This window comes from Thamnophis elegans, chromosome 7 (assembly GCF_009769535.1).
Source record: "Thamnophis elegans isolate rThaEle1 chromosome 7, rThaEle1.pri, whole genome shotgun sequence".
Taxonomy (NCBI): domain Eukaryota; kingdom Metazoa; phylum Chordata; class Lepidosauria; order Squamata; family Colubridae; genus Thamnophis; species Thamnophis elegans.
The window spans coordinates 76905898-77050076 of record NC_045547.1 but is presented as its reverse complement, the minus strand read 5'-3'; the positions used below and the strand labels follow the sequence as shown (position 1 = coordinate 77050076).

At 45.4% G+C, this 144179-nt stretch overlaps 3 protein-coding genes across 4 annotated transcripts in view; all 3 read left to right on the top strand.

Moving 5' to 3' along the window:
* TSPAN9 (tetraspanin 9) overlaps window positions 1-4979 on the top strand; it is a 126608-nt gene extending 121629 nt beyond the window's left edge. For both annotated transcript variants that reach the window (XM_032221547.1, XM_032221546.1), the window contains 2 exons: window positions 3486-3569; window positions 4408-4979. In XM_032221547.1, the coding sequence (XP_032077438.1) occupies window positions 3486-3569; window positions 4408-4479 (156 nt within the window). In that variant the 3' untranslated portion in view covers window positions 4480-4979. The remainder of the gene's footprint in view (window positions 1-3485; window positions 3570-4407) is intronic.
* A 29533-nt stretch (window positions 4980-34512) lies between these two features.
* On the top strand, window positions 34513-99929 carry PRMT8 (protein arginine methyltransferase 8). Its single transcript, XM_032221473.1, has 10 exons — window positions 34513-34587; window positions 56801-56986; window positions 64336-64491; window positions 69060-69123; window positions 79161-79303; window positions 82057-82144; window positions 82967-83082; window positions 89740-89890; window positions 96771-96892; window positions 99846-99929. The coding sequence occupies exons 1-10, from the start codon at window positions 34513-34515 to the stop codon at window positions 99927-99929; spliced, it is 1185 nt and encodes a 394-aa protein (XP_032077364.1).
* An 8031-nt stretch (window positions 99930-107960) lies between these two features.
* On the top strand, window positions 107961-143839 carry FOXM1 (forkhead box M1). The gene is made up of 7 exons (XM_032221877.1): window positions 107961-108470; window positions 113905-114047; window positions 121338-121541; window positions 127270-127398; window positions 137546-137615; window positions 139169-139338; window positions 141115-143839. The coding sequence occupies exons 1-7, from the start codon at window positions 107969-107971 to the stop codon at window positions 142096-142098; spliced, it is 2202 nt and encodes a 733-aa protein (XP_032077768.1). The 5' UTR covers window positions 107961-107968; the 3' UTR covers window positions 142099-143839.
* Window positions 143840-144179: the final 340 nt, after the last annotated feature.

Here is a 144179-nt window from a genome sequence, read left to right as displayed (position 1 = left end):
TCCAGGAGGACTTAGGGCGGCGAACAATTCAAAAGGGGGAAAAGGGGAACATAAAACGAAATACAGACAATTAAAATAAGCAAGAGTCACACAACCATACAAGTCGAGAGGGGAGGGAACTCATCACCCCCAGGCCTGCCGGCAAAGCCAGGTTTTGACGGCTTTCCGGAAGGCCTGGAGAGAGGTGAGGGTCCGAATCCCTGCGGGGAGTTCATTCCAGAGGGCCGGAGCTGCCACAGAGAAGGCCCTCCCCCGGGTAGTAGCCAGATGGCATTGGCTAGTAGATGGAACCCGGAGGAGATTTTTTTTTTTTTTTTTTTTTTAGAGATTTTATTAGTATTTGTAGGCCGCCCTTTTCCCTGAGGGGACTCAGGGCGGCTCACATAAAATCGGGGGAGGGGAATACAGACATTAAGATAGAAACATGTAATAAAATAGTAAACAACACACATTCATCATTCGGGAGGGGTAACTATCTTTATCCCCAGGCCTGACGGGCGAGCCAGTTCTTAAGGGCTGTGCGGAAGGCCTGGACGGTGGAGAGGGTACGAATCTCCACGGGGAGCTCGTTCCAAAGGGTCGGGGCTACTACTGAGAAGGCCCTCCTCCTTGTAGTTGCCAGCCGACACTGGCTGGCCGATGGGATACGGAGGAGGCCTAATCTATGTGATCTTATTGGTCGCAGGGATGTAATTGGCAGAAGGCGGTCTCTCAAGTATCCGGATCCACTACCATGTAGGGCTTTATGGGTGACTAATAGCACCTTGAAGCGCATCCGGAGATCTACAGGTAGCCAGCGCAGCTCGCGGAGGATAGGTGTTATGCGGGTGAACCGGGGTGCACCCACAATCACTCGCGCGGCCGCGTTCTGTACTAGCTGAAGTCGCCGGATGCTCTTCAAGGGCAGCCCCATGTAGAGCACATGTAGAGGCCAACCCTGTGAGATCTAACGGGTCTATGGGAGGTAATTGGCAGCAGGCGGTCTCTCAAGTACCCAGGTCCAATACCATGAAGGGCTTTATAAGTTACGACTAGCACTTTGAAGCGTATCCGGAGACTGATCGGTAACCAGTGCAGCTCGCGGAGGATAGGTGTAACGTGGGTGTACCGAAGTGCACCCACGATTGCTCGCGCGGCTGCGTTCTGGATGAGTTGAAGTCTCCGAATACTCTTCAAGGGCTGCCCCATGTAAAGCGCATTGCAGTAGTAGGAGGCCTCATGAGTCCCCTCATGGCCCATTTTCAGCTGGCACAGTGCTGCAGGAGGCCGTGGAGGGTGAAGACGGGCCCCAGGGGGCCTCGCTAGTCCCCTCGCAGCCTATTTTCAGCTGGCAGAGTGCTGCAGGAGGCTGTGGAGGGTGAAAATGGTCCGTAGGGCGCCTCATGAGTCCCCTCATGCCCCATTTGCCGCTGGCAAGAGTTCTGCAGGAGGCTGCAGTGGCTGAAAACGGGCTGCAGAGGGCCTCATGAGTCCCCTCGTGGATCATTTTCAACCAACAGAGTACTGCAGGAGGCCATGGAGGCCAAAAATGGCCGCGAGGGGCCTCACCAGCCCCCCCAACCCTTTTTCAGTCGGCAGAGTTTTGCAGGAGGCTGTGGAGGCTGAAAACGGGCCACAGGGGGCCTTACCACCCACCCACCCACCCCCGCAGCCTGTTTTCAGCTAGCGGAGTGCTACAGGAGGCATCCATCTCGTCTCCCTCCCACTCCTCCCCCCCCCCCAGCCGGCCCACAGAGGAGAACTACAATGCTGGTCCAGCTCTCGAAGAAATCCAGTTTGACACCCACGCTGTAGGTAAATCAGGATAGGAGCGAGGCATAAATCTGCTAATAGATAATAACTGTTGTTCACTCAGCCATTTGTCCAGGGAATTGATCTGGTACTAAAAATACTCGGCTCGGGGTTGACGCTTAGATTACAGATTGCAGAAGGGAACTTGTGCAGCTCCCTTACGTTCCACCAGAGAGGATTTAAGTACTTGTGTAGTACATAAAAAAAGTAAAGTCACCTTCAAGTCAATCGGGACTCTTTCTGGAGGTTTCTCTGCGCAGGTTTCTTCAGCAGTGCTACAGACTGAGTTACCTTCTGTCTTCTGGGAAGGATTTTCACCTTCCCACCCAACCTTACAAGAGTAAAATCCTCTGGAAATATTCCTTCCAGGGATGAAATATATACCGTATTTTTTTCAGAGTATAAGACGCACCGGAGTATAAGACGCACCAAGATTTTGAAGAGGCAAATAAAAAAAATATTTTTTGCACTCTGCAGACCTCCCAAAAATGGGCCATTTTTCACAAAAATGGGCCCATTTTTTGTCAAAAAAGGGGCATGCATAGCCTTTAGGAGGCTTATAGAGTGCTTCTGGGGGCTGGGGAGGGGGCAAAAAAAGCAAAAAACAGCCTGGCTTTTTGCTCATTTCTGCCCTTCCCAGCCCCCAGAGCACCCTGGAAGCCGCCTAAAAGCTATGCACTGCCATTTTTGCAAAGGGGGCGGGGTTTTGGGGAGACAAAAAATGCTGTATTCAATGTATAAAATGCATCCAGGTTTTCACCCTCTTTTTTGTGGGAAAAAGGTGTGTCTTATATTCTGAAAAATATGGTAGTTATAGATTCACACAAAACACATTTAGATAGATTTTGTGTGTGTGTGTGTGTGTGCATGCCACAGACACGTTCTGAATGAAAATAACCTTGCCTTCAGGCATGTTTTGCAGTCAGTTGCCAAGCATGTAAAATCATGTAATTATAAACAAACAAAAACACTGTTTAACTAAAGTGGTGAGCAATTGGTATGTGCACAAAAGAGCAAAATTCCACCTCCTTGTCGAGTCCTTGTCAAATTTCATTTGAAGTTTTCAATTCCTGCCAACGGCTCTTGCTTACAAGGAGTTTCCAAAATGGAGAAGACAATAGTTAGTTTAGTTTAGTTTAGTTTTATTGGTCTTGTATGCCGCCCACTCTTGAAGGACTCCGGGCGGCTTACAATAAACAAAGGAAGGGGATAAATAGGCAAATAGACAAACAACAATTTAAAATACACAACATTCATAGTTCCCGTGGGGCTGGCTATTTCAACAGCCCCCCAGCCTGCCTGAACAGCCAGATCTTTGTGGCTTTGCGGAAGGCCGGGAGAATAGTAAGGGTCCGGATCTCCACGGGGAGCTCATTCCAAAGGGCTGGAGCTGCAACAGAGAAGGCCCTCCCCCGGGGAATCGCCAGCTGGCAGATGGAATCCGGAGGAGGCCTAGTCTGTGCGATCTGATCGGTCTATGGGAGGTAATTGGCAGGAGGCGGTCTCTTAGGTACCCAGGTCTGATGCCATGTAGGGCTTTATAAGTAACGACTAGCACCTTGAAGCGAGTCCGGAGACTAATGGGTAGGAGAAGTCAACCCTTCCTCCCTCCCCAAACCCCCACCCCGGCCGCTCTCTCCTGCTCAGAATGCTGTTGCTATCAAACAATGTTTAAAAAAATGTTTCTTCTCCAGGGGTGCTACGAGAAGGTCATGACGTGGTTTGAAGATAACAAGCATATCCCGGGGGCCATTGGGATGTGTCTCCTCATAATACAGGTATGGGCTAACTCAGGGATCAGCAAACTGTGGCTCTGGAGCCGCATGTGGCTCTTCTATCCCTCTGCTGCGGCTCCCTGTCACCAGTCAGCTCCACAATTGATAGGGCTTTCGGTTAGGACAGGTAGAGGAAAAAGGACGCCATGCTAGAAGGCGACTCTATGGTGGGGGAACTGGACTTCCTGTCGGCAGATGAAAAAAGACACCGTGCAAGGAGGAGACTATGGTGGGGGAACCGGACTTCCGGTCATCTCCAGAATTGAGCGGGGGGATTCCTGTTAGGACCAGTTTGAAACAGTTTTAATAGTTATGATATATATGCGTCTAGCGGTGATGATGCTCACCTCCCACTCGGAAGGTAGAGAGTTCAATCCTAGGTCGTGACAGACGTTTCCCTCTCTCAGGCAACATTTGTTGTGAAATCTGCATAGGTGTCAGGAAGGGCATCCGGCCAGTAAATGCTCGGCTCCATTCAGGTGCCCCGACTCTACCCTGAATTCAGGGGATTACGGGGTCTTAAAAAAGAAAATAAATTCAAAGTCATGGCGAAATAGCAGGAATTAAGATCTTACTGCAATAAGGTCCGTCAGAGGTGGGTTTCTGCTGGATCGGGCAAACGGGTAGCGGCGGCAGAACGCTCCGCCCACCTGCCCGGACGCTTCTGCTCATGCGCAGAAGTGTTGCGCCCACACGAGCGAACCAGTAGTAAGATAAATCCACCACTGGGGCCTGTCCTTGGTGACTCTGGTAGAGATCGTGCGTGTGTGAGCCTCCGTAAAAATGCCGTTTGTATCCCACAATTAATTCCAACATCCTTTTTTTCTCGCTTGTCTTCCAGATTCTTGGCATGGCCTTTTCCATGACTCTCTTCCAGCAGATTCACAGGACCGGTAAAAAATACGATGCCTAAAATACTTCTTTTTTAAAAACTTCATCAGCCCTTAACTGTTCCCATTACAACAGAACAACAACTGCAAAAAACGTATATATATATATACATATGTATATGTATGTATAGATATATATATATATATATATACATGAATCACTTTGACTTTGGGGCTGCCTACCCCGCTAAGTTCATTTTTTTCCAAGACGGATTAAACTGAACGCAAGTACTTACAAGGACCTTTTTGTATCTTCTCGGTCATTGTTTTGCCAAAGAAGAGGAGAACTTTCCTGAACTCAAATCAGTTTTTCTACTCCTCCTCAAAACTCCTCGTTTCTAACCTTATAGGCGGAATAACATTCTAGTGCTGGTCGGCATTACATCACTGAGGTAGCCGACCGATGTGTCTATTAACTTTTTAAAATAATCTTTTTTTTTTTAAATGGCTCGTACCCAATCCGGGTCCTGGGACTTGAACAAAGCCATTCGGATAATACCCCGGTGAATTGGATCTGCTTGGACAAGAGTGGGTTTTTTTGGGGGGTGGGGTGGGGTGAAGGGATCGGGGGGTACTTTATCTTACAGAATATTAACTATTTTTCCTTTGTTCCCCCTTTTTTCCCCTCGTGTCCCCTGCTCTCCCCCAGAATTCAGTGGTGCAGCCTTTGAAAGAAAGAAAAAAAAATACTTTTTTCAAATACTTTTTTTAAAAAAACAGTTTAAAATATTTTTAACTGTTTTTAAATTTAAAACAGCTTTAAATTTAAAACCAGGAGGGGAAAAAAAGTGGCTGTATCTGTTATGATAAGTTCAAAAGAGATTCGGCCGTCGGTGAGTCTCGCTAAAGCTTGATTCAGACTTCAAATACTTTTTTAAAAAAACAGTTTAAAAATATTTTTTAACTGTTTTTAAATTTAAAACAGCTTTAAATTTAAAACCAGGAGGGGGAAAAAGTGGCTGTTTCTATTGTGATAAGTTCAAAAGAGACTCGGCAGTTGGTGAGTCTCGCTAAAGTTTGATTCAGACTTCAACTACTACGCGTAGGCGGCGATGGGTCTCCATGCTGCGAAGGGGTGGATGGATAAACGGAGGTTGCAAATGGTTGCAGGCGGGCCAGTGCGCACACTTCCCAAATCCCAACTACCGGTTGCGTGGAGACATGCGCCCTGCCTGCCAATTGGTTGATCCGACTTCCTGTTGGGAGGCGGGCCGATGGCAAAGCGCCTTCTCTGTGCTTTGTTGTTTGAGCGCTCCCTAGCCAGACCGTTAACCTTTGCCAAAGTAATAAATGCAGACATTCCCCAATGAGCCATGGTGGCGCAGTGGTTAGAGTGCCGTACCGCAGGGCTGCTTCTGTTGCCTGCAATTTGGCAGTTCAAATCTCACCAGGCTCAAGGTTGACTCAGCCGTCCGTCCTTCCAAGGTCGTAAAAATGGGGACCCAGATTGTTTGGGGGGGTGGGCAATATGTTGACTCTATAAATCGCTTAGACAGGGCTGTGAAGCGGTATATAAACAGTATTGCTGTGTGCAGTGACGCTGAAGTCTAAACCAAGCTTAAGATGCAATCATGCAGTGGGAATTCTGGGACCAGGGCAGATTTTCAGATACATACCTCATATTTTTCAGTTGGGAGATCTTTCCTATGAGACAGGGGTGGGGAACTATGGCCGTGGCGGTGCAAGGATTAGAACGCAGCATTGTAGGCTGACTCTGCTCACCGCCAGCAATTCGATCCTGACTGGCTCAAGGTTGACTCAGCCTTCCATTCTTCCAAGGTCGGTAAAATAAGGACCCGAATTGTTGGCAATAGGCTGACTCTGTAAAACTGATTAGAGAGGGCTGTAAAGTACTATGAAGTGGTATATAAGTCTAAATACTATTGCTATTTCTTCCTTCCTTCCTTCCTTCCTTCCTTCCTTCCTTCCTTCCTTCCTTCCTTCCTTCCTCCCTTCCTTCCTCTCTGCTTCCCTTTCTCATTCTCCTTCCTGGTGACACAGTGATTAGAATGCAGTATTGTAGGCTGACTTGGCTCACTCCCAGCAGTTCGATCCTGACTGGCTCAAGTTTGACTCAGCCTTCCATCCTTCCGAGATCAGTAAAACGAGGACCCGGATTGTTGGGGGCCAAGAGGCCGACTCTGTAAACCATTTTGAGAGGGCTGTGAAGTACTATGAAGCGGTATCTAGGCCCAAGTGCTATTTTCTACGGTCCTTTCATGACCTGGGGACTTCACCTCCCAGAATTCTTGAGCCCGCTTGGCTGGCTGAGGAATTCTGGGAGTTGAAGTTCACAAGTCATAAAAGGACCCTAGCAAATAGCACTTGGGCTTATATATCACAAGGGCCGTCGTTCCCCAACTCTGGCATAAGACATAAAGCAATTGTTTCTCTGGGAGCATCTTATTCTGAAAAAAAAAAAGTTAAAATGACTGCTGCTACTGCTTCTTGATGGCAAATTGACACATGAGATTCGGTCGATATCCCCGCCTCGGTTCTTATTTCTGGTAGTCTTAAAATAGGGTAGGGATGACATACTTTTGATAATTAGGTTTCGCTCTCTGCTCTTTTAAAAAATATGCCCTGTTTCCCTGAAAATAAGGACCTCCCTGGATAATAAGCCCAATCGGGCTTTTGAGTGCATGCACTAAAATAAGCACTCCTCGGAAAATATTGCAACACAGCAGCAGCCATGAGGTGATCACGCTCGCCGCCTCCTGCACCTCAAAAATAATAAGACGATTAGACTATTCCGGTGGGTCAAAAGAATATAAGATCCTGTCTTATTTTCGGGGAAACACGGTATATATCTGCGACTTCTGTCAAAGGAGAGAAAACCTTCCCTAGCAAGAACCAGCAATCGATTTTTCTTTTATACTTAGCAGAATAAAAGAGCAATTTCCGAAAGGGGGTATCAAATTACCGAGCAAAAAATAAAAGAAACCACAGATCTCCTTGGCAAGTCAGGTTCTCTCCCCATCCAGGAAGGGGCCTGCAGAATTTCCCTGCCCTGGTGGTATAGCAAATTATGCTGGCCCACTATGGGTGCTTCCATGGCCCCCCTTGAGAGAAGCCTGGCCAGAATTATTGGTGCCTGAAAGTAGGCAGCTACGAGGAAGTTGCTTCCTTCCATTAGGACTGCAATGGCAAATCTTTGGCACGCGGCAAACCTCTCTGTGGGCATGTGCACCATCACCAGCTTCTCTTCTGGTTTCCAACACACTAGCCAGCTATTCTTTGCGGGCGCCAGCGCCCTGGAAAATGGCCTGGGAAACAACCTAAAAATGGCCAAAAAAAATGCCCCACAACAGGCGTTTTCAGGCCATTTTGGGACCAAAATGGCCAAAAAACAGGCATGCACACGCCGGCTACCTAGTCTTTGGGTTGTCTGGCGCTCCGGCACATGCACATGAATGCGCTTTCCGGTTTGGGGTTCACTCGGTGCCAAAAATGTTTGCCATCGCTGCATTAGGTTATAGGCTCATCCATGCTTGTTTGTTTTTTAAGAAAAGTCATCCCCATCTGTGCATCCTCTAAAAAGAAATGTGTAAGAGTGAAAGCATCGTTCAGGAAATATAGCCAATCGTGAAGGATTTCCCAGTGGCCTCTCCTCTTCCTCTTTTACTTCCGGGTAGTAGATAAGGCCAAGGAAAAACATTTCCATTTTTTTGTACAATGAAAAGCGTGGCGGCTCAGTTTGAGCTACACAGTTATGTGGCGTAAAGCAGTGGTCTCCAACCTTGGCGACTTTAAGACCTGTGGACTTCAACTCCCAGAGTTCCTCAGCCAGCTTTGTCCACAAGTCTTAAAGTCGCCAAGGTTGGAGACCACTGACATAAAGGAAACAATGGGTGAGCTTGCAGATAAAACAATGGCATGGGTGTCAGACTCGATTTCATTGAGGGCCGCATCAGGGTTGTGTTTGACCACGGGGTGGGCGTGGCCAGCTCGACGTCACGTGTTCCCGGCGGTGCCTGTGGTGACTCCCAGCTCTCTACCAGTGAAAACGGGCTCCCGAGTTCCATTTTCTGCTGTGGCGACCTCCTGCATCCCTCTGTCGGAGAAAATGGAGTTCGCAGGGGCTGCAGGCGGCCCCTCCCGAGCTCTGTTTTCCCTGGCAGAGGCTCATGGGCTGGACCGTCGCTGTTTCCACGGTGGCCTCGCGTGTCAGATCGAAGCACCCCGCCAGCCTTGAATTCGACCCCCCCTCCCCGAACCTATGGAGTGCAACTGGAGTTCCTTTTTTTGTAGTCTTGGAAATAATTCATAGGATACCTCTGAGAGAGAAGGGAAATGTCTTCACTTAATGGCCCCAGTTGAGCTGGGAATGTCCGTTCTAAGTTGTTGGCGGTCACTCAACAGGTCATGGCGCAAACTGACTAGGTTTTACAATCATTTTTACGACGGTCGTAAAGCACCAACGTGCTGTGGCTATTAATCAAACCATGTGGTCATTAGGCAAATCCATTCGCTCCAATGGGCACTTTATTTTCTTTTTGCCAGAAATTGGCAAAATAATAATAATAATAATAATAATAATAATAATAATAATATCGGACATCACAGCCGGTTCTAAATGTGAGAAGGTTGCCAATGCAAATCACATGACTGTGGTTGTATGTGTGGGACAGTCATAACTTTGAGGAGGGGTTGTAAGTCATTAAGTGAGGAGTACCTGTGCCATCTATATACTGCCAGGAGTCTCTTAATTAATACCAGAGAGTGCAAACCAGCATGATCCAAGGCCCCTTTACTTTAAAATAATATATATCGAACTAATTAACAGAAATCAACATTGCATACAGTGCAAACCAGGTGGAGATTTAGCATTCTACTGCTGCAAAATAATTATTTTTACCCACCTCCGTGCACAGGAAATCTATAGTTCTTGATACCCAGATTCTGAACGCTAGTAATACAGCCAAACATACCTTATCACCATTCTCATTTTCCAAATCATTATTGCAATCTTATACATTTGAACCCAAAATATGGTAACAATAGGACAAATGTTAAATTAATCTCTGTCTTGAACTAAGTCTCCAGTAGCGGCCATTTAAAAAAAAAGAGAGATATTTAAGAGATATTTAAGATAAAATAGGGGTGGGGTTTTTTTTTGGCCATGTTAATCACATTTTAAGATAAAAATAATTTCACTTCTTTAATGCAAATCCACTGGTTTTGAAAGAGCAGTTATTCCAAGTTACTCTCTAAGTATCTAAGTAATTAATATCCGTTTCGCTGAAATCTTTTTTTTAAAAAAAGATGGATAGTAGCTAAAATATCTCAAAAGCATCAGGACCAAACGCTACAGGTGTCAAACACTTCAGCAGAATAAATTGCTAAGATGCAATCTAGTAAACCCAATTCACTTTTTAGTGGACATTTTAAAAAACAGTTTAATCTGAGCTATGTTTTACCAAAGTAAAGATTCAATTTACTGATAAATTAAAGCAAGAAGCAGATTAATATCTATTTTTAAATGGGAAGCGTGGCATCATGGAGGCTTCTGATGCATAAGGAGGTTAGTTTTGACTACCACCAAATCTCTCCTCTATTTATCTTGTGACATTAAGTTTCCAATATTGAAACTAATCCTTGAACAAACCAAGGTTTCCGAAGACACAAAATGCCTCCAGTTGAACGCAAAGAGGAGCTGAATTCTGAATCTAAAACAAATGCCAAATGATCAGCTGAAAAGATGGGGAATTAAACTCATATTTACCAGCTGGTCATTCTAATTTAATCCGTGGAAATCTTAAAATAACTTTCCAGAGAAAGTTATTTGACAAACGTGCTTGAAAGAATATAAATAGCACAAGAAGGATCTTTTAAAATACACGTAAAGTTAAAATGACCTTAATGCATGTTTAATTATGCAAGCAACTGAAAGGAATTCTAAGTTTGGTCTGATCCAAAATTGGAAAAGATTTCAAAGTTGCGCTTAAAAAAATAGCAGTAGACTAGCAATAGCAGTAGACTTATATACTGCTTCATAGGGCTTTCAGCCCTCTCTAAGCGGTTTACAGAGAGTCAGCATATTGCCCCCAACAATCTGGGTCCTCATTTTACCCACCTCGGAAGGATGGAAGGCTGAGTCAACCCTGAGCCGGTGAGATTTGAACCGCTGACCTGCTGATCTAGCAGTAGCCTACAGTGCTGCATTTAACCACTGCGCCACCTCGGCTCTCATCTCAAAAAAGATGATTGTGGATCTTTATCCTAAGGCCAACCGAAAGGCCAGAAAATTATTGAAAGCCTCAGTAGTAATGAATCCATTGGCCTCATGAATTTATTGTGATTTATAGTACGTAGTTACTTGGGGGTGCAGCCTCAGAGGAACAAAATGAACATTTCTAACCTTTATCAAACATACTATCTGTGTCTGACAGAATCTTAAACTTCTGTGGTCCTTTTTAATATTTTCCATTTTTTTTAGTAGTGCAGACTACTGATTTATTCCACAACCTAAGGCACATCATTAAATGTAATTTGGCAGTAAAATAAAATAAGTTGTTCCATAATAATAATAATAATAATAATAATAATAATAATAATAATAATAATAATAATAATAATAATAATTGGAAATCAAAAATTAGCTGGAATCTGCTTTAGAAAACATCCAAGAAGCTACACCAAACATTTTCTAAAGAAATAGTGACTCTTAGATTCTGGCTAAAGCAATTATCTGAAAGAAAAATTGTAGCCTGGGAAACAATAACCTGAAAAGGATTGATATAATGGTCAGTAGCAGTGGTAAGCAGTAAGCAAAAAAACATTGTCTAATCCTACACTATATTGCCAAAAGTATTCGCTCACCTGCCTTTACTCGCATATGAATTTACTGTAAGTGACCTCCCATTCCTAATCCGTAGGGTTCAATATGACGTCGGTCCACCCTTTGCAGCTATAACAGTTTCAACTCTTCTGGGAAGGCTGTCCACAAGATTCAGGAGTGTGTTTGTGGGGATTTTTGACCATTCTTCCAGAAGCGCATTTGTGAGGTCGCACACTGAGGTTGAACGGGTTTACGTGGCCTACCACTTCGTGGCTGAGTTGCTGTCATTCCCAAACACTTCCACGTTCTTATAATACAGCTGACAGTGGACTGTGGAATATTTAGGAGTGAGGAAATGTCACGAGTGGATTTGTTGCACAGGTGGCATCCTATCACAGTTCCACGCTGGAATTCACTGAGCTCCCAAGAGCGACCCATCCTTTCACCAATGTTTGTCAAAACAGTCTGCATGCCTAGGTACTTGATTTTATACACCTGTGGCCGCGGAAGTGATTGGAGCACCTGATTCTGATTATTTGGATGGGTGAGCGAATACTTTGGGCAATGTAGTGTACGTTCAAACTAGGTTTTTCATCGGCACAAAGAACCTTGGCTTGGAAAGAACTGTAGCAGTGATGGCGAAATCTTTGGGCACCGAGTGCCCAAGCTGGCTACACACGCACGACAGCTGTTCTTTAGCTTCTCAGCATGCACATGCGCCCCAGCCAGCTGTTCTTTGTGCACATGAGAGCACTGGAAACCTGAAGATCAGGTGACTGGTATGCATACGCCTGTTTTTTGGCTGTTTTCAGGCCTCTTTTTGGCGCTCTGGCACCCATGAAGACCAGCTGGCGGTGGTGCGCATGCCCTATGCGCTTGCCGTAGGCTCTTCATCACAGAACTATAGCCTTTGCTTCATTTAAACAATGAGGTAGGAATCTATTTGACAAAACGTTTAATGTGTATTTCTAATTTTTTTTTTTTAAAAAAAATGAGGTAACAGCCCCAATATATTATTTTGCCCTGTCGGCGCGGAAAAAAATCATCCGTTCTAGAGCTTTCCACGGTTTCCAAAGTGAGGCGTGGGAGGAGTCACACATGGGTATTACCACAGCCCTTTTGCCCTGGAGACTGAGGTAAATCTTGAGGCCACACCTCCGTTCCTCCTTCTGACATCCCAGATTAACCTCAGTCTCCGGCCCAGAAGGAGTGTTTTACCCGACTTTCCCTCACTTCATAGACTTCTAGGTTTTTTCCCAATTTTTCTAGGTTTTTTCTTAAGCCTTTAGTCTTTTAAATGAACGAAAGGAGTCACCTGGGATCACCTTACAGTCTTTAGGAAAGGATTTTATCCTTGCGTTTGTTGAGGAGAAAACTACAATTTGAGATGATTTTCTTTCTTTAAAAAAAACAACAGCCTGAGTAATCTGTAAATTGCCTCTCCTATATCATATGTAGAAAATAGCAAGAGTTTATTATCATCAAATAAAGCTATAAAGGTCATTGGGCCATTGCCTGGAGTAGCCAAAAGCCGTTATAGGTGTGCTTTGGATGGTCCAGAGAGATAATCCAGGGGTTATCGCACGAAATTCTACTTTATCGCTAGTTGTAAATATACAACTAACGTTTACATTTGCCTAAGATTGAGTCTTAATCCTTTTGTTATCTCTAACTCATCAGCTCCCAGATGGTATTCTCTAAGTCCGTTGACTTATTTATAGCATTTTCTGTATTCCCTTTGTTTGGTGGGCCCAGTTCACCTCACATGGCCTTTCCTTTGCTTTCTACTTCTGCTCCTTTCCTTTCTGCGAACTCCTCCTCCTCCCTCAAGAGATTTTCTTTTATGGCTCTTTTTACACATGGTTTCCTCAACCGGCCATGTCAGTCTTTTAACAGAATAACAGAGTTGGAAGGGACCTTGGAGGCCTTCTAGTCCAACCCCCTGCTCAGGCAGGAAACCCTATACCATTTCAGACAAGTGGATATCCAGCATCTTCTTATAAACTTCACATTCACAACTTCTGGAGGCAAGTTGTTCCACTGATTAATTGTTCTAACTGTCGGGAAATTTCTCCTTAGTTCTAAGTTGTTTCTCTCCTTGATTAATTTCCACCCATTGTTTCTTGTCCTGGTACTTTGGAGAATAGCCTGAGAATAGCCTCTTCTTTGTGGCAGCCCTTGAGATATTGGAAGACTGCTATCATGTCTCCCCTAGTTCTTCTTTTCATCAAACTAGACATACCCAATTCCAGCAACCGTTCTTCATACGTTTTCGCCTCCAATCCTCCCCTAATCGTCCTTGTTGCTCTTCTCTGCATTCTTTCTAGAGTCTCAACTTCTTTTTTTTACCTCATGGCTACCAAAACTGGATGCCGTATTCTGAGTGTGGCCTTAGCAAGGCGTTATAAAGTGGTATTAACACTTCACGTACAATGAACATGGGAAAGAATAATAATTTGCAAGCAGAATTTCAAAGTGTGCCGCGAAACGGATATCTTGATTGGTACCTATTCCACTTCCATAATTTGCTACCTCCAGGACCGCCAACAAAGTTTTTAGGAAATGGGACTTTCAAATTAAATGTTTAGAATAGAGTCACCATCAGCTAGTTCAGGGGTCAGCAACCCCACAGCTCTGGAGCCGCATGTGGCTCTTTCATCCCTCTGCTGCGGCTCCCTGTTGCTGGTCCTCTACACAATTGATAGGGCTTTCGGTTAGGACAGGGAGAGGAAAAAGGATGCCGTGCTAGGAGGAGACTATGGTGGGGGAACCGGATTTCCGGTTGGCTCCAGAATTGAACGAGGGGGGGGCCCTTCCAATTAGGGCCTTTGTGGCTCTTTGAGTGTTTAAGGTTGCCGACCCCTGATGTAGATGCTTGAGGAAAGCTCTTGGATTCCTAAGAAGCTTGACTGATTCTATGAATGATGATGATGATGATGGTACCTAGATAGCTAGATAGTCTTCTAGCTTTGCCTGCAAGGAAACTCTAACTACAGGTATATTAGATTGGAGAGCCTGAATTTCTTTAAAAAAAAACCCACCACATTACTCTCTTAGCTTTCAATAATTACAGAAATATCCACAGAATTTCTTGCTGTGAAATTCTGTTCACAGTACATCACACCTACTTACTAACTGTGTCAACAGTAGTTTAAATATACATACACCCTTCAGGCTAAGCAAAGGCAGGCAATAAGGGGGGGGGGGGAGGAATACTAACTGAATCAAGTGTGCACCAAAATAATTTATTATATCTCTTCATGGCTTTTTCTCCTTGCAAAATCATCTTTTCTTTCTCCACACCCATAGATACCTGTTCTGACCCCCCCTCGTCCCACACCAACACACACTCCGAGCCAAGGATAAGTTATGGCATTTAATGAACAGACAGACAGGTCCTTGGCAGCAAACCGGCACAGACAAGCTTGGGCAGTAATCCAGCACAGATAAGGCTTGGCAGCAATCCAGCCTGACAAGCTCACAATAATGTTCTCCGACATTAGTTCCTGTGTTGACTTCTGCAAGAGGGGCGTGTGCACAAGCAGTCCTTTTATAGTCTGGAGAGGAGCCTAATGACCACCAGTTGAGTGCAATTACCTCCTGTAACTGCGCAACTGTTCCTGACGCCTGGTAGCTCTTCGGTGCCAGGCATCCAGGAACAACTCACTGCTGGCATCCGGCTCACTCTCCCTTGTCTCCTCCCCAATGGTCCAAGGCTCAGGCGCCTCCTGGTGGCCAACCAGTCTCTCTGTGCCCTGTTCGGAGTCGGAACCCTGTCCAGGGTCCTCCACATCCTCCAGAGCTGACTCATAGGGCCCCTCGCTGTCGGAGTCTGGTGGCGGCTCCAACGGCTCCTGCTGGGCCACAACAGATACCAATTCATAATTGGCTTTTGGTTTGGTTTTTAACATCCCTCTCTCTCTCTCTCTCTCTCTCTCTCTCTCTTTCTTTCTGTTTCTCTCTGTCTCTCTTGCTCTGTCTTTCTCTCTGTCTCTCTTTCTCTCTGTCTTTCTCTCTCTCTGTCTTTCTATGTTGTGAGAAATTCATCAAACTTCATCCAGTCCTGACTTTCTCTCCCCTCCCCTCAACCCATTCACACTTCCTTTGTGTAATTGTGCCGCAATACTGCTCTTTATTCATTCTCTCTCCAGGATCAAGCCACCTCAACTATAGTTCTTTCATGTTAATGAGTCAATTTGGTATTCAATCTGTGTTTTATTCAGCGCCCATTCAATCTTGGTCCTAACGCTTTTTTTTTCCCTTTCCTTTTTTTTTAAAACCCACATTTAAGTGACATAGATGTGGGATCTCTCCTTACACAGGGGAACAATAGCAACATTCTTCCAGTTCCCAAGCGCAGATGTAATCTTCCGCACAATGTTAAGTTGAGTCACAAGGCTCCCCGCATACACAAAGCACACACATATTTTTACATTTCTCCACTTCAACCTTCCAGTTCTCACTATTTTCCCAACGTTCTAACATTATGACTTCCTTTTCACAAATCTTCACGCATGCTAATATTTGTGGCATTCGGTTCCTTTTTTTTTTATTATATACCTCTGTCTCACTTTAATTTTTGATCCCATTCAGCCTACGGGATCTTCCTTTTTTCTTTTAAAACCCCTTCCACAGACTTATTTTCATTTTCCATTCAAATCACCCTACCGTTTTCTCCGCCTCTTTAAATTATAATGGTTCCTTACTCTCTTTGGCTACATTCTTCGGAACCTAATATTTTCTACCTTTGCAGTTTGTTCCCTGTTTTAGTTGTCATTGTGTTATACATGTTTTTTTCCCCCATCCATAGCACCTCTCACTTCATCATTCCACTAAAACTGTTGTTCAGGTTTTCATTACTGTCCATATACTCCTCCACTTACGACCACAATTGAGCCCAGTGAGACATTCGTTAAGGGAGCTTTGCCCCATTTTACGACCTTTCTTGCCACGGTGGTTAAGCGAATCACTGCAGTTGTTAAGTTAGTAACATAGTTGTTAAGTGAATCTGGCTCCCCCCATTGACTCTGCTTGTCAGAGGGTTGCAAAAGAGGTTTCCATGACCCCAGCGCACTGCGACCGTCATAAATATGAGCCCATTGCCAAGCGTCTGAATTTTGGTCACCTGAGCGCAGTGATGCTATAATGGTCGTAAGTGTGAAAAATGGTCATAAGTCATTATTTTTCAGGGCTATTGTCACTTCAAACGGTCACTTAATGAAGCATTAGATGATTGATTATTTAATGGCCATTCAGGATTAGAACAGTCTTGGAAGAGGCTAACCCTAACCCTTATGACCTGTAAAATGCTTCTCGTAAAACATTGTACCTGCCCCCCCCAAGGCCACACGGCTGCATTTCTGGCGCTTAGCAACAGGGTCCACATGTATGACTGGTTGTAATGTCCCATGATCACATGACAGCAATTTGATATTGTTTTTTCCCCCCTCTGTTTCCAGTGGTTTAATTTTATTTATTTTTTTGCCACGTGGATTCAGACTTACAACTGCACAGTTCACTTACTGTAATGACTGCTATAAAAAATCTTGGTGGGTGCCTTTACTTATGAGCAAAAGCCCAGTTCTAATTGAAGCTGTAAGTCAAGTAAGTCTGTAACTATATACAGATTTGGCATCGTTATTGTTCTGACCGAGGCTTCCCAAAAGCAGGAAGCAAACTCCTGTTCCCGACAAAAAAACCTCTTGTATTAATTGACTCTGAATTCCACTCATTCACATCCAGCAAAGACTTTCGAGGGAGGATTTACAGTCATAGACCTTATCTGGTTTGGAGAGCTGCCAGGACGATATCTGCAGAACTTGACAAGGAGTCTTGGAGAGTCATGAACCAATTAAGCGAACTAATTGCCTCCTGCAAACTCCACTCCCCTTCCGCTCCTCTTTTATTTCCTCTGGGAGGGGCCATTCACTGTCTACCTGTGGCCTTACTCCCAAGTCGACCTCTGTTCTTTAGCTGTTCCCTTCGTCTGGCAACTCTGCTCATGCGCACGCTGGGAACAGGCTCCAGCTGTTCCTCTGCCACACTGATGCAGACTCTGAAGGCAGCTCATAACTGGCATACGGCTCCGGCCCCTTTTCTGCCTCCGACACAGAGCCCTCATCAGAGCCTTCCCCAGACTCCAGGACTGGCCCAGGTTCCTCCCCAACCTCCTCACTGTCCGAATCTGCTGGCACGGGCAGGACACAACACGTTTCTAGCCATTGTCTTGAGAAGCTTGTCTATCTTGTCTTAACGCTATTTTTTTTTATAGATCTCATACTTTGTTTTCTTCTAAATGTTCTTTCATTTCTCCAACACCTTCTTCCCTTTTCTCTCAAGCTCATTTTCCCTCAAATATTCCCTTTTTGAGACAGAAAGGCAACGGTGCTCTTGAATTACTACACCGCAATCTGCCTCCCATTGAGAAACCATCGCTTCTCTTTTGTCCTTCACCGATTCTTTTCGTTTTTCATCCGGAACAATCAAATCAGACGAGCTTTGTGACTTTTCCTCCCCACTCTGTGCGTACGTCTTCTTAAAATGTTTTGGAAAAAGATGTTAACTGTTCTCTTTTGTCTGTGAATCTCCAAAGGGTTCCAAAACGTTCCCTCCACTTCTTTTCTCGTGGTCTATCTTAGTGCTGGCGAACTTTTTTGGTAGCGAGTGCCAAAATGGGAGTGCGTCCGCGTCCGCCTGCATGCCGAAACCCAGAAAAGCAGCCGCCCGGTGTGCATGTGCGTTCCGGGAAGATGATCTTCCTGTTTTGGCTCATGCATGCACCCTGGCCAGCTGGTCGCATGTACACCAGAAACCAGAAGACCAGGTGACCGGTGCACCTGCGCATGCCGGAAACCTGAAAATCATCTTCCAGGCGTGTGCACTGAGTGGCTGCAATTCCAGTTTCTGGTGTTCCCGCACGCATGAAGATCAGCTGGCCGGCATGCTGGAAGCCGGAAGAGTAATGGGTGACGCCTCACGTGCCCGGAGAGATGGCTCTGCATCAGTGGTGGGTTCCGGATCCCGGTGCAACAGGTACGGTGCAACGGGGCCGGGCGTCCACCACTTGAACGATGCTCCACAATGCTCCAGCTGCTTGGCGAAGCATCATGCAGGCGCTGTACCCTCCATGCACCTGTGTGGAAGCCCCAAAAACCTCAAATACCAGTAAGGAGGGCAGGCGGGTGGGTCCTCCAGAGCACCGTACCGGAACAGAACTTGGTGCTCCCAGCAGACATCAGTACGCCCGTATCGGGCGTACCGGTCATAACCCACCACTGCTCTGCATGTCACTTCCGGCACGCATGGGTCCTATATATATATTAAATGCAGTATGCTCCCCCACATATTTCGACATACCGGTGCTTTGACAAAACTCTTAATCATTCCCCTGGCTCAGCTGATAAGGGTGGAGAGCTTGTGGCTTAGAGGTTAATATAATTGACTATCATGTAAAAGCAGCCAAAGTTCAAATCCCTCTAAACTCATCTCTGCTTCTTCCATCATCACTATTCACTGGAGTGTAACATGCACATTATCAGCCATCTATGGATTCTCTCTTTTTTAAATATACAATTCGGATAATCCTCGACTTACAGCTGCAACCGAGCCCAAAATTTCTGACCGTTGTTAAATGGGTTTTGCCCCATTTTGCGAGCTTTCTTGCCAAGGGAGTCCCGCGATTGTCAAAATAAATCTGGTTTCCCCTTGAACTTTGCTTCTCAGAACGTCGCAAAGGGGGAAATCACATGACCTCGGGACTCTGCGACCGTCATAAGTATGAGTCAACTTCCAAGTGTCTGATTTTTGATCAGGTGACCATGGGGATGCTGCCACGGGTCATAAGTGTGCAAAATGGCCGCAAGCCACTTTTTTTCAGTGCCACCGTCACCCCAGGAAGTCACTAAATGAACTGTTGTAAATTGAGGACCAACTGTGATTTAAAATGACACCTCTTAGTACTTTCTGATATGCACAAACATTTCATTGCCAATTAAGTTTAACTTTGGCTTCTCTTCCTGGGTTCATCAGCTTCGTTCCGTAATATCAGATTCACCTTCATTCAGATCTGTATATAATTTTCTTAATTTCGTACACACGTGTACAGAGTTAGCACCCACCCCTCGCCCAAGAAGAATGAAATAAATTGGGAAATATTTTAAAAAGGCAGCATTTTTATGCCTAAAAGAGAAATGGAAATCTTAAGGGAGACAGAAGCTCAGAGCTTCAGCTCTCTGCCCCCAGCAGATATTTGGTTCCCCGTTGAGAAGGACTGGGCCAGCCTATCCACAAGACAAAAGACCTTCAAGCTCCAGGGTGATGGGATTAAGACATGACCCTCTAGGACACAATAGGGTTATCTAGCAGAAGACACAGAGCCCACTGCATTGCAATCTCCCAAGAACATTGCATCACCCAGCAAACTTCAACCAAACCTGTCTCAGACAAACATGACCCCCACATCAGAGGTGGTATTCAGCAGGTTCTGACCAGTTCTGGAGAAGAGGTAGCGGAAATTTTGAGTAGTTCAGAGAACCAGTAAATGCCACCTCTGATTGGCCCCGTCCCCATCTATTCTCTGCCTCCTGAGTCCCAGATGATTGGGAGGAAATGGGGATTTTGCAGTAATCTTCCCCTGGAGTGGGGAGGGAATGGAGATTTTACAGTATCCTTCCCCTGCCACACCCACCAAACCATGCCCATTAAGCCACACCCACAGAACCGGTAGTAAAAAAAATTGCATTCCACAACTGCCCCACATAGCCCAATGGGAGTCTGACAATAGCCAATAGAATACATGTTCTTGCACAGAAACAGGAAGCTCAAGTGCAAAGCCCAAGAGAAGGTATAAATACCCCCCACTCTCAACTCCGTGGGGTCAGCTACCCAGAATCACACCTACTTGGTGGTTCTGCTTCATCAATAAATGAATCCTCTTTCCAAGCAGCCTCCAGCCTCCCATTTTGTCTCCAGTGTCTTCCTCCTGGCTTGGAAATGAACCAGATGGATATTTCTTCCAACACACGCAATGTATCTTTTTGTCGTTTCATTCATGAATTCATAAACCCCGTTTACACCATTTACACCATTTACATTCCAAGTGTCCACCTTCCATACGCTGTGGTCATCGCCTCTGCTGTCCATCTCAACGTTGGTCAGTCAAAGCTTTCGCGTCAAACGCTAAGATAGAATCGGCTACAATGCAGCTTTTATAAGGACACAATACTAATCAAAACTGGCCCATTGGGGCCAGCGTGACACAAGCACAACCAATGCACCAAAGTTTACTCCAAGCACATTTCTTCTATGCACTTTATGGTGGTTTTTCTGGCATCCCGAGGCGTGTTAACCCAAATAACATATACTTTATTTTTCGGAGTATAAGATGCACCAAGGTTTTGAAGAGGCAAATTTTTTAAAAAAGAGTTTTTGCACACCTCACAAAAGTATTTTTCACGAAAAAGCCCCCCTTTATTTTTCAAAAAAAAGGGGGGCATGCATAGCCTTTAGGAGGCTTATAGAGTGCTCCTGAGGCCTGTGGGGCGGGCAAAATTGAGCAAAAAAACCCGGCCTGTTTTTTGCTCATTTCTGCCCCCAGCCCCCAGGAGCACTCTGCAAGGCTCCTAAAGGCTATGCATGGCTATTTTGGTGAAGGAGGCGGAGTTTCAGGAGGCCAAAAAGGCTGTATTCAGTGTATAAGACGCACCCAGATTTTCAGCCTCTTTTTTGCAGGAAAAAGGTGCGTTTTATACTCCGAAAAATACGGTAGGTTATATTATACCTTCCCAAGGTTTGGATAAACTTAATAGCTGGCCCGAGTGTTCTATAAGTTGAAAGGCAAGGTATAATTTGTAAAAAATAAAAATACGATCCATTGATATATCTTCCCACTGCATCCAGTTGGTCGCAGTCGAAGCACTATTTTTACAGTGTGCGTTTAGTTTTTCCATCATGGATTACTGAAAGATTATACGTACATCTGCTTAATTTTTTTAATGGTTTCAGAAAAAAGAAGAAGATGCGATCATCTGTGTTAGAACCGCGACGGGGAGCCTACGGCACGCTTGCCAGGGGTGGCGTGCCGAGCCCTCTGTGGCCATGCGTGCCGTTGCTAGCTGCTCGTCTGGTTTCCGCCACACGCATGGCCAGGTGCTCTTTGCACATGACAGAGCACCAGAAATCCAAAGACCAGCAGGCAGTGCACGTGCTGGAAACGTACGCATGTGTGCGCACCGGCCAGCTGGTCTTCCAGCACACGCAAAAACCAGCTTGCGCACACCAGAAACCCGAAGACCAGTTGCTGGGACGGGCGCGCGCAGCTTGTCTACAAGTTTCTGGTATTCTGGTATGCGCAGTTTGGGCGGCTCAGTGTCGAAAAGGTTCGCCCTCGCTGTGCTAGAAGTTTCATCCAACAAGATAAGGGGTGGAATTTTGAAGGGATGGAATTTCTTGAAAAACACAATGTTTGTTAAAAAAAAAAAAGAATCAAGGAAAAGAGGAACGAATGCTTTGAAACCTCTTCTTAAACCTCGTAACACATTCTGCCTCTGTCTTACTGTAGGGTTTGTGTCCTCCTACAGGTTTCCATTGTCTTGTGAAATGAAACAAAACGTTCACATTCGGTATGCAGGTAGTCCTCGACTTACAACCGCAACAAAGCCCAAAATTCATGTCTGCTTAGTGAGACATTTGTTCAGCGGGTTTTTGTCCCATTTTTTGTGACTTGTCGCAGTTCTTAGGCGAAACAAAGCAGCTGTTCGTTTAGCAACCCGGTTGTTAATTGAATCTGGATTTCCCCTTGGACTTTGCTTGTCAGAAGGTCTCAAAAGTGGATCACTGCAACCGTCATAAATGTGAACCGGTTCCCCGTGACGCTGCAGCGGTTGTAAGTGTGGAAAAAAATGGCCATAAGTCACTTTTTTCAGTGCTTTTTCACATTTCCCCCAGCGCTTCGGTGTAACTTTGAACGGTCACTAAATTGAGCTGTCGTAAGTCAAGGACTGCCTGTATATCACAGAAACCATTTGCATTTTGAGCCACTGTTTTAAAAGTTAAAACATAATGAGCCTAGAGGATTGGGGGTGTTCATTCCAGAGCTTTCTCAAATTGCCACTTGCAGCTGATTTCCATGTGCTGAAACGTTGTTGATTACCATAATTATCGAGGGTTCATTAGTACAATTGATGTTGGTGACGTATCTTTACTAATTTGATGGGGGAAGTGTAGAGAGGGTACGATGCAAGCATATGGAGTCAAGAGTCACACTTCACGTTGTGAACTACTATCTCTCAGAAGGATAGAGAACACGATTAGTTAAGCTACCGTGTTTTCCCGAAAATAAGACCCAACTGAAAATTAAGCTCTATGTCAGGTTTCTGAAAGATGCCCTAATTGATTCATGAGCCTCAAGCCACGTTTCAAAAGAAAACCAGTCATTTATAAGGAACACTATTTCGGCAATACATCATTGGAGTCAGATCTAAACCTCATTAGAATTATGGATGAACGTTATCACTGTTCCTTCCCTCCCCTCAGTCTGTGTCATAAATCACATTCACCAATGAGATGCATGCCTCACAAGCCTGCTGAAATAATCTGAGATCCGACTCTAGACAAAAGGTATGCATGGAATGCGCTCCCTTCCCTTTCCTCCCCGTGGCAACTTTATGAGTTGACACTCTAGCTTCATTTTTCAGGATGCTTATAATATAAGCCCTACCCCAAAAATAAGATCCAGTTAAGATCATCAGCCAGATAAGATGTGCTTAATTACTGCATTTCCCTCAAAATAAGCCCTACCTGGAAAATAAGCCCTAATGCGTCTTTTGGAGCAAAAAATTAATCTTATTTTCGGGGAGACACGGTAGACGCACTGAAAAACATTGTGCTTCTGCTGACCATGTATTCAGTTTCCTCTTTTCTCCCCTTCATAGTTAAAGGAAACGCAAGAGCATATTGTTCATTTTCCTTCCCCAGCGCAGAATGCATCAAGGGTGGCAAGAAAGGACGGACTTTGCCATGAAAATGTCCAATGGTCTATTATTGTGAGATCTGGGGAGAAACAGTGCATCATCGTTCAATTCAACCTGATTGCATCTCTCTCTGCTTGAGGTCAGGTAGCAGTTGTGCGGTTGAGCCTTGAAGCATTACACCATCCCTCCTAGACTTCTGGATAATTGGCTCCAGAATAAAGCTACTACCTCTCTGAGAGGCCATTATTTTCTAGATTTCAGGAAGGAATGGAGGTAAGATCATTCTTGGCAACCCCGCTTCCAAATCTCACAGCTGTTACCTCTTGAATATTTCAGGACTGGGGTTATTCCTGGACTTTGGAGAAAGCGATGCAGAGGAGGGGAGGGAAAAAGGAATTAAAATATACTTACGCTTGTAAAATGTCCTAAGAAATACGACCGTACCTCTCCTTGTTACGCCGGCTTGCTACACATTTGTTAAGCAGTTGAGCACTTGCGCATTTCCTGCGACGGACATATAAACCTGTGAAGCCGTGTGCTGAAATACTGGCCTCTCCACTGTTGGGTCTCCTAACGTTTTTGGCACCTCTGAGGAGTGCAAAGAATCCTGGCTTTTTCTGGGGTGGGCTTTAAAAATTAGAGCAAGGGGTTCTATGCCCAGTTGCGTGGGCGTGGCCTAGTCGGCCTCCTGTACCACAGTGGGGGGAGGGATTTTTTTTCTCTCCCCAGGCTCCAGAGGCTTTTCTTGAGCTTCCAGAAGGGTGAAAACAGCCTCCTCAAGCTCTAGAGGCCACAGGGACCCATTTCTGGTCTTCCGGTAGGCCTGTTTTTCGCCCTCCCCGGGCATCCATGAGGGTCCTGCACTTACCTGCATCCAAAACGGGCCATTTGGGGACTCCTGGGAGGGGTGGGGTGGGCAGGGCCAGCCAGGAGTGGGATTTGGGGGTTCTCCGAACTGCACATAATCCTAGCTAGAGGTCCTCCTGAACCCCCAGTAGCCCACCCCTGCCCTCTTTCGCTAGAAATACTTTAGATTACCAGCACGGATGGGACAAGGGTGGGATGAGAAGGGAAGCTTTCCAACAACACAAAAATGGTATTGTATAACTTGCGTTGTCCCGTCCCCCCCCCCCCTCCATTGCTAGGAATATATAAATCCTGAGTTTTAAACCACAGCTGCCAAGCACTTCGGGGTCTTCCGATCAGCCTCACCACCCGACGTGCTAATTTTCTACAGGGAATACATTTTTAGAATAAATTCTAGGCAGGAATATCTGCTCAGAGACCCGAAGTGGCGGGGGGGGGGGGGCGTCCAGCTGTACATATAAGCTAGTTAGGAGGCTTAAGCCTGAGAATCTGGCAGCAGGCCATTTTTAAACCCCCTTTTTTTTTTTTTTTGAAGAGCGTTATTAATTTTATTTAAAGAATTAACAGCATGTATTTCACCCACCCCACTCTTCTCCCCGGAAGTCTTCGTAAGCTCCAAAAATGTTAAGTACAAGTATGTAAGAGGGATTTTATGCCTTTGACGCTGCTGAAAATGAAACCAACCCACCAGACCTGCTGATATTACCAGAGAAAAGCTTGGGATAATAGCCCGACTACGGGGAAAAGTGGCTTAAGGGAGGTGTGATGGTTTTAAGTAGAAGAGATGGCTGGCTTTCTTTTGCAGTGTCTTTGGGCACAGCTGGGCAAGGAGAAATCAGCTCCAAATCTGGGGGTGAGGGAGGGAAGGTGGATGCACCAAGAAACCAGCTGGAAAAAAAATAACACCTATTATTAAGGATTCACTGTTCTGTAACCCTCCCCCCACTTAGGACATCTTGTCAAAGATACAGCTGTCCGCAACTATTGACCCAAGGGGTACTCGTAACAAAACTGCACGTTTGTGCAGAAGGAAGCAATTATCGTTTTTATGATCTAACTATGCATTTTAGCATGTTTTAAATAAAACCGGATACTGAATTAAACATGGTTTCTGTATTCCTGCTAAGCTTGTCACGCAAATCGAACGTTGATTGATGTCCCTTAAAGGTAAAGGTTCCCCTCGAACATATGTCCTGGTCGTTCCTGACTCTAGGAGGCGGTGCTCATCTCTCCGTTTCAAAGCCGAAGAGCCAGCTCTGTCCGAAGACGTCTCCGTGGTCATATGGCTGGCATGACTAAACGGTGAAAGTGCACGGAATGCTGTTACCTTCCCACCAAAGGTGGTTCCTATTTTTCTACTTGCATTTTTTACGCGCTTTCGAACTGCTAGGTTGGCAGAAGCTGGGACAAGTAATGGGAGCTCACTCCGCTACGCGGCGCTAGGGATTCCAACTGCCGACCTTTCTGATAAACAAGCGTCTTAGCCACTGAGCCAATGCGTCCCTCATACCTATAAATACCTATAAATAACTGATCAATTGTACTGGTTGGTTGAGCTGGCCCATGCAATGGCTGGAATCCAGGACAAAGTCGTATGTCCAGGGATATGTTTGGGGCGCATGTGAGAACGTGCGACAGGTGCCAATCAAGCCAACATCGGTCATGTCCTCCCCTCCCTTTGCAAAAGCATCACCTGCTCCTCGTTTCATCCGATCCCGTTTCCCCAATTCTCACTGCTTAAACAAGGTTGTGGTCTACTTTGATCATAATTAATGCTTCTGGCTGCTGTTGAGCGTTCCGTTAGCTAGAAAGGCAGGGCGGGGAAATCAAACAAATGCCTTAAATTAAATTGACCCAATTGACTGTGATCTTCCGTGGGAGGAAGATCAATCGGCGGGCGTTGCAACAGCGGAGCCGAAGATGGTTTTCCTTCCTCGCGTCGGTGGGGACGATGGAGGGAAATGAGTGTGTGTGTGTGTGTAAGAAGGAGCATCGCTGGGCTACCCCTGGCATGAGAAGAAGAGTGGTTTGCAGTGGGGTGGTGGTGATGTGGGGAGAACATTGGAGAAGAGGTGCCCGGAGCGAAGACAAAACGAGACTCCACTGAGGCAGCACTGATTTGGGAGAGAAGGGGGCAGGAGGGGAAATAAAACAACCCTCCTCTGAGACTTTAAAAGGGGATGACCTAAAAAGTCACCCATTACTTTCGGATCAAAACTTTTCAAGACGGTTGAAATAACCGAGGAGAGGATGGATGGCCTGAAGGACCGAATGCCGAAGCAGACGAAGAAAGAGCAGTTGGAGCAGGGAGTTTGTCCCCATGGCAGCCTGTCCTACCCCACCATCTTGTGTGTCCCCCCCCCCCGCACCTCTGTGATTGTTCACACAACAGGACACACACTCCCTCTTCCTCCTCCTCCCCCCCCCTCTTCCTCACTAGTAACAGATGCACTGGAGAGCTGGGATAGGGAACTTATCCTTATTGTAGTCTGTCCTTCCCCAGCATCCTGCCCACCCCACCCCCATGATTGTTCACAACCAGGACACACATTCTCCTGCTCCTTCTCTTTCCCTTCCTCCTCTTTCTCTTCGTCCCCCTCCTTCTCTTCTTTTCCTTCTCTTCCTCCTCTTTCCCTTCCTCCTCCCCTTCCCCCTCCTCTTTTCTTCTCTTTCTCTCCCTCCACTTCCACTTCTTTTCTTCTTTCTCTTCTTTCTCTTCTTCCTCTTCCACCTCTTCTTCCTCCTCTTCCTCCATCCTCTTCTCCTCCTTTTTCTTCTCCCCTTCCTCCTCTTTCTCTTCCTCCTCCCCTTCCTCCTCCTCATTCTTTCTCTTTCTCCTCTTCCACCTCCTCTTCCTCCTCCTCTTCTTCCTCCTCTTTCTCTTCTTCTCTTCTTTCTCTTCCTCTTTCTTTTCCTCCTCTTCCTCCTTTTCCTCCTCCTTTCTCCTCTTTCTCTCCCTCCACTTCATCTTCTTCTGTTCTTTCTCTTCTTCCTCTTGCACCTCCTCTTCTTCCTCCTCTTCCTCCATCCTCTTCTTCTTCCTCCTTTCTTCTCCCCTTCCTCCTCTTTCTCTTCCTCCTCCCCTTCCTCTTTCTTTTCCTCCTTCCTCCTCTTTCTCTTCTTCTCTTCTTTCTCTTCCTCTTTCTTTTCCTCCTTTTCCTCCTCCTTTCTCTTTTTCTTCCTCCTCCTCTTTCTCTTCTTCTCTTCTTCTCTTTTCTCTTCCTCCTCCTCTTCCTCCTTTCCCTCCGCTTTCTCCTGTTCCTGCATTCTCCTCTTTTTCTTCCTCCTCTTTCTTTTCCTCCGTCCTCCTCTTTCTCGTCTCTTCTTTCTCTTCCTCCTCCTTTCTCCTCTTTTTCTTCCTCTTCCTCCTCTTTCTTTTCCTCCTCCTTCCTCCTCTTTCTCTTCTTCTCTTCTTTCTCTTCCTCTTTCTTTTCCTCCTCTTCCTCCTTTCCCTCCTCCTTCTTCTCCACCTTTCTCCTCTTTTTCTTCCTCCTCTTTCTTTTCCTCCTTCCTCCTCTTTCTCTTCTTTCTCTTCCTCTTTCTCTTCCTCTTCCTTTCTCCTCTTTTTCTTCCTCCTTCTCTTCTTCCTCCTCTTTCTTTTCCTCCCTCCTCTTTCTCTTCTCTTCTTTCTCTTCCTCCTTTCTCCTCTTTTTCTTCCTCCTCATGCCCCCCCCCTATTAGCCGATGTCCTCCTGGACAGTGTTGGAAAAGCACACGGACATACACACACTTATTGCATTAAGAAAGAGGCGGGGGGGGGCTGTCCATAGTTACTTGGAGGAACAGGGGACTTGCAAAATAGGGCAGCTGCAATTCGTTCCAGGTAAAATGAGGCTCCGTCACAATTTTTTTTTTCCCTGAGCCCTCGGAGGAAAGAACAGAGAGAACCGAAGGCTGAGGCTGCCTCGCACATCGTCGCCCAGCTTTAAACGTTTTCCACGGAGGAGGAGATCCGATCATCCCCCCCTTCCCCTCTCCCCCCCTTCCCCTCTCCCCCCACCCCCCAGGAAAGTGGCTGAGAGGCTTTTGGAAACCAAAGTCTAGCTTTATCTTTTGAACCTCAGTCCTCCTGCCTCGGCCGCAGTGTGACACCAAGCAAGGATTGCTTTGAATGCCAATAATCTCAAAAGGCTTTTTCCTTTTTTTTTTTTTTTCCTTTTGGCCTTTTCTTTTCCAAATTAGAAAGACTTAACCCAGCTGTTCCGCAGGAAGAGCTAAAAAAAAACCACACACACACAACCGATTGGAAAGGTGAAGCCTTCCAGAACAGACGTGAAAAACCGAAGGAGGTTAGGAGAAATAGGAAGAAGCCAGAGAGAAGCACCGGACAACCAATCAGTTGGAGAGGACTGGAGAATCTTCTCCGCTTTGAGTTAAAATTGCCCACCACCAGCCAGACGGAACAAAGAAATAAATATGCCAACGTTTTATGACGTGTTCCCCCCCCCCCACCCAAACATTGTCCATCCCTGTTCTCAGCCACTTGAATGGGGTCGGTCTGGTGCCTCTTGCGATACAGAAAGTTGTGTTTTTTCCCAAGTTTTGCTCCTGGGGGAAGGTGGTGGAGGAGCCACCAGTTTGGAAATTAGGTAGGTAGGTAGATAGATAGATAGATAGATAGATAGATAGATAGATAGATAGATAGATAGATAGATGTAGGTAGGTAGGTAGGTAGGTAGGTAGGTAGGTAGGTAGGTAGGTAGGTAGGTAGGATGAATATTGACAGAGATGATATAGAGAGGGATAGATGATAGGTAATATATAAAAGATTAGATAGATAGATAGATAGATAGATAGATAGATAGATAGATAGATAGATAGATAGAGATAGATAGATAGATAGATAGATAGATAGATAGATAGATAGATAGATAGATAGATATAGACACACAGGCAGAGATAGACAGAAGATAGACAGAAGATAGAAATCGATAGAAAGATAGATGATAGCGATATAGACAGACAAGATAGATAGAGAAGAGATAGACAGATTGATTGATTGATTGATTGATTGATTGATACAGACAGAAAGGCAGACAGGAAATAGAGAGAGAGAGGCAGGCAGGCAGTAGATAGAGATAATATAGATGATTAATATAATAGATCAGATATAGACAAATGTATAGATATATAAATAATAGAGATATAAATATAATTGATCTAGATACATGATTAATAGATGATTGATAGAAACTGAGAGACAGAGGGATGATTAGAGAGGGAGGGGGGAGGGAGGGAGAAAGAGAGGGGCAGGGGAACAACCAGAAATAAGAAACTTAGAAAAGAATCCCCTTCTGAAGTATTATGGTCTCTCCTTCAATACCAATGCCCTTAAATCTGGAGAACTTCAACTAAACGGAGGAACTCTTGAAGGACCTGCGTGCAAAAAAGCTTTTGAGGGTTTGGGAGAAGAGGAAGGACCCTTGTAGAATTGGAAAGACAACTTGTGGATCTCAAAAGAGCAATGCTTTCAAGAAGTACCCATAAACAAACAAACACACACACACACACACACACACACACACACACACACACAGAGTGCTAGAGCAGTTGACGATTTGATACTGTGAGGAACGGAATGCATGTGAAAACTGGCTCGTGAACTGAGCCATCTCTCAGGATCAGTGGTGGGTTGCCAATTTTTGTACTACCGGTTGTGGCACTCGTGCGCATGTCCACGCACTTGTGCATGACACTTCTGTGCATGTGCAGAAGCGTCCAGCTGGTGGGCAGAACCTCCTGGTGCCGCTACTACCAGTTCACCCAATCCGGGCCGAACTGGGAGCAACCCACCTCTGATCAGGAATGTGGTGGGAAGAAAATCCTATCGCGATTTAACAGATTATCTGACAATTGAGGTAAAGGTAAAAGTATCCCCTGTCCAGTGTATCCCTGCTGATTCTAGGGAGCGACGGTCATCTCTGTTTCTTAGTCGAGGAAGCCAGCCTTATCCAAAGACACTTCCGTGGTCATGTAGCCACCATAACTATATGCCGAGAGGCACAGAATGCTGTTACCTTCCCACTGAAGTGGTACCTATTTATCTGCTCGCATTTGCAGGCTTTCGAATTGCTTAGATGGGTAGGAGCTGGAGCAAGGAACGGGAGCTCGCCCCCATTACGCAGCGCTTGGGTCTCGAACCCTGGGCGGTCAGCTTTCCAGCTGACCATCTCAACAACCTTGAACTGCTGATCGCACCTCTCTGACAATTATGCTTTAAGCAATACGGGGACGAATACAATACTACGTAGAGCAGCGACAACCACACCATCCCCAATAGCGCTGGGAGGAAGCACAAGATACTTGGGGCTCAGATGGCATTGCAGGAGATCCGCGAGGAACAAGAGTTTCCAAATTGGGGGGGGGAGGCATAATTGCCGAAAAGCAAAGGGCACAAACTAGGGCAAGGAAAAGTCACCAACATTAAAAGCCAAGAGGTTGTAAGGGGTGAGTAGGTAGCATCAACAGTTGGAAGGGCTTCCATTCTGATATTAATATTATCTGGATTTATGACCAGCAAAGCCAGAACTTCAGCCAGGTTCAAGCCAGCTGGATGTACCCTGATGTCTTCAAGGCTGTTGTCCAAAATGCAAGTAGAAAAATAGGGACCATCTTTGGTGGGAAGGTAACAGCGTTCTGTGCTCCTTCGGCGTTTAGTCATGCCAACCACATGATCACGGAGACGTCTTTGGACAGCGCTGGCTCTTCGGCTTTGAAACGGAGATGAGCATCGCCCCCTAGAGTCGGGAATGACTAGCACATATGTGTGAGGGGATCCTTTACCTTTAATGCTACATTACAGACATGATGGCTCAGTGAGTGAAAGAGGCTGAGTGTGTCAGTTGGAAAGATGACAGCCCGTGTTCGAGAACCAAGCACCATGTGACAGGGTGAGCTCCCGTCCTCGCCTCAGCTCCTGCCCACCTAGCAGTTCAAAAGCATGCAAATGCGAGTAGATAAATAGGTACCACTTTGGCGGGAAGGTAACTGCATCCCATGCGCCTTTGGCGTATAGTCATGCTGGCCATGTGACCACGGAAATGTCTTTATTTTATTTATTTATTTATTTATTTATTTATTTATTTATTTATTTATTTATTTATTGGGTTTATTTGTATGCCGCCCTTCTCCAGGAGGGACTCAGGGTGGCGAACAACTCAAAGGGGAAAGGGAACATAAACAACAGTACACATAATTAAAATACACGAAAATCACACAGCCATACCAGTCGAGAGGGGAGGGGAACTCATCAACCCCAGGCCTGCCGGCACAGCCAGGTTTTGACAGCTTTCCAGAAGGCCTGGAGAGAGGTGAGGGTCCGGATCTCCGCGGGGAGTTCATTCCAAAGGGCCGGAGCTGCTACAGAGAAGGCCCTCCCCCGGGTAGTAGCCAGATGGCATTGGCTGGTGGACGGAACCCGGAGGAGGCCGACCCTGTGTGATCTGACGGGTCTTTGGGAGGTAATTGGCAGCAGGCGGTCTCTCAAGTACCCAGGTCCAATACCATGAAGGGCTTTATAAGTTACGACTAGCACTTTGAAGCGTATCCGGAGACCGATCGGTAGCCAGTGCAGCTCGCGGAGGATAGGTGTAACGTGAATGTACCAAGGTGCACCCACAATCGCTCGCGCGGCTGCATTCTGGATGAGTTGAAGTCTCCGAATACTCTTCAAAGGCTGCCCCATGTAGAGCGCACTGCAGTAGTCCAGTCTTGAGGTCACGAGGGCGTGAGTGACTGTTGCGAGTGCCTCCCGGTTCAGGTAGGGGCGCAACTGGTGCACCAGGCAAACCTGGGCAAATGTCCCCCTGGTCACAGCCGACAGGTGATGTTCTAAAGTCAGCTGTGGATAATGGTGTCTCCTTTAGCTAAGAGAGAAAGATGAGCATTGCCCACCCCCTTCAGAAACAACCAGATAGGACAAACTTTTATCTTTATCTTTAAAGCTACAGGAACAGAATCATGTAAATCTGAAAACCCAAACTCCCTCCTTCTACTTTTAACTACTTACTCCATCCATTAGGGCAACCTCACCTTAACTTTCTTCTTCTGACCATTAAGCCACTGGGGGCGTCCCATCTCTCTTCTCTGATGGTTTCCTAGGCAGCCTCTCTCTACCCCTCTTCCCCACAAAACCATTCACACCAGGGGTGAAATTCAGCAGGTTCTGACAGGTTCTGGAGAACTGGTAGCGGAAATTTTGAGTAGTTCGGAGAACCAGCAAATACCACCTCTGGCTGGCCCCGCCCCCATCTAGTTGATGCCTCCCGAGTCCCAGTTGATTGGGAGGAAGTAGGGTTTTTGCAGTATCCTTCCCCTAGGAGTGGGGTGGGAATGGAGATTTTGCAGTGTCCTTCCCCTGCCACGCCCACCAGGCCATGCCTACAGAACCGGTAGTAAAAAAAAAATTGACTTTCACCACTGATTCACAAGTTACAGAAAGAGATGGGCATGGCTGAGAACTAAATCGGGGGGGGGGGGGCTATCAGGTCCAATCAGTGTTAACTGGGGGAACAACAGAAGGGGAGAGGGAGCAGGTGGGGAGGGGGGGTGAAGGAGGAATAGCAACCCAGATTCAGGATGGGAGCAGGAGATAAATGGCCGTTCTTGCAGTGTTGAATGCAGAGAAAAGGGGAGATTTCCCATCTCCCTTCTTGGCTATCCCAGGACTGCAAAAAAGCTAAACTCTTCCGTCTCCTGATTTTTGGGCTAAAGGCAAATGGAAACCAGCTCTTTTCCCTTCAGGAGAGCAAATGTTTTGGAAAACGGAAGCAAGGCAGCAAAAAGAGGGGGGCCGTTCAGATGGCTTCTGCTGCAGCAGGGGGAGCCTGTGAAGCCCCCTGGCTCTGAACCTTTCAAGGGGTGGGTGGGGCACTTTCTGCCCTTTGGCTTCCATCCAGGGAGGGTGGCTATCCTGGATGAAGGAAGGAAGCCTCTACTTTCACTGCGTTGGTAGGAAGGGGACTCTTCCTTGCCCGTTGGGGCAACCCCTAGGCAGGGGGTCCTTCAGAGACTCATTCTATCAACTCTGGCTTGGGGAGCTGCCAGGCCAATATCTGCAAAACTTGGCAAGGAGCCTCGGAGAGTCACGAACCAATTAAGTGAACTAATTGTCTCCTGCAAACTCCACTCCCCTTTCGCTCCTCTTTTATTTCCTCTGGGAGGGGCCATTCATCGTCCACCTGTGGCCTTACTCCCACGTCGACCCTTGTTCTTTAGCTGGCCCCTTGGTGTGGCAACTCTGCGCATGCGCACACTGGGAACAGGCTCCCCCTGTTCCTCTGCCTCACTGATGTCTGACTCTGAAGGCAGCTGATAACTGGCCCCATCTCTTGATTCCGAGGACTGGCCCATGTTCCTTTCCAATCTTCTCACTGTCCGAAAAAAAAAAAAAAACCTTTGTCTGAAATGGCATGGGGTCTCCTGCTTGAGCAGGGGGCTGGACTAGAAGACCTCCAAGATCCCTTCCAACTCTGCTATTCTGCCCTGCAGGTCCGCAGTCAGGACAGCGTTGGTCCCAGGTGACAAGAGCGTCGGGCTAAGGGGGGGAGAGAGGGGGCTCTCTCCGGGCTTGGGGGGGGGACCCTCCCATTTGGGCCGGGAAGGCCCCTCCGGGCTCCAGTTCCAGAGACCCCCAGCTGCTTAAGGGGCCGGTTCAGGGAAAGGTCCCCGGGGGTTGGGGAGAGGGTCTCCGATAGGGACAGTCTCGCCGGAGAGGACGGGACAGGCGGGCCCGGAGTCGGGGAGGGAAGCTCCGACTAGGAGCGCGGCTCTAGTCCGCGGCAGGAAGGCGGGAGCCGCCGCCGGGCTGACCTAGAAAGCTTCCCATCTTCACCGCGCCTTCCGCGGGACAGCAGTCCGGCGGGGCCAAGGAGCGAGCGAGCCCCTTCCTCGGAGGAGGAGGAAGGACTCCCGGAGTCGGCTCAGTTCAGCTCGGCTCGGATCCTCTCCGCAGGGGGTGGCCTGGGATAACTCCTCTCGAGCGCCAGCGAGGCGGCGAGCGAGCGACCTTGCGGGGGATCAGCGGAGGGAGAGGCGGGCGGCGCGGGGGGGGGCGGTCGCTCGGGCGCCGGTGGAGGAGAAGGAGGAGGAAGAGGAGAAGAAGGAGGAGGAAGAGGGAGAGAAAGAGGAAGAAGAGGAGGAGAAAGAGAAGGAGGAGGAAGGGAAGGAGGAGGGGGAAGAGGAGGAAAAGAAGAAGGAGGAGAAGGAAGAGGAGGGGGAATAGAAGGAGGAGGGAGAAGAGGAGGAGAAGGACGGGGAGGAAGAGGAAGAAAAGGAGGAGAAGGAGAGGAAGAGGAGGAGGAGGAGAGGAGGAGGAGGAGGAGGAGGACAGGAGGAGGAGAAAGAGGAGGAGGAGGCGGAGGCTCGCGGCGCTGGGTCGGCTGGCTCAGAGCGGAGCCGCTCGCTGGGCGCCGTCTGCGGGCACGGGAAGGGCCGCTCTTATGGGCATGAAACACTCGTCCCGCTGTCTGCTCCTCCGGAGGAAAATGGCGGAGAACGCCACCGACAACGCCGAGGTAGGTAGCCAGCGGCGCCGCTTGGTCGTCTCTCCGCTCCCGGCCAAGGAGAAGCCAGTCTGGGACTTCCGCGGCTGCTGCCAGCGGCCGATCCAATCCACCTCGTCCCGGGCCGGCCGGGCTCGCTTCCCGGCGGCCAAGCAGGCAGCGGGCGGCGTCCGGCGGTGGAGCTGTCCAGGGTGCTGAACCCAGAAAGGACGCCTGTTTCTGTCCAGGGAGCTGAACTCAGAAAGGACGCGCGTGTTTGTGTGTAAATGCGTGTGCGCGTGTCTTTCGACACCGCCGGCGTCTCCGTTTCGTAGCCCTTCCCAAAACTTAGGGGTTCGGGGAGTTTCTTCTTGCCCTGCGTGGAGTGAGGGGTGCTTTGCTTTGCCTTCTCCGGGCACGGTTGCCTGGCCCGGTTCTCCCTCCCTCCTTCCCAAGACTTAAATGCAGGGAAGCTTTTCTGAAAACTCCCGTGAACTGAGGAAATGGAGGCAGAAGGATGCGGAGAAGCTAATTGAAGCAATCCATCAAATAAAAATTAAAAAAAAAGGGAAGAGAGGTGCTAATGGCTACGAGACAGCGGCTGTAGTAGAGGGAAGTTAAAAATAGCACCGGCAAGGCAGGTGGTGGCACATCTGTAATCCTTCGCGAGAGAGAGCAGCAGTGGAGGGGATGTCATTGAGGTCTCCCGATTCTGCAGGAGCTGCAGGACAGCCCTGGGCTTAGGGGGTTATTTGGGGTGGGGTAGGGAGACCCCTTTCCCCTAGCAGAAAACGTGTTGGTGGTTTTTAATAAGATTGTCAGTTGGATGTATCTTGCCCTGATTCATGGGTTTAAGTACCCTTTGACTGGGAAGAAACGTCTTCGCCAGCAGTGCAAGAGATGCAAACGGAAATAATCTGCAACATCTGGAGTAAAGTCTAGCCAATGTTGCTAGCAAAAGTCTCAGTCTTATGGCTGTTAAGGTAAAGATAAAGGTTCCCTTTGCACATATGTGCTAGTCGTTCTCGACGCTAGGATGCGGTGCTCATCTCCGTTTCAAGGCTGAAAAGCCAGCACTGTCCGAAGACGTTTCCGTGGTCATGTGGCCGGCATGAGACAACACCGAAGGCGCATGGAATGCTGTTACCTTCCCACCAAAGGTGGTTCTTATTTTCACATTTTTACATGCTTTCAAACTGCTAGGTTGGCAGAAGCTGGGACAAGTAATAGCAGTAGTAATGGGAGCTCACTCCGTTATGTGGCGGCTAGGGATTCGAACCGCCGAACTGCCGGGTTTTCTGATCGACAAGCTCAGCGACTTAGCCACTGAGCCACCACGTCCCTTTTGTGGCTGTTAGAAACACTCTTCCACAATCCAAAGGAAAACACAATCATAATCCTTATAAAAGTGACTCGGAGTGAATGCTCGTCTCAGTTTTTTTTTTTCCTTAGCGTCTCTCTGATTCTTCCTGTGTCTTAACCCACACAAAACTTCCACTTTGAAACAGAGATGCCCTCCAGAAAGAGGGCACCCTGGCCTAACCGAAGCATAAGGGTAGTGCCATCCAATCTTTCTCAGATTTCAACATTGCTACCAACTGTAGTTGGAAAATTGGGGTTAAGGCAATTATGGAGAATGAGCAAACTCTACTATATTGTACGGGATTCATTTTACCAATGGTTAAATAATAAAAAGGGAGTCAGAAATAGGGAAACAAACTAAAGAAGATATGTTAAAAGAGATAAGTAAATATTACGGCTAGTATGTTGAATATTATTATGTTAACATTGTAGAATTAATATGTGGAGTATTATTATGTTAAAGATTGCAGAATCGATATTAATTTAATGAAGGATGTTGTGATTTTGATGACTGTTTAACAAAGCTGTTTGCACCCAGACAACACAGTGTTCAACTGAAGATGGAATGATTATACTTAAAAAAAAGATTCATTATTTAAAAAATAAAGAAAGAAAATTGGGGTTAAGGCGATTTTAGCGGGCAAGGATTACCGATGATTTCTTTTTATGCCTCTTTAAAAAATCATCTCCATTACTTGGATGATTATTAGATATCAGTTCAAATGCCGGTGCCAATGCAGATTGTGGTGGTAACGAAAAGAATCCCATCGTCCTGGGAACAATAATCGCCCCAAATGTAACCAAGTACGCCCCCTCTCCAAATTTAGAGTCTGCAGCTTTTCTCGTTGTGGTTCTGATTCCCTTTTAAGATGTTTCAAACCAGAAGCTGATACCAGCTCTTTAGCAGCCACGAATTGAGTGGAAGGATTGTGTTCGGTTTTGAACTCACCGTGAATCCTTTTTGATTGATTTTCTCAAGAAAAGAAAGAACATTTTATTCTGGTTATGGTTTCTGAACCGTTACTTTCTGAACCCAGCACGATCGTAACGAACAAGCCAGGAATGAAATATCTTTGACTTGAAAATGAGTTGAGGGGCATAAGCTGGACTTTGGTGCTTTGTGTGTGTGTGTGTGTGTGTGTGTGTGTATGTACGTATGTACGTGTGTGTCTGTGTGTCTGTGTCTGTGTGTGTGTATTTATTTATTTGACACTAAATACATACCTATTTCCCTGGCTCAGCTGATAAAAGGAGGAGATCCTTGTGGCTTAGTGTTTAACAAAACTGCCTAATATGTAATACAGCCCAGGTTCAAATCCCAGTAAGGGTATGGCTAGCTAATGAGAGCTAAATAGCTTGAAATAGATCTATACTAGTCTCCCTTTATTTATTTATCAGCACAAATACAACACATATATATATACATCTGCTCCTTCGGGTGATAGAAATAAATAGCTCTGTATTTCGAACGAGTTCCTTCTATGGCAGGAGTGCCCAGGAGGGACCGGTACTGGTCCGTGGCCTCTTAGTAAGTGGGCTGCACACCTGAGCAGCTGCTGGGTGAGCAAAGCTTCATCTGTATTTGCAGATGTTTCACAGCACTTAGCATCACAGTTTCAGGCAGGGGTGAACCGGTAGTACAAAATACTAAAAAAAAAACTTTTTAAAAAAGTTCTGATGATCGCATGGCACACAGCTGATCTTTGGAACCTTTTTTTTTTTAACTTTTTAAGCTTTTTTTTTTACTACAGCGGGAGTGGGGGTCCGTTTTTACTCTCAACAGGCTTCCCTGAGGCCTTCTAGGTCCAAAATGGGGGGCAGGAGGGGTGGAAAGAAAGAAAGAAAGAAAGAAAGGGAGGGAGGGAGGGAGGGAGGGAGGAAGGAAGGGGGAGAAAGAAAGAGAAAGAAAAGAAAGAAAGAAAGAAAGAGGGGGGAGAAAGAAAAAGAAAGAAAGAAAAAGAAAGAAAGAAAAAAAGAAAAAGAAAGAAAGAAAAAGAAATGGAGGGAAGGGGAAAGGAGAGGAAGGCAGGACTACAAACCTGTCATTAGATGCAGCTTCAGAGAATAATCCAGGGCTGGAAGGGACCTGGAGGTCATCTAGTCCAACCCTGCTCCAGCAGGACATTGTTAAAGTGAGCTCCTGTCTTTTGATCCCCCAGGTACATGGCTACACAGCCACACCCACCCAGTCACATGACCCCAATAAGCCGCGCCCACAGAATCGGTAGTAAAAAAAAGTTAGATTTCACCACTGGCTTCAGTTCCACCTCAGAACATCAGGTGTCAGATTCTCATAGCAGCACGAACCCCCTGTAAACTGGGGGTTCAAGGAATTTATATTGCACAGTCATCCTTTCCCCCACCCCACGGTCCGTGGAAAAATGGTCTTCCATGGAACCAGTTCCCCGTGCCAAAAAGGTTGGGGACTGCTGGCCTGTAGGCTACTCAGAAGGGAAGGAGGAGAGCTGGAAAGCTACCGACCACCCAAACATCTAGTATTGGGGGTCTCTGAGTTTGACATCTGACCCACAGGGCTGACCTGAAACCAGCAAAGGACTGGCCTGCGATGCCTCTGCCAGTGAAAATGGAGCTCGGGGGGGGGGGGCATGTGAGAAAGGAAGGAAAGAGGGAAGGAGGAAAGAAGGAAGGAAGGAGGAAAGTGGAAGGAGGAAGGAAGAAATTAAGAAAGGGAGGAAGGAGGAAAGAAGGAAGGAAAGGAGGAAGGAAGAAAGAAGAAAGAAGGAAGGAAGGAAGGAAGGAGAAAAGGAGGAAGGTGGAAGGAGGAAGGAAGAAATTAAGAAAGAGAGGAAGGAGGAAAGAAGGAAGGAAAGGAGGAAGGAAGGAAAAAGAAAGGAAGGAGTAAAGAAGGAAGGAGGAAGGTGGAAGGAGGAAGGAAGAAGGAAGAAATTAAGAAAGGGAGGAAGGAGGAAAGAAGGAAGGAAAGGAGGAAGGAAGAAAGAAGGAAGGAAGGAGAAAAGGAGGAAGGTGGAAGGAAGAAATTAAGAAAGGGAGGAAGGAGGAAAGAAGGAAGGAAAGGAGGAAGGAAGAAAGAAGAAAGAAGGAAGGAAGGAAGGAGAAAAGGAGGAAGGTGGAAGGAGGAAGGAAGAAATTAAGAAAGAGAGGAAGGAGGAAAGAAGGAAGGAAAGGAGGAAGGAAGGAAAAAGAAAGGAAGGAAGGAGTAAAGAAGGAAGGAGGAAGGTGGAAGGAGGAAGGAAGAAGGAAGAAATTAAGAAAGGGAGGAAGGAGGAAAGAAGGAAGGAAAGGAGGAAGGAAGAAAGAAGGAAGGAAGGAGTAAAGGAGGAAGGTGGAAGGAGGAAGGAAGAAATTAAGAAAGGGAGGAAGGAGGAAAGAAGGAAGGAAAGGAGGAAGGAAGGAAGAAGAAAGGAAGGAAGGAGTAAAGAAGGAAGGAGGAAGGTGGAAGGAGGAAGGAAGGAGGAAGGAAGGAGGAAGGAAGGAAGGTGGAAGGAGGAAGGAAGAAGGAAGAAGGAAGAAGGAAGAAGGAAGAAATTAAGAAAGGGAGGAAGGAGGAAAGAAGGAAGAAAGGAAGAAGAAAGGAAGGAAGGAGTAAAGAAGGAAGGAGGAAGGAAGGAGGAAGGAAGGAAAGGAGGAAGGAAATAAGGAGGGGGAGGGGGAGAAGGAATGAAGGAATGAGGGAATTATATAATTCAGAATTAACGTAATATTAACTTCCATCCATGATGCTGGTGTCTTCGTTTCTCTTAAAGCTGCATTACGTACCTCCAATCGCTATTTGTCCTGGTGCATCTTGAAGTTCTTTGTAAATTTCTGTTGGTAACCCATCAGGACCTGGTGTTTTATTATATTCTTTTTTATTGCCTCTATTAGTTCTGGCATCTTTATTTCCTCATTTAGCGTACATTGGATTTCTTCTGGAACTTAGGGGCAAAGTGGCTTCCTCAAAACATTGTAATTCTTTTTCCTCTGTAAAACTATCGTTATCACTGTATAGATTCTCATAGAACTCCTGGATTATGTGGTTGTTTTTTTTGGGGGTGGGGGATAAGATGCATGGGGGGGAAATTTAGGATTCTACTCAATCATGAGCATGATAATGAGTAAGCGGCAGCATAAAAAGCCATTGCAACAAGGAGAAATTTTTCTGACTGGGAGAGCAATCAACCAATGGAACAGAAGTTGCCTTCAGAAGTTGTGGGAGCTTCATCACTGGAGGCTTTCAAGGAGAGACTGGACTGCCATTTATCAGAAATGGTGTAGGGTCTCCTGTTTGGGCAGGGAGTTGGACTAGATGACCTACATGGTCCCTTTCAACTCTGTTAATCTAATCTAAAATCTAAAGAACTTCCTGAATTGGCAAGGTGTTGACTGGGCCAAAGGTCTCTAGAGGATGACGGTGGGCTGCCCTCACTGGGGGTTTATGAACACGGGCTGGAGATCCCCCTGTTAAGTATCATTTAGTGGTCCCCAGCGCTGAGCAACGGATTGGAGTAGATGATCTCTAAGACCCCTTCCAATCGCACTTTCTAAGATTAACTAAGATTCTTCCCTAGCCTTGTACTCTTTGCAGGAAGGACTTGAATAAGGAAATGGGAAGGGACATTAACCAAACTCATATACCAGGGGCCAGCAAGCTGCGGCTCCGGAGCTGCATGTGGCTCTTTCCTCCCTCTGCTGCAGCTCCCTGTCGCCGGTCAGCTCCACAGTTGATAGGGCTTTCGGTTAGGACAGGTTGAGGAAAAAAGGACGCCACGCTAGGAAGAGACTCTATGGTGGGGGAACCGGACTTCTGGTCAGCTCCAGAATTGAACCGGGGTGGGGGCTTCTGGTTAGGACCTTTGTGGGCCTTTGTGGGTCTTTGAGTGTTTAAGGTTGCCGACCCATGGTATGTCACTCAAGGACTGTTTTCATGCATTCCTCCTCTTATTTCTCTTCTCGCTTGTTTCTTTAAAAAAAACCCTGCACATATTACATTTGGAAGGCGAGTGTTGGCAGGTGCTTTTTTGGGGGGCTCACCTCTGCTCATCTGTAAGTCCTAATTCACTGTTCGAATTCCAGAGGTGTGGTCGATAGAACCACTGGTTTCAAAGTAGAGGAGGGACCTGAACCTATTTAGATCATCCTACCCTTAGATTACTCATCTCTGTCCATCAGAGTCAATTGGAATAAGAATGTGGTTTTGAAGGCAGCGTCATTCTTTGCACCCCCTCCCGGGTGCTTTCGAAAATACGTTTCAGGCTATTTATAAACTGCAGAAAGCTGGAACAAAGAGGTCATTTCATTTCGGGGGGAACCTGCTAGTTTTCTTTCTCTTTGCAACTTATATCGCTTCACTTGGTTGCTATGGTGCTATTCCCCCCCCAACCTTTCAAAAGTGCTTGAAATGCCCACTCTTACTATTTTTGACACATGATACCGATTTTCTTCAGCATCCACATTTATAACCATAACATTTAGGAAACAAATCACATTTGCTGACATTCAAGAATGTGAAGAGTGGGGAAGCCAAGCCACTGAGAGAGCCAGAATAGATTTCAGCGTTTCTGTCTTCAGTCACGTAGAGACATCCTTCACCCTAACCCAAGGACAGCAACCTGTGGCTCTGGAGCTGCATGTGGCTCTTTCCTCCTTCTGCTGCGGCTCCCTGTCACTGGTCAGTTCCACAATTGATAGAGCTTTTGGTTAGGACAGGTAGAGGAAAAAGGACGCTGTGCTAGGAGGAGACTCTATGGTGGGGGAACCAGACTTCCGGTCGGCTCCAGAATTGAACGGGAGGCTTCCGGTTAGGCTCTTTGAGTGTTTAAAGTTGCTGACCTCTGCCCTAACCCAGTGGTTCCCAAACTTGGCAACTTTAAGACTTGTGGACTTCAACTCCCAGAGTTCTCCAGCCAGAAGAGCTAGCTGGAGAATTCTGGGAGTTGAAGTCCACAAGTCTTAAAGTTGCCAAGTTTGGGAACCACTGCCCTAACCCAACCAGATTCATCCATAGCCAAAAGTTAAGAGCAAGGAAATCAAAGACTGGTCTTACCAGAAAGAATAGCTATTACAGAAATCAGGACGGAAGCATCTTGTGGGAATGGCCAGTCTCCCTCTAAATATGGCCTTCTTGTTTGCAAGTTGGAGTGAGCAGGCTAACTGCCAAAATAAGAAGCTTGGAAGCTTATATATCTCTAGGCATGGAAGGTGTCAGACTCTGTAGATATCCAGCCATCAGACAAGTAAATAATTCAGCAGGATTCATTTATAGAATAAACTTCTTCATATACAATAATATAAAACACGATGCATGTATACAATACCCATGCAGCTCTTGCAACGTGGTAGAGAGAATAAGTAGCAAGGACAAGAAGTGAGGACACACATAGCTGGCCGCAGAGTCACACAGTGTGGAAGTTGAGGAGAAGCATGGGCCAGTCCTGGAAGCTGGAGAAGCTCGGACGAGGGCTCTGCATCAGAGGTAGAGATCGGGCCAAGGCTGTCTGGCAGTGATCAGGTGTCTACGGAGCTAGACAGCAGTGAGGCAGAGGAACAGTGGGAGCCTGTTCCCAGTGTGCACATATGCAGAGCTGCCAGAAGAAAAGAACAACTCAGAAATCAGCGTCAACTTGGGAGTAAAGTCACAGGTGAAAGGTGATTGGCCCCTCCCATGGGAAATAAAAGAGGAGCGAAAGGGGAGTGGGCTTTTGCAGGAAACAATTTATTCGTTTGGTCGTTAGATTCATTTCAGGAGTGTGAAGATCTGTCCGTGAATCTCAGAGACTCTGTGCCCAGTCTTTCCTTGCACAACACCTCATTTGAGAAATATTTAGATGGCAGCTTTCCAAGATAGATAAGGTCTGTGGTCATAAATATTCCTTTGAAAGACTGTTTGCCAGGCCTTTGCTGAATGTGAATGAGAGGGATTCACATTCGTTTAATAAAAGGGGTTTTGTCGGGATCAGGAATCTGCTTCGTGCTTTTTGGGGAAGCCTCGCTCAGAATACCCTCAAGCAAAGACAAATGAACTCTTATATACACAGAACAGTTAAGCTAAGCCATGCCCAGACTCCGAGCTGTCTCACATGGCTCATAACAAATCCTGTGTCTCAGTCACATGACTACGGAGACGTCTTCGGACAGTGCTGGCTCTTTGGCTTTGAAACAGAGATGAGCACCGCCCCCCCTAGAGTCAGGAACGACTAGCACACATGTTCGGGGAAACCTTTACCTTTACCTTATGAAGAAGAGGGAGTCAAGCTATTCTCCAAAACACCTGACAGCAGGACAAGAAACAAGAGGCTACTTAGAACTAACGAGAAATTTCCTGACAGTGAGAACAATTAAGCTGTGGAACAGAACTTGCCTCCAGAAATTGTGAATGCTCCAACACTGGAAGTTCTTAAAGAAAAGATTGGACAGCTATTTGTCTGGAATAGTTTTGGGTCTCTTCCTTGAACAGGGGGTTTGACTAGAAGACCTCCTGTCAGAACCTCTCCATTAGATAATTAGGAAAGAAGACCACGAGACTCCATGAGTAGAAATCAAGTGTACTTTTACTAATTATAAATGATTAAAGGCATAGTGAAGCGAAGTCTGATTATTTAGGCGCGAAAGCGATTGATATATAGAATAACCCATTCCCCACCCCTTGGCATCACAGTTACAGTCCAATCATAATTCTCCCAAGTGTCAGGTATGAGATAACTTCAAAAGGCATCACGAAGATGGAATGTCGGTGCCGTTAGTCCTGGCGGGAATCTCCTACGCATGCGTAGTCCAACAGGCAGCTGAGCTCCAGAACCTTCCTCCAGCACAATTAGTAACCCCTCCCAAATACCATGCCCTCCCTCCCCGTTTCATGGCAGCCGAAGCAACAGCAAAGCAGAGGCTGACACCTCCAAGGTTCCTTCTAACTCTGTTATTCTGTTATTTCCCAAAAGAGAAATAGGGGAAATGGGAACAGCAGAGAAAGAGCTGTGAGGTTCCAGAAATACAAGAACGAGAAGGATGAAAAGTTGCACTTTGCAGGATCGATAGAGGAAGATGAATCTCAATAGATCCATTTTGCTGGCTGCAGCCCTTGTTCTTTCCCAGATTGGTGTTTCTCTGTCATCTCTCGTGCTTCTTACGGCTCCTCTGATATTTGAGCTACGAGGGCTTCAAAATCAGCTTACTTATGATTTGGCTTCGGCTTCTCCCGCCTTCCTCAAAACAAAACCCTGACCTTCATTACGGCATGCCTCTTGGTGAAAAAATGGGACATCTGCACTTTGGGCCGGGCAGATGGCCAACCAACACCAGAAGTTGATTGAATCACGAACAGGATAACAAATCCCAGTAACCTTTCTCCAGCTATCGTATCCCGAGGCATTTTCACATGGCGGAATTACTTATTATTATTATTGGAGCCAGAGAACATAGAACATAGAATTCTTTATTGGCCAAGTGTGATGAGACACACAAGGAATTTGCCTCTGGTGCAGATGCTCTCAGTTTCCATAAAATAAAAGAGACATTCATCGGGAATCATAAGGTACAACACTTAAGGATAGTCGTAGTTGTACAAGTAAGCAATCAAATCATACCAGGACACAATCAATATAAATCGGAAAGATATGAGCAGCAAAGTTACGGTTCCACCACAAAACTGTGGTAGACAAAAGCGTGGTCGACGAAAGCGGGTATGTGACGTCATCACAGCGCGACGAAAAAGATCGAAAAATGTAAAAATAAAGCGAAAACCTTACCCTAACCCCCCCAAACCTAACCCTAAACCTAACCCTAAACCTAACCCTTAACCTAACCCTAAACCTAACCCTTAACCTAACCCTAAACCTAACCCTTAACCTAACGAAAAACCTAACGCTAACCCTTAACCTAACGCTAAACGTAACGCTAACGCTCTAAACCTAACCCTAACCCTTAACCTAACCCTAACCCTAAACCTAACCCTTACCTTTATGTGAATCGGCTTGCTGTAATTTAATTTTTATTTCAATTTTTTGATCTTTTTCGTCGCGCTGTGATGACGTCACATACGCGCTTTCGTCGACCGCGCTTTTGTGGAACGCGGTTTTGACGGGTCACGCAAAGTTACAGTCCTAAGTAGGAGGAGATGGGTGATAGGAACGATGAGAAGACTAATAGCAGTAGTAATGCAGCCTTAGTGAATAGTTTGACAGTGTTGAGGGAATTATTTGTTTAGCAGAGTGATGGCATTCGGGGAAAAACCGTCCTTGTGTCCAGTTGTTCTGGTGTGCAGAGCTCTATAGCAATGATGGCTAACCTTCAGTGCAGTGGTTAGGGTGCAGTACTGCAGGCCACTTCAGCTGACTGTTATCTGCAGTTCAGCGGTTGAAATCTCACCGGCTCAAGGTTGACTCAGCCCTCCATCCTTCCGAGGTGGGTGAAATGTGGACCCAGACTGTGGGGGCGATAGGCTGACTCTGTAAACTGCTTAGAGAGGGCTGAAAGCCCTATGAAGCGGTATGTAAGTCTAACTGCTATTGCTATTGCTATTTTGCCATTGCGTGCCAAAAGCAAGGGGAGTGTGGGGAAGGGGTTGTGTGTGCATGTGCCCACACCCATAATTCTATGCACCCTCCCTCCACCCATGCGCATGAGCCCCCATGCATGCGTGTGAGCCTCCGTGCATGCGCACGAGCTCCCACGCATGCATGCACAAATCCCTGCACATGTCTGTGTAACCACTCCTCCCCCCCCATTTTTGGCACACAATGGCACAGTGAACCCATTTTTTGCCCTCTCCATGCTCCAGATGCTTTCTAGGAGCCCGGGGAGGGATAAAACGGCCTCTTCCGTCCCTCCCGGAGACCGGAAACGTCATGTTTCCCAACTTCCGGTTTGCATGTTGAGCTATTTCTCTCTCTCCGGAGGCTGAGAGGACAAAAAATGGCCGAAAATGAAAGCCAAATCATCTGGAGCTGACAGGTGCTTCACGTGCCATAAGAAATGGCTCCCATGTCACCTGTGGCACACATGCCATTGGTTCGCCATCACGGCTCTATAGTCTCAAGAGCCGAGGTGGCGCAGTGGTTAGGGTGCAGTACTGCAGGCCACTTCAGCTGACTGTTATCTGCAGTTCGGCGGTTCAAATCTCACCGGCTCAAGGTTGACTCAGCCTTCCATCCTTCCGAGGTGGGTGAAATGAGGACCCAGACTGTGGGGGGTGATATGCTGACTCTGTAAACCGCTTAGAGAGGGCTGAAAGCCCTATGAAGCGGTATATAAGTCTAACTATTGCTATTGCTATTGCCTCGTTTTGAGGGTAGGAGTTGAAATAATTTATATCCAGGATGCGAGGGATCTGTAAATATTTTCACAGCCCTCTTTTTGACTCTTGCGGTGTACAGGTCCTCGATGTATCTTCAAGGGCCTCAAAATAGCACACTTTCCCTCAGAATAGGAACAAATCCCTCAAGCTAACATTTCGGGATCAGAGGCTCAGCCCAACACCTCCGTTCTCTCCCCGCACCCACCTAAGGCTGCTGGAAATCCAAGATTAGATTGAAAAGAATCTTAAATCTCCTGCAAAAGGGATTCTTTAATAGGTTCACACGCTTGGAAAAATTCCAACAGAGGATAATGTCCATGTTGTATTTGAACAGAAAAGTCTAATTACTATGTTGTGACTCGCGAGGGGAAGGAAGAATATTACCTAGCAACCAGAAAAGGCAGTTTGGTTTAAACCTTTCGGCTCTTTGGAGAGAGACTGGTGGGTAAATACGGCAACAAGGCTACCCTTTCAGCCCTTTCCTGTGTTTCTAGCCAAAGCCCGACCAGAAAACTGGCTCATGAAAATTTCGATATTCATGACCCATCTCTTCCGAAAACGAGATTAAAAAGTTGTGTTAACAGGTTGTCACCTTGCCGAAATGAATGTTTTGCTGTTGTAAATTGGCAGTGTGTGGCCAAAAGCAGCAGACTGGCTTGAACTCTGATTTGACGTCAAACGTTATTGTGCTGCCAAATTGGGGGGGGGGGGGCGGCGGTTTAGAATAGAATAGAATAGAATAACTTTTTGACATGCAAAATCAATGGGGAAGCAGCAAAATCAAATGGGGAAGCACTTAGGAACAAAAAAATGGGGCTCAATTGTAGTTATAAGTCAAGTACTTCCTGTACCAACAATCCTCAGCTACAAATAATCTTTGTTGAAATTTGTATCTTCAAGTGTGATCACAACACCATTGTGGATCCATATCATAACAGCATAGGAAAACAGAATTGGAAGGGACCTTGGAGGTCTTGTAGTCCAACCCCCTGCCTAGGCAGGAAACCCTACAACACCTCAGACAAATGGCTATCCAACATCTTCTTAAAAACTTCCAGTGTTGGAGCATTCATAATTTCTAGAGGCAAGTTGTTCCACTGATTAATTGTTCTGTCAGGAAATTTCTCCTTAGTTCTCGGTTGCTTCTCTCCTTAGTTAGAATAGAATAGAATAACAGAGTTGGAAGGGACCTTGATGGTCTTCTAGTCCAACTCCCTGCTTAGGCAAGAAAACCTACACCACTTCAGACAAATGGTTATCCAACATCTTCTTAAAAACTTCCAGTGTTGGAGCATTCACAACTTCTGGAGGCAAGTTGGTCCACCGTTCAATTGTTCTCCCCGTCAGGAAATTTCTCCTTAGTTCTAAGTTCCTTCTCTCCTTGATTAATTTCCATCCATTGTTTCTTGTCCTTCCCTCAGGTGCTTTGGAGAATAGCTCGACTCCTTCTTCTTTGTGGCAGCCCCTGAGATATTGAAACACTGCTATCATGTCTCCCCTAGTTCTTCTTTTCATTAAACTAGACCTACCCAGTTCCTGCAATTGTTCTTCATATTTTTTAGCCTAATCCTCTTTGTTGCTCTTCTCTGCACTCTTTCCAGAGTCTCCACATCTTTTCTACATTGTGGCGACCAAAACTGAATGCCGTATTCCAAGTGTGGCCTTACCAAGGCATTATAAAGTGGCATTAACACTTCACGGGATCTTGATTCTATCACTCTGTTTATGCGACCTAGAACTGTGTTGGCTTTTTTGGCAGATGCTGCAGACTGCTAGAACAGATTTCTCTAGCTGGTCAGCACACAGAAGCCTTGTGGGGAGAAACTAGGAGTAAAATTACTGAATGGCTATCGCTAGGACACAATTAAATCTGCGTTTGGCAAGAAGGGGGCGAGGGTAGGGCTCTCCCCCAGGGATGGGAGTTTGTGTTGGATCAATTGACAGAAAGAGAGTGGCCGGCGATCAATTCAGGTTTATGGAGATTTTATTTTTTTAATCTCTCATTTCCTAAATGGGGAATTCAAGTGCTAACTGAGGACAAGGACTAGTTTAATCTGTGGCAATACTTCGGATTTTGTGCTTATGTGTTTTATTTTCTCTAATACTTTTTCTTTTCCCCCCTGTAACAAACCCCATAATTGCAACCGATCCTCTTTGTTATAACTACAAACACAGATAGTTGTTACAGGTATTTCTCAACTTGCCACCTTTCATTTCGTGACTGTTACAGTTACGAAACAATGAAAAAGTGGCTTAACGGCCGTTTTTCCCCAGTTACAACCTTTGCAGCAACATCCCCGCGGTCATGTGATCAAAATCCAGAGCCTCGGCCCTTAACTCCTATTGATGACCATTGGAATTTCCTTTCGCAACCTTCTGACAAGCAAAGTCAAAGGGGAAGACAGATTCACTTAACAACCATGTTACCAGAGGTAGTATTCAGCCGGTTTCGGGCTGGTTTGCCTGAACCAGTAGTGGAAATTGCGGGTGATCCCCCCACCATGGCTCTATGCCCGGGATGGCGGACCTAACGCACGTGTGCCACAGGTGGCACGCGGAGTCATTGGTCCGGGCACATGAGGTGTTGCCCTGTCAGCTGGCCAACTGACTTCAGCCTTCTTTTGAGACCATTTTTCACCCTGAAGCCTCCGGAGCACGAAAAACTGCCTCTACAGGCAAACCGGAAGTTCAGGAACGTACTTCCAGTTTGCTCGTTGGACCGGTTTTAGCCCTCCGGAGCCTTCAAGAGGCTCCCCTGAAGGCTCCGGAGGGCAAGCAACGACCCTAAGAGCAAACCGGAAGTCTCGTAGGGGCGTTTTTACCCTCCAGAGCCTTCAGGGAAGTCTTCTGAAGGCCCCTGGAGGCTCTGGAGGGCTAAAACCAGCCCTACGAGCAAACCGGAAGTCTGTTCTTGAACTCTCACTGTTTTCTCGCCGCAGTTTTGTCAGCGTGCTTTTGTCGTGCGCGCATTTGTCGGGTCACGATTAAGAAACTAAATAGCTACCTATTAAGAACTAGCTTAAAGATACAATGTTAACTTGGGCAAAGAATTTTGGCCACACGATTGAGCTAGAAAAGTGGCAACAACTATGGGAAAGGAAATATAAATTAATCATGTCAGCGGCCTATAAAGAAAACTTATACAAAATGGTTTATAGATGGCACATGACACCTGGAAAATTAGCAAACATGTCTAAAGACAAATCAATGAATTGTTGGAAGTGTCAACAAACAATAGGCTCCCATTATCATATCTGGTGGACATGTGCAGAAGCAAGGGAATTTTGGACTAAGATAAGAGTATGGTTAAAGAAAATGTTACAACAAGAAATGGAATTTAGACCAGAGATATTCTTATTAGGTACTATCCCAGAGAAATTCAAGAAAGAGGATACCTATTTGATTATACACGTAACTACAGCAGCAAGAATTGTATTTGCCCAAAATTGGAAATCAAATAAGCTACAACAGATGAAGAGATAATAAAAAAGATATTAGATTGTGCAGAGATGAATAGGTTGATTATGAAAATAAAGGATAAAGAGGAATTGGAGTACTTCAAGACATGGGGAAGATTCTATGATTGGCTAGAGAAAGGAAACTAGAAATGAAAATAGGGAGAAGATATAGAACTCAGATGAGGCACTGTTAAATGGAAAAGGAGGGGAAGAAGGGGAAAACAGAAAAGAAAATATTAAATATATAAATATACAGCCAAAAGCGAGATATAAAGGGGAGGAAAATATAGCTAGGATAGATTAGTGAAGGTAAGGGAATAAGAAAATGATATCAAATTATATTTGGGTCTGTGGAAATACCACCCCAAGGAAATATAAACTGAGATTTGAAAGAAACACCTACAACAATAGAAAAAGAAAGGGAGAGAGGATGAGAAAATGAAAGGAAGACGGGGGAAAGGAGAAAGAGGCAAAGAGAGGAGGGTGGAAGGGAGAGGAAGAGAAGGAGAGAGGGTAGGAAGGGGAAGAGGAAGAGGAGGAGCGGGAGAAAGGCAAGGGAAGAAGGAAGGGGAAGGAGAGGAAGAAGGAAGAAAGTAGAGAAGGGAGGGAAGGAGAAAAGAAAAGGAAAATAAGGTGGTGTTATAACAGGAGGAAGGGATGGTAAATAAAGCCACCCAAATCGTATATTATAACCTACTAAATGAAATAATAAATGTATAAGAATGATAAATGTCTAGAAGAATAACAACTATGTGGGTGTATACTTAAAATGCCATGTAAGAGAATAAAAAATAAAAATAAAATTGGGGAAGCACTGGTCGTGCGCATATGCGCGCTGGGGTCGTTCCTGTGTAATCCTAAAATCAATTTTGGTGGCATCTTTTCTAACCCAGTTTTTTTTAATAAAAGAAAATGCATAAACTTTTGGCTCTCCTCCTACAGGTTTGATCAATTTCATGGTGATAAAGGAATCCTGTCTTGGTTAACTTTGCGAATAAAGGATAAAGTGGAATCGTTGCACTTCAGGACACGGGTGCGATTTTATGATTGGCTAGAAAAGGAATATGAATAAAAGATTATCGATTGAGTAACCCAGGCGACGCACTTCTAAACAAAGGGAAGGGAAAAATAGAAAAGTATTAATATACAAATACACAGTTAAAAGATGACGTATGTATGGGGAACAATTACACTGAAAATAAAATGTGGAAGGGGGAATTGATTTTTATGTAAATATAGAACGGGATTTGCTTGAATCCCACACCAAAAATCCACCAGAATGAAAAAGAAAATAAGTAAATACAACAACAGAAGGAAGGAGAAAGGAGAGGGAAAGAAGAAAGGGAAAAGGAGAGGAGGTAAGGGAGGGGTTGGAAGAGTAGGAGTTAGGGTAGGAAGGGGGAGAAGAGAGGATGAGTGGGGGAGAAGGAGGGAAAGAAGGAAAGAGAAAGGAGACGAGGAAAGAAGATAGAAAAGGGAGGTTGGGAGGAAAGGAGAGAGAAGAAATAAGGCTGTTGTAAAATAAGATGGATGTATGGCAGTGGTGGGTTTCAAAATTTTTGGGAACCTCTTCTGTAGGTGTGGCCTGCTTTCCGGGTCCACTGGTGGAACCTCTTCTAACCGGTTCGGTAGATTTGACGAACCGGTTCTACTGAACTGGTGCGAACCGGGAGGAACCCACCTCTGATGTATGGGGTGGCAGCGAAAGCTACCTCACTCATATTTTTAAATTCTTCATTGAATTGTGATAAAGGTTAAAAGATAACACCTACATATTAATAGTGCTTATGAGAATGTACATTTGTGAATGTATTTATGAGAGAGAGAAAAATAAAACTTTCTTCCCCCCAAAAAAAAGAAAAAAGAAAAGGAATCCTGTCTCCCTCTTCTGTTAAAATTGTGAGGTCCCTCGAAATCTAGTTTGGGAAATCTGGAAACGCTACAAAAATCTCAAAAGTTCTGAGACCAACAGCCAGGAGTTAGATTCATGGGGATCTAACTCCTTCTGTCTCTTCTTTTTTAGAGAAGAGAGGACAGCTCCAGGTGAGGATGGATCTGCAAATTGTTGTCCATAAATTATTTCAGGGCCTTCATTATGCTCCAGAGAGAGAGCAAACATCTGGCCAGCTGGCATCCTGCCCACCTCCCTTCATCCTGTAGAAGAGATTTATAGGGCTGGATGTCATTTGGCTCCTACATATCAAACATTTCTTGAGCATTCCCACAGTTGAGTTACAGGGAGCTAGATAGAAAGCAGAAATGTAGTAATTGGTAAGCAAGACCACACCTGGAATATTGCATCCAGTTTTGCTAAACAGATTGTAATAAAAAGACGTTGAGACTCTGAAAAGAGGGCAGAGAAGAGCAACAAAGATGATTAAGAGCTTGGAGACCAAAATGTATGAAGAACAGCTGCAGGAATTGTCTTGTGGAAAGAAGGACTAGAGGGTGACATGATAGCAGTCTTCCAATATTTGAGGGGCTGCCACAAGTAGACAACCTTGTGTAGGAATTGGGTATGTCTAGCTTAATGAGGGATGCGGTGGCTCAGTGGCTAAGGCACTGAGCTTGTCGATCAGAAAGATCAGCAGTTCGGTGGTTCGAATCCCTAGCGCTGCATAACAGAGCGAGCTCCCATGACTTGTCCCAGCTTCTGCCAACCTAGCAGTTTGAAAGCACGTAAAAAATGCAAGTAGAAAAATAGGAACCACCTTTGGTGGGAAGGCAACAGCGTTCCGTGTGCCTTTGGCGTTTAATCATGCTGGCCACATGATCACAGAGACGTCTTCGGACAGCGCTGGCTCTTTGGCTTTGAAACAGAGATGAGCATTGCCCCCTACAGTCAGGAATGACTAGCACATATGTGTGAGGGGAACCTTTACCTTTACCTTAATCTAGTGAAAAGAAGGGCTAGGAGTGACATGATAGCAGTGTTCCAATATTTGAGGGGATGCCACAATGAGTTAACTTTAAGTAGGAACTGGGTATGTCTAGTTTAATGAAAAGAAGGATGATTTGACAGTGAGGTTCCAATATTTGAGTTGCTGCTACAAAGACAAGGGGGTCAACCCAGAAGTGGGTTCCTACGGGTTCAGCCCAGTTGGGCCGAGTAGGTATTACTCGGCCAGACATGGGCCCGAACCGGTTCTATCCTCGGGGCCGCCATCTTGATTTTCTGTTCTGCACATGTGCAGAACAATCCTCATTGAAAAAATGTAATTCCCCCCCCCCTTTTAAACGTCGTGTGCATGCACAGACCTTTTTAGGTGCAAAAGCACATGGGCGCAGAATGGGCATCTTGTATGCGCAAAAAATTTTTGGGCCCCAAACCGGTTGCAATGCCCACAGGAACCCACCCCTGGGTCAACCTGTGTTCCAAATCGCCAGAATGCAGGACAAAACAAAAACAATGGATGGGAAATAGTCAAGGAGAGACGCAACACAGAACTAAGAAATTTCCTAACAGTGAGGACCATCAACCAGTGGAATAACTTTGCCTTCAGAAATAGCAATAGCAATAGCAGTTAGACTTATATACCGCTTCACAGGGCTTTCAGCCCTCTCTAAGCGGTTTACAGAGTCAGCATAATGCCCCCAACAACAATCCGGGTCCTCATTTCACCCACCTCGGAAGGATGGAAGGCTGAGTCAACCCTGAGCCGGTGAGATTTGAACCGCCGAACTGCAGAACTGCAGTCAGCTGAAGTAGCCTGCAGTGCTGCACTCTAACCACTGCGCCACCTCGGCTCTAAATAGTGAGGGGGGGGGGGTTGCCCATCACTGGATGTTTTTAAGAGACTGAAACCTGGGAATGAAATTGTTTACTTATGTTGTAGTAGATTTTTGTTTTTTCTTTTCTTGCTAGGAAATAGAGTACTATTCACATGATATATAAAGTACGATAATGATTTTAATGTATAAGAATGGGATGATTTGAACACCTTGGTATAATTGTATGTAGTGACCCTTTTATATTAGAAAGATCTTTGTATATTAAACAGATGAGTGATAATGTAAGGAACAATTGATATATACATGAATTGAAATACTTCACCAGTATATGGATTAATAATTAATAATGGGACAATTGGTGACATTATGGTCCATTGAAAATATGAATGTATGTTATAAATTAATGGGAATCCTGTTCTATTCTTCGCTTTTCCTCCTTAGAGATAGGTGACACTACAATACTTTAAAGACTGATTGTTATTTGATAGATAATTATGAATTTAAGGAAATAAGGATTGTTACAAATGAAAGAATATTAATGGTAATTTGAACACATAATGTTCAATGACAGTGAAATATTCAGTTGTGTTTAATGCAAAACCAGTGATGTTATTCTTAATCTTAAGAATTGATGCACAAAAACTTGTAACCAAACAACATGCTTGATGAAATGGAGGAAAGTTTTTTTTTTCCTTGCTCTTGTTTTGCATGTGTCGTTTCGTTTAAAAAAGAATAAAAATATATTTTTTTAAAAAGAAGAAACTAGACAGCCACTTGTCTGAAATGGTATAAGGTTTCCTGCTTGATCAACGGGTTGGACTAGAATAGTGGTCTCCAACCTTGGCAACTTTAAGACCTGTGGACTTCAACTCCCAGAGTTCCTCAGCCAGCTGGCTGAGGAACTCTGGGAGTTGAAGTCCACAGGTCTTAAAGTTGCCAAGGTTGGAGACCACTGGACTAGAAGACCTCCAAGGTCCCTTCCAATTCTGTTCATTCTGTCATTCTGTTATTCCTTTATCCGTTGAATTTATCTAGCCACCCCACTCATTTTGCACTTAATATTTTCAGGGCTATTGTTGCTCCCACGTAGGCAGCCCAAACCAATTTGCCGCTTTCCTGTTTTAGATATTGACAAAAGGCTGATTTATTGTTTCTTTGGACGGTGCCCAAGAAAACTTTACTGGAGAAAGGAGGATGGTTTGAGCAGCTCCCGAGAAAGATGTCATCCTCCAGGTCCCGGAAATGCAAGAGAGATATAAAAGCAATTAAAGATGCTGTTAACAACCATAATGGACCATTTCTCCATTTGAGTGAGGTTGTATAAGCCCCAGGGCAGGAGAGTGGCCAGATTTTTTTTGGCAGGCTTCAGCGAGAGAGGCAGTGAAGGTGCCAGGATATCTGGAACATTACCCATAGCCCTTGACTTACAATGGTTCATTTAGTTCAGGGGTCAGCAACCTACGGCTCCGGAGCCGCATGTGGCTCTTTCATCCCTCTGCTGCGGCTCCCTGTCGCTCACAACCGCCAATGTGTGATACCCACTGCCACGTGATTTATTGAGCTTTTCGACCACTCTGTAAGTCAACCATGGATAAATCCAAGAAAAGTTTCAGAAGTCACACACACACACACACACACACACACACACACACAGACTCACACAGAGAGAGAAAGAAAGAAAGGAAGAAAGAAAGAAAGAAAGAAAAAAAGAAAGAAAGAAAAAGTGAGAGAGAGAGATGAAAGAAAAAAGGAAAAAGGGACAGAGAGACAAAAGGAAGGAAAGAGAGAGAGAGAGAGAGAGAGAGAGAGAGAGAGAGAGAACACATGGCCGGCAAGCCACTCCCACCAGGTCACATGGCCAGCAAGCCACTCCCACAAAAGAGGCCACACCCACAGAGTAGGTTCGAAAAATTTTTGAAACCCACCACTGAGGAAACAGAACGTTAAATTCAAGGACATATGCTAGTTCTGTGGCCGCTCAGGAAATAGTCAGGCACAGGAAGGGTTTTGTGGCTCCCGGTGTTTTCTTTCCCGTGGGAAACGGGTCCAAATGGCTCTTTGAGGGTTTAAGGTTGCCGACCCCTGATTTAGTCAGTTGCCAAGACGCTGAATTTTGATCACATGGCCGTGGAGATGCTGCAACGGTCACAAAGTGTGAAAAACGGTCATAAGTGACTTTTTTTCCAGTGCCGTCGTATCTTCAGTGCCTTTACGACGGTCACACGATCAAAATTCAAACTCTTGGCAACTGATTCATATTTATGATGGCCGCAATGTCCCGGAGTCACATGGCCCCCCTTTTGCGACTTTCTGACCAGCAAAGTCAGACTCACTTTACAACGTGTTACTAACGACAACTGCAATGATTCCTTTAATAACTGCAGCAAGAACGGCTGTAAAATGGGCTCACTTAATGCTCACTTAGCTTAAGAGCTGTGGTGGTGCAGTGGTTGGAATGCAGTATTGCAGGCTGACTCTGCCGACTGCCAGCAGTTCAATCCTGATGGGCTCAAGGTTGATTCAGCTTTCCATCCTTCCGAGGTGGGTAAAATGAGGACCCAGATTGTTGGGGGCAAATAGGCTGAGGGCTGTAAAGCACTACGAAGCGGTATATAAGTCTAAGCGCTCTTGTTAAGTGCTATTAACTGATATCTCCTTAATAACAGAAGTTTTGATCAGTTGTGGTCATTAAGTCAAGGAGTACCTGTTACAATATAATATAATATAATATAATATAATATAATAATATAATAGAATAGAATAGAATAGAATAGAATAGAATAGAATAGAATAGAATAGAATAGAATAGAATATATGGAATGGAATAGAATAGAATAGAAAAGAAAATAAGGAATGGAATGGAATGGAATAGGATAGAATAGAATAATAAAATACAATAGGACAGAAAAATAGAATAGAATAGAATAATAGAATAGAATAGAACAGGACAGGACGGAACAGAACAGAAAAATAGAATAGAATAGAATAATAGAATAGATATTTACCTGCTTTTATACAGAATGGAATGGAATAATGGAGTTGGAAGGGACCTTGGAGGTCCTCTTGTCCAACCCCCTGCCTAGGCAGGAAACCCTACACCACTTCAGACAAATGGTTATCCAACATCTTCTTAAAAACTTCCAGTGTTGGAGCATTCACAATTTCTGGAGGCAAGTTGTTCCACTGGTTAATTGTTCTCACTGTCAGGAAATTTCTCCTTAGTTCTAGGTTGCTTCTCTCCTTGATTAGTTTCCATCTATTCCTTCTTGTCCTAATTTAAAGAGACCAAAACAGGATGAAAAGGCGTCTGAGCTGGTAAAAAGTAAGACCCTCAAACACCTAAAAACATGAATGGAAAGAAAAGCAAATATTGAAAGTGCAGAAGCGAAGGGCGTGTGGGCGTAAAAATGCGATGACTATTTACTTTCCTCGTGATGTCTTTCAGGTGTACAGCGGCACCCCCAAGCCTCTCCAGCCTGTCGTCATGCCGAATCCTGTCCCGCCTGCCATTCAAACTCCACTGGCGCCAAGTTGTCCCGGGCGAGGCAAGCTAGCGAAACTCCTGAATCCAGAAGAAATGACGTCGAGGGATTATTACTTTGATTCGTATGCTCATTTTGGCATCCATGAGGTAATCGGTCGAGCAGGCCGAGTGTTTTGGTAACAACACCCAGAACGGTGTCCTACGGGAGTTTGAGGGTGGACTTAAGCTGAAACCACTTGGTAAGGCTACCCTCGGGATACTGCATCCAGTTTTGGTTGCCACAGCTAGAGAATAGGTGGAATCTGGGACCACTAATAGTAACTGCAAGAGAGATCTTGGAGTCCTAGTGGACAATCACTTAAATATGAGCCAGCTGTGTGCAGCAGCTGCCAAAAAAGCCAACACAGTTCTAGGCTGCATAAACAGAGGGATAGAATCAAGATCACGTGAAGTGTTAATGCCACTTTATAAGGCCTTGGTAAGGCCACACTTGGAATACTGCATTCAGTTTTGGTTGCCATGATGTAGAAAAGATGTGGAGACTCTAGAAAGAGTGCAGAGAAGAGCAACAAAGATGATTAGGGGACTGGAGGCTAAAACATATGAAGAACGGTTGCAGGAATTGGATATGTCTAGTTTAATGAAAAGAAGGACTAGGGGAGACATGATAGCAGTGTTCCAATATTTCAGGGGTTGCCACAAAGAAGAGGGAGTCAAACTATTCCCCAAAGCAACTGAGGGTAGAACTAGAAGCAATGGGTGGGAACTAATCAAGGAGGGAAGCAACTTAGAACTAAGGAGAAATTTCCTGACAGTTAGAACAATCAACCAGTGGAACAACTTGCCTCCAGAAGATGTGAATGCTCCAACACTGGAAGTTTGTAAGAAGAGATTGGACAACCATTTGACTGAAGTGGTGTAGGGTTTCCTGCCTGAGCAGGGGATTGGACTACAAGACCTCCAAGGTCCCTTCCAATTTTATTCTAAGTGAGAATAGCATAAACCTTTGGATCTCTTACCAGTACCCTGTTTCCCCGAAAATAAGACCTCCCCAGATAATAAGAGGCAATTGGGCTTTCTGCTTTTTCTTTGAAGACGTTTCATCTCTCATCCAAGAAGCTTCTTCAGTTCTGAACCAAGGAAGCTTCTTGGATGAGAAGCGAAACATCTTCAAAGAAAAAAACAGGAAATCCAGTTGCCTCTTGACAAAAACAAAAAGCAGCTTTGGGAGAACCACGGCCTGGATGACTGAGAATCCCCGTAGACATCCAGGAAAGTTTATCTTACCCTATTGGTAATTTCTCTTCGGAATGGCTGTGTACGTTGTAGACTTGGGCTCATCCCCTAAACTTCTCCGTAGTGGGAAATCTGCTTCCCAAAAGTGATTCCCACCTCCCTATTTGTGTATACTTTGGTCCCACTGGGGTCTCTTTCTGCCAAACCGTGACCCGTCAAAACCGCAGTAGACAAAACTGCGCTCGACGAAAGCGCATACCTGACGTCATCAGCAGCGCGACGAAAAAAATTAAAAATAAATTAAATTGAAATTAAAATAAAATTAAAGCAAGCCGATTCACATAAAGGTAAGGGTTAGGTTTAGGGTTAGGGTTAGGGTTAGGTTAAGGGTTAGGGTTAGGTTTAGGGTTACGTTTAGCGTTAGGGTTAGGTTTAGCGTTAGGTTAAGGGTTAGGTTTAGGGTTAGGTTTAGGGTTAGGTTAAGGGTTAGGTTTAGGGTTAGGTTTAGGGTTAGGTTTGGGGGGGTTAGGGTAAGGTTTTTGCTTTAATTTTAAATTTACCGCTCACAGCGCGATGTTTTCGTCGCGCTGTGATGACGTCACGTACGCGCTTTCATCGAGCACGCTTTTGTCTACCGCGGTTTTGTGGTGGAACCTTGCCAAACACTTGCGCTGCATTTCCATAGCAGAATCCAACTGAAGCCTGCAGTTTGGCAATGAAATTGTTGATATGTTATTGAGTCACTGTTTAGCCACTGAGTTAGCCAACTGCGTTATAATAAGTCTTAGCAATATAATTATCACCACTTGCGTCCTACAGTAATGGCCAAAATTAATGGACTCCTTTTGGGGAAAGTGTATTTTTGAGATTTGATGGCTACCGTATTTTTCAGAGTATAAGATGCTCTGAAGTATAAGACGCACCTAGGAAAACAAGGGGAAAATATCTGGCTCTGCCTCCCAGCAATTTGCCTCCTTGCAACAAACAGTACAGACAATATACACTTTTTGTAGTGTTATATTTCAGACTATGCTTCTACAGATGCTGTTAAAATTGACGTGCTTTCTGGAAGTATAGTTATTCTCTGCTATTTAAAAGAAGATATTAGCTAGTTTTAGAAAATACACTTTCCCCAAAAGGTTTCCACAATTTTGACCACTGCTGTAGGTTGCTTTTCATAAGCCAATGCACGACTCAAGGCAAACTGTGAATGCTTTGTTCTTATTCTCTTGTCCCGGTGAAAAAACCCACAGGTCTCAGTTGAATCCCTAGTACAGATCGGTTCCACCACAAAACCGCGGTAGACAAAAGCGCGGTCAATGAAAGCGCGTATGTGACGTCATCACAGCGGGACGAAAAAGATCGAAAATGTAAAAATAAAGCGAAAACCTTACCCTAACCCCCCCAAAACTAACCCTAAACCTAACCCTAAACCTAACCCTAAACCTAACCCTAAACCTAACCCTAAACCTAACCCTAAACCTAACCCTAAACCTAACCCTAAACCTAACCCTTAACCTAACCCTAAACCTAACCCTAAACCTAACCCTTAACCTAACGAAAAACCTAACGCTAACCCTTAACCTAATCCTAACCCTAACCCTAAACCTAACCCTTACCTTTATGTGAATCGGCTTGCTGTAATTTAATTTTTATTTCAATTTTTCGATCTTTTTCATCGCGCTGTGATGACGTCACATACGTGCTTTCGTCGACCGCACTTTTGTGGAACGCGGTTTTGACGGGTCACGGTACAGATCTCCCACGTGAGCAGGGGGTTGGACCAGATGACCTCCAAGATCCCTTCCAACTATGTTACTGCTACTGACTCTGAGTTTCTACGATTTGTACCCTCCGCGAATGCGTTGGATAAAATCCTTCTGGTTTGGCAGCCGGTGGTATTGTACAGCGGGAGATCAAATGTGATTTTTTTTTTCCGTCCTATTCTCCCGTGAAAATTAATTCAGATTCTTCTTTGCCAAAGCTGTCCTCGGGCTCGCTGTTGCGGAGATGAGATTCCCCCGGGGAGACCCGAAAAGAGGATTTTGGAGACACATATTGAACAGAGAGTTCTAACGAAAACCACCCTACTGCCGCCGCGGCCTTCTTTCGCAGGATTGATATAGGTCAGCAGCCGCGAAGCAGCCCGAGATACGGAATAATGGGAACAGGTTCAGAAACTCACAATAGCTGTCTGGAGTGAGATGCTGTCAAACAGCCAGCCGGTGATTTTCCACCTACGTTTAATTGGGCTCTAATTTCTTTCGGAGCACACATTCCAAAGGTGTGTTTTTCCCCCCCCCCCAAAAAAAGCAACTGAACTTTTTGGGTTGGTTCCCCCCCCCACCTTTGAAAATCTTTTGTTTCTCTTCCAAGAAGCTTCTTCAGTTCCAACTGTCTCAGGAGAATGAAAGGATTTCTACTTTCTGGGACCTCCAGTACAGCAAACCAATAGAATAGAATAGAATAGAATAGAATAGAATAGAATAGAATAGGATAGGATAGGATAGGATAGGATAGGATAGGATAGGATAGGATAGGATAGAAGAGAAGAGTTGGAAGGGACCTTGGAGGTCTTCTAGTCCAACCCCTTGCTTAGGCAGGAAACCCTATACCACTTCAGACAAATGGTTATCCAACACCTTCTTAAAAACTTCCAGTGTTGGAGCATTCACAACTTCTGGAGGCAAGCTGTTCCACTGATTAATTGTTATAACTGTCAGGAAACTTCTCCTTAGTTCTAAGTTGCTTCTCTCCTTGATTAGTTTCCACCCATTGCTTCTTGTCCTGCCCTCAGGTGCTTTGGAAAATAGATTGACTCCCTCTTCTTTATGGCAACCTCTGAGATATTGGACCACTGTTATCATGTCACTCCTAGTCCTTCTTTTCATCAAACTAGACATACTCAATTTCTGCAGCAGTTCTTTATATGTTTCAGTCTCCAGTCCCCTAAATCATCTTTGTTGCTCTTCTCTGCACTTTTTCCAGAGTCTCAACATCTTTTTGACATCCTGGCGACCAAAACTGGATGCCGTATTCCAGGTGTGGCCTTACCAAGGCATTATAAAGTGGTATTAATACTTCACGTGATCTTGATTCTATCCCTCTGTTTATGCAGCCTAGAATTGTGTTGGCTTTTTTGGCAGCTGCTGCACACGGCTGGCTCATATTTAAATGGTTGTCTACTAGGACTCCAAGATCCCTCTCATAGTTACTGTTGAGGAAGGTACCACCTATACTGTACCTGTGCATTTGGTTTTTCTTGCCTAAATGCAGAACCTTACTTTCTTCACAGTTGAATTTCATGTTGTTAAGTAAGTCTGATAACTAGCTCGATGCAGCTGCTGGACTAGGGTGAAATTGCAACCGAAGTGCATGGGATTGAAAGACAGGGGCTATTAGCCTCTTGCGAATGAGACACACATTGTGGAAAGTGGAAGCCCAACAGGATCAAAAGAGATGAGAGATTGAGATTGAGATTGAGATGCTTTATTTATATGCCGCCCTTTTCCCTGGGGGGACTCAGGGCGGCTCACAACTCAAGGGGAGGGAGGACAAACAGTCACAAACATGAAAAACAATACATCATTAAAAACACAACAGTCATACAATTCGAGTGGGGTTAAAATCTTTAGCCCCAGGCCTGTCGGGACAGCCAGGACTTAAGGGCTACGTGGAAGGCCTGGAGGGTGGTGAGGGTACGAATCTCCACGGGGAGTTCGTTCCAGAGGGTCGGAGCAGCCACCGAGAAGGCTCTCCTCCAGGTAGTTGCCAGCCGACATTGGCCGGCTGATGGAATTCGGAGGAGGCCTAATCTATGGGATCGTATCAGCCTAGTGGAGGTAATTGGCAGTAGGTGGTCTCTCAAGTACCCAGATCCAATACCATGCAGGGCTTTGTAGGTGACAAGTAGCACCTTGAAGCGCACTCGGAGATCAACAGGCAGCCAGTTCAGCTCGCGGAGAATAGGTGTTACGTGGGTGAAACGAGGTGCACCCACGATCGCTCGCGCGGCCGCATTCTGGACCAGCTGAAGTCGCCGAATACTCTTCAAGGGCAGCCCCATGTAGAGCACATTGCATAAAGCCAAGTAGTAGACCATTGCCTGAAGGCAGTGGCAGGAATGCTCAGTTTTAAATAAATCCACTGTTTAGTAAATAAATTCACTGGTGCTGCTAAGAATTCAGTGCGCCTTTCTGGAACACTGCAGAGGAAACCTAGTTTGCAAATCCAGTGAACGAAAAAGTTCATTTTAAAATACTTTAGGGACATTGACACAGTTCTCTCTAATTGCTCATTACTAGTCAGAACTTGAACAAAAAAAAAAAAAGAGAGATGACATTTCAATTAGAGTTTGAACGTGCCACCCTGAAGGGTAAGGGAGACATTTACTGTTAAGTTGCAAGAAAACTAAAAACTATAAGAACTGTCGGCTTCTTGTTAATGAACCAGAATCCATCCAGCTAAATGCAACCTTCACCACAATAGGTGACGCTGGGTTTTAAGAACTATGTCTCTTTCATCCATAGGTCAAGGGAGCCCTTCCTGCCTTTATCACATCCACTTAAGGACTTAAAATGGAGCCTAACTCACATAACAAATGTTTTCACTTAGCAGTTTTGGCCTTCGTAAATCGAGGGATACCTGCAGGGGTTATAGTTGAGTTTTCTGACCCCCCTCGTCCCACACCAACACACACTCTGAGCCAAAGATAACTTATGGCATTTAATTAACAGACAGACAGGTCCTTGGCAGCAAACCGGCACGGACAAGCTTGGGCAGCAATCCAGCACAGATAAGCCATGGCAGCAATCCAGCCTGCCAAGCTCACAATAATGTTCTCCGGCATTAGTTCCTGCGTTGACTTCAGCAAGAGGGGCGTGTGCACAAGCAGTCCTTTTATAGTCTGGAGAGGAGCCTCATGACCACCAGCTGAGTGCAATTATGTCCTATAATTGTGTAATTGTTCCTGACGCCTATTGGCTCTTCGGTGCCGGGCATCTAGGAACAACTCCCTTGGCTCCTCCCCACTGCTGACGTCCGGATCACACTCCCTTCTCTCCTCCCCACTGGTCCAAGGCTCAGGCGCCTCCTGGTGGCCAACCAGCCTCTCTGTGCCCTGCTTGGAGTCGGAACCCTGTGTGGGGTCCTCCACATCCTCCAAAGCTGATTCATAGGGCCCCTCGTTGTTGGAGTCTGGTGGCAGCTCCAACGGCTCCTGCTGGGCCACAACAGTTGAGTAAGATGTTTCTCTAGAGGTGAGGAACAATAAAGGAAATTACTTAGAAGCTACTCTGCATGCCTTTCTTGGCTTTGTTGTGGTCTCCAACAGCCAAATCAGAGGAGGAGGAGGAGGCATGGAAGTCAGGGTCAGCATCAAAGCAACTTGAGATCTCCGAGGGGAAAGAGGGAATGGAGCTGGCAGAGAGAGAGAGAGAGAGAGAGAGAGAGAGACAGAGACAGAGACAGAGACAGAGACAGAGGTGGAGCCTGGGCCATCCGTTAGCCCTTAGATGGAGAGTCACCAGCTCCCAGGTGTGGAGGTGGCTGATGAGGAAGAGGAGGAACAGCTGGTCCAGTGCCTGACGCAGGGATCCGCAGAAGACAGAGGAGAGGAGAGCAGTGGAAATCTATGGGCCGGTCCTTGGGACAGAAGAACCACCACTGCTAGCGAAGCCCCACTCTAGCTCTGGGGATAAAAGGCAGGGGGGCGGAGATGAATTGATTTGGCAGGCAACTATTCCATCTCCCTGTCGGACAGATTTGTTAGCCTGCGTTGAGAGAAAAACTTTTTCCTGGGGCTGCCGGCAGTATTAATAAAGGAATCTTTGAGTTAAACTTCATTTGGGGAAGCTGGATCAGAATAGATTTCTTTCTTCATTTATTAAAGCGTATTAGCTCAATTCACAAGCTCGGCATTCCTCCAGATGTGATTAGAATGGCGATATTAAACTATGCTGCAAACTAATTACAGCCAATGCTCTCGATATTTCGGGGCGCTTTTGAGATCCCGTCCTCGGCGACAATTCCGTTGTTGGGGACAGGGATGGAACAGCTGCCGGCTGGATGAAAGAGAACGGGCTTTGAAGGTTGATCTCACTGATTAACGTATTCGTGTTGCCATGGTATAGAAACGCTCAGCATCCTCTCTGCGAAATTGGCAACAGCCTTTTTGCTGGTTCAGATAAAGAGATTTAAGTCCCAGGCAGAAACAACGTACATTCCGATTTTGATGTGTCTTTTTTTCCCCCCCAACCCAGGAAATGCTGAAGGACGAGGTGCGCACGTTAACCTACCGCAATTCCATGTACCACAATAAGCACGTCTTTAAAGAGAAGGTTGTGCTGGATGTGGGAAGTGGCACGGGCATCCTTTCCATGTTCGCTGCCAAGGCCGGAGCCAAGAAAGTCTATGGGGTAAGGAGAACGGATGCTGGCTGTCGTTTCGCTTCGGCAGCTGCATTCCCAAACATCTGGCACGGGGGAGGTCGCCTGGGAAGTGTCCTAACTTGATGGGCAGGTCTTTTTGATGCCTGGTCTTCCTTCATCCAAGGACTCCGCAATCCCCCTCCTCCATTCCACAAACCCTTCTAGCACTGATAATGTCACATAGTTCGGTGAATGAAACGTCTGCGAGAAAACTGACGGAGTTTGTTACAGGGAAAATCAAATCCAGAAAGCACACACAGAGAACTGATTCAGCTGGATTCATGAATTTCTTTCTATACATAATAATAGATGAATAAGTGTACAATACCAACAGGTGGTTCTTCCAAGTAAACCCAAGGCAGGAGAGTTACAGACAAACACAAGGAGTTAGATCCATTTCAGGCAGACTGCTAGTTTACTTCTCAGAGCAGCAGACTGCTTAAGTTTCATTTTCAATTCTCTGCACAGACTCAGATCTGTTTAAGCTCCCACTGGCTGACTTAGTTGCTGTGCCTATTCATTGGCTGACCTTGTTCCCATGTCTCTCCCAGTCATGAATATTTTAACAAAAACAACCAAGCTCAGAGAGCACCAAGGACTCCACAGCCCTCCTCCTCCTCCTCCCTCTCCACAAACCCTACTCCCTTCTAGCACTGATGATGTTACCTAGCTAGGGTAATGAAACGTCTGCAAGAAAAGAAGCAAGCTCAGAGGGTACCAAGGACCCCACAGTCATCCTCCTCAGTAGGGTTTCGTACCGGTTTTATTACTGGTTTAATTGTGCGTGCGCACACTCTCTCTCTCTCACGCATGTGATGCTTCTGTGCATGCGCAGAAGTATCCGGGTGGGTGGGCGGAACCTCCTGCTGCCATCACTATTGGATCAGCCGACCCGGGCCAAACTGGGAGCAACCCACCTCTGGTCCTCCTCCTCCTCCTCCTCCTCCTCCTCCTCCTCCTCCTCCTCCTCCTCCTCCTCCTCCTCCTCCTCCTCCTCCTCCTCCTCCTCCATCATTCCACAAAAGCACTGATGATGTTACCTCGTTTGGGTAATGAAACATCTATAAGAAAACAAGCAAGCTCAGAGAGCACCAAGGACCGCACAATCCTCCTCCTCCTCCTCCTCCTCCTCCTCCTCCTCCATCATTCCACAAACCCTACTCCCTTCTAGCACTGATGATGTTACCTAGTTCGGGTAATGAAACTTCTATAAGAAAACAAGCAAGCTCAGAGAGCACCAAGGACCCAGCGGTGGGTTTCAAAATTTTTTGATTGATTTTTGATTGATTTGATTTATTTTATTTGTATGCCTCCCTTCTCCGGGAGGGACTCAGGGCGGCGAACAACTCAAGGGGGAAAGGGAAACATAGAACACAATACAAGTAGTTAAAAAAGCCAAGAATCACACAACCACACAGGTCGAGAGGGGAGGGGAACTCATCAACCCCAGGCCTGCCGGCAAAGCCAGGTTTTGACGGCTTTTCGGAAGGCCTGGAGAGAGATGAGGGTCCGAATCTCTGCGGGGAGTTCGTTCCAGAGGGCCGGAGCTGCCACAGAGAAGGCCCTCCCCCGGGTAGTAGCCAGGTGGCATTGGCTAGTAGACGGAACCCGGAAGAGGCCGACCATGTGTGATCTAATGGGTCTCTGGGAGGTAATTGGCAGCAGGCGGTCTCTCAAGTACCCAGATCCAATACCATGAAGGGCTTTATAAGTTACGACTAGCACTTTGAAGCGTATCCGGAGACTGATCGGTAGCCAGTGCAGCTCGCGGAGGATAGGTGTAATGTGGGTGTACCTCTTCTGTAGGTGTGGCCTGCTTTCCGGGTCCACTGGTGGAACCTCTTCTAACCGGTTCGGTAGATTTGACGAACCGGTTCTACCGAACCGGTGTGAACCAGTAGGAACCCACCTCTGCAAGGACCCCACAGTCATCATCGTTCTTCTCCTCCTCCTCCTCCTCCTCCCCCCATCATTCCACAAACCCTACTCCCTTCTAGCACTGCTGATGTTAATTAGTTTGGTTAATGAAACATCTGCAAGGAAACAAGCAAGCTCAGGGAATACCAAGGACTCCTCATTTCAATACTAAGCTACAAATATTCCGCTTTGCCAATTGGCTTCTGCAGTACGAATGCAGCAGTCACGATCTGCCTTCCTTTCAGCAAAGCACTTGACCGAGGAGCCGACGATATTATGATGAGCAAGCTAGCTAACTGTAGATGAGAGGGGATGATAATTGAATGGACACCTACCTGGCTAGACAATCATTTTCAGAGAGCGCTCATCAAGGGCTCCTCTTCAGCCTGGAGTGAAATATTAATTGGAACACTCCACGATTTGATCTTTCATCATGTTTATGAATGATCTGCAGGCGGGAGAAATGACTGGCGTTAGGAATAAGCAGAGGCTTCATTCAGTGCAAGGGAGCCTTAGCCTCTTCAGCAAATACGGTAAGCACCGGTTTTCCTCGACATACAACAGTTCATTTAACGTCCATTCAAAGTTACAACGGTGCTGGGAAATGTGACTCAGGACCTTTTTTTCACACTTTTTTTAAATTAAAAATGTTTAGAAAAAAAAACTTTTGCAAATGTTTACCTCCACACCCTGCCCTCCCCACCTGAACACCCCCTCAACCTCCCCCCCCCCGACTTCCCAGAACAAATACAGGGTATAAATCTTTTAACAAAGATGTTCTAAAAGAAAGTTAGTATCATCTTTCATTTGAGCTTTAACTCCTCTTTGCTAGGCTAACTCTAAACAGATTATATCATTCCTTGTTTCTTCAGTCATAAACTATCTGGAATTTCTTAGTCCCGTATTTATTTTGAGTATAGTCAATCCATCTTCTCCACTCCAGTTTATATCTCTCATTTGAATGGTCCTTGAGCTATGCTGATATTTTAGCCATCTCTGCTAGGTTTCTTACTTTTAATGTCCATTCTTGAATAGTAGGCAAATCTTCCTTCTTCCAGTATTGCGCCACCAACAGTCTTGCTGCGGTTATTAAATGCAAAATCAAGTTAGTCTCTATAACTGTATAATCAGTAATTATATCTAACAAGAATAACTGAAGGGTAAACTTTATCCTTTTTTAAAGAATATTTTGCATAATCCACCATATTTTTATCCAAAACGCTTCAACCTTTTTACAAGTCCACCATATACGGTAATATGTAGCATCGAGAAAATCACATCTCCAGCATTTAGGTTGTAAATTTGGATACATATGGGCCAGTTTTTTAGGATCTAAATGCCATCTATAAATCATCTTATAAAAGTTCTTTTTTTCACACTTACGACCACTGAAACATCCTCGTGGTCAGGTGATCAAAATTCAGACCCTTGGCATCTGACTCAACGTTTATGACAGTTGCAGCATCCTGGGTAGGGGTGGGTTGCTACCGCATTACTGCTGGTTCGGCGGGCAAAAAAATTTGGGCGCGCAGACTCGTTTCGCTTGCTCGTAGGCCAAACGTGTGCCCCGCTGTGTGCGCCTTTACACCTAAACAGGTCTGCGCATGCGCAGAACGTAAGAAAGGGAGGGGGACATTACATTTCTGCAACGGAGAATGTTCTGCGCATGCGCAGAAGCAAAAATAAAGATGGCGCCGCTGATAATAGAACCGGTTCAGGTGCGTGGGCGGCCGAGTTACTACCTACTCGGCCGAACCGGTCCGAATCGGTAGGAATCCACCTCTGGTCCCAGCAGATCCCGTGTTCCCCCCCTTTTTATAACCTTCTGACAAGCAAAGTTGATGGGAAAACCAGAGTCACTGAATTGCCCCGCTACTAACTCAGTAACTGCAGCAATTCGCTGTTGCCTGAAAGGTTGTAAAACAAGACAAAACTCACTTCACAAATGTTTAAGGAATGCTTAAGGAAAGCGGTGCAATTAGTCCTCGACTTACAACCACAGTGTCAGACCAGCAGTTCTATTCCTTTTAGAATCTTTGGCCTGCCACACTTTCTCTCTCTCTTTCTTTACTATGCTGTTTCATTAGGGGGCAATTGGGAGGGGGAGAATAGTAAGGAGTAGAATTGTGGAATGTGTTGTTGTCATTCCTTCCTAGAAGCCCAAGGTCATCTTTTGTCTCCGCACCTCTGCACCTGACCGGAACTAGTTGAGTGGAGATGCCAGCATGGGCGGAGAAGATTGGCCCATGTAATGGATTTATGGGTGTCGGGATAAGATCATGAACTTTCAACTGGGTGGAATCCCAGGAAGTTTTTCAGATTTGGGATTCCACAGTTTGTGCCAACGTGTCTGACTTATTAAATTGGAACTTTAAGGATAGCTTTGCCTTGAGCTCTGATTTAATTCTGCATGATATTTGGAACATTGACACACAGCTGAGCCCCAAAGTTTCTGTTGCGCAAGTCTTAAAGTTGCCAAGTTTGGGGAGCCCTGGACTAGACAACAACACAAGGTGCAAAGGCCTTCTGCAACTTTTGCCTTAGCAGGACAGAGTCTCTGGAATAAGCTTATGATTTCTGACTATTCACCTGACATGCTCAGTGCTGACCTTCCTTCCTATCTCTTTTCTATCTTGCAGATTGAATGCTCCAGTATATCTGACTACTCCGAAAAGATAATCAAATCCAACCACTTGGATCACAGTAAGAACATCGGTTCAATCCGCTGTTTCCATTTTCCCGATTTTTTCAGTCTCTTAACGGATGCTTTGTAGATGGGTGTTATGGTGTTTATGATGTAAAGACTTTCTACTTTTACGTCATTCCGAACGTTAGATTTTGTAGAGGCTGTTTTTCTTAATGTTTATTATGGACATTATTTCAGCAAAAGGAATTCAATTATTAAGATTGTCTGCCTTTCATTGGATTAAAGTGGCCTACAGGCAGGGGACTTTAATAAATAAACTACTTAATTTTTCCTGTGATTGCTTAGCTTTCCCTATGATTATTTAACTTTTCCTAGGGATAAAAGAATAGGGGCGCGGTGGCTCAGTGGCTAAGATGCTGAGCTTGTCGATCAGAAAGATCGGCAGTTCGGCAGTTCGAATCCCTAGCACTGCATAACAGAGTGAGCTCCTGTTATTTGTCCCAACCTAGCCGTTCGAAAGCACGTAAAAAATGCAAGTAGAAAAATAGGAACCGCCTTTGGTGGGAAGGGAACTGTGTTCCATGTGCATTCAGCGTTTAGTCATGCTGGCCACAAAACCACGGAGACGTCTTCGGACAGTGCTGGCTCTTCGGCTTTGAAACGGAGATGAGAACTGCCCCCTAGAGTTGGGAATGACTAGCACATATGCTAGGGGAACCTTTACCTTTAACTTAAAGGATGAAAGACTGCTGAAGTTTTGCGGCTTCCAATATTTAAAGAACCCTCTGGATTTGTGAATTTAATCACTCTGAACTTGTCTTTCTTCCTAATTTCACTAGTAGCAGTTAATGAACTTGGAATGAAGTCAATAACTCTCCCTCCAATTATTTCTCCCATGATCAAAGTCTGTGAGAAGGATTACTTGATTCCATTTTTTAATAGCCACGTCAAACTTACTTCCTCCAAAACCCAAAAGCTTACTTCCTCCAAAAGCCGCCTGCCTTACCACAGGCATCAACGCATTGCCTAAATTAATTTTGCAGGTGCTTTTCCAGGTCCCCTTATGCGTAGTTATCTCCCATTTAATAATTTTTAACAGCGCAGCTCGGACAAAAATAGGAAGACCGATCAGACGTTTTCCATTTGTCTTCAGTTTGCTTTTCACCTTTTTACAACATTTTCAACACATTTACTGTGTACGAAGTGTTATAGAAATCTCACTAGGTGTACATTTGACTTGTGTTTCCCATGAATCATTTTGTTTGTGTCTCTGTTAAAGCTTCGTTGTGTTCTCTTCGGCCCATTTCTGTAGCTTACCAAACATCCTTTGAATTATGTTACTTTCTCCTAGAATATTCGCTGTCCCACTCTATGGTGTCATTTGCAATTTTGATAAGCATTCCCTCCATCTCTCCATCGACCGTATTTTTCGGAGTATAAGACGGACCTTTTTCCCTCAAAAAAGAGGCTGAAAATCTGGGGGTGTCTTATACACTGAATACAGCATTTTTTGCCTCCTGAAACCCCGCCCCTTCACCGAAATGGCCATGCATAGCCTTTAGGAGGCTTGGAAAGTTCTCCTGGGGGCTGGGGAGGGCAGAAATGAATGAAAAAGGCCCATTTTTTTGCTCAATTTTGCCCCCTCAGCCCCCAGGAGCAATCTATAACCCTCCTAAAAGCTATGCATGCCCTTTTTTTGACAAAAAAACAGGCCCGTTTGGGGGACGCACCCCACCAGGAACATTCTAGAAGCCTCCTAAAGGCTATTCATGCCCTCTTTTTTTGAAAAAAAAATAATAACCCAGGACTGTTTGCGTGAAAAACAGGCTGCTTTTGGGAGGTCTGCAGAGTGCAAAAACTATTTTTAAAATTTGCCTCTTCAAAATATTGGTGCGTCTTATACTCTGGTGCATCTTATACTCCGAAGAATATGGTAAATCATTTATGAAAGTGCTGGAAAACTGAGGGCGCAGAGCTAACTCTTGTTCCCCTGTCTTCCTTCCACACCAACCTGTCTTCCTTCAGGCTGATGAGGAAGCACCGCTGAGAATTCTTTGAGGACGATTTTCAAGTCAGCTACCTACCCATCCAGATCAGGCTTAACTCCCTTGCTAATCAGCATGTAATGGGGGTACTTTTTTCAAATGCTTTGCTGAAGTCGATATATAATTTACTCCATAGCTATTCTATTCTATTCTATTCTATTCTATTCTATTCTATTCTATTCTATTCTATTCTATTCTATTCTATTCTATTCTATTCTATTCTATTCTATTCTTATTAGCTACCGGTTTGACCTGATTTTGAAGCATGAGTTGAGAATTTACCCTGTCTGAACCAGGGGTGGTATTCACTCACCTTCCCTACCGGTTCGCAAATGTGATCGCGTGCATGCGCTATCTCTCTACACCCACCCATGTGCCCCGTCCGTGCATGCGCTCAGCCTTTCACGATGCGCTTCGGCTAAAAAAAAATGTGCCTAAATGGGATGGCATAGAGCCGGGGCAGGTTGGCAGGTGGGCGTGCCCACACACAATTTCCACTATCCATTTGGGCGAACCAGTCCGAACCGGCGGAATCAGGGGTGGGTTCCTACCGGTACGGACCGGTTCAGCCGAGCAGGTAGCAACTGCCACACCCTTGAACTGGTTCTCTCGGCAGCGCCATCTTGGTTTTTTTGCTTCTGCGCATGCACAGAAACATTTTTTTTAGTACTGCACATGCATTCTTAGCGCATCCCAGAGCGAGCCGGCAGTAGCAGCAGCTGGAACCCACCCCTGGGCAGAATGCTACCCCTGGTCTGAACCAGCTTATCAGGGCTAATTATTTGAAAACAATACGGTATTGGATCTGGGTACTTGAGAGACCGCCTGCTGCCAATTACCTCCCACAGACCCATTAAATCACACAGGGTTGGCCTCCTCCGGGTTCCATCTACTAGCCAATGCCACCTGGCTACTACACGGGGGAGGGCCTTCTCTGTGGCAGCTCCAGCCCTCTGGAACGAACTCCCCGTAGGGATTCGGACCCTCACCTCTCTCCAGGCCTTCCGAAAAGCCGTCAAAACCTGGCTTTGCCAGCAGGCCTGGGGTTGATGAGTTCCCTCCCCTCTCGACTTGTATGGTTGCGTGACTCTTGTCTATTTTAATTATTTGTACTTCGTTTTATGTTCCCCTTTTTCCCCTTTTGAATTGTTCGCCGCCCTGAGTCCTTCCCGGAGAAGGGCGGCATACAAATAATAAAATTCAAATTCAATTCAACAAATAAATTCCTTCAGTTTAATTAAGTTAATCCTCATTTTTACACCCAGTGATTCCGTAATACATTAAAGACTATTCAGTTATAGGACTGAATCTTCTGGTACACACACACCCACTTTACACGCCTCTTGTAAGTGTGATACAGAACTTTTATCACCAGTTTTCCTGATGATTCTAATTTCCCCGATATGTCTTCCATGCTGTTCCTAAATAATACAGTATATCACCCCAGGAGGGCTGTGAGTTATGCAGACCACACAGCCCATCTTTTAAGAAAGCTAACTGATTATAAAAAATAAGTGAAGGTTATGTGTTAACCCTTTTTTTGCTTTGATGAATATTGGGAGCAGCTAGCAAAACATTTAAGCAATAACAGAATAGAAAGCTTTTCTTTTTTTTTTAAGGCCCTACACAATTAACACTGAGATTGGCAGAGATAACTAAAAATGTTGTGAATAAGAGGTGCGTTTACAGATTTTTCTAACCACCCAGAAGTGTGGGACAATGCAACTTCTCAGAAATAGAATGGAATAACAAAGTTGGAAGGGACCTTGGAGGTCTTCTAGTCCAACCCCCTGCTTAGGCAGGGAACCCTACACCACTTCAGATAAATGGTTATCCAATCTCTTCTTAAAAACGTCCAGTGTGGGAGCATTCACAACTTCTGGGGGCAAATTGTTCCCCTGATTAATTGTTCTAACTGTCAGGAAATTTCTCCTTAGTTCCAGGTTGCTTCTGTCCTTGATTAGTTTCCATCCATTGCTTCTTGTTCTACCCTCAGGTGCTTTGGAGAATAGCTTGACTCCCTCTTCTTTGTGGCAACCCCTGAGATATTGGAACATGCTATCATGTCTCCCCATGTCCTTTTTTTCATTAAACTAGACATATCCAGTTCCTTTCTTCGTATGTTTTAGTCTCTAGTCCCCTAATCATCTTTGTTGCTCTTCTCTGCACTCTTTCTAGAGTCTCCACATCTTTTCTACATCGTGGCAACCAAAACTGAATGCCGTATTCCAAGTGTGGCCTCACCAAGGCATTATAAAGTGGCATTAACACTTTACGTGATCTTGATTCTATCCCTCTGTCAATGCAGCCTAGAATTGTGTTGGCTTTTTTGGCAGCTGCTGCACACGGCTGGCTCATATTTAAATGGTTGTCCACTAGGATTCCAAGATCCCTCTCACAGTTACTACTATTGAGCAAGGTACCACATATACTGTACGTATATGAAAGTGGGGGAGCAGAAACACGGGGCTGTGTTGGAGGGCATTTTCGGTTCCATGGGAGAGAAGTTTCTCCATGGACCGCAGGTAGTATGATTTCACATGCTGCCTGTATCCCGTGGATGGAGCTTTGATTGTTTTTGCGGCCCGGTTTCTGGCATGCCGTGGCCCAGTGCCGGTCCATGGACTGGAAATTGGGGACCCCCTGCCTTAAATTGTGCCTAGCAATCAACTAGCAATTGTTCCAATTTGGCATGTTGAAATGCTTCCACCCTCCACTGTTCATCAGCCAAGGGCTTCCAGAGACTTTCAAGAGTAGCCCCATGTGGAGCCTATTGCAGTAGTCAAGAAGAGATAGATCTAAACCATGGGTAACTGATCTCTCCTCCAACCAGTTCAGAAAGGTTTAGGTTTATTCGATTTATATGCCGCCCTTCTCCCAAGGACTCAGGGCGGCGTACAACATTAAAAGAAACACACAATGCAAAAGTTAAAAAGAAATTAAATAGGATATCCCAAACCCAATTAAAATTGACAATGACACATTTTTTTTTAAAGAATTAAAATTAAAATTAACCGTAATCAATAATTTGATTTGTTTTGTTCAGGCCGGGCTGGCTTGCTGGAAAAGCCAACTTTTTAGGTGTTCTTCTAAACTAAGCCGCATATCCAGGAGGGATGCCCAGATTGCGGGCCCTCTCTGAGGGGGCTAAAATTTCTCCCCCTATCATCAAAGATGGAACAAGATGCACAAATCAGGATGACGGAAACTACAGCTACTCCGTCTTGGAGGGATTGAGCTTGAGCCTGTTCCTCCCCATCCAGATCCGCACAGCCTTGCAGATCTGGCATTTCACTTCAGCAGGATTTCTCCGAGATCATCATCATCTTCTTTTAATGACCCCATAATCCCTTGAATGGAGTTTACTGGCTGGATGCCTTTCCTGTTGCCAATGCAGAGTTGTTTTTTCTCTCTGATGTATTCTCACTGTGCCCAGGGAGAGAAATACCTACCTCTACCTAGGATTGAACTCACAGCCTCTTGATTGTGAGGCGAGAGCACCACCTCTAGGCCACCGCACCACGTGAGGATTTTGCCAAGATAATGCACAAGAATTGGTCCCAACTATCAGCTGCTTCCTTCAGTGGCCTAGGATGACTTTCAGGTGATTCTGTGGCGCTTTAAACGTAACCAGACGAAAGAGGTTTTCCCCGCATTGTGTTTCTGTCAACGTTAAAGCTCAAATCCTCTCTCTCTATCCTGCTGTTTGGTTTCTGTTCTGACCCCCCCCCCCCTTGTCCCACACCAACACACACTCCGAGCCAGAGATAAGTTATGGCATTTAATTAGCAGACAGACAGGTCCTTGGCAGCAAACCGGCACAGACAAGCTTGGGCAGCAATAAAGACAGATAAGGCTTGGCAGCAATCCAGCCTGCCAAGCTCACAGTAATGTCCTCCGACATTCAATCCTGCGTTGACTTCTGCAAAGAGGGGTGTGTGTACAAGGAGTCTTTTTATAGTCTGGAGAGGAGCCTAATGACCACCATCTGAGTGCAATTACCTCCTGTAACTGCGCAACTGTTCCTGATGCCGAATAGCTCTTCGATGGCGTGCATCCAGGAACAACTCACTACTGGCATCCGGCTCACTCTCCCTTGTCTCCTCCCCACTGGTTTAAGGCTCCTGGTGGCCAACCAGCCTCTCTGCGCCCTGCTCGGAGTCGGAACCCTGTCCAGGGTCCTCCACCTCCTCCAAAGCCGACAAATTGGGCCCCTCGCTGTCGGAGTCTGGTGGCAGCTCCAACGGCTCCCGCTGGGCCACAACAGGCTTCCTAGTAGAACACACAGATTTTGTTGGAAAAGAGTGAACCCAATAGAAGTTGAGTAGTTCTTTAACTACTTGGTTTGGTTAACTTAACAATCTTCCTTCTTTACCAAGCAGCCAATACGCTGCCTTTTTTGCTTTTCCCTTTATTTTCAACATATCTAAATAAGTCTGTAATTTTTTAAAAATACTCAGCATCCTTTGCTAACCTCGTTTCTACGTTTCTCTTTCCTGGCACCATTTCTACAGTTCTGGGCTACATCTCCGCACATTTTCCTTTCCAACCTGGTCTACTTTCCATTTCATACATATGTCCTTTTTTAAAAATACTAGACCTGGGGTTCTCCAGGTATTTATTTATAGGGGGAAAATGTCCAGACCAAAGATAATTTCTAATGTTGGATGTTCCCCCTTTACCAGAGGGAGCCCCTTAGTGGAGTACTGTGAAGCCGTTACTCTGGCAACTCCACTGCGCTGTACAGTGGAAGCCATTTTATGGCAGTACAGTAGAAGCCATTTGAAGGCACAACAGGCTGTATCATAACAGAACACACACCCCAAGGGATGTTAGGAGTGTCTTACCTCCACAGTATTTGTTTCCAGAGAGTAAGTCATCTGTGTACCAAGTTTGGTTGAAATTGCTCGAGGCATTCGAGGAACCTACTGGAACATAACACACACACATATCCATTTATATATATAGGCGCAATCCATATGTATATATGTATCAGTGGTGGGTTGCAGGTGATATGCCCTCATACGGGCGTACCGGAGCCTGCCCGGAGCACTGGGTACCGTTCTGGTACTGTGCTCCGGAGGGTCCACCCGCCCGCCCGAGCTCCTTACCTGTCCTTTAAGCCTTTGGTGCTTCTATGCACACACATGACACGTACAGCGCCTGCGCGATGCTCCGCGGAGCAGCTGGAGCATTGCGGAGGCTTGTAAAGGCATCATAGCAAGTACAACGCATGTGCGCGCACCATGCATGTCCATGTGGGTGACGCCGGGCCCATTCCAACCATACCGCTTGGAACGGAATCCGGAACCCATCACTGGTATGTATGTATGTATGTATGTATGTATGTATGTATGTATGGAGAGAGAGAGAGAGAGAGAGAGAGAGAGAGACAGAGAGACAGAGAGAGACAGAGAGAGAGAGAGAAATAGAGAGAGAGAGAAATAGAGAGAGAGATATTCTCCCTAAATGTTTTGTATAGCTGTGTATACCATTTTTGCTGCCTTTCAACTCTTTTTTCCCCTCATTATTTTTTTCTTACTTCAATTGTGCTTCTCAAAGGTCTTTTTTTTTTAAGATATCTCACCCATCACACACACAAACCCTTTTTTTCTCTCTCTCTCTCTTCTTTCCTTGATCCTCCCCATCGGGTGTCCGAGCTTATTAAAATCCACTTAGATGCTATTTCCATCGGTGCCGTTTCCTGAAAAGGCCGTGCCTTTTTTTTTATAGCCTATTATCTCCTCGACAATTTAAAATTGGTTATGGTGAGGTCTGTCAGACGTTTGCCATCAAAGAGTAAATTGCTGCCAGCATGATTTAATCCACTAAAACCTTCTGTATCACCTTGAAAAGATAGTCTCCCACCCACCCACCCTCACCCCCGGTTGATACTCATCACCATTAAAATCGCGTCCTGTTGCTTAAAAACTCTCCATCTAATAAAAAAAGAGAAATGAATCCCATGGAAACAGTGACACAAACTATCATGTTTCCCCGAAAAATAAGACAGGGTCTTATTTTCTTTTGACCCCTGAAATAAGCGCTTGGCCTTATTTTGGGGGGAGGTCTTATTATTTTAGCGGTGCAGGAGGCGCCGAGCGTGGTCACCTCATGGCTGCTGCTGTGTTGCAATATTTTCAGGGAGGGCTTATTTTCAGGGGAGGGCTTATTTTAGCACATGCGCTCAAAAGCCCGATTGGGCTTATTATCCGGGGAGGTCTTATATTGGGGAAACAGGGTGATTTGTCTTCCCTTTGCTCCACTCCTGTTAATAAGGGAGCTAAGCCTCCAAATGTATTAGTTTATTGCAAAAAAACCCAACAGGTTTTTATCTTACTAAAAGATGGAGAATGAAATAAAAGTGGAAAACTGCCACCTTACATTCATTTTATGAAGGGTAATCCAGAGAATTTCTTATTTCTACTGGGAGTTTGTTTATAGGAAATTGGAAAAGGTTTAAAATCATCACCATGTAATGACCCCCAAATCCCTTGTGGGCTGGAGTCTGAATGGAGCTAACAAGAGTGTTTTAATTGTCCAGATGCCCTTCCTGTCGCCAATGCGGAGTTTTGTTCAACAGATAATAATCTCAGTGTTCCCAGAGAGAAAAGGTTTAAAATAAGAACCGTATATTCATGTAACTACTGTTAGTCCTTGACTTACGACTACAATTGGAACCAGGATTTCCAAGGTAGTTGTTAAGAGAATCACAGCCGAAATCAAGGATTACCTGTATGAATAGGGATTCTAGCTTCTCCTTGAGAGACAGATCCAGATTTAAAACCAGTAAGAAACAAACAAACAAAAAATCAAGCAAAAATGTCTTTTTAAATTATTTATTCTAAAAATTATATTATTATATAATATATAATTATATAATAATACAATTGTATTATTATAATATTAAAATTATACAATATTATGCAAAGCTATTGTATAATAATACAGTTATATTACTATATTAATATTATAAAATCTTGTAAAACTATATTATAATGTAATAATACAATTATATTACTATAATTATATAATGCGGTATTAGTATGATTTAAGATTATATTATTATGTAATAACACAGTTATATTACTGTAATATTAATATTATATGATTATAGTATAATGTAATAATACAATTATATTACCGTAATATTATTATATAGTATTGTAAGATTTTATTATTATATAATACATATTACTATAATATTACTATTAATATTAATCAATATTAATATTATATGATTATAGTATAATGTAATAATACTATTATATTACTGTAATATTATTATTATATAGTATTGTAAGATTATATTATTATATAATACATTACTATAATAGTAATACTATTAATATTAATTAACATTAATATTATATGATTATATTATAATGTAATAATACAATTATATTACTATAATTATATAACATGGTATTAGTATTATTTAAGATTATATTATTATGTAATAACACAGTTATATTACTGTAATATTAATATTATATGATTACAGTATAATGTAATAATACAATTATATTACTGTGATATTATTATTATATAGTGTAAGATTATTTATATAATACATATTACTATAATATTAATACTAGTAATATTAATTAATATTATATGATTATGTTTTAATGTAATAATACAATTATATTACTGTAATATTATTATATACTATTGTAAAATTATATTATTATATAATACATATTACTATAATATTAATATTATACAGTATTATAGTATATTATTACATAATAGTGCAATTATATTGCTAATGTTAATTTTATATAGTATTGCACAATTATATTATAATGTAATAATGCAATTGTATTACTGTAACACGGGTGTTAATATTATATAAGATTATTTTGTTATGTGATAATACATATTATTATAACCTTAATCTCATATAATGTTATATTATTATATGATAATACAGGTGGCCTTCTCTATGTGAAGAAGATATAGACTCAAATTCAGCTGCTCACTGGCCCCTTTTGAGTTATCAGCTTCCCTCCAGTAACTTCATGTTCTTTTGATTCTGTTTCCAGTCATCACAATATTTAAGGGCAAAGTGGAAGAAATTGACTTGCCTGTGGAGAAAGTAGATATCATAATCAGTGAATGGATGGGCTACTCCCTTTTCTATGAGTCCATGCTTAACACAGTCATCTTTGCCCGGGACAAGTGGCTGGTAGGCGCTTGGTATCTTCTACCCTATTAGCTTCTTAGAAGGTCTTTTAAAGGTTGGTTCCAGAGTGACAGGTGTCACCTGACTTCAGGGGCAATTAAAATGTTAATGCCAAGGATATATTTACTACTTTGTTGTGCCTGTTAAAATGGATGTGTATATATCACCTTTCCTTAATCATCACTATACAATGTATCATGTGTAAAGTATATTGGTTATAATGCAATACTTCTAGCACTGATGATGTTACCTAGTTGGGTCATGAAACGTCTGCAAGAAAACAACAAAGCTCAGAGAGCACCAAGGACTCCACAGTCCTCTTCCTCCTCCTCCTTCCTTCCCCCCTCCACTCCTCCTTCTCTCTGCAAACCCTACTCCCTTCTAGCATTAATGGTATTACCCAGTTGGGTCATGAAACGTCTGCAAGAAAATAGCCAAGCTCAGAGAACACCAAGGGCCCCAAAGTCCTCCTCCTCTTCCTCTTCTTCTTCCTCCTCCTCCTCCCTGGTAACCCTAGCCCCCTCCCAGCACTGATGATGTTACCTGGTTTGCGTAGTGAAATGTCTGCAAGAAAACAACCAATCTCAGAGGGCACCAAGGACCTTGCAGTCCTCTTCCTCCTCCCCGCTCCTCCTCCATCTCCATTCCACAAACCTCACTCCTCACTAGCACTGATGATGTTACCTGATTTGGTAATGAAAGGTGCTGCAAGAAAAACATGCTGGCTGGGGAATTCTGGGAATTGAAGTCCACATGTCTTAAAAGTTACCATGGTTGGGAAACGCCATATTATTATATTCTTGGGGTGGTTTTTTTGGGGTGGGTGGGGGGAGGAGGAGAGTGGAATTATTTTTTCCAAAGTAGAAACTGCTTCAACAAGGAAGATCGTCCTGTTGTCTGGAACTCTAATGTGACAGAGAGAGGGGTGATTTTCACTGTCTTTCTCCAGTCAGCATCTAATTTCTAATTTGGTTTAATTCCATTTCAATGACCCTATAGAAGGAGGGTGGGGAATTATGGCCTTTTTATGACTTGTGGGCTTCAACTCCCAGAATTCCATGCTGGCTCGGGAACTCTGGGAATTGAAGTCTAGGCATCTTAAAATCGCCAAGGTTGAGAAACGCTGGTTTTGGGTGTTAAAGCATTAATCACTTAGCTATATCTAACACACCATTTAGATCCAAGGTGGGCAATTATGGCCCTTTTTTGACTTGTGAACTACAAAGAGGAGGGGGTCAAGCTGTTCTCCAAAGCACCTGAAGGCCAGACAAGGAATAATGGTTGGAAACTGACCAAGAAGACATTCAACCTGGAAATAAGGAGAAATTTTCTGACGGTGAGAGCAATCAACCAGAAGTTGCCTTCAGAAGTTGTGGGAGCTTCATCACTGGAGGCTTTCAAGAAGAGACTGTACTGCCATTTGTCAGAAATGATGTAGGGTCTTCTGCTTGGGTAAGGGGTTGGACTAGATGACCTACAAGGTCCCTTCCAACTCTGTTAATCTGTAATCCCAAACTCTCAGAATCTCATAGCAGCTCGGGAATTCTGGGAGTTGAAGTCCACAAGTCATGAAGGGAAGCGGGAGCCATCGTTCCTCACCTCTGCCCTAGACCACAGAAAGTTGGTCTACCAACTCCAGACCTAAGATGGCCCCCAGAAGACGGGGGCATCTGGGAGTGAAGCCTTCGGTGCCAAGTTCCACTTCTGCCCCCTTGAAAATCACCCCTACCCCACTCACTCCAGTTAAATGTGCGTAGGGGGTTAGGGTTAGCTTTAAATGGATAGTGAGGCTTCTTTGCCAGCCTCCCAGCTGGCAAAACAGAATTTTTTGCCAACTGGATGTGTGTGTGTGAGTGGGAGGGGAGAGAAAGAAAAAGAGCAAGAGAGAAAGAAAGAGAAAGGGAGGGAGGGAGGGAGAGAGAGAAAAGAGAGAGAGAGAGAAAGAAAGAAAGAAAGAAAGAAAGAGAGAGAGAGAGAGAGAAAGAAAGAAAGTTGGAGAGAGAGACACAAGAAAGAAAGATAGAAGGAAGGAAGAAAAAGAAAGAAAGAGGAAGAGGAAGGAAGAAAAGAAAGAAAGTTGGAGAGAGAGACACAAGAAAGAAAGAAAGAAAGAAAGAAAGAAAGAAAAAGAAAGGAAGGAAGAAAGTAAAGAAAGAGGGAGAGAGACACAAGAAAGAAAGAAAGAAAGAAGGAAGGAAGGAAGGAAGGAAGGAAGGAAAGAAAGAAAGAAAAAAAGAAAGAAAAAGAAAGGAAAGAAAGAGGGAGAGAGAGACACGAGAAAGAAAGGACAAAAGAAATAAAGAAAGAAAGAAAAAGAAAGGAAAGAAAGAAAGAGGGAGAGACACAAGAAAGAAAGAAAGAAAGAAAGAAAGGAAAGAAAAAAAGAAAGAAAGAAAAAGAAAGAGAACTTATGATCACAATTAAGCCCAAAATTTTGGTTGCTAAGAAAGAGCGTTCTTAAGTGAGTTTCACCACATTTTATAAGTTGGCCACTCCCACCTGGTCACGCGACCACCAAGCCACGCCCACAGAATAGGCCATGCCCACAGAATAGGTGGTAAATTTTTTTGAAACCCGCCACTGCCCCGGATGTCACCTTTCCAAAACCCTTCGGCGTGTGCGAAGCGACGTGAAAGAGGAAGGGATGTTTGTCTGGTTATTTGTCTGTTGTCGTTTTGTATCCGCCTTCAAAAAATGTGATGTTTTTGTCAGGTGAATAAGATTAAGACATCCATTTCCACACCATTCGTCAACAGAAACCAGGAGGTCTCATGTTTCCGGACCGAGCGGCTTTGTACATGGTGGCTATCGAAGACCGACAATACAAGGATTTCAAAATCCATTGTGAGTCCACAGACAACTTCCATGGCTTCACAATTCACCCACCTGGCTGGGGTTTTCTAGCCAATTTGCCACAGGCAGTTCTCGACTTACGACTGGGGGAGCGGGGGGCTTAGCGGCTGTCCGAAGTTAGGACAGGCACCGCAAAAAAGTATTTACAACCTGGTTTTTAAATCCTGTCGGATGTGCGGCCATATTTCGGAGACATGGCAAACCGGTCTGTTTTACAGCCATTTACAGTGTCCCACCATGCGTGACCACGATTGATGATGGTTTTTGCCAAAAACCAGCATTTATTTCTGGGTTAAGTAAAAAAATGCTCCATATCAAACAATGGGCTCATTTAACAACCAGGTTAGTTTAAGGATACTTTAATGATCATTTAACGACATACCACGTATAGTCCTCAGATACTCGTAAAATCCAGTCCATCCCATGGGATAGGACTGCTGTGACTTAAGGCCCTAAATTACCTAAATATACACGGGAGAAAAATGTGATGGATATTTTCACCCCCTTGACTTACTTGTAAAAATAACAAAGGCGGATACAAAATAAAAATAAAATTATTATTGTTACTGATTGAAATCAGGCAACTCTTAATTTATCCAAGGACAGTGTTTCCCAACCTTGGATACTTTAAAATATATGCATAGTACATAAACGGAACTTCATCTCCCAGAATCCTTTGCTGGCTGGGGAATTCTGGGAGATGAAGTCCACCCACTTGAAAGTTGTGAAGGCTGAGAAAGGCTGCTGTAGGCTCTTACGCAAATGGGAAAAAAAAACACACGTTCCCTTCAATTTCCCGCTTTGCTTTGACAGGGTGGGAGAACGTCTATGGCTTCGACATGACCTGTATCCGGGACGTGGCCATGAAGGAGCCTTTGGTGGACATCGTTGACCCAAAGCAAGTGGTGACCAATGCTTGTTTAATAAAGGTTTGGTGCTTTTCAAAATATAAAACCTTAAAACAAGGTCCTTTCTGCAAGGCTATATTTATTTTTAACTCCTTCTGTTTTTGCATCATCATCATCACTTAATGACCCCCCCATAATCTCTTGCGGGCAGTGGTGGGTTTCAAAAATTGTTTGAACCTACTCTGTGGGTGTGGCCTCCTTTGTGGGAGTGGCGTGCCACCCATGTGACTGGATGGGAGTGGCTTGCCACCCATGTGACCGGATGGGAGTGGCTTGCCGCCCATGTGACCGGATATGAAGATGCCGACGACACTTGTCAGACAGAACCCCCTTAAATTACCTCACACACAGCACTGGCATGCATAAGAATATGATGTAAACTTGTTTTTTAAAAGGCATCTTTGGTTTGCGTTAAAACAACTTCAACATACACAATGTTCTGATTGCACCACAAACGCAGTAGTCATCCTTGCCTTTCACAGAGGCACTGAGTTTTATAAATAGGAGCATGATAGTGTAGAATAATCATATCCAAGGACCAGTGGTGGGTTTCAAAATTTTTTGGAACCTCTTCCGTAGGTGTGGCCTGCTTTCTGGGTCCACTGGTGGAACCTCTTCTAACTGGTTCGGTAGATTTGACGAACCGGTTCTACCGAATAGGTGCGAACTGGTAGGAACCCACCTCTGCTTGCGGGGGTAGAATCTGGGTGCACCAGTTGCGGCCCTACCTGGACCGGGAGGCACTTCAAATGGTCACTCATGCTCTCATCACCTCTAGGCTTGATTACTGTGATGTGCTTTACTTGGGGCTGCCCCTGAAGAGTGTTTGGAGACTACACTTGGCCCAGAATGCGGCCACGCGAGCGATATCGGGTGTACCTAGGTACACCCATGTTACACCTATCCTCCGTGAACTGCACTGGCTTCCCATCGGTCTCCAAATGCGCTTCAAGGTGCTGGTCGTTACCTTTAAAGCCCTACATGGCTTGGGACCTGGATATCTGCGGGACCGCCTCCTGCCACATACCTCCCAACGACCCATAAGACTGGGCCTCCTCCGGGTACCGTCGACCGGGCAATGCCGGTTGGCGACTACTCGGGGGAGGTCTTTCTCTGTAGCTGCCCCGGCCCTGTGGAATGATCTACCCGCAGAGATCCGGACCCTTCCCACTCTCTCGGCCTTCCAGAAAGCCATTAAAACCTGGCTGTTCCGGCAGGCCTGGGGCTGTTGACCCCAAAATACGGTCCAGCCCCTTTCAGAATGTAGTGCATGATGTGTTGTATTTTATATCTGTCTTTCTTCCTTGTATCTTACTTTTTTCTTTTTGATTATTTTTGTACTGTAAGCCACCTGGAGTCCTACGGGATTGGGCAGCATATAAATGTTATTAAACTTATAAACTTATAATCTGGGCAACTGAATGGAGTTGGCGTTTAATGACTGGATGCCCTTCATGTCACCAGTGCAGAGTTTTGTTCAGCAAATATATTTTCTTTTCTTTTTTAAAAAAAAGATTTTTATTAACAAACATGTAAAATACACACACACAAAAATTAGACGTACATCACATTTACACAATACAGTGCGAACAGGAACTTCCTGTTTTTTATCTTAGCAATCATCAATCGATATCGCTCACATTATATTATTTCCCCTTCTATCGTATTTCATTTAGATTTCACCATTCTTAACCCTCTTATTTTACTCATAACTAGTATTTTTGAGTTTTGTTATATTCTTTCATTGATTCTTGTTTCTTTCCTCCATCCACCTATACCCTTTATCCCATATCTGGTAGAATTCTGATTCTTCCTTTCCCTGGATTTCTTTTCGTTAATTTATCCATTTCGGCACAGTCCATAATCTTTCTTATTATTTCATCTTCATTTGGGGTTAGTTTGTTTTTCCATTTCTGGGCAAAGGCGATCCTTGCTGTTGTAAGTATATGTAGTATTAAATACTGGATTTCTTTTTTGGTATATATTTTCATTGTGCCCAGAGAGAGAAATATCTGCCTCTATCTGGGATTGAACTCAAAGCCTCCGGATCGTGAGGCGAGAGCGCCACCTCTAGGCCACCACAGCACTCTTTCATTTGTCTTTGCATGCTGCTGCTAAATTGTAGATGTTGGGTTTTTTTTTTCTGTCTCTCAGTAAGGAAGCAGCTTCGTTTGCACTTCTATAACTGTCAGGTTTGGCTCAGCAACCAAACACAGACTTCAACAGATAGTTAGGACTGCAGAAAAAATATTGCAACCAGCCTACCTTCCATTGAGAGCCGAGGTGGCGCAGTGGTTAAATGCAGCACTGCAGGCTACTTCAGCTGACTGCAGTTCAGCAGTTCGGCTGTTCAAATCCCACCAGGCTCAAGGTTGACTCAGCCTTCCATCCTTCCGAGGTGGGTGAAATGAGGACCCAGACTGTGGGGGCAATATGCTGACTCTGTAAACCACTTAGAGAGGGCTGAAAGCCCTATGAAGCGGTATATAAGTCTAACTATTGCTATTGCTATTGAGGACCTGTATACTTTGCACAGGTCAGAAAAAGGGCTGAGAAATCTTAAATCTTGGACAGAAACTGTTTCACTCTCTCCCTTTGGGACACTACTATGAGGCATGGCTTGCCAAACAACTAGACACACAGTCCCCCCCCCCCCCCATCGTGTCATCTCTCTGCAGAACATTTGATTCCCACAGTCCTGTCTTAAGCTTAAGGATCTCTAATCATGTCGTTAGGACTGTTTTACTCTGCCCTTCTCATCTTTTCTATGAGCTTCTACTATGTGTTGGAAGAAACGCCCTTCTGGGTTCAGTTCCAAGTTGGGGAGAAAGACCCTGGAAACGTGGAGGCCACTTGGAATGAGGGTTTTCATGGTGGACGGGAGCATATGAGCTTGTATTTTGACTGGTGGTCAGACTCCCACAGGGCCATGCAGGGACAACTCTGTAGACTGTGTTTTGAGTCCATGTTTGGTTGAGCATCAGTTCTTCTCAAGTGCCATGTGGTGAGATCGGTAGAGGGTTGATCTTACCTTTGTTGTGCAGAGTGGCTCAAGGCTTAATGGCTCATTGACAAAGGTGGGGGTGGGAGCTGAGTTTCTTCCTCCATTTCTACTCTACTCTACTTACTCTACTCTACTCTACTCCACTCCACTCCACTCCACTCCACTCCACTCCACTCCACTCCACTCCACTCCACTCTGTTATTTATTCCATTCCATTTCTATTCTATTCCATTTCTATTCTATTCCATTTCTATTCTATTCCATTTCTATTCTATTCCATTTCTATTCTATTCCATTTCTATTCTATTTCTATTCTATTCCATTTCTATTTTATTCTATTCCATTCCTATTCTATTCTATTCCATTTCTATTCCATTCCATTCCATTCTATTCTATTCTGTTCCATTCCATTCCATTCCTATTCTATTCGATTCTATTCGATTCTATTCCATTTCTATTCTATTCCATTTCTATACTATTCTATTCTGTTCTATTCCATTTCTATTCCATTCCATTCTATTCTATTCTATTTTATTCTATTCTATTGTATTCCATTCCATTCCTATTCTATTCGATTCTATTCCATTTCTATTCTGTTCTATTCCATTTCTATACTATTCTATTCTGTTCTATTCCATTTCTATTCCATTTCTATTCCATTCCATTCCATTCTATTCTATTGCATTCCATTCCTATTCTATTCTATTCTATTCCATTTCTATTCTATTCCATTTCTATTCTATTCCATTTCTATTCTATTCTATTCTATACTATTCTATTCATCAGAATAGAGCTGGAAGGGACCCTAGACGTCTTCTAGTCCAGCCTGCTGCCTGATCAAACAGGAGACCCTATACCGCTTCAGAGAAGTGGCTGTCCAGTCTCTTCTTAAACACTTCCAGTGATGGAGCGCACCCACAATTTCTGGAGGCAAGCGTTCCATTGATTAATTCTACTCAATGTTAGGAAATTTCTCCTTAGTTCTAAGTTGCTTCTATCCTTGATTAGTTTCCACCCATTGCTTCTTGTCCTGCCCTCAGGGGCTTTGGAGAATAGCTTGACTCCCTCTTCTTTGTGGCAACCCCTGAGATATTGGAAGACTGCTATCATGTCTCCCCTAGTCCTTCTTTCTATTAAACTAGACATACCCAGTTCCTGCAACCGTTCTTCATATGTTTTAGTCTCCAGTCCCCTAATCCTCTTTGTTGCTCTTCTCTGAACCCTTTCTAGAGTCTCCGCATCTTTTTAATATTGTGGTGACCAAAACTGAGTGCAGTATTCCAAGTGTGGCCTTTCCAAGGCCTTATAAGAAAAGATATGTGCCCCCTAATGATTTGGGGGAACCCAAAACATCACAGAGCTAAAGGCTTCTGGATGGCAGCCTCTGAAAGTCCGTAGCTCCTTGTGCCAAAATGGGCGTTGCAGTTCTTGTGTACAGGGAGTTGTGTCTGAATATGAAGAGAAAAAGGAGCCCATAGATCCTTTCTGGATTATGAGAGCTGGCTTTGGTGCGTCTGCTGTTTAGAGTCTGCTGTGTCCCCATTATAGTCCCACTTCCAAGAAATCCAGGCCAAGTTAACGAATTGTTTAAGGAGCAGAAATTTGCAAGCAGTGAAAGGGGGAAAAAAAAGAGGAGATGAGAACTGCAACTGAGTGTTGGCAGCACTAAGGAAACACGATATGCTGGGTTGCAAAAAATAAAATAATAAACCCCTACCATGAAAAAAAAGAAAGCAAAGGAATTCCAATAAAGGTTGGATCGGTTTCGAACGAACAAGAGTTTCGTGTCAGATTATTTCGGTTATTTCCCAAGTAGAATTTCAATCAAGGGTAGAATGTTCTGTTTTATATCCGTAGCCTGTTGAGACAGAAACACAGCAAAATCTGTTGAGAAGCTAAAGGGTTGTTAGTTAAATGCAACACTTTGAAAGCCTAAAGATTACAACTTTTTAATGTAATTTTCCACATTTTTCTTTGTGTGGGGCATTCGCTGTACGAATGCAGCTAATTCTCTCTCTTTCTCCCACTCCCTCTCTCAATCTCTCTCTCTCAATCTCTCTCAATCTCTCTGTCTCATTTTCTGTCTCTCTGTGTCTCTCCATCTCTCTCTCTCTCTCTGTCTCTCTCTCAATCTCTCTCTCTCAATCTGTCTCTCAATCTCCCTGACACTTTCTCTGTCTCTCTGTCTCTCTGTCTGTCTGTCTCTCTCAATCTGTCTGTCTCTCTCTCTGTCTCTCTCTCAATCTCTCTCAAACTCTCTCTCTCAATCTGTCTCTCAAACTCTCTGACACTTTCTCTGTCTCTCTGTCTGTCTCTGTCTTTCTCTCTCTCTCAATCTCTCTCTCTCAATCTGTCTCTCAATCTCTCTGACACTTTCTCTGTCTCTCTGTCTCTGTCTGTCTGTCTCTCTCAATCTGTCTGTCTCTCTCTCTGTCTCTCTCTCAATCTCTCTCAAACTCTCTCTCTCAATCTGTCTCTCAATCTCTCTGACACTTTCTCTGTCTCTCTGTCTGTCTCTGTCTTTCTCTCTCTCTCAATCTCTCTCTCTCAATCTGTCTCTCAATCTCTCTGACACTTTCTCTGTCTCTCTGTCTCTGTCTGTCTGTCTGTCTGTCTGTCTCAATCTGTCTCTCTCTCTCTGTCTCTCTCTCACTCTCTCTCAATCTCTCTCTCTCAATCTGTCTCTCTCTGACACTTTCTCTGTCTCTCTGTCTGTCTCTGTCTTTCTCTCTCTCTCAATCTCTCTCTCTCAATCTCTCTGTCTCATTCTCTCTCTGTCTCTCCATCTCTCTCTCTCTCTCTCTCTCTCTCTCTCTCAATCTGTCTGTCTCTCTCTGTCTCTCTCTCAATCTCTCTCTCAAACTCTCTGACACTATCTCTGTCTCTCTGTCTCTCTCTTTCTCTCTCTCTCAATCTGTCTGTCTCTCTGTCTCTCTCTCAATCTCTCTCTCTCAATCTGTCTCTCAATCTCTCTGACACTTTATCTGTCTCTGTTTCTGTCTCTGTCTGTCTGTCTCTCTCTCCTCTCCCTCCCCCCTCTCTCTATTACACACACACACACACACACACACACACACACACACACACACACACACACGTCAGATGAATGCCATGAAAACAAAGGCAAAATAGCAAGGCTTTTATCACTTGCTAGCCATTTTTCCTTCAACAATTCAGCAATTTATCCTGCAGAATTTGAGTAGGAAGGATTTCGAGGGTTTCAGAAACCTCTCCAAGCAAGCAGGGGGGTCGAGACTAAGAGATATTATTTCTATTACAGGTAGTCCTCGATGTATGATCACAATTGACCCCTAATTTCTATTCTATTCTATCCTATCCCATTCTATTCGATCCCATTCCATTCCAATCTCTTCCTTCTATTCTGTTCCATTCCATTCTGCATCGCTCCACTCCACTCCACTCCAACCCACCAAATCCCATCCCATCCCACTCTACTTCACCCCATCGCATTCCTCCCACTCCATTCCTTATGGGAAAAGTTTGTTTAGTACTCATCTTTTGTGGGTTCAGTAGCTCCTGTTCTTAAACATGTTTTGAGACTTAAGCATCTTCTGATTGGGCTGTGCTTTTCTCCTAAGGCCTGTTTTAAATATTGCAGACCAAGAAATCTGTAATACTTAATTAAACTCTTTTTCATCTCCCCGTCAATGTAGGATGTTGATCTTTACATCGTAAAGACGGAAGACCTGTCCTTCACCTCTGCGTTCTGCCTCCAGATTCAACGCAACGATTACATCCATGCCTTGGTCACCTATTTTAATATAGAATTTACAAAGTGCCATAAGAAAATTGGTTTTTCTACAGGTAAGTTATTCTTTCTTTCTTTCTTTCTTCCTTCCTTTCTTCCTTCCTTCCTTCCTTCCCTCCCCCTTCCATCCCTCTTTCCTTCCTTCCTTCCTTCCTCTTTCTTTCTTTTTCTTCCTCCCTCCCTCCTTCCTCTTTCTTCTCTTTCTTTCTTCCACCCTCTTTCTCTCTTTTTTCTTTCTTTCTTTCTTTCTTTCTCTTTCTCTCTTCCTCCCTCTTTCTTTCTTTCTCTCTCTTCCTTCCTTCCTCCCTCTTTCCCTCCTTATTTCCTTCCCTCCTCTTTCTTTCTCTCTCTTTCTTTCTTTCCCTCCTTCCTTCCTTCCCTCCCCCTTCCCTCCCTCCTTCCTTCCTTCCTCTTTCTTTTTCTTTCTTCCTCCCTCCTTCCTTCCTTCCCCTTTTTCTTTCTTTCTTTCTTTTCTTTTTTCTGTCTTTCTTCTTCCACCTCTTTCTCTTTCTCTCTTTTTCTTTCTTCTTATTTCTTTCTTCTTTCTCTTCTCTTTTCCTTCTTCCTCCTTCTCTTTCTCTCTCTCTCTTCTCTCTTTCTTCTTTTCCTTCCTTCTTCCTCCCTCCCCCTTTCCTCCTCCTTCCTCCCTCTTCTCTTTCTTTCTTCTTTCTTTCTCCCGCTTCTTCCTCCCTTCTTTCTTTCCTCTCTTCTCTCTCTCCACCTCTTCTCTCTTTTTCTTTCTCTCTTTTCTTTCTTTCTCTTTCTCTCCTTTCTTCTCTCTTCCTGCTTCTTTCCTCTTCCCTCTCCTCTTTCTTCCTTCCTTCCTCTTTCTTTCTCTCTCTCTCTTTCTCCCTCTCCTTCCTCACTCCCTCCCTCCCTCCCTCCCTCCCTTCCTTCCTTGTAGGCGTGATGGTTCGCCCCACCATACTTTAATTTATTTCTTGTAACCTAAATGTTCAGTTCTCTGGCGATTAAATGTGCTCTGATGCCTCTTAGTTTCAGCCTTGCCCTGCAGTTGGCATGGAATTATTGCAGATTTCATGGGGAGCTATAGAGCAATATTGTCAGTTGCTTTGGGAACAGTACAAGGCTGCTTGCTCTGATCTGGCATCACAATGCTGGAATAAAACGATGCTTTACAATTGAAACCTAAAAGCGATGGCTTTACTCATGTGGAAAACGTGCTTTACGTGGTATTATTATTTTAAACTACCACATTTTTCACTTTTACTGCCCTGGGTGCGCTCTGGGGGAAGGAAGGTTCCCATGAAAGTAATTCTAACAATTCGGCCCCAAATGCAAGCACATAACTGCACTCAGGCAGTGGTGCAGGAAGCTTTCTTTATTTTTTCCATTCTTAGAGTGTCTTCTTCTCCGCTTCCGCTGCCCTGGACCTTCACTGGATCTGCAGCTCAGGACAGGGTAGCTCTCAAGGACTTTCTCTTCACCTCTTGGTCTCCAATGTGTGTGCATGTGCTCCAGGGGTGGGATTCAATTTTTTTTAACTATCGGTTCTGTGGGCGTGGCGTGGCTTGTTGGGCGTGGCAGGGGAAGGATACTGCAAAATCCCTATTCCCTCCCGATCAGTTGGGACTCAGGAGGCAGAGAATAGATGGGGGCGGGGCCAGCCAGAGGTGGTATTTACTGGTTCTCTGAACTACTCAAAATTTCTGCAATGCAAGAAAAGAGAGAATAGAATCAAGGTCACGTGAAGTGTTAATACCACTTTATAATGTCTTGGTAAGGCCACACTTGGAATCCTGCATCTGGTTTTGGTCACCACAATGTAAAAAAGATGTGGAGACTCTAGAAAGAGTGCAGAGAAGAGCAAGAAAGATGATTAGGGGACTGGAGGCTGAAACATACAAAAAACGGTTGCTGAAACAAGTTATGTCTAGTCTGATGAAAAGGAGGACTAGGAGTGACATGATAACAGTCCTCTAATATCTCAGGGGCTGCCACTAAGAAGAGGGGCTCAAGCTATTCTCCAAAGCACCTGAGGGCAGGACAAGAAGCAATGGGTGGAATCTAATCGAGGAGAGAAGCAACTTAGAACTAAGGAGAAATTTCCTGACGGTGAGAACAATTAATCAGTGGAATGGCTTGCCTTAAGAAGTTGTGAATTCACCAACACTGGAGGTTTTAAAGAAGAGATTGGACAGCAATTTGTCTGAAGTGTTGTAGGGTTTCCTGCCTAAGCAGCGGGTTGGACTAGAAGACCTCCAAGGTCCCTTCCAACTCTGTTATTCTATTCTATTCTATTCTATTCTATTCTATTCTATTCTATTCTATTCTATTCTATTCTATTCTATTCTATTCTACCCTACCCTACCCTACCCTACCCTACCCTACCCTAACCCTATCCCTATCCCTATCCCTATCCCTATCCCTATCCCTATCCCTATCCCTATCCCTATCCCTATCCCTTCTCTACTCTACTCTACTCTACTCTACTCTACTCTACTCTACTCTACTCTACTCTACCCTTCCCTATCCCTATCCCTATCCCTATCCCTATCCCTATCCCTATCCCTATCCCTATCCCTATCCCTATCCCTATCCCTATCCCTATCCCTATCCTATCCCTACTCTACTCTACTCTACTCTACTCTACTCTACTCTACTCTACTCTACTCTACTCTACTCTACTCTACTCTACTCTACTCTACTCTACTCTACTCTACTCTACCCTACCCTACCCTACCCTACCCTACCCTACCCTACCCTACCCTACCCTATTCCTATTCCTATTCCTATTCCTATTCCTATTCCTATTCCTATTCCTATTCCTGCCCTATCTTATCCTTAGATGTCCCCTGACAGCAGAATAGCCTCTTCCATCCTCCTGCGAATCCATTCTGGGCATTGTTGAGTGGGTTGAAAGGCAGCCAGTCCCTTAGCTTAGATAGTTAAGCTCCAAGCTTTTGAACAAGATCAATAACTGCAGTAACAGAATTGTGCACAGTAAGCAGTTGGCAATCAAGGGCAGATCTTTCTTGGATCTGCCATTCTGGGATCCCTGTATGGCATCTGTCAGCAGCCTGATGGCCATACTTTGCCCTAAGTGCAGTTTCTGGATTCCTTTAGGGGTGGCTTTGTGGATGGCGTGTTGCTGTAGTGAAGGTAAGATAACAGAGTAGAGTAACAGAAAAACAGAGTTGGAAGGGTCCTTGGAGGTCTTCTAGTCCAACCCCCTCCTCAGCCAGGAGAACCTATACCATTTCAGACAAACAGTTGTCCAACATCTTCTTAAAGACTTCCAGTGTTGGGGCATTCACAACTTCAGGAGGCAAGCTGTTCCACTGATTAATTCTTCTAACTGTCGGGAAATTTCTCCTTAGTTCCAGGTTGGTCTATATATAATGAGGATGACCTATATTTATTTTGTTTTAAAGACAAAGGGACAGCAATATTAGTGAATATTAATGATTCTCAGCTCTACAGAGAATCATGAAAACTGCCCAGAATATCACCGGGGCGGTTCCACCACAAAACCGTGTTCGACTAAAGCGCGCTCGACGAAACCGCGTAGCTGACGTCATCAACAGGGTGACAACAGCGCGGAGACAGAAGCACGCTGTAAACGCTAAACCTAAAATTAACCCCTAAACCTAAACTTAACCCCCCTAAACCTAATCCTAACCCTAACCCTAACCCTAACCCTTAACCTAACCCTAAACCTAACCCTAAACCTAACCCTAAACCTAACCCTAACCCTTAACCTAACCCTAACCCTAACCCTAAACCTAACCCTAAACCTAACCCTAAACCTAACCCTAACCCTTAACCTAACCCTAACCCTAACCCTAACCCTAAACCTAACCCTAAACCTAACCCTTACCTTAAGTTGAATCGGCTTGCTTTCAAAGCGCTATTTAAAGCGCCCTTTTTTCTCCGCGCTCACTGTTGTCGCCCTGTTGATGATGTCAGCGATGCGGTTTAATCGGGCGCGCTTTAGTCGAGCGCGGTTTTGTCGTGCCACGCACCAGGGCTCCAGCTACCAGCCCTGGATGACATCTTCGCATCTCGCTGTTTGAGGAAGTTGCATAACATTCTCAGAGCCTCTTCCCATCCTCCTTAAAATCTTTTTAGACTGTTGCCTTCTGGCAGAAGATACAGAAACAATTAAAACTAGGACCTCATGTCTTCTGAATAGCTTTTATCCCAGAGCTATCATTGCACTCAACAATGAACTTAAGGGCCACCAACAGTGAGCTATTGGACAGCACTCCTTGGTCTGTTGTGGGGATGCTTGGGTGGTTTAGGGGTGGGGAATGTGTGTGTGTGTGTGTGTGTGTGTGTGTGTGTGTGAGAGAGAGAGAGAGAGAGAGAGAGAGAGAGAGAGAGAGAGAGAGAGAGAGAGAGAGAGAGAGGTGGGTTCCTACCAGTTCGCACCTATTCGGTAGAACCGGTTCGTCAAATCTACCGAACCGGTTAGAAGAGGTTCCACCAGTGGACCCGGAAAGCAGGCCACACCTACAGAAGAGGTTCCAAACATTTTTGAAACCCACCACTGGTCCTTGGATATGATTATTCTACACTATCATGCTCATATTTATAAAACTCAGGGCCTCTGTGAAAGGTAAGGATGACTACTGCGTTTGTGGTGCAATCAGAACATTGCGTGTGTTGAAGTTGTTTTAACGCAAACCAAAGATGCCTTTTAAAAAACAAGTTTACATCATATTCTTATGCATGCCAGTGCTGTGCGTGAGGTAATTTAAGGTGGTTCTGACAAGTGCCGTCGGCATCTTCATATCCAGTCACATGGGCGGCAAGCCACCTCCCACAAAGGAGGCCACACCCACAGAGTAGGTTCGAACAAGTTTTGAAACCCACCACTGGTGTGTGTGTGTGTGCGTGTGTGTGTGTGTGTGTTTGGATTGTTAGGTGTGTTGGGCCTGGTCTCTGGGTGTTATATGAATGTATGTGTATACTGTGTACATATGTACAATGACAATAAAGTAAGTAAGAAATCAAGATTTTAATTCCATAACTTTATTCGCAAATACAGGTAGTCCTCGACTTAACGACCATTCGTTTAGTGACCATTCAGAGTTTCCAGCAGCACTGAAAAAAGTGACTTAAGACTATTATTCACACTTACGGCCGCTGCAGCGTTCTCATGGTCACGTGAACTAAATTCGGGTGCTCGGCCATGGATTCACATTTATGATGGTTCCCAGTATTCCAAGGCCACCTGCTCCTCATTTGCGACCTTTCGACAGGCCAAGTTAATGGGGAAGAAAGATCCACTTGATGACTGCGTTGATAATGTAATAACCGCAGTGAATCGCTTGACAAAAGCGTCAAGCAAAGTTGTAAAATGGGGCAAAAGCTCACTTTACAAATTTCTCACTTAGTGTTGTGGTCGGCCGGTGGCCTGCGGAGCTGGCAGCAGAGTCGGACAGTGAGGAGGTTGGGGAGGAAGATGGGCCAGTCCTGGAGGCTGGGGAAGGCTTGGACGAGGGCTCTGTGTCAAAGGGAGAGATGGGACCAAGGCCATCTGGGAGTTATGTGCTGCTTCCAGAGCCTCCAGAGTCGGATATCAGTGAGGCAGAGGAACAGGGGGAGCCTGTTCCCGGTGTGAGCATGCACAGAGCTGCCAGAAGGCAAGAACAGTTAAGACAAAAGGGGCGACTCAGGAGCAAGGCTTGGAGATGATTGGCCCCTCCCATAAGACATAAAGGAGGAGCAAAGGGAGGTGAGCCTTTGCAGGAAGCAACTTTGTTCGTTTTGGTCGGGTTTAAACTCTGAAGCTCCGTTTTGACTCTGCTCCGTGTGGCCTTGCAAAGCTAATTGGCAATTCGGTCTTTGGCAGAGTTTCAAGAGAGATAAAGGTGGGTGCTTATCAGCCTTATCCCGAAAGACTTTGGCAGACTTCTGTCAGACTCTTTACAAACTATTTGTGACTCCTTACGGGATGTGAATGAACGTAATTCACAGCCGTTGAAATAAAAAGAGGGTTTTGGGGATACAGTGCTTTTTACTGTATCAGGAACCTGTTCTGACCCCCTCCTCCATCCAGCAATGAAAGCCGAGACATGCTTAATGAGAATGTCCTTTAATAACAAGACCAGAATCTTGGTGGCTGAAAGCCAAATAAACAAACAGATAAGGACCTTGGCAGCAAGGCCGACAAACCTTGGCAGCAATTCAGCCAAGTTCATTTCTCTTTAGTCAAAGCGTTGACTTCTGCAAGAAGGGCATGGCACAAGCAGTCTTTTTTATAGTCTGGAGAGGAGCCTAATGACCATCAGCTGAGCGTAATTACCTCCTGCAAGTACGTAGTTGTTCTTGACGCCGAGTAGCTCTTCGACGGCGTGCATCCCAGAACAACTCACTGTTGGTTTCTGGATCACTCTCCCTTGTCTCCTCCTCACTGATCCAAGGCTCAGGTGCCACCTGGTGGCCAACCAGTCTCTCTGCGCCCTGCTTGGAGTCGGAACCCTGTCCAGGGTCCTCCACATCCTCCAGAGCCGACTCATAGGGCCCCTCGCTGTCGGAGTCTGGTGGCATCTCCAATGGCTCCTACTGAGCCACAACAGGAACCCTAGGTCAGAACACTTAACAACATAAATTCCGGGCTCAATTGTGGTCGTAAGTGAAGGATTGCCTGTACACCCTGAACTGTTTCTTTGCTCTTTAGTTTGCAGAAACAGATCAATATGAATAAAACAAGGATTTCGAAAACTTTGATATCAGAGAACTCACGATTTATAGGCAGGCAACAGTTTATAAACAGAGCGTGGGTAAAATCCAGATCAGAGCAACTGGCTGTAAAAACCTTGGAATTTGCGAAGTCTTGGTACATTTTCTGGGGAAGTAAAATCACTGAACTTTATCCTATATCTCAGCGCCGCTTCGCAGAACTGTCGTCTCAGGTAATCTGCAGGTAAACAAAGACCAAATATACCTTTTTTCTTCTTTTGGTAGCTCCAGACTCGCCTTACACTCACTGGAAGCAAACCGTCTTTTACCTGGAGGATTATCTAACTGTCCGAAGAGGGGAAGAAATCTATGGAACCATTTCCATGAAGCCAAATGAAAAAAACGAGGTAAGTTAGGTTGGTATGTGTGTACACACGCGCGCGCGCGCACACACACGCACACACACACACACACACAGACACTGTTCCCCCAAAAATAAGACCTAACCGGAAAATCCTAGCATGATTTTTCAGGGTGTTTTTTTAATATAAGCCCTACCCCCCCAAATAAGCCCCAGTTAAGATTGTCAGCCAGATGGATATATATATTGATGGCGAACTGTGCGAAACTTCAGTGCTCAATTGAGCAATAAAATACAGAGCATTGCCCTCCCTGGATCCAAATTAGGTCCACCATTGATCTAAATCAGCAGTGTGGGGAACTATGCCCCCACTTATTAACAGAGTTGGAAGGGACCTTGGAGGTCATCTCCAACCCCCCGCTTGTGGTGGTCCGCCTGGCAGCAGATTCGGACAGTGAGGAGGTTGGGGAGGAAGATGGGCCAGTCCTGGAGTCTGGGGAAGGCTCTGATGAGGGCTCTGTGTCGGAGGCAGAGAGGAGGCCAGAGCCATATGCCAGTTATCAGCTGCCTTCAGAGTCGGAGATCAGTGAGGCAGAAGAACAGCTGGAGCCTGTTCCCAGTGTGCGCATGCGCAGAGCTGCCAGACAAAGTGAGCAGCTAAGGAATATGGGTCGACTTGGGAGTTTCTTACTGCATTTCTTAAGTGAATCCCTGCAGCTGTTAAGTTAGTAACACGGTTGTTAAGCAAATTTGGCTTCCTCATGGACGTCACTGCATGCCTCTGTCATAAATATGAGTCAGTTGCCAAGTGCCTGAATTTGACCCTGAACAGGTGTGATGGTCCTAAGTGTGAAAAATATTCGTAAGTTACTTTTTTAAAAAAATTAATACAAATAGAAAGAGCAACCTGTTCAAAATCCATATAGGCAATGTATGGCTGGTTACAATTATTTTGAGTAATATTCATCACAGTAATAATAATAGCGTTCTCTGATAGTAATCTCACAATAACAGGGTTTTTCGCATCATAATATTAATATGTATTAATTAATACTAATCAGAATAAATCAACATTAATAAGTTGCAGTAATCAACCCTAATAGTAAAATGAATCTTTCTCTGCAGTTTTAGAAGTTCTAACTTCTGTTTCTCTTATTTAACCACCGATAAAATAGATCCCTGTTCTGACCCCCTCCTCCATCCAGTAACGAGAGCCGAGACATGCTGAATGAGAATGTCCTTTAATAACAAGACCAGAATCTCGGTGGCTGAAAGCCAAGTAAACAAACAGATAAGGACTTTGGCAGCAAGGCCGACAAACCTTGGCAGCAATTCAGACAAACTCTGGCAGCAATCCAGCCTGCCAAGTTTGTTTCTCTTTAGTGAAAGTGTTGACTTCTGCAAGAAGGGCGTGGCACAAGCAGCCTTTTTTATAGTCTGGAGAGGAGCCTAATGACCATCAGCTGAGCGTAATTACCTCCTGTAATTACGTAGTTGTTCTTGACGCCGAGTAGCTCTTCGATGGCGTGCATCCCAGAACAACTCACTGTTGGTTTCTGGATCACTCTCCCTTGTCTCCTCCCCACTGATCCAAGGCTCAGGTGCCACCTGGTGGCCACCCAGTCTCTCTGCGCCCTGCTTGGAGTCGGAACCCTGTCCAGGGTCCTCCACATCCTTCAGGGCCGACTCATAGGGCCCCTTGCTGTCGGAGTCTGGTGGCAGCTCCAACGGCTCCTGCTGGGCCACAACAGATCCCATACCTCAAAATATTCAGTTATGAGTTACAACAGCACTGGAAAAAAAAAGAACTTATTTTGAGGTACCGTATTTTTCAGAGTATAAGATGCACCTCCCCCCAAAAAAAGTGGGTGGAAATGTCTTATACAGAGAATGTAGCCAAAGCTCCACCTGCCCACCTACTGGCCCCCACTATTCAGCCTATGCCTCTCAACTTTTTGCCTTCTTGCAGCAAACAGCAAACAGCCTGGTCAGCTTCACCACAGCTTGATTTAGCACAAGCAGCTGATTGGCAGTTGGATCTGCCTCCCGGAATACCACCGATCAGCTGTTCCAGGCTGCGGGGATCACCACCGCCTGCCACCGCCACCTGGAGTGAGCTGAAAATGGGATGTGTGGAGGATGAAAATGGGGCATGCGGAGGTGGCGATAGGTGGCAGCAGCAATGGGCAGCCCGGCGCCGATGGGCAGCGGTAATCCTCACAGCCTGGAACAGCCGATAGGAGGTATTCCGGGCGGCAGATCCAACTACCAATCAGCTACTCGTGCTAAATCAGGCTGTGGTGAAGCTGAGCAGGCTATTTGCTCTTTGCTGTAAGGAGGCAAATTGCTAGGAGGTAGAGGCAGATTTCCCCCCCCCCTTGTTTTCGTCCCCAAAAACTAGGTGCACCTTATTCTTTGGAGCTTCTCATGGCCCAAAAATATGGTAAGTTACATTACATTACATTTACATTACATTTATTTCATTTGTATGCCGCCCTTTTCACCCGAGGGGGACTCAGGGCGGCTCACAACTTGAACAAGGGAAAGGGGATACAGACAGTCTGACAACAACACAAAACAATACATAATTTAAAAAGCGCAACAATCATACCATTCGAGATAGGGGCAACGATTCTTTAGCCCCAGGCCTGTCGGAACAGCCAGGTTTTAAGGGCTTTGCGGAAGGCCTGGAGGGTGGTGAGGGTGCGAATCTCCACGGGGAGTTCGTTTCAGAGGGTCGGAGCAGCCACAGAGAAGGCCCTCCTCCGGGTAGTCGCCAGTCGACACTGGCCGGCGGATGGAATTCGGAGGAGGCCTAGTCTGTGGGATCTAATCGGTCTGGTGGAGGTAAAAAGTTAATTTTTTTTCAATGCCATCGTAACTTGTAACCGAACAGTCACTACGCGAAGTGTCGTAAGTCGAGGATCTACCCCATGTGCAGTGTTAACCGCAGGCCTTCTCTCGTTCGTAGCATCTGACGATCTCTATGTTCTTTGCAGCGGGACCTGGACTTCACGGTGGAGTTGGATTTTAAAGGGCAGCTTTGCGAAGCCTCTGTATCTAATGACTATAGGATGCGCTAACGGGCGGCCGTCTTCGAAACCACAAAAGAGGAAGAAGGGCGGTTCTGGATTTGACACAAAGTGCGGTTCTGGATTTGACAGCATTCGGAGGGGTGAGCTTCATCTCTAGCAAAACTCTCGCCGCCCAGACGTTCTCTGGAATTTGCTCATCTCTCTCTCGCCCTGCCAAGACCGTCCAAGGAGTAGCTGCAATCTCCCTTTATAAAGGATTGTATACATATCCCTTTTACCGGCCCCTGGTATTGTGTTGACTTGTATCCCGACACGTTTAAGGAGGCCACCAAATTGAGAAAACTGTTATCATCTTGTTAGTTTATTTATTTTTTCGTTTTGTTTTTTTAAAAAAACAAACCCGCATACAAATAATATTCATGTACTTGTATTATGTTTTCTGCAAGCTTCCATGGATCTTTGTTTTATATATATATGCAGCCCAGGAGTGGGTTTCTCCTGGAATTGCTGCTGGTTCGGTGCGCGCGGGCACATTGGCACAAAAACAGGTCTGCGCATGGGCAAAACGTTAAAAAAGGGAAAAAATAAATAAATTTGCGCAATTGTAATTGTTTTGCACATGTGCAGAAGTGAAAATCAAGATGGTGGCCCTATAGGAAAACCGATTTGGGGGATGTGGCAGGCCGAACCAGTACGAACCCACCTCAGATCCTGCCCTTGGGATACTACCAATTTCCTAAGTTTGTCTTAGGAAACGGCCTCCTCTTTAACCTCCTACAGGTAGTCCTCGACTTAAGACCACAATTGACCCCAGAATTTCTGTTGCTAAGCGAGACTTTTTTTCAGTGCCCCATTTGACGACCTTTCTAGCCGCCGTTGTTAAGCGAATTTCTGCCCTGTGTTCAATTAGTAACATGGTCGTTAAGTGAATCTGGATCTCCCCCATGGACAGTGCTTGCCAGAAGGTCGCCAGAGGGGATCACCTGACCCCGAGATATTGCAACCGTCATAAATACGAGACGGTTGCCAAGCGCCTGAATTTTGATTGGACGACCGTGGGGTGGGGTGGGGTGGGGAATGCCGCAACGGTCATAAGTGTGAAAAACGGTCATGAGTCACTTCTTTTCAGTGCTGTTGTAACTTCGGACCCCAAATGAGCTGTTTTAAGTTGAGGACTATCTGTATTCAGTTGTGACCAGTGGTGGGTTTCAAATTTTTTTAGAACCTCTTCTATAGGTGTGGCCTGCTTTGTGGGAGTGGCTTGCCAGCCATGTGACCAGGTGGGAGTGGCTTGTGAGCCATGTGACTGGGTGGGAGTGGCTTGCCAGCCATGTGACTGGGTGGGCGTGGCCAACTTATGAAATGTGGTGAAACTCACTTAACAACGCTCTTGCTTAGCAACCAAAATGTTGGCTCAGAAACTCTGGCATTTGAAGCACGCAAGTCTTAAAGCTGTCAAGTTACAAGACCCTTGCACCCGTAACCCTTTAGAAAAGAATACCCCTGGAGTGTTCAGACTCGACAGCTTTAAGACTTGTGGACTTCAACTCCCAGAATTCCTCCTCCTGTAATGTTGGCTCAGGAACTCTGGCATTGAAGTGTGCAAGTCTTAAAGCTGTCAAGTTACAAGACCCTTCCACCCCTAACCCTTTAGAAAAAAAATCCAGGGGTGTTCAAACTTGACAGCTTTAAGACTTGTGGACTTCAACTCCCAGAATTCCTCCTCTCGCTCTTCATCTTGATGATGTGCGGATGGGAGGGGGAGGGAGCTGGAACCGGTTCTGAACGGCACTGTAGATTTGTGGAACCTCTTCTATAGAAGAGCTTAGAACTGGCAGGAACCCACCCCTGGTTGTGACACTCGGTGGAATTGCCAAAGTGGAAGGGTGGAGTTTCATTATTTTGAGGTAGGACGTAAGAGAGGGTGACGTACTCTCCCAAAATAAGCTGAACACGCTTTAAAGCAAAATCTTTACACCCCCTCCTCAAAACAAAAGAGAAAAAGAAGACCCCTCACCCCGAACCACACACACATAGCAGATCCAGTCAGTGTGACCTGAAGTTTTTGGTCTCTCGCACCACAATGGCATCTGCTCTTCTCTCTGGCCATTGTAGCATCTCCAGTTTGTTTCAGAACAAATACAAAAGGGAGGATACAAACATAAAATAAAATTTGGTGCTCTCTATGCTTGGTCATTCATTTTCAGATGTCTGCTTACATGACCAGGTAACGTTTTCAGTGCTAGAGAATAAAGTCTCTTCTTGCAAATAACCGTCTCGTTTTAATTGAGAAGTCTTTTGGAATTCGGTGGGGTTCTCTCATTTAGATAAAGGTTCCCCTCGCACGTGTGTGCTAGTCGTTCCCGACTCTAGGGGGCAGTGCTCAAAGCCGAAGAGCCAACACTGTCCAAAGACGTCTCCGTGGTCATGTGGCCGGCATGACTAAACGCCAAAGGCGCACGGAACACTGTTACCTTCCCACCAAAGGTGGTTCCTATTTCTCTACTTGCATTGTTTAAATGCTTTCGAACTGCTAGGTTGGCAGAAGCTGGGACGAGTAGCAGGAGCTCAGTCAGTTACGCGGTGCTAAGGATTCGAACCGCCAAACTGCCGACCTTTCTGATCGACAAGGTCAGCGTCTTAAGCCACTGAGCCTCCACGTTCCTTTTCTCTCGTTTACATCTGTTCAAAATGGAGCAGAATGCAAGCCTTTGCTTCAGCAGCCTTCAGGAATGTTTGGGTGTGTGAGTTTGTGTGTGATTTTTTTTTGCTGCCCTACTTCATTTAGAATAAGAAGAGTTAGAAGGGACCTTGGAGGTCTTCTAGTCCAACCCCCTGCTTAGGAAGGAAACCCTATACCACTTCAGACAAATGGTTATCCAATCTCTTCTTAAAAACTTCCAGTGTTGGAGCATTCACAACTTCTGGAGGCAAGTTGGCCATTCTCCAAGCCTGATAAAAGTTGGTAATTGTCAACTATCTTGAAAGACTGTGGGCTGGGATTTTGCTGGAGAAGAATTCGCTGTAAATTAAATAAAAGGTTACTTCAGTTACACTGTACCTTATACTTTATATGCACTTTTTATATTGTTTTATATATTTTACTATACATTGTACAGTACATTGAAGACGGCATTTAATGTTGTTGTATGATGTGCAATGACAATAAAGTAAACTAAACTAAACTAAAAATGTATAGGGTCTCCTGCTTGAGCAGGGGGTTGGACTAGAAGACCTCTAAGGTCCCTTCCAGCTCTGTTTTACTCTACTTGGATCATTGCGTGGCTACACAATATTGTGCAATGACAATAAAGTCAACTAAAGTGAACTAAACTAAAGTAAAAATGTATACGGCCTCCTGCTTGAGCAAGGGGTTGGACTAGAAGACCTCCAAGGTCCCTTCCAGCTCTGTTTTACTCTACTTGGATCATTGCGTGGCTACACAATGTTGTGCAATGACAATAAAGTCAACTAAAGTGAACTAAACTAAAGTAAAAATATATACGGCCTCCTGCTTGAGCAAGGGGTTGGACTAGAAGACCTCCAAGGTCCCTTCCAGCTCTGTTTTACTCTACTTGGATCATTGCGTGGCTACACAATGTTGGGCAATGACAATAAAGTCAACTAAAGTGAACTAAACTAAAGTAAAAATGTATACGGCCTCCTGCTTGAGCAAGGGGTTGGACTAGAACAGTGTTTTCAACCTTTTTTGTGCAAAGGCACACTTTTTTCATGAAAAAAATCACGAGGCACACCACCATTAGAAAATGTTTAAAAAAATTTAACTCTGTGCCTATATTGACTATATATAAAGTAATTCTCCCACGGCACACCTTACACTATGTCACGGCACACTAGTGTGCCGCGGCACAGTGGTTGAAAAACACTGGACTAGAAGACCTCCAAGGTCCCTTCCAGCTCTGTTTTACTCTACTTGGATCACTGCGTGGCTACACAATGTTGTGCAATGACAATAAAGTCAACTAAAGTGAACTAAACTAAAGTAAAAATGTATAGGGTCTCCTGCTTGAGCATGGGGTTGGACTAGAAGACCTCTAAGGTCCCTTCCAGCTCTGTTTCATTCTACCGGGATCATTGTGTGGCTACACAATATTGCGCAATGACAATAAAGTCAACTAAAGTGAAGTAAAGTAAAAATGTATAGGGTCTCCTGCTTGAGCATGGGGTTGGACTAGAAGACCTCCAAGGTCCCTTCCAGCTCTGTTTTACTCTACTGGGATCATTGCTAAGGTGACCAGACGTCCCACTTTCAGCGGGACAATTATGATTTTTAATGATTTGTCTCGTGCCCTGCAGCGTGTTCAAAAAGTCCCGATTTTCCAAAAGAAAGAAAACAATTTTAAAAAGGACGCCGTTGTTATTTCTCTGAAGTGTTGTTCCCGATGTGGACTTTAGGGGGCAGTGGTTTCCCTCTCTCCGGTCGGTTCCCTCCCCTTCTGCGCCTGCTCGTGCTGACTGTTTTTCTGCAGGCAGCGCGGCGAGGAGGAGGTTCGGTCCCGGACCAAGAGGCTCAGCCGTTGGAAGGTTTTTCTTTTCTTTTCTTTTCTTTTCTTTTCTTTTCTCTTCTCTTCTTTTCTTTTCTTTTTTTGCCCGCTTCTCTCGGGCGCCACTCTCCCTGCAGCCATTTCCCCCTCTTTCTCTTTTTTGTCCTTTCTCCTCCTTACCCCAAAAAGAGAACGAGAGGGAGAAAGAGGAGGTGTGGGGCAGATCGTGGGATCGCTGGTTTCTGAGCTTGATGGGCAAGGATCCCCCACCCCACCATCTCTTAAGGAAAGAGGAGGTGTGGAACAGATCGTGGGATCGCTGGTTTCTGAGCTTGGTGGGCAAGGATCCCCCACCCCACCACCTCTTAAGGAAAGAGGAGGTGTGAAACAGATCATGGGATCGCTGGTTTCTGAGCTTGGTGGGCAAGGATCCCCCACCCCACCATCTCTTAAGGAAAGAGGAGGTGTGGAACAGATCGTGGGATCGCTGGTTTCTGAGCTTGGTGGGCAAGGATCCCCCACCCCACCATCTCTTAAGGAAAGAGGAGGTGTGGAACAGATCGTGGGATCGCTGGTTTCTGAGCTTGGTGGGCAAGGATCCCCCACCCCACCATCTCTTAAGGAAAGAGGAGGTGTGGGGCAGATCGTGGGATCGCTGGTTTCTGAGCTTGATGGGCAAGGATCCCCCACCCCACCATCTCTTAAGGAAAGAGGAGGTGTGGAACAGATCGTGGGATCGCTGGTTTCTGAGCTTGGTGGGCAAGGATCCCCCACCCCACCACCTCTTAAGGAAAGAGGAGGTGTGAAACAGATCATGGGATCGCTGGTTTCTGAGCTTGGTGGGCAAGGATCCCCCACCCCACCATCTCTTAAGGAAAGAGGAGGTGTGGAACAGATCGTGGGATCGCTGGTTTCTGAGCTTGGTGGGCAAGGATCCCCCACCCCACCATCTCTTAAGGAAAGAGGAGGTGTGGAACAGATCGTGGGATCGCTGGTTTCTGAGCTTGGTGGGCAAGGATCCCCCACCCCACCATCTCTTAAGGAAAGAGGAGGTGTGGAACAGATCGTGGGATCGCTGGTTTCTGAGCTTGGTGGGCAAGGATCCCCCACCCCACCACCTCTTAAGGAAAGAGGAGGTGTGAAACAGATCGTGGGATCGCTGGTTTCTGAGCTTGATGGGCAAGGATCCACCCCTCACCACCTCTTGAGGAAAGAGGAGGTGTGGGGCAGATCGTGGGATCACTGGTTTCTGAGCTTGGTTGGCAAGGATCCCCCACCCCACCACCTATTGAGGAAAGAGGAGGTGTGAAACAGATCGTGGGATCACTGGTTTCTGAGCTTGGTGGGCAAGGATCCCCCACCCCACCACCTATTGAGGAAAGAGGAGGTGTGGAACAGATCGTGGGATCGCTGGTTTCTGAGCTTGGTTGGCAAGGATCCCCCACCCCACCACCTCTTAAGGAAAGAGGAGGTGTGAAACAGATCGTGGGATCACTGTTTTCTGAGCTTGGTTGGCAAGGATCCCCCACCCCACCACCTATTGAGGAAAGAGGAGGTGTGGAACAGATCGTGGGATCACTGGTTTCTGAGCTTGGTGGGCAAGGATCCCCCACCCCACCACCTCTTAAGGAAAGAGGAGGTGTGAAACAGATCGTGGGATCGCTGGTTTCTGAGCTTGATGGGCAAGGATCCACCCCTCACCACCTCTTGAGGAAAGAGGAGGTGTGGGGCAGATCGTGGGATCACTGGTTTCTGAGCTTGGTGGGCAAGGATCCCCCACCCCACCACCTCTTAAGGAAAGAGGAGGTGTGAAACAGATCGTGGGATCGCTGGTTTCTGAGCTTGATGGGCAAGGATCCACCCCTCACCACCTCTTGAGGAAAGAGGAGGTGTGGGGCAGATCGTGGGATCACTGGTTTCTGAGCTTGGTGGGCAAGGATCCCCCACCCCACCACCTCTTAAGGAAAGAGGAGGTGTGGGGCAGATCGTGGGATCACTGGTTTCTGAGCTTGGTGAGCAAGGATCCCACTATCTTACTATTTTATTTTTCTTTATGTACACTGAGAGCATATTCACCCAAGACAAATTCCTTGTGTGTCCAATCACACTTGGCTTATAAACTATTCTATTCTATTTTACTCTACTCTACTCTATTCATTTCTATTTCAATTCTAACAAGCTTCTCTCTCTTGAAAATGCAAGCCAGCATAAGGCATTATAATGCAAGCTAGCCTTAACTTTCAAACAGTTCATTTAGTGACCAAAGTTACAATGGCATTGAAAAAAGTGTCTGATGACCGTTTTCACACTTAGCGACCATTTTCACACTTAGCGACCGTTGCAGCATCCTCAGGGTCACGTGATCAAAATTTTGATGTTGGGCAACAGATTCGTATTTATGATAATTTCAGTGTCCTGGGGTCATGTTTGACACAATATAAATTTTTTAATCAAGCCCCCCACCCCTCCCGGTCAATAGTGTCCCTCTTTACCAATCTGAAAATCTGGTCACCTTAATCATTGCGTGGCTTCACAATATTGTGCAATGACAATAAAGTCAACTAAACTAAACTAAAGTAAAAATGTATAGGGTCTCCTGCTTGAGCAGGGGGTTGGACTGGAAGACCTCTAAGGTCCCTTCCAGCTCTGTTTTATTCTACTGGGATCATTGCGCGGCTACACAATATTGTGCAATGACAATAAAGTCAACTAAACTGAAGTAAAGTAAAAATGTATAAGTTCTCCTGCTTGAGCATGGGGTTGGACTGGAAGACCTCCAAGGTCCCTTCCAGCTCTGTTTTATTCTACTGGGATCATTGCGCGGCTACACAATATTGTGCAATGACAATAAAGTCAACTAAAGTGAACTAAACTAAAGTAAAAATTTATAGGGTCTCCTGCTTGAGCAGGGGGTTGGACTGGAAGACCTCTAAGGTCCCTTCCAGCTCTGTTTTATTCTACTTGGATCATTGCGTATCTACGCAATGTTGCGCAATGACAATAAAGTCAACTAAAGGAGGAGAAGCGACTGCAACAGCTGGGAAAAAAATCCAGCAGCCTGACCCCGCCCCTTTCTCCCTGGCGGCCCGCCCTTCTCTCCCTGACGGCCCCGCCCCTCTCTCTGCCTGGCCGCCCCGCCATTGGCCGCCCCGCCCACGTGACGGCAGCGCGCTTGCCGGCGCGAAATTCAAACCGACCCCTGGTGCCGCGTCGCTCGCCCGGCCGCTCCGGCCTCGCCGATCAGCCCGTTGGAGCGGCGGCCGGTAAGGCGGAGAGGGAGGAAGGCAAGCAGGCAAGGCTTGGCCGGCAGGAGCCGCTCTGGAAGCGGCTGCAAACGGGGATTGGCTTTGCATTGGGAGCGGGTCGCCTTAAGCCCGGGATCGATGCTCTTTCCCCGGGGAAGCCCAGGGTGATTTTCCCCGCTCTTCCCCACGGTCCCCCCCCCCCGGGCCCAGATCTCGTGGGATCACCGGGGAAAATCAGTGGGTTCCCCCCGAAAAGTCTGTCCCCCATCGTGGGATCGGTTGCTTCTTTCCCAGGATCCCCTCTGCCTCCCGATGAGGATCCCTTGGGCTCTCCAGCATGAAGAGCCGATCTCATCAGCCGCTGATCCTCAAGAAAAGGAAGCCCTCTCGGCCGGGCAGCCCCGCGGAGGAGGACGAAGAAGCCAGGAGCCCAGCGGGCCGGATCAAGCAGGAGCAGCAAGGCATCGCCTTCGATCGCCAAGGCATCCCGGGATCTCCCAGCCAGACGGCCGCAGGAGGTGACCGCTTGGCCCTGGGCAACCTTGACGGGGTCAGCAGCAGAAGCCCTGCCCCAGCGGAAGCCCAAAGCCGCCTTCTGGACTTGCTAGGCACTGAACAGTCTCCTAGGAAGGACCCAGGCTTGGGGAGTCTATGCGGTAGCTCTCTGGGCCTGGAGACCAAGCCGTTTGAGAACAGATCCGGATCTGGAGAGGGGACCGTCGCTGCAAAGCAGGGGGCCCCGGAGGAAGAGAATCTGGCTGAGATGTTGACCTGGACCACGGAAGAATTGGATTTTTTGGCCGCCCAAACTTTGGGTAACCAAGAAGAGGAAAAAAACAGTATGTAGATCTTTTAATTGGGAGGTTTTTTGTATGATGGGCCATGAGGAGCCCCATAAAGGTATTTGGGGGGAATAGAGAGAACTGGAGCTCTTTGGAATGGAATAGAATAGAAAATAGAATAGAATAGAAAATATGGCATATAATATAGAATAAAATTAGAATATAATTTAATATATGGCATAGAATAGAATATGTGGCATAGAATAGAATAGAATAAATAGAATTAGAATATATGGAATAGAATTAGAATAGAATATATGGTGTAGAATAGAGTAGAATAGAATTAGAATATATGGAGAAGAATTAAAATATAATATAATATATGGTGTAGAATAGAGTAAAATAGAATTAGAATATGTAGAATAGAATTAGAATAGAATATGTGGCATAGAATAGAGTAGAATAAATAGAATTAGAATATATGGAATAGAATTAGAATAGAATATATGGTGTAGAATAGTAGAATAGAATTAGAATATATGGAGAAGAATTAGAATAGAATATATAGCATAGAATAGAGTAGAATAAATAGAATTGGAATATATGGCATAGAATAGAGTAGAATAAATAGAATACATGGAATAGAATTAGAATAGAATATATGGCATAGAATGGAGTAGAATAAATAGAATTAGAATATATGGAATAGAATTGGAATAGAATATATGGCATAGAATAGAGTAGAATAAATAGAATTAGAATATATGGCATAGAATTAGAAAAGAATATAATATATGGTGTAGAATAGAGTAAAATAGAATTATAATATGTAGAATAGAATTAGAATACATGGAATAGAATTAGAATAAAATATATGGCGAAGAATAGAATTAGAATATATGGACTAGAATTAGAATAGAATATATGGCATAGAATAGAATTAGAATAGAATTCTTGATTGGCCAACTATGATTGGACACACAAGGAATTTGTCTTTGGTGTCTATGCTTTCAGTGTACATAAAAGATACATTTGTTAAGAATCATAAGGTACAGCACAATGATAGACTTAGGGTACAAATAAGCAATCAAATCATACTAGGAAATGATCAATATATAAATCGTAAGGATACAAGCAACAAAGTTGCAGCATTAGTGGGAGGAGATGGGTGATAGGAACGATGAGAAGATTAATAGTAATGCAGACTTAGTAAATAGTTTGACAGTGTTGTGCTTTTAGCAGAGTGATGATATTCGGGGGGAGGGGAACTGTCCTTGTGTCTAGTTGTCTTGGTGTGCAGTGCCCTATAGTGTCGTTTTGAGGGTAGGAGTTGAAACAGCTTATGTCCAGGAGGTGAGGGATCTGTAGATATTTTCACAGCCCTCTTTTTGACTCGTGCGGTATATAATACAATTATATTACATAATTAATTTTCATAATAGAATATATAATAATTATACAATATAATTATATAATGCAATTTAATGACTGCTATTGGTAGTTCTCGACTTACAACCATCCGTTTAGGGACCAAAGTTAACAACAGCAATGAAACAAGTGACATGGCTGTTTTTCACACTTATGACTGTTGCAGCATCCCCGTGGTTGCGTGATCAAAATCCAGACCTTTGCCCACCTCCGTATTTATGATGGTTGCAATGTCTTGGGGTCGTGGAATCTCCTCTGGCGACTATCGGATGAACAAAATCAAGGGTGGAAGCCAGATTTCATTTAACGAGGGCAGCAATTTGCTGAACCGTCGTGGCAAGCAATCATGTAGAATGGGACAAAAACTTATTTCACAACAGTCTCGCTCAGCCAGAGGAATTTTTGGATTCAGTTTGTGGTCGTTAAGTCGAGGACTATCTGTAAAATTTTGTAGCGGCCGGGATGGAGGGTGATTGCCGTCTGCTTGGCTTTTCCAAAAAACGGAGATGCCTTCAAAACCCTTTCTAAAAATGAACATCTAACAGGACAGAGTTTGGGAAGTTAACTGGGTGTCGGTAGAATGATGGATAGATGGATTGGACTTAAATTGAGTTAGTTTTGTGAGAAGTCCAGTTTAGCTTTTGACGCGACCTGTCTTCTTATCCAAAGGCAGAATAGAATAGAATAGGAGAAATCAGAATAGAATAGGAGAAATCAGAATAGAATAGAATAGAATAGGAGAAATCAGAATAGAATAGAATAGGAGAAATCAGAATAGAATAGAATAGGAGAAATCAGAATAGAATAGAAGAAATCAGAATAGAATGGGAGAAATCAGAATAGAATAGAATAAGAGAAATCAGAATAGAATAGGAGAAATCAGAATAGAATAAAATAGGAGAAATCAGAATAGAATAGAATAGGAGAAATCAGAATAGAATAGAAGAAATCAGAATAGAATAGAATAGGAGAAATCAGAATAGAATAGAATAGGAGAAATCAGAATAGAATAGGATAGGAGAAATCAGAATAGAATAGAATAGGAGAAATCAGAATAGAATAGGAGAAATCAGAATAGAATAGAAGAAATCAGAATAGAATAGGATAAATCAGAATAGAATAGGATAAATCAGAATAGAATAGAATAGGGGAAATCAGAATAGAATAGGAGAAATCAGAATAGAATAGGAGAAAAAAATAGAATAGAATAGGAGAAATCAGAATAGAATAGAATAGGAGAAATCAGAAGAGAATGGAATAGAATTCTTCGTTGGCCAAGTGTGATTGGACACACAAGGAATTTGTCTTCGGTGCATAAGCTCTTAGCGTACATAAATACATTAATCAAGAATCATAAGATACAACCCTTAGTGATATTAATAGGATACTAAATAAGCAGTCAAATCATACTAGGAAACTAAATAAAAAAATATAATCGTAAAGATACAAGCAACAAGGTTATAGTTAGTCATAAGTAGAAGGAGATAGGTAATAGGAAGCTTGTTAGAATGGAAGAGTAGAGTAGGATAATGGAATAGAATAGAATTCTTTATTGGCCAAGTGTGATTAGACACAAAAGGAATTTGTCTTTGCTGCATATGCTCTCAGTGTACATAAAAGAAAAGATACACTTGTCAAGAATCATAAGGTACATTTAATGATAGTCGTAGGGTACAAATAAGCAATCAAATCATACTAGGAAACAATATAATTCGTAAGGATACAAGCCACAAAGTTACAGTCATAAGTGAGAGGAGATGGGTGATAGGAAGGATGAGAAGATTAATATTAGTAGTCTTAGTAAATGGTTTGACAGTGTTGTGGGAATTTAGCAGAGTGATGGCATGTGGGGAAAACGTAAGCTGCACAACATTTGTATGTTCTTCAGAGGTTTTGATAACTTTCTCGTGTGTTTGACATCGGTGTGATTATGTGGGATGTTTTTTGGTTTTTTTTAGCGATGGAAACATTTTTATTCAACGGTGCATTACTGCATATTATTTATTTCAGGCAGGAAATCAAACTCTATATACCATTAATCATTTTAGTCGTATGAGAGATGTTAAAACAACCGATGAGGTTAAAGGTAGTCCTTGACTTATGACTGAGTCTGGAATGTACGTTGCTAAGTGAGGAATTTGTGAAGTGAGTTTTGCCCCATTTTACGACTCTCCTTGCCACCTTTCTTAAGGGAATCACTGCAGTTGTTAAACGAGTAAGACAGTTGTTGAGGGAACCTGGATTTTGCTTGTCAGAAGGTCGCAAAGGTGTGACCGTCATCAATGTGAATCAGTTGCCAAGCAACTGATCACGTGCACATAGGGATGCTGCTACGGTAATCAGTGTGAAAAAGGGTTGCGAGTGCCTTTTTTCAGTGATGTTGTAACTTCGGATGGCCACTAAATGAACTGTTGTAAGTCGAAGGCCGCCTGTAGACAGCATACAGGTGTCATCAGTAAAACCTTCTAAGGTTAAGAAATAATCACGCAATTATCTCACAAAAGTCCAGCTTCGAAGAGTTAATGCGATCCTATATCATGGTGAAATCCTCTCCTTTTGCGATAATAGAGCTGAACGCGGCGGGAATTTCACTGTACGTGATACGAACCCACAGTCAGCAAAAGTGTCGTGTTTTTTTTCCAGCTCTGCAAGAAATTGCAGTCTCTTCTCTATTCATTATAACCTGCTTTTTAATGTAAAGTCTGTTGAGATGGAAATCCCCTGGGAAAGGCTGTTTCCTTTATTAAAATAACAACTGGCTGAACAATTAGCCAGTGGAACAGCTTGCCTCCAGAAGTTATGGGTGCACCAACACAGAAGGTTTTTAAAAAAAGATTGGACAGCTATTTTTCCAGAGTGGTGCAGGGTCTCCTGCTTGAGCAGGGGGTTGGACTAGAAGACCTCTAAGGTCTCTTGCAACACTGTTATTCTGTACTCTGTATCTACGTTTTTTTTAAATTTTCCTATATACTGTGTTTCCCCAAAAATATTTTCTCTTCCCCCGCCACCCGCTTGTCCTTACTTTCAGGAAGGTCTTATTATTTTTGAAGTGTAGGAGGCGGCTAGCATTGTCCCCTCATGGCTGCTGCTGGATTGCAATATTTTCAGCTTATTATTATTGGGCTTATTATCTGGGGAGGTCTTATTTTCGGGGAAACAGGTACTGGTAACAGATCCAAAGGTTTGTGCTATTCTCACTTAGAATAGAATTGAGGGGACCTTGGAGGTCTTCTAGTCCAACCCCCTGCCTAGAAAGGAAACCCTACACCACTTCAGACAAATGGTTATCCAACATCTTCTTAAAAACTTCCAGTGTTGGAGCATTCACATCTTCTGGAGGGAAGTTGTTCCACTGATTAATTGTTCTGACTGCCAGAAAATTTCTCGTTGGTTCTAAGTTGTTTCTCTCCTTCATTAGTTTCCACCCATTGCTTCTTTTTCTAACCTCAGGTGCTTTGGGGAATAGCTTGACCCCCTCTTCTTTGTGGCAACCCCTGAGATATTGGAAGACTGCTATCCTGTCTCCCCCAGTCCTTCTTTTCATTAAACTAGACATACCCAGTTCCTGCAACCGTTCCTCATATGTTTTAGCCTTCAATTTTCCCCTGATCATCTTGGTTGCTCTTCTCTGCACTCTTTCTAGAGTCTCCACATCTTTTCTACATTGTGGCAACCAAAACTGGATGCCGTATTCCAAATATGGCCTTATAAAGTGGTATTAACCCTTCGCGTGATCTTGATTCTATCCCTCTGTTTATGCAGCCTAGAACTGTGTTGGCTTTTTTGGCAGCTGCTGCACACGGCTGGCTCATATTTAAGTGATTGTCCACTAGGACTCCAAGATCTCTCTTGCAGTTACTATTAGTGGTCCCAGATTCCACCTATTCTCTAGCTGTGGCAACCAAAACTGGATGCAGTATCCCGAGGGTAGCCTTACCAAGTGGATCCAAGATCCCTCTCAAAAGTTACACTCAACCTCTTTCGGCTGAAAGGCTAAAATTCAAGCTTCCTCTTGAAGGATCTACACACGAAATCTAAAAACTCTGGGTTTCTATCCACGTAGGCAGCGAGGAGGCACCTGGCCTGAACAGCAGCCTGACCAACATCCAGTGGTTGGGGAAGATGACTTCAACCCCGCTCAGCTCCTGTAACATGAAAAAAGACACGGAGAAGGAAAACCAGACCCCAAAACCCAAGACAATTAAGGTAAGCAAAAAGACCAAAGAGCCCAGATGGGACCCTTACACACAAGGGTGGATTTAAAAAAAAAAAAATCTTTTAAGAAGAAGCTAAGATCAATGTAGAGATGTTATTAATTTCTTTATTTCTTTTTTCTCATTAGATTTTAGACTGTGTTTGTTAAAAATCTATACCGTGTACGGGTTCTGGGAAGTCGGGGGGGGGAAGGAGGAGGGGGGTCGGGGGGGAGGGTGGGGGGAGGGAGGGATATATCTTAGGCTAGACACGATGTGTTAGATCTCAATGCAATGTGACTTCACATCAGAGGTGGGTTCCTACCAGTTCGCACCTATTCGGTAGAACCGGTTCGTCAAATCTACCGAACCGGTTAGAAGAGGTTCCACCAGTGGACCCGGAAAGTAGGCCACACCTACAGAAGAGGTTCCAAAATTTTTTGAAACCCACCACACACATGCACACACACAGAGAAAGAGAAAAAAAGGAAGAAAAAAGAAAGAAAAAGTCAGAGAGAGATGAAAGAAAAAAAGGAAAAAGGGACAGAGAGACAAAAGGAAGGAGAGAGAGAGAGAGAGAGAGAGAGAGAGAGAGAGAAAACACATGGCTGGCAAGCCACTCCCACCAGGTCACATGGCCGGCAAGCCACTCCCACAAAGGAGGCCACACCCACAGAGTAGGTTCGAAAATATTTTGAAACCCACCACTGCTTCACATGTATACTGTTTTTCTTTAATTTTTTTTTAAAAATAGGATAAGCCAAGTACATCAACATATAGTAGAAATACACCAAGGGGAGGAGGAGTAGGGAAGAAGAAAGATGGGTAGAGAGAGATGGGAGAGAGGGTGGGGGGGGATGCGAAAAGGAAGGGGGGGAGCGGATCTGGAGAGAGGAGTGGTAGAGGGGGAGGGGAAGTAGGGTAGAGGGGGATGATGGAGGGAAGATAGAAAGTTGGAGGGTGGGGGAAGAAAGAGGTGTATGAAGAATGGAAGAGGTATATTGGGCTTTTATTTTCTGGGGCATTGTTGACAAGAGGAATTGATGCAATTATTGTTTAATACTGTATGGTGTATACATGTGAGTGTATGAAAATGAAAATAAAATATACTAAACTGAGAAAAAATGTTTTGATTTAAATTGGATTTTTTTTTACATTTTGTTTTATCAAATCTATTGGAATAAAATGCTTTTGGAGTAAAAAAATCTATCTAAAGATAGATATTTTTCTATTTAAAGAGACATTAATAATTTAGTTTGTTCAGCATGAAAGTGGAGCTTAGTTATGTAGCAGGAGGCTGTATATTCTGCAGTGTTTACATTTTTTTGGGTGAACACGTTCAATGAATCCAAGCTCTGCAAGATGAGATAACATGCCCTGCATTGAGACATTCACCCAATTTCACAGTAACCATGAGATAAATCATAAAGCAAAGTTCAGGAATATTCCTTTATCCCATTGTTTTGCAAATCTATGCACAATACGAATTGTGTGATTGTTTGAAGAGAAATGCATCTGTACCAAGTATGAGGAGGAAGGGCAAGCTGTAAAAATGAAAGTGAAACTTTCTTCTTCTCCTTTTTCCCTTTCTCCTCCTGCTTCTTTTTCTCCTCTTTCTCCTTCCCCTTTTTTCCTTTCTCCTCTGCCTTCTCCTTCCTTTTCTCCTTCCGTTTCTTCTTCTTCTCTTTCTCCTCCTTCTCCACCTTTTTCTCCTTCTCCTTCCCTTTCTCCTTCTTCTCCTTTTTCCCTTTCTCCTTCTTCTCCTTCTTCTCCTTTTACCCTTTCTCCTTTGCCTCCTCCTTCCCTTTCTCCTTCTTCTCCTCCTCCTTCCCTCTTCTTTCTCCATGTTTTTCTCTTTCTCCTTCTCTTCCTCCTTCCCTTTTTCCTTCTCTTTTTCCTCCTCCTTCCCCCTTCTCCCCCTTCTCTGGATGTGAGGGTGATCTGGCTGAGACATCTGTCACCCCATTGATCGCCATGGTTAATTCGGCTGATCTGGCTGGCTAGGCGGGTGTTCCCTTCCTCCCTCACTGCTCCAGAGGTGGGTTCCTACCAGTTCGCACCTATTCGGTAGAACCGGTTCATCAAATCTAGCAAACCGGTTAGAAGAGGTTCCACCAGTGGACCCGGAAAGCAGGCCACACCTACAGAAGAGGCTCCAAAATGTTTTGAAACCCACCACTGGTCCTTGGATAGGATTATTCTACACTATCATGCTCCTATTTATAAAACTCAGTGCCTCTGTGAAAGGTAAGGATGACTACTGCGTTTGTGGTGCAATCAGAACATTGCGTGTGTTGAAGTTGTTTTAACGCAAACCAAAGATGCCTTTTAAAAAACAAGTTTACATCATATTCTTATGCATGCCAGTGCTGTGTGTGAGGTAATTTAAGGTGGTTCTGACAAGTGTCGTCGGCATCTTCATATCCGGTCACATGGGCGGCAAGCCACTCCCATCCGGTCACATGGGTGGCAAGCCACTCCCACAAAGGAGGCCACACCCACAGAGTAGGTTCGAACAATTTTTGAAGCCCACCACTGCACTGCTCCATGTGCGTCCCTCCCGAAGCTGCGCGCTCGGTAGAAGAGGACGACCATCCCAGATAGAAGGAGTGTACCGATCATCGGTCAAGGGTATACGATAGCTGCGCTCCCCTGTTAGAACCTCCAAACAAGCTCAAGGTCCTTCCCCTTCTCCTTCTCCCACCCCCACACTTTCTCCTTTTCCCCTTTCCTAGTTTCCCATTATTTTCATTTTCCTTCATATTTTATATTCTGATAAACAATTTTTTTTTTTGATACCCAACCGATTAATGGACTTCTGAAAAGCAGAGGACCCCCTAATCATCCTCATGGCTCTTCTTTAACAGCAATAGCAGTTAGACTTATATACCGCTTCATAGGGCTTTCAGCCCTCTCTAAGCGGTTTACAGAGTCAGCATATTGCCCCCAACAACAATCCGGGTCCTCATTTTTCCCACCTCGGAAGGATGGAAGGCTGAGTCAACCCTGAGCCGGTGAGATTTGAACCGCCGAACTGCTGATCTAGCAGTCAGCTGAAGTGGCCTGCAGTGCTGCACTCTACCCACTGTGCCACCTCGGCTCTCTATAGCAATAGCAGTTAGACTTATATACCGCTTCATAGGGCTTTCAAACCTCTCTAAGCGGTTTACAGAGTCAGCATATTGCCCCCAACAACAATCCGGCTCCTCATTTTACCCACCTCGGAAGGATGGAAGGCTGAGTCAACCCTGAGCCGGTGAGATTTGAACAGCCGAACTGCTGATCTAGCAGTCAGCTGAAGTGGCCTGCAGTACTGCACTCTACCCACTGCGCCACCTCGGCTCTCTATAGCAATAGCAGTTAGACTTATCTACCGCTTCACAGGGCTTTCAGGCCTCTCTAAGCGGTTTACAGAGTCAGCATATCGCCCCCCAACAATCTGGGTCCTCATTTTACCCACCTCGGAAGGATGGAAGGCTGAGTCAACCCTGAGCCTGTGAGATTTGAACAGCCGAACTGCAGTCAGCTGAAGTAGCCTGCAGTGCTGCATTTAACCACTGCGCCACCTCGGCTCTTCTTTAAGAGGAGCCCCATTTGTCCGAAATGGTATAGGGATTCCTACCTGGAGCAGGGGGTGGAGGGGTTGGGTTAGATGACCTCCAAGGTCCTCTTCCCACTCTTGTTAATCCGCTCTCTTCCTACTAATTCCCTGCCATTTCATAAGCCGCCGAAGGATGCTTAGTGAGTCAGGCTTCCGAATGCAGTGTATTGTCATAATGTGGCAGGATGACTCAAAATTTCCAGTCACCTGAGCGTATCTTCACAAAAGAGCACATCGGCCACGTAGGACGATAGCTTTTGAGAAAGTTAAAAGGGTAGATACAAGACTCTGAATTATGCGTGGAAGAATCGCTCTAGGTGGGAAGGAGTTGACCTTTCTCTTGATCAGGAAAAAAAAGGGGGGGGGAATTACCATATTTTTCAGGCTATAAGACGCACTGGAGTACCACCAAGATTTTGAAGAGGTAAATTTAAAAAAAAAAAAAAGGTTTTTGCACTCTGCAGGCCTCCCAAACCCTCTGCACGCCTCGTTTTTTGTGAAAAACGGGGCACGCAGAGAGTTTGAGAGGCCTGCAGAGTGCTTCTGGGGGCTGGGGGGAGTGGCAAAAACAAGCATAAAACAGCCCAGTTTTTTGTGAAAACGGGCCCATTTTTTTGCAAAAAATAAATAAATAGACCATGCATAGCCTTTAGGAGGCTTGAGGAGTGCTCCTGAGGGCTGGAGGGGGGTAAAAATAAGCATAAAACAGCTCGTTTTTTTGTGAAAATGGCCCCCCTTTTTGCAAAAACAAAACAAAACAGGGCATGCATAGCCTTTAGGAGGTTTGTAGAGTGCTCCTGGGGGCTGTGGGGGGGGGGAAATGAGCAAAAAATGCCCCCTTTTTTCGATCGTTTTTGCCTTCCCCAGCCCCTAGGAACACTTTGCAAGCCTCCCAAACCCACTGCATGTCCATTTTTGCGAAGGAAGCAGGGTTTCGGGAAGCCCAAAATGTATTCAGTGTATAAGAGGTGGATTATGCAAAATATCTTTAAAAGAAGGATAAAGTTTACTCCTCAGTTATTTTTAGGTATATGTATTGACTTTACAGTGGTAGAGACTAACTTGATTCTGCACCTAATAACGGCAGCAAGACTGTTGGTGGCGCAATACTGGAAGAAGGAAGACTTGCCTACAACTCAAGAATGGACATTGAAAGTTACAAACTTAGCCGAGATGGCTAAAATATCGGCATATCTTAAAGACTCACTCAAATGAGAGATATAAACGAGACTGGAAAAAATGGATTGACTATATACAAAACAAATACGAGACTAAGAAATTCCAGATAGCCTACGCTTAAGATCAGGAATGATTTAAACTGTTCAAAGTTAGTGTAACAGGAAGAAGCTAAGATCAATGTAGAGATGTTATTAACCTCTTTTTTTTATTTCTTTTGTCTCAATATATTTTAGACTGTGTTTGTTAAAAATCTATACCGTGTACGGGCTCTGGGAAGTCGGGGGGGGGAGGTGGGGTGTTAGGGGGGAGGGTGGGGAAAGGGGGGCATATACTATGTTAGATTTCCATGTAATGCAAAAAAAACACTATATATATATATATATATATATATATATATATATATATATATATATATATATATATATATATATATATATATATATATATATGCCTTTTTTGTTACATTTACAAAGGCAACAGTAAAAAATATTGGGTTTCTGTCTGGATGGACTCTTGTGACGAGCCTAATGACAGAGAGTGGAAGTGTGACCTTCCTCCCATACTTGGGCATACCAGGGGTTGTGACTTTAAGTATATACCTCCCACCCTGGCTGGCTGATAAAGGAGTCGTTCTCTGTAGCTCAAATGGTTAACTCCCTGCCTGGGAGGCAATAGAGCACAGGTTCGATTCCCAAAAACTTGGGTATGGCTAGCTGATGAGAGCTAAATAGCTTGAAATAGATCTATACTAGTCTCCCTTTATTTATTTATCAGCATAAATATAACAAATATATATATATATATATATATATATATATATATATATATATATATATATATATATATATATATATATAGTATAAGACGCACCCAGATTTTCCCTCTCTTTTGGGGGGGGGGGGGAAGGTACGTCTTATACTCTGAAAAATACGGTAATAGACATCTGCTTAAGGGGAAAAAAAATACAGAAGGAAAAATTTAAGACCCGCGGAAACAAGCAGATGCCTTTTCTTTACTGAACCCGTGGACCAGAACGATTTGGGTAGCGCTTTCCGTGATAAAAGTCATCATTGTAGTCTGCAAACCTGCGGCTTTATACAGTCCTCAACTTACAATGGTCCAGTTCACTCTTGTTAAAAAAGCACCCTTGGTACACTGAAGAACGTTTAATGCCTGTTACGGTGGGACGTGGTTGCCCCAAATGAAGATTTTTCTTTTCTTTTGGGGAAAATGTCAAAATTCAGCCAGGTTAGTAGCTGAAGATGACATGACAGCAGTGTTCCAATATCTTAGGGCTGTGTTGGCGAAACTATGGCATGCCTGCCACAGGTGGCAGACGGAGCCTTCTCTGCGGGCACACGAGCCCTCACCCCGGCTCAGCTCCCTCACGTCCTGCTGGCCAGCTGATTTTTGGGTTTCTACTGCGCAGGCGGGAGATGCGCATGCTTGCATGGGGGCGGGGAATCATTTATAGGGAAGCTGGTCATTTGAATATTTTTAGAGCAGGGGTATTAAATTTGATTTTGTTGAGGACCACATCAGGGTTTTGTTTGACCTTGGAGGGGCGTGGTCGGGGAAGGTGGGTGTGGCCAGCTCAACATCGCTTGTGTCGGGGGTACCTGTGGTGGCCAGGTGCTAAGACAGGACATCCCTGAGAACTCTCCCTTACTCTCATAATCTCTCTTCTTTCCCTCCCTCCTTCCTTCCTTCCTTCCTTCCTTCCTTCCTTCCTTCCATCCATCCATCTTTTCTTTTCTTTTTCCTTTCCTCTTCATTCTCTGTTTCCTTCTTTTTCTTTTTCCTTGTCTTTCTTCTTTCCCTTTCTCCTTTCCTGTCCCATCTTACACGCTCAAATGCAAAAGGGGAAACATCATTTCTCCTTTTGTTTTGTTTTGATTTCGTTTTGCTAGCCCTCTGCCAGCGAAAATGGAGCCCATGCGCATCCCCCACCAATCATGGCCAAAAACGGGGTGGGGTGGGGCCTCCATTTTCATTGGCAAAGGCACCAGGGGCCAGATCTAAGCACCCTGCGGGCTGGATCCAGCTGCGCGGGCCTTGAGTTTGACACCCCTGCAACGTTTGAGACAGTGGTGGGATTCAGCTAGTTCGCACCTATTCGGGAGAACCAGTTGGTAACTTTCTAAGCAGTTCGGAGAACTGGTTGTTGGAAGAAATCTCATTTTGTTTTTCCCCACTTTACAGGGCTAATCCTGTAAGGAAGGAAGGCAGGAAGGAAACATTCTGGTGTTGTTTCTAGCCTCATCTTTATTGCCCTGCTTACAGAAACTGCCTCTCTGGTTAACCCTTATTCCATTGTAACAGCTAAGGCAAAGCGCCCATCGACGTGAGTGACATTGAGTTGGCCACGCCCACCCAGTCACATGACCACCGAGCCCCACTTGCCCGGATGGTCATTAGGGCAGCGAACCGGTTGTTAAATTATTTGAATCCCACCACTGGTTTGAGAGGAGCTTTGTACGATGTCCTTCTGTCTTAATTTTGACTTTTGCTCCCATACTGCAGACTGAGGGAAGTCCCACAGCCGCCACCGTCTCTTCTCCTCTACGGAAGGAATCTTTTTCTGAACGGCCTCCCTACTCTTACATGGCCATGATCCAGTTCGCCATCAACAGCACGGAGAAGAAGCGCATGATGCTGAAAGACATCTACACCTGGATTGAGGATAATTTCCCCTATTTCAAGCATGTTGCCAAGCCAGGCTGGAAGGTAAAACATCTTTTGATCTGTAAAAAAAAAAAGTATCGGTAAAGAGGATGTATTCCTATAAGATACTAGCTGATAACCTGGCGTTGCCCAGGTATTTATTTATATGGGGAAAATATCCAGACGAAACATAATTTCTAATGTTGGATTTTCCCCCTTACCAGAGGGAGCCCCCTCATGGAGTACTGTGAAGCCATTACCATGGCAATTCCACAGCGCTGCACAGTAAAAGCCATTTTACAGCAGTACAGTAGAAGCCATTTTAAGGCACAACAGGCTGTACCTTAACACACAACCTGAATGGTTTTAGGGGTGTTGTACCCCCACAATATTTGTTTCCAGAGAGTAAGTCATCTGTGTACTAAATTGGTTGAAATTGCTCGAGGCGTTCCAGAGTTATGCTGGAACACACGCACACACACAGACACACACACAGCCATTTTTATATAGAGAGAGATTATTAAAATGTGCAACACAGATAGCCATCGACTTACAACCACAACTGAGCCCAAAGCTTCCGTTGTTAACTGAAACCTTTGTTAAGGTGAGTTTTAGCATGTTTTACGAACTTTCTTGCAGAAGTCATTAAGCGAATCTCTGCAGTGGATAAGTTAGTAACAGGGTTGTGAAGTCAACCCGGCTTCCCCATTGATTTTGGTGGTCAAAAGAGGATCACGTGACCGTGGGGCACAGCAACGGTCGTAAGCACAAGAGTCTCCGAGATTCACGGAACAGATCTTCAAACTCCTGAAATGAATTGAATGAACGAACGAATTGTTTCCTGCAAAAGCCCGCTCCCTTTTTACTCTTCTTTTATTTCCTATGGAGGGACCAATCACCTTCCCCCTGCGGCTTTACAACCAAGTCTATCCTGATTTCTGAGTTGTTCTTTTCGCTCTGCGCATGCACACACTGGGAACAGGCTCCAGCTGTTCCTCTGCCTCACTGCTGTCGAGCTCAGAAAGCAGCTCATCACTGCCAGACGGTCTCAGCTGCGTCTCTGCCTCTGATGCAGACCCATTCTCCTCCCCACCCTCCTCACTGTCCAACTTTGCTGCCAGCTCTGCTGGTTGCTGGTGGGCCACAACACTTGGCAACTTGGAGATGTGGGGACTTCAGTCTCCCAGTGTTGCAGCAGATTGAGGTTTGTAATCTACTTACGAAAGACCAGGACTTGAGACCACGAAGGTGAGAGAAACAGGTTTATTTGATGCATCGAGTTCAGCGTGTTCACACACCAAAATCTGAACTGCCTGGGCTCTGCCCAGGATGCTACTTTTATGCTGTGTTCCACACTGTGCATTCTCAAGGCGTTTCCATACAGGAGACCAACATGACATTTCGAAAAGGGGAAGTTCATTTGGAATGTTACAGAGAAGTACATAGGAAAAATACAAAAAAGAGAAGTTCCTATAATGTCTTAAGCTGTCAGCAGTTTTTACCTCTGTTCTATCTCTCACCCACGCCTGGCTTCCTGTGCCCCTCCTTTACAGGGTCTTGCCACATTGTTCAGCCCTATTTTTAATACTTATGAGGAAGTTGGAGAGAAAGTTCGCTCCAGCTAAAAGTCAACTTTGGAACTCCAGGGCACTAGAATGAAAAGCCAAGCTAATATGAATTTAGAAGGTCCGTTCTAGTAAGACCACCTAACCTGGCCAGCCACTGGTGGGTTTACCTGTGCACCCCCTCCTGCATCACCAGAATTCCCCAGTTAGTTATGCTATGCTGGCTGGGGAATTCTGGGATTTGACGCATATCTTAAAGCCACCCCTGGATGAAAAACACTGCTCCGAGATTTGGCTGCCAAAGTTTTTGCAGACCCGGTCTTAGGGATGGGTGGAATAAATCTGCGGCTTGGGGGATGGGGGGGGGGGAACCACTAGTGTGGGGGTAGCTCTTTCTTAAATCAGAACAGAAACAAATAAATAAAACATTGAAATCTTGCTCATATCATCCTGAATAATTCACCGGCGAAAGGCTATTTTCACAGCGATACAGACTAGCAAACTATCCAGATAACATTGCTTCCTCCAAGAACCTGTAAAAAAAAAATAATCTCCATTTAGAGTTAGTGTCACCTTGGGAGCCGCTAACGTCATATATTTGTCCTCCAGTGTAAGATTTGCCGTCGTCTTGTCTCCTCAAACCTGCCTATATCCTTTGCAGCAGACAGGACATGTTCTGTCTTACGCATCCCGAGAGCATGAAACAAACTCCTGGTCCCGACAAAACCCCCTTTTATTCATTGACTGTAACTTCTGCTCATTCGCATCCAGCAAAGTCTTTCAAGGGAGGATTTACAGTCACAGACCTTCTCTGGCTTGGAGAGCTGCCAGGCCGATATCTGCAAAACTTTGGCAAGGAGTCTCGGGAGAGTCACGAACCAATTAAGCGAACTAATTGTCTCCTGCAAACTCCACTCCCCTTTCGCTCCTCTTTTATTCCCTCTGGGTGGGGCCATTCATCGTCCACCTGTGGCCTTACTCCAAAGTAAGTCCTTGTTCTTTAGCTGTTCCCTTCGTCTGGCAAGTCTGCGCATGCACACACTGGGAACAGGCTCCAGATGTTCTTCTGCCTCACTGATGTCTGACTCTGAAGGCAGCCAAAGGGCGACCCTGTTCTGACCTATGTTTCCCACAAAAGTACGAAGCAGATTCCTGGTCCCGACAACACCACTTTTACTAAATGAATGTGAATTCCTCTCATTCACATTCAGCAAAGGCCTGGTAAACAGTCTTTCAAAAGTGAATTCATGGCCACAGACCTCATCTAGCTTGGAAAGCTGCCATGTCAATATTTTCCAAACGCAGTGCTGCGGAAGGAAAGACTTGGCACAGAGTCTCAGAGATTCACAGACAGATCTTCACACTCCTGAAACGAACAAACGAATGAGCGAATTGCTTCCTGCAAAAGCCCACTCCCCTTTCGCTCCTCTTTTATTCCCTCTGGGTGGGGCCATTCACTGTCCACCTGTGGCCTTACTCCCAAATCGACCCCTGTTCCTTAGCTGTTCCCTTCGTCTGGAAACTCTGCGCATGCGCACACCGGGAACAGGCTCCAGCTGTTCGTCTGCCTCACTGACGTCTGACTCCGAAGGCAGCTGAGGCAGCTGACTCCGAAGGCAGCTGATAACTGCCAGATGGCTCTGGCCCCCTCTCTGCCTCCAACACAGAGCCCTCATCAGAGCCTTCTCCAGACTCCAGGACTGGCCCAGGTTCCTCCCCAACCTCCTCACTGTCTGAATATGCTGCCAGCTCCACAGCAGAACCAGCAGAACCAGCCAATCTCCGTTCAGAGCCGAGGTGGCGCAGTGGTTAAATGCAGCACTGCAGGCTACTTCAGATGACTGCAGTTCTGCAGTTCGGCTGTTCAAATTTCACCGGCTCAGGGTTGACTCAGCCTTCCATCCTTCCGAGGTGGGTAAAATGAGGACCCAGACTGTGGGGGCAATATTCTGACTCTGTAAACCGCTTAGAGAGGGCTGAAAGCCCTATGAAGCGGTATATAAGTCTAACTGCTATTGCTATTGCTAAAATGAATAAAAACCTGAGAGCGTAAATGTTTATCCTGGGCGCTTCAATTCCCAATAGGCTCTGATCTCCAGATGGTTGTTAAGGAAGAAAAATAGCTCCCGAAGGACTGATCGTTTTTTGCAAAAACTGCTTAACAGGAAATTCGTTTAGAAAATCCAGCCTCCTCCGTGACGGATTCAACCCGGCGATTGATTAGACGAAAAGAGGATTCCCCCCCCCCCCATGGCTGCTTTGATGCCGGATCGCTTACAGCTCACGCCTCGACTTAGGACCGCAGCGGAGGCCGTCGCTAAGCAAGGCAGTTGTTGGCTGGGTTTGACCTTCCTTGCCACATTTGTTAAGCGAATCACTGCAATTGTTGAGCTAGTAACATGGTTGTTAAGTGAATCTGATCCATGGCTTCGGTTTGTCCGAAGGTCGCAGAAGGGGAACACGTGACCTCCAGGGATACCTCACAACCGTCATAAATACATGCCGAGTGCCAGAATTTTGATTATGTGACCACGGGGATGCGGCAATGGTCGTGTGAAAGTGTGAAAAACAACCGTTTTCTTCAGTGCCGTTGTAACTCCAAACAGTCACGAAACGAATAGTTATAATTTGAGGATTATAAGGTAAAGGTTCCCCTCACATATGTGCTAGCCGTTCCCGACTCTAGGGGGTGGTGCTCATCTCTGTTTCAAAGCCGAAGAGCCAGCGCTGTCCGAAGATGTCTCCGTGGTCATGTGGCCGGCACGACTAAATGCCGAAGGTGCACGGAAGGCTGTTCCCTTCCCACCAAAGGTGGTTCCTATTTTTTCTACTTGCATTTTTACATGCTTTCAAACTGCTAGGTTGGCAGAAGTTGGGTGAAATAACAGGAGCTCACTCTGTTATGCAGCGCTTGGGATTCAAACCGCCGAAACGCCAATCTTTTTGATCGACAAGCTTTAGTGTCTTAGCCTCTGAGCCACCGCGTCCCTATATTGAGGGCTACCTGTATAGCAATTCTGCTCCCCTTTCGTTCCAAGGCCATTAAATTCATGCGATCATAGACGTTTGGTCTCTTAAATTTTATTGTGAAATAAAAGGTTAATTTATTAATTCTTTTGGGCCAAATTGACTGGTCATTTATTTATGGACGCTGTTGCAAGTGATTCTGCCTCTTTATGTCCCACTTCTAAAATAGTTTTACCTCTCTCTTTTCGTCCTTCCTTTCTCCTTTCTTGTCCCACTCTCCATGGGTATATTCAGTATTCTCTGTCATATTCCATCCATCCGGTTCAATGGGCTATGATCCGTGAAAGCAAAAATAATTGTAGACCAAATATTTTATTTGTAGTGCTCTCTGAGCTTGCTTGTTTTTCTTGGAGACGTTTCATTGCCAAAATAACGCCATCAGTGCACTGATGACGTTACCTAGTTTGGTAATGAGACGTCTGCAAGAAAGTAACCAAGCTCAGGGAGCACCAAGCACCCCACAGTCATAGTCCACCTCCTCCATCATCATTTCTCAACCCTTCTAGCACTGATAATATTACCTACTGTATTTTTCGGAGTATAAGACGCATCTTTTTCCCTCGAAAAAGGGGCTGAAAATCTGGGTGCGTCTTATACACTGAATACAGCATTTTTTGCCTCCCAAAACCCCGCCCCCTTCACCAAAATGGCCCTGTATAGCTTTTAGGAGGCTTTCAGAGTGCTCCTGGGCGCTGGGGAGGGCAGAAATGAGCAAAAAATGGGCTGATTTTTGTTCAATTTTAACCCCCGAGCCACCAGGAGCACTCTATAAGCCTCCTAAACGCTATCCATGCCCCCCCCTTTTTTTGACAAAAAATGGGCCGTTTTTTGCTCATTTTTGGCCCCCCTCACCCCTAGGAGCACTCTACAAGCCACCTAAAGGCTATATATGCCCTTTTTTTTGAAAAAAGAAATTGTGCCCGTTTTCGTGAAAAACGCCCTGTTTTTAGGAGGTTTGCAGAGTGCAAAAACTTTTCTTTTTTTAAATTGTCTCTTCAAAACCTTGGTGCGTCTTATAATCCCAAAAATACCGTAGTTTGGTAACGAGACGTCTGCAAGAAAGCCACCATGCTGAAAGACCACCAGGGACCCTGCAGTGTGACAATAACAACGCTTCGACTTTATGTACGTCTTACCCTCCTAACTTGGCTACCTGTTTTGTAACGGAAACCAATGAACGTTTTATCTTTGCAACGCAGAACTCTGTCCGTCACAACCTTTCCCTTCATGACATGTTTGTTCGGGAGACCTCTGCCAACGGGAAAATTGCATTCTGGACCATTCACCCTGAAGCAAACCGCTACTTAACGCTGGACCAGGTGTTCAAGGTAAGTTACCAGGTAGGGAAGGAATCTTCCCCCTACAATGTATTTATCTAAATCAGGGGTCGGCAACCTTAAACACTCAAAGAGCCACAAAGGTCCTAACCGGAAGCCCCCCGTTCAATTCTGGAGATGACCGGAAGTCCGGTTCCCCCACCATAGAGTCTCTTCCTAGCACGGCATCCTTTTTCCTCCACCTGTCCTAACCGAAAGTCCTATCAATTGTGGAGCCGACCGAGGACAGGGAGCCGCAGCAGAGGGATGAAAGAGCCACATGCAGCTCCGGAGCCACAGGTTGCTGACCCCTGTCTTAAGGACACCTTGTGGCCTATTTACAGATAGTTCTCAACTTAAGATCACCATTTTTGTTGCTAATTGAGACATTGGTCAAGTGAACTTTGCCCCCTTTTGCCACTTCTGCCACCGTTGTTAAGTGAATCATTGCAGTTGTCGAATGACTAACACCATTGTTAAGTGGATCTGGTTTTCCCATCGTCACTGCTGGTCAGAAAATCGCAAAAGATGATCCCCTCAGTACACGGCAACGGTTATCCATGTGAGTCAGTTCCCAAGCGTCTGAATTTTGATCCCACGGACATGGGGAGGGTGCTGCAACGGTCGTTAAGCGTGAAAAAAATGGTCATAAGTCCCCTTTTTTCCCAGTGCCGTTGTGACTTCGATTGGTCGCTGAATGAACTGCTGGAAGTCGAGAACTACCTGTATTTCCATTCAGCGCATAGTTTAAAAAAAGAAGAAAAGAAATGAAGTCTTTTGTTGACGGAAAGAAAACATAAAATGCAGATTTTTATATGTGTCTTGAGAGCCAGCCCTCGTTCACACAGACCTTACAGCATCCCCATGGTCACGTGATCTGCATCCAGACGCGTGGCCACTGTCTCATATTTGTGACGGTTGCAGTGTCCTCAGGTCATGTAATCCCCTTTTGTGACCTCCTGATAAGCAAAATTAGTGGGGGAAGCCAGAATCACTTCACATTCGTGCAACTTGTTTAACTGCAGGGATTTAGTCGACAACTCGTGGCAGGAACGATCGTATAATGGGGGCGAAGCTCTCTGGACAACTGTCTCGTTTAGCAACAGACATTTTGGCCTCAATTGTGGTCGTAAGTCGAGGACTACCTGTGCTAAGTATTTATGAACAAGAGATTACTTTCATCGTGAGCAAAAACAAAATGTGTTCCGTCAGATCGTTTTAGAGGCCTGGAGAATGGAAAGAGCCAAACAAATCCATCTCCACTTATTTTCCTGAATTTTTAAAAACGGCGGGCACATTGTATCAAGTCTTTCCGGGAGATCTGTGGGTTCAGGAGATTGTTCCGCAATCATATGGTAGGTCTGTCACCCCCATCTTTATCCTGGAAGTATGATATGATTTGGATTTGGCTTCGTTGTGGCCTGTTGCCTCCCCCTTCCCTCACCCCCACCTGCTCGCCCCACAGCTGAATCAGATGAGGAGGAGGCGTAGGTCAGCATCAAGGCAACCTGAAAGCTTTGAGGGGGAAGAGGGACAGAGGCGGAGCCTGAGCCGTCCGTTAGCCCTCAGACGGAGAGTCAAAAGCCCCCAGGTCTGGAGGTGGCTGATGAGGAAGAGGAGGAACAGCTGCCTGACGCGCGGATGCACAGAAGGCAGAGGAGAGGAGAGCATTGGAAATCTATGGGCCGGTCCTTGGGAAGGAAGAGCCACCGCTGCTAGCGAAGCCCCACCCTAGCTCTGGGGGATAAAAGGCAGGGGGTGGAGATGAATAGATGTGGCAGAGGAGAGGAGAGCATTGGAAATCTATGGGCCGGTCCTTGGGAAGGAAGAGCCACCGCTGCTAGCGAAGCCCCACCCTAGCTCTGGGGGATAAAAGGCAGGGGGTGGAGATGAATAGATGTGGCAGAGGAGAGGAGAGCATTGGAAATCTATGGGCCGGTCCTTGGGAAGGAAGAGCCACCGCTGCTAGCGAAGCCCCACCCTAGCTCTGGGGATAAAAGGCAGGGGGTGATGATTAGGTGTGGTAGACAACTATTCAACTCCCTGTCGGACAGATGTCAGCCTGCGGTGAGAGAGAAACTGTTTGCCAAAGTTAACTCAAAGGAATCTTTGAGTTAACTTTGTTGTGTTTGGAGAGCTGGGTCAGAACAAACAGCTTTTCCTTAACTTTCCTTGATTCCTAGCTATAAAAAGCTACCAAGTCTTAAGATGCACCTCTACCATCATCCACAATCTTCCCCCGGAGTCTGTTTCTTTCACATAAGAACAATGACAAGCTTGGACCTACCTCGTGTACCCCAGATTGGCTGGAGCAAATATAATGTGGGTCTCAGCCAGTTTATAGTCTAGATATAGGTTGGGATCCGTTTCCAAATCAAATTCCAAGTTGCATCCACCGGGTATTGAATCTGGGTAGAACGAAATGAAATAAAATCAAGAGACAGGAGTAAGGAAGGGGAGAACCACTGATGTATGTTGAGATGAGGGGAGGGGGGGAGAGATGGAGACGGAGCCTGGTCCATCTGTCAGCCCTCACATGGAGAGTCAACAGCTCACAGGTCTGGAAGTGGCTGATGAGGAAGAGGAGGAACAGCTGGGTCCAGTGCCTGACACACGGATGTGTAGAAGGCAGAGGAGAGGAGAACAGTGGAAATCTATGGGCCGGTCCTTGGGACAGAAGAGCCCCCGCTGCTAGCGAAGCCCCACCTTAGCTCTGGGGATAAAAGGTAGGGGGCGGAGATGAATAGCAATAGCAGTTAGACTTATATACCGCTTTAGCCCTCTCTAAGCGGTTTACAGAGTCAGCATATTGCCCCCACAGTCTGGGTCCTCATTTCACCCACCTCGGAAGGATGGAAGGCTGAGTCAACCCTGAGCCGCTGAGATTAGAACCGCTGAACTGCAGATAACAGTCAGCTGAAGTGGCCTGCAGTACTGCACCCTAACCACTGCGCCACCTCGGCTCATAGATGTGGCAGACGCTTCAAGGTGCTAGTTATCACTTATAAAGCCCTTCATGGTATTGGACCTGGGTACTTGAGAGACCGCCTGCTGCCAATTACCTCCCAAAGACCCATTAGATCGCACAGGGTCGGCCTCCTCCGGGTTCCATCCACTAGCCAATGCCATCTGGCTACGACCCGGGGGAGGGCCTTCTGTGTTGCAGCTCCTTTGGAACGAACTCCCCGCGGAGATTCGGACCCTCACCTCTCTCCCTGCTTTCCGAAAAGCCGTTAAAACCTGGCTGTGTCGGCAGGCCTGGGGTGGATGAGCTCCCTTCCCCTCTCGACAGGTGTGGTTGTTGGTCATTTTAAATGTCTATTTTGTACTTGTATGTTTCCCTTTCCCGTTTAAGTTGTTCGCCGCCCTGAGTCCCTTTTGGGGAATAGGGCGGCATATAAATAAAATAAAATTTAAACTTAAACAGACAGCTATTCATCTTCCAGTCGGACGGAGTTGCTAGCCTGCGGTGAGAGAGGAACTTTTGCCGGGGATGCCGGCACTCCTAATAAAGGAATCTTTGAATTAACTTCGGAGGGCTTGTCGTGTTTGGGGAGCTGGGTCAGAAGAGATTCGCTGGCTCTTGCATCTCGGCCCCCTGGGGAGGCCGATCAATAATTGAACCGCTTGCAAGCTTGTTTCATCAGTAGGATGACATTCACCCTTCGGCTAATCCTGTAGTAGCGGTGAGGTCCCTGGAGAAATGCCCGAGTAAAGGTTACTGATGTTATGAGAGTTAAGAAGTTGAAAGCTCATGTAGGCAGAGGAAGCGCGGGGTCGCTCGGAAGGAATTGTTTGTGCTGCTGCTGCTCCATTTGTGACGGTGACTTTTCTGACCAGGGTGGATAAAAATTGATGATTTTTAAAAAATAAATAAATAAATACAAATCAGATATTTTTTTTATTTAAATCAGATTTTTAGAAATTTTTTTAAATCAAATTTATTTTAATGAAATGTTTTTAGAGTAAAAATCTTATCTAAAGATAGCTTTCTATTTAAGGTGCATTAACCATTTAGTTCAGTGATGGCGAAACTCTTTGGCACCAAGTGCCCAAATTGGAACGTGCCTGTACGTGCGCGTGCCGCAGCATTGGAAACCCGAAGACCAGCCGGCCGTTGTGCACATGCATGCCTGCTTTTAGCCGTTTCTGAGGCCGTTTTTCTGGCTGTTTTCCGGCCGTTTTCCGGTGCCTGCAAAGAGCAGCTGGCAACGGTGCACTTGCCCACAGAGGAGGCTCTACGTGCCCCCTCTAGCACGCGTGCCATAGGTTTCACCATCACGGATTTATCATGTTTTTCGGAGTATAAGATGCACTGGAGTATAAGACGCACCAAGATTTTGAAGAGGCAATTTAAAAAAAAAAAAAAGTTTTTGTATTCTGCTAACCTCTAAAAAACCGCCCATTTTTTGCGAAAACAGGCCTGTTCCCCCCCCCCCCCCCCAAAAGGGCATGCATAGCCTTTAGGAGGCTTGTAAAGTGCTCCATGGAGGAAAAACCAGCAAAAAATGGCCGGTTTTCACAAAAACCGGCCTTTTTCCCCCAACCTTTAGGAGGCTTATAGAGCACTCCTGGGGGCTGGGGAGCAAAATTGAGGAAAAAACGGCCTGTTTTTTGCTAATTTTTGCCCTCCCCTGTCCCCAGGAGCACTCTGGAAGCCTCCTAAAGGCTCCGCACGGCGATTTTGATGAAGGGAGTGGGGTTTCGGGAGGCAAAAAATGCTGTATTCAGTGTATAAGACACACCAGATTTTCAGCCTCTTTTTTGAGGGAAAAAGGTGCGTCTTATACTCTGAAAAATACAGTAGTTTATTCAGCATGAAATGGAGCTTAGCTATGCAGCATGAGGCTGTATATTCTGAAATATTGGGCCTGTCGGTGAATCAACAGCGGGTCAGAGGAGGAGCCGTTGCGGGACAGAGATGACAGCGGCTCTTAAAAGTATGATTTCAATCGAGTTGATTTAAATCAAGCCTTTTTACTGGTGGTTTAAATCGCGATGTAAAATCGACTTGACTTAAATCAAATCCACCCTGTTTCTGACAGATCCAGCCTCCTCCTCTTATTGAAATTAATATCAGGAATATTAAATGTTTTAAGTAAAGCCTTAGTTCCGTAGATACTAAGGCGTCAGCAATCACCCTGGTCAAATTCCATCTGTTTTTTTATGGATCTGCCTGGGATTCCGATTCTACAGGCCATCCTCGACTTACGACTCCAATTGAGACCTAAAATTTGGCTAATTTTATGGCTAAATGGCTAAGCGAGACATCGGTTCAGTGAGTTTTGCCCCATTTTACGGCCTTTCTTGCCAACGCTGGTAAGTGAATCCCTTCCGTTGCGAAGTCAGTAAACACGGTCGATAAATGAATCCAGTTTCCCCATTGAATTTGCCCGTCAGAAGGGTCGCAAAAGATCTCGTGACCCCGTCATAAACGAGTCAGTTGCCAAGTGTCTGGATTTTGCCAAGTGACCCCGGGGAGGCTGTGACCGTTGTAAGTGTGAAAAAGGGTCATCAATAAATATCTTTCTTTCAGAGCCGTTGAGGCTTCAAATAGTCACTAAACAAACTATTGTAAGCTGAGGATGATTTGTATATTCTGCAATATTGGTGCTGTTATTTTTGTTGTGAGCCGCCCAGAGTCCCTAGGGAGTGGGCGACATACAAATCTTATTAAAGTTGCAAAGTTGTGTTAGAATTTGCACCTACGTAGCAGCCTTTGCTTAAAATAGGCCGGGCTCAGGGAGATGGTGAGAAAGGTTTTGATACGGATTCTTGGTGAAGCAAGAATTTGCTCTATTTCTCTGTTTATGCAGCCTAGAACTGTGTTGGCTTTTTTGGCAGCTGCTGCACACGGCTGGCTCATATTTAAATTAAGGTGGCAGGCTGAACCAAGGTAGGCCTCAAGCCTGAACCAGACTAGGGTTTCATGATATTAAGCTTTAACTGTTCACATAGAAATTGCAAGGTTTGCTTTTAGGACATAGTGCGGTTAGACACAGGTTAGAAGGAAGTCTGTACATGAAATATGCTGAGGCAAAACATCTATTTTAGCCTATTTGCTGGCTTGGCTATTAATCTGTCTGGTAGACACATACTGTTAGTTCCTCAAAATACATGCTATGTCTGTCCGTTGGCTGATCTATGTATTATGACACCCTGTAAACATACTTTCTGTAACCCAAGGTCAAATCTTGAGGGGTGTTTCCAAAACTAACAGATGGCTTTAGCTGAAAGCGATAAACTATATAAGGAATTTCCTGACTTTCACTCATTGTTCAGACCATTCATTCCGAACCTGCGCAATAAACATTTCCTTCTCTGAAGAGCTGGCTTGCGTGTCCCATCTTTTCTACAACAAAATGGCTGTCCACTAGGACTCCAAGATCCCTCTCAACGTTTTGTTGAGTTCTCTTCTAAGAACTCTCTTGGGAGCATGACTTTGGGTAGAATTTCAAACCTTTTGGAGAGAGAGAAAATCTATTTATAGTCTAGTCCTTTAGGAAAATTAAAAAAGTGCTGTGTCTCGTCGCAATCATCCAAGTGGCATGAAGGATCTTGCACTTCCAAAAATGAGGCGTCAGCATTTATTTGAGACCTGTCCAAATTTAATCTCCGTGACAAGGTGAATTTGGTGATTAGAGAAGTGGCATCGGATAACGGACTGACTCAGACAAAACTCCTGTGCAGGACACTGAGAGGAGAGAAGATTTTTCTCTTGACCATTGAGAGGGACAATCCATCCCTTCCTCTCTCCATTGGACGAGAATCAACAGCCTCCATCCTTCCTCCTCTGCAGGGTGGAAATTCATAGATCTGGTGCCTATGGAGATTCTCAATCATCCAGCCATAAAGCAAGGGTATCCAGCCTCGGCATCTTTAAGACTGGTGGACTTCAACTCCCAGTATTCCCAAGCCAGCATGGCTGGCTGGGGAATTCTGGGAGTTGAAGTTCACCGGTCTTAAAGACTCCAAGGTTGGACATCCTTGGCATAAAGAGAAGCCTCATAACAAGGGAAAAATTCGAAAGCCAACAAACTCAACAAGGCATGGAGGTAATGCTAATGTCAGCGTTCCAAATATCATCCAAAATTAAATCAGAGTTCAAGGCAGATCAAAGTTCCCATTTATTAAGAGTGACATGTTGGTACAGCTGTGGAAACCCGAATTTGAAAACTTCCTGGGTTTTCCACCCAGTTGAAAGTCCATGATCTTGCCCCCACACCCACAAGTCCATCACATGGTCCAATCTTCCATTGCCATGCTGGCATCTCCACCCATCCACTTCTGGTCAGGTTCAGAGACAAAGGATGACCTTGGGCTTCTAGAAAGGAATGTTTTATTTTGACAACAACACATCCTTACTATTCCCTCTCCCAATTACCCCACTAATGAAACAGCATAGTAAAATAAGAGAGCGTGTGACAGGCCAAAAATAGCAATAGCAATAGCAGTTAGACTTATATACCGCTTCATAAGGCTTTCAGCCCTCTCTAAGCGGTTTACAGAGTCAGCATATTGCCCCCACAGTCTGGGTCGTCATTTCACCCACCTCGGAAGGATGGAAGGCTGAGTCAACCCTGAGCCGGTGAGATTTGAACCGCCGAGCTGCAGAACTAGCAGTCAGCTGAAGTGGCTGCAGTACTGCACCTTAACCACTGTGCCACCTCAGCTCATCCAGCAAGGAATATGGCTGCAGGCCTGACAGCTGAAACATTTCAACGTACTCTATTGTGGTTGCTAGGGAAGATAACCCTGGATAAGGCTCTGGTGAATTTTGCACCACACACTGTAGAAATATAGCATATGCCACATAGAATATCATCAATGTAACTTCAAACTGAATCAACTGTTGTAAGTAGAGGACTACCTATATATGTTTGCTTCTCTTGTGTCATGTTCTCATCCTACACTAGACAATTCTTATGTACAATATCCTATGGGCTATAGAGCTTGGAAAGGTACCATGTAAATATTTTCCAAACGCAGAGATGCGGAAGGAAAGACTTGGCACAGAATCTCTGAGATTCATGGACAGATCTTCACACTCCTGAAACAAGCAAACGAATGAGCGAATTGTTTCCTGCAAAAGCCCACTCCGCTTTCGCTCCCCTTTTATTTCCTCTGGGAGGGGCCATTCACCATCCACTTGTGGCTTTACCCCCAAATTGACCCTGATTTCTTAGCTGTTGTTTTCTTCTGGCAGCTCTGCGCATGGGAACAGGCGCCAGCTGTTCCTCTGCCTCACTGATGTCTGACTCCGAAGGCAGCTCAGAATTGCCAGGCGGCCTTGGCCCCATCTCTGCCTCCGACGCAGAGCCCTCGTCCGAGCTTTCCCCAGCCTCCAGGACTGGTCCATGTTCCTCCCCAACGTCCTCACTGTCTGACTCTGCTTGTAGCTCTGCCGACTGCTGGTGGGCCACAACCAAAGTAATGGCAGAAAGTATTCGCAGGAACGGTAATGGAAGCTTGGAACCAACTTCCCTCAGCGGTAGTTGGTTAATTATCAGCAACTGAGTTTAAACATGTAAACACGCATCCACCATCCAGTAAAAATAAAAATAAAACATTACATTAGTAACATGATCATTAAGTGAATCTGATTGGTGGGAGATCCCTGCAGTCTGACACTTGTACACCAAATACACAGACACACAGGATTCCCAAGAATAGAGCCAGGTGATTAAAGCAGGGGTCGGCAACCTTAAACACTCAAAGAGCCACAAAGGACGTAACCGGAAGCCGCCCCTGGAGCTGACCAGAAGTCTGGTTCTCCCACCATAGAGTTTCCTCCCAGCACAGCATCCTTTTTCCTCTGCTAACCGGAAATCCAGTTCCTCCACCATAGAGTCTCCTCCTAGCACGCCGTCGCTTTTCCTCTACCTCTCCTAACTGAAAGCCCTATCAATTGTGGAGCCGATCGGCAATAGGGAGCCGCAGCAGAGGGATGAAAGAGCCACATGCGGCTCCAGAGTCGCAGATGGCCAACCCCTAGATTAAAGGATCAGAAGGGATCCTTTAGGAACCCAAAGATTTAGGCCCATTGCATGGTAGGTAGTCCTTGAATTATGACCACAATTGCGCCTAAAACTTCCCTGGCTTAATGAGACATTTGTTTAGTGAGTTTTGTTCCATTTTACCAACTTTTCCTGGCATGTTGCTAAGTGAATCACTGCAGCTGTTAAGTTAGTAACACGGTTGTTAAGCGAATCTGGCTTCCCTGCTGACTTTACTAGGACACGAATCATGGATCACATGATCCCAGAACATTGCAACTGTCATAAAGACTTGCCAGTTGCCAAGTGAATTTTGATTGCGTGCCCAAGGGGAGGTGGCAACGGTCGTATGTGAGAAAAAGGGTTATCCGTCATTTGTTATCACTGCTGTTATAACTTGGAATGATCACTAAGCAGATGTTTGGAAGTCAAGTATTACGTCTACCCTTTTTTCTTTATTTTGAACCTGAAATGGTTTGGTTTGGTTTGGTTTATTAGCATTTGTAGGCCGCCCTTTTCCCTGAGGGGACTCAGGGCGGCTCACAGAAAACCAGGGAGGGGGGAATACAACATTAAGACAACAACATATAATAAAATAGTAAACAACATACATTCATCATTCGGGCGGGGTAGCGATTCTTATCCCCAGGCCTGACGGGCGAGCCAGTTCTTCAATGGTAATGGTAATACACGTCATGGTTGCTGCCTGTAGAAAGGTCCTTAAATATCAGGAAAGGTGTATAAAATGCAGCACAGGGCTGGCTCATCAGGAACCCGCAGTCCTGTATCAAATCCATTTGCTGTAGTGGTGGGTTTCAGGCGGTACAGCCTGGTACGAATGTACCAGTGGTAGCTGGGAGCAGTGGCTACCGTACCAGAACTGTGGGTCGTTTTGCCCGCCCTCCCGCGTTCCTTACCGCTTTTTGAGGCAAACGGGCCAATTGCGCAGGCGGCACCTGCGTGGCTTCCGCTGAGCAGCTGACTGTCGCTGGGCGGTGGCATGTGCATGCGTACGCAGCAGCCGAGACGCCTGGCCCCGTCGCAGTGTATACCAGTTGTGACGGGATCCGGAACCCACTACTGAACTTGCTGATTTACCTTCCATCAGTCCTGCGCTGTTGGACCCTAACTTTCCTTTCGCTTGTGTCTCAATCTTAATGCAGCAGCAAAAGCGTCCAACTCTGGATCTGCAGAAGAACTTAAAAGACACCAAAGCGGAGCCCCAGACTTCCCGTAAGTATATAGTTGCGTCTTTGCAAAAAATCCCTTTCCCATGCTGGTCATTGGAGGAAGCAAGTGGAAGCCGTTTGGCTGATCGGAAGTATACATACCGCTGTAATGGTATGCAGCAGTAATGGCGAACCTCTTTGGCACTGCACTCCTGAGCTCCGAAAAGTCAAAGACCAGTTGTTCTTCTGGTTTCTAGTGTGCACCTGCGCCAGCCAGCTGGTCTTCGCACGTGCTGGAGTGCCAGAAACCCAAAGATCAGGTGGCTAGCGCTCGCATGCACACCCACCAGAGGTTCCACCACAAAACCGCGTTCGACTAAAGCGCGCTCGACGAAACCGCGGAGCTGACATCATTACAGGCGACAACAGCGCAGAGACAGAAGGACGCTGTAAACGCTAAACCTAAAATTAACCCCTAAACCTAACCCCCCTAAACCTAACCCTAAACCTAACCCTTAACCTAACCCTAAACCTAATCCTAACCCTTAACCTAACCCTAACCCTAAACCTAACCCTTACCTTAACTTGAATCGGCTTGCTTTCAAAGCGCTATTTAAAGTGCCCTTCTTTCTCCGCGCTCACTGTTGTCGCCCTGTTGATGACGTCAGCGACGCGGTTTAATCGGGCGCGCTTTAGTGGAGCGCGGTTTTGTCGGGCCATGCCCGCCAGATGGTCTTCAGGTATCCGGGGCTGCGGCGCACACGAAGATCAGCTGGCCGGCGTGCATGCAGAGCAGGTCAGGAATGCTTTGCGAGTTGACATTTAGCTCATCTGGTCCCGTTTCCTGTGTGGTCCAGGCTGACATCAGTTTTGGACTCCACTGTGGTCGTAATTCCACAATGGTCCTAATCCTCAACCTCGTAAGTCGAGGATTATCTGCATGGTGGAATGTAACAAGGAGATGGATTCCAGGGGAGGGAGGGGCTGCATTCTGGAAAAGTAAGAGGCAACTCAGTTCAGATATCATGTGTGAGAGAAAGAGGGTGAAGACAACTCCTCCCTAATACAGGTAGTCCTTGACTTATGACAACAATTTAGCCTAAAATTTCTGTTGCTAAGTGAGACATTTTTAAACTAAGTTTTGCTCCATTTTTATGACCTATCTTACCACCGTTGTTAAATGAATCACCGCCGCTGTTAAGTTAGTAACTCGATTGCTAAGCGCACCGGGATTCCCTCGTTGACTTTGCCTGTAAAAGGGAATCACGTAACCCCAAGACAATGCAAAGGTCGTAAATATGAATCAATTGTCGAGTGTCTGAATTTTGATCACATGACCACGGGGATGCTGTGACGGTCGTAAGCTTGAAAAAATGGTCATAGGTCACATTTTTCAGTGCCATTGTAACTTGGAGCCATCGCTAAATGAACTGTTGTTAAGTTGAGGACTTCCTGTAACCCACACAGCATGGTAGATGCGGACAGTAGTGTTTAGTCCAGCAAGATTTTGTCTACAGGTATGGATGCAATAAAGCATCCATACCTGTAGACAACTTGGAAGAGTTGCGACGTGTCATTCTTGACTTTGGGTCTGACAATGAAGTTTTCCTTTCTTAGGACCGAGGATTAAGCCCTTGCTGCCACGGGTCAGTTCCTACTTGGTTCCGGTTCACTTCCCAGCAAGCGAGCCGTTTCATCTTCAGTTGCCTTCAAGGCTACCTCTGCCTGCAAGCCAGACCGCTTTGGTGACCACGCAGATCAACACAGGGGAATGTCCTGCTCCAAAGGTCAGTCTCCCTCATCTCTTTGTTTTTCTCGGGTGCGTTTTGTCTGGATATAGAGCGTCAAACTCAAGGCCTGTGGGCAGGATCCAGCCCACGGGGTACTTAGATCTGGCACATGGGGCCACCGTGGAAACAGTGAAGGACCAGCCTGCAGTGCTTCCCTCAGTGAAAATGGAGTTTGGAGGGAATCTACGTGTGGCTTTCTCAAGCTGTGTTTTAGGCTGCGACAGCCTCCTGCAGCCCTCTGCCGGTGAAAACGGAGCTCGGGAGTCCTACGTGTGGCCCTCCCAAGCTCTGTTTTAGGCTGCAACAGCCTCCTGCAGGCCTCTGCCGGTGAAAACCGAGCTCGGAAGGCCTACGTGTGGCCCTCCCAAGCTCTGTTTTAGGCTGCGACAGCCTCCTGTAGCCCTCTGCCGGTAAAAACGGAACTCGGGAGGCCTACATGTGGCCCTCCCAAGCTCTGTTTTAGGCTGCGATGGTCTCCTGCAGGCCTCTGGCGGTGAAAACGGAGCTCGGGAGGCCTACGTGTGGCCCTCCCAAGCTCTGTTTTAGGCTGCGACAGCCTCCTGCAGCCCTCTGCCAGTGAAAACGGAACTCGGGAGTGGTCCGTGTGGCAGAGGGCTGCAGGAGGCTGTTGCAGCCAAAAATGGAGCCCAGGAGGATAATGGATCCTCTCATTCATGCCCAGGCCACCACAGGAGCCTCCGACATGAGTGACGTCAATCTGCCCCTGAGGTCAAACACAACCTCGATGCGGCCCTCAATAAAATTGAGTTTGACACCCCTGGTCAATACGGTTAGTCCTCGACTTACAACCCTTGTTTAGTGTCCGTTCAAAGTTACAACGGCACTGAAAAGGATGCCTTTAAACCATTTTTCAAATTTACGACAGTGGCAGTATCCCTATTCAGATGATTGGCAATTCACTCATATTTATGACAGTTGCAATGTTCCCGGGATCATATCCCATTTTGCAACCTTCTGACCAGCAAAGTCAATGGGGAAGCCAGATTCACTTAACAACCGGGATACTTACTTAACGACTGCAGTGACTCATTTAATCATTGTGGCAAGAAATGGGGCAAAATTCACTTAACTGTCTCGCTTAGCAACATAAATGTTGTGCTCAATTGTGGTTGTAAGTCGAGGACTCCCCCTGCAATATCTTTGGCGCATGTATAGATTCCCTAGAAGTTGTTGGCGATCCTTCTTGGCTCAAACTGTAGCTCTAATGCCTGTATAAATGGAGGCCAAGAACAATGTCAGTTTAAGAGGGCGAAAATAAATTTCCAGGCCTAAAAGATAACTGATCCCCCCAGGAGAATGCATCATATTTTTCAGAGTATAAGACACACCTTTTTCCCTCATAGAAGAGGGTGAAAATCTGGGTGCATCTTATACACTGAATACAGCATTTTTTGCCTCCTGAAACCCTGACATTTCCTCGATTTTGCCTCCTCAGGAGCACTCTGTAAGCCTTCTAAAGGCTATGCATGCCCCTTTTTGGGGGAACAAAAACATTTTTTTGCTAGTTTTTGCCCCAGCCCCCAGGAGCACTTTACAAGCCTCCTAAAGTTTATGCATGCCCCCCCCCCTTTTTTTAAACAAAAATTAGGCCTGTTTTTGAGAGGTCTGCAGAGTGCAAAAATTTTTATTTTAATTTGCCTCTTCAAGATCTTGGTGCGTCTTATATTCCGGTGCCTCTTATACTCTGAAAAATACGGTGTCTAAAAATCAAAGGCGTTGTTCAGCTTCTCCCTTCCCATGTTCGTTTTGCAGATCCTGCGCTCCAGCGAAGACCCGGTCCTGTCGCCTCCTCTGAGTTCCATAAAGGTGGAACACTATTGCGGGGAAGAGTCTTCTTCATTAACCCTTCATCGCCCTCTTGAGGAAGGCAGCTGTACAGACGGCAGAAATCCTTTGGCGGGAATTCTGAGGGACAGTTTTCACACCCGGGACAGGGTCTCCTCTTTTGTCCCAGTATGGCCTGTAAAGGAGGAACCAGTGGGAAGTGGTGAGGAGCAGGACCTCTATGTCCAAGCATCCCCCATAAAACAAAAGAGAGGTCTCCTTACAGGTCTCCGGTCATCCCCCCAGGGCAAGCTGGTTATAAGGAAAAAAGAATTGGGCAGATCCAGAAGGAAACAGCACTTAGCCCTCTCTTCCTCCGAAGAACCAGTTCTCCTTCTGCCCCTCAGCGGTGGCTCAACTTCCTTCCCAATGGGACACTGTCCGTCCACTCAGAAGGAACCTCTAGGAACCCATCTCTGTGGTCCAGAAGACGACCCTTCAGTGACTTGCAGATTGCAGATTGCTTCCACTCCAACTAAAACACCCGTAACCACCTCTACACCCCTGCCAACTACCGACCAGTGGAGGTTGACCCCTCTGGTTGACGAAAGGAGCAAGGTTGATTTCAGTACTCCGAGATCTTCTCCCTTGCCATTCCTGTCCTTCCCGGATAATTTAGATCTGGACTTTAACGAGAGCCCGCTGAGACAATCCCTGGGTGATTCTCCCCAGTGTCCACTTCTGAACGCAGAAACGGGGGAGATGGTCCCTGGGCTCTTGAACACTTCTTCCCCATCCAGTAAGGTGGCTTGTGAGTTTGCAGGGGACAATTCCCTCCTGGAGGACCTCGTCTTGGACAACATGCCCGAGAATTGGAGCAAGCTCTCGCTAGACATCAGTTTTCCATACGCCGAGGATGACAACTTGGAGACCGATCTGAGCTGGTCCCAGCTTCTTCCCCAGCTGAAATGACCCTATTGGAGTTTGCCGAAAAATAACCTCATCGGCGGCGCGCGTTCAGAAGACCCATCCCTGTACCAAAATACTGGCACTTCGGCAAATATGGCTCTTGAGTGACTCGGATTTCCCCCGTATGAATGATCAAGGAAGCCTTAACCATGAAGTTTGGGGAAAAAAAGTCCCTCTCTCCTGTTTTTCTTCGTTCGATGATGGTTTTGGCAAATTCACAACACCTTGTTAGGGGGTCAGGTCGAAAGCTCCAGATCCCTCAATCGTTTTGGAGACAATTTCCTTCTAACGGAAAGTTTCATCTGTGGGAAAGTGTCTGGGCTACCAAAATACCATCTTTCCTAGCCTCGAACCCCTCTTGATGCTTTTTGTGGGGGTGGGGGTGGGGGATGATTGCTTGTCTTCTCCCTTAACTTATTCTAATAACGGGAGCCTGATCTATACCAGTCTCACATCTCTGTCTGACAAGCAGACAGCAACAGGTTCAAAGCTGCCAAACAGTCGGAAAACAATTAAAAAAAAATAGTGCCACTTCACAGGGTTCCTGCCACATATGTAGCCTAAAGCAGAGTTCGCCAACATTTCTGCCTTTGTGGAGTGTGGGGGGAGGGAGAGAGGGAATGGTTCACGCAAACAGCTGGCACGCGCATGCACACAGCTGCATTTCCACAAGCGGCATGCACGTGTGCCTGCCCCTCACGCGAATGAAGCACACGAGCTGTGCTCGCCCGTTGCTCATGTAAGTGAGGATGTGTGCGCGCGCTCGCCGGCCGTTTCCACCACCTGGTGGCAAATCCCTCGCAGCCCACACAGGTTGGGGACCCCCTGGCCTAATGTATCGAGAGAAATATTTTAAGGAGCTGTATTTAGCTATCGCTGAAGTGGGATTGGCTTATCCAGAGAAGGCTGCCGTTTTTTAGGCCTAGCTGGAACGCCTCCTGCCTCTGCATGGTTCGCCAGCACTTAAAAGCCACGAAGGCGCCACGAAATTCTCAAGCGTCCTTCCTGCTGCCAGATATAGCAAGCTTAAAAGAAAAACCCAGAGGCCACCCACCGCTTTCCCAAAGATTGCTGAAAAGCTGGGCGTCTCAGTTTGCAGGCAAAAATTTTTCCCTCTGGGGTTGTAGGGCTGGAAGTAGATTGAATTCCTCGATTGAATAGTTCCGATGGCCTTGATAATCTCCAGCAATTGAAGCCGTGAAGCCAGGAATCCCTATATAGGGTGAAAGGACGCTCTTAAGCCCACGATGGCGAGCCTATGGCATGTGTGACAGAAGTGGCACGCATAGTCCTCCCTGTGGGTATGCACGCCATCACCAGATGCTCCTGGTTTCTGGCGTGCGCATGGATGCCGGCCAGCTGACCTTTGCGCGTGCTGGAGAGCTGTAAACCCAGAGACCAGCTGGCCAGTGCGAAAACATGCTGGCCACCTATTTTTCGGGTTTCCGGTGCTCCAGCATATGCAAAGATAGCTGCCCATGCAGCTGGCAAGCGTGCATGTGTGTGCCGGAAACTAGAAGACCAGGTGGAGGGCACATGTATGCGCATAGGACAGGTCGTCTTTGAGTTTCCGGGACTCTGGCGTGTGCATGTGTTCCAGTTTGGGAACTTGGTGTTGCAAAGTTTCACCGTCTCTGCCCTAAGCTGGTAGGTTGATCCCTGTAAGATTCTGGATAAAAGCTTTCAACGGAGGTAGTACTCCATTGAGGTTCCACCACAAATGCGCGAACGACAAAAGCGCACCTGACTAAACCGTGCCGATGAATGAGCGCTGAAGCGCGCCGACAACAGCGCACGGACAGAAGCGCGCTGTAACCCTAACCCTAAACCAAACCCTAAACCTTACCTTAACTTAAATCGCGCTTCTGTCGGCGCGCTGTTGTCGGCGCACTTTTGACATCGTGGTTTTAGCGCCGCGGTTTTGTCGGCGCGCTTTTGACGTTCGCGCATTTGTCGGGTCATGCTCCATTGAAATGGTCCAGCGTGCTCTTTTTTAAGGGTGTCTAAAGCAGAAATGGAGTCACGTCGGGGCCGGTCCGTGTTCACGATCCTCATCACGGCCGTAAAACCTTAATGTCCTTTTC

Coding starts and splice junctions, on each gene's coding strand:
- FOXM1 (XM_032221877.1), top strand. CDS start 107,969: ATGAAGAGCCGATCTCATCAGCCGCTGATCCTCAAGAAAAGGAAGCCC. Junction 108,471..113,904: donor CCAAGAAGAGGAAAAAAACA/GTATGTAGATCT, acceptor CTATCCACGTAG/GCAGCGAGGAGGCACCTGGC. Junction 121,542..127,269: donor TTGCCAAGCCAGGCTGGAAG/GTAAAACATCTT, acceptor TTTGCAACGCAG/AACTCTGTCCGTCACAACCT.
- PRMT8 (XM_032221473.1), top strand. CDS start 34,513: ATGGGCATGAAACACTCGTCCCGCTGTCTGCTCCTCCGGAGGAAAATG. Junction 69,124..79,160: donor ATCCAACCACTTGGATCACA/GTAAGAACATCG, acceptor TTCTGTTTCCAG/TCATCACAATATTTAAGGGC. Junction 83,083..89,739: donor CCAATGCTTGTTTAATAAAG/GTTTGGTGCTTT, acceptor CCGTCAATGTAG/GATGTTGATCTTTACATCGT.